At 42.6% G+C, this 140,098-nt stretch overlaps 3 protein-coding genes and 2 long non-coding RNA genes across 7 annotated transcripts in view; 3 read left to right on the top strand and 2 right to left on the bottom strand.

Moving 5' to 3' along the window:
- cpt1ab (carnitine palmitoyltransferase 1Ab (liver)) overlaps positions 1–14,894 on the top strand; it is an 18,169-nt gene extending 3,275 nt beyond the window's left edge. Inside the window, exons 3-19 of one of the 2 annotated variants that reach the window (XM_086163030.1) lie at positions 320–462; positions 1,569–1,740; positions 2,484–2,585; positions 2,897–3,034; positions 3,121–3,198; positions 4,525–4,632; positions 5,909–5,993; positions 7,489–7,684; positions 8,695–8,883; positions 8,966–9,071; positions 9,587–9,703; positions 9,882–10,046; positions 11,182–11,313; positions 11,429–11,581; positions 11,818–11,931; positions 12,580–12,672; positions 12,764–14,894. In XM_086163030.1, coding sequence (XP_086019156.1) covers positions 320–462; positions 1,569–1,740; positions 2,484–2,585; positions 2,897–3,034; positions 3,121–3,198; positions 4,525–4,632; positions 5,909–5,993; positions 7,489–7,684; positions 8,695–8,883; positions 8,966–9,071; positions 9,587–9,703; positions 9,882–10,046; positions 11,182–11,313; positions 11,429–11,581; positions 11,818–11,931; positions 12,580–12,672; positions 12,764–12,850 — 2,178 coding nt within the window. In that variant the 3' untranslated portion in view covers positions 12,851–14,894. Of the gene's footprint in view, positions 1–319; positions 463–1,568; positions 1,741–2,483; positions 2,586–2,896; positions 3,035–3,120; positions 3,199–4,524; positions 4,633–5,279; positions 5,368–5,908; positions 5,994–7,488; positions 7,685–8,694; positions 8,884–8,965; positions 9,072–9,586; positions 9,704–9,881; positions 10,047–11,181; positions 11,314–11,428; positions 11,582–11,817; positions 11,932–12,579; positions 12,673–12,763 lie in introns of both variants that reach the window. The other variant, XM_086163028.1, reaches the window with a different exon arrangement.
- Positions 14,895–18,639: 3,745 nt separating this feature from the next.
- Positions 18,640–41,863, bottom strand: LOC147224871 (SITS-binding protein). Of its 2 annotated transcripts, XM_086163018.1 has the most exons (11): positions 41,729–41,831; positions 40,885–41,335; positions 39,668–39,839; positions 29,677–29,887; positions 29,373–29,523; positions 24,980–25,177; positions 24,252–24,520; positions 23,800–23,936; positions 22,874–22,995; positions 21,051–21,230; positions 18,640–20,955 (listed from the first exon to the last, which is right to left on the bottom strand). In XM_086163018.1, exons 1-11 carry the CDS (start codon positions 41,731–41,733, stop codon positions 20,782–20,784), a joined length of 2,070 nt encoding a protein of 689 aa, XP_086019144.1. In that variant the 5' UTR covers positions 41,734–41,831; the 3' UTR covers positions 18,640–20,781. The 2 variants fall into 2 exon arrangements, with proteins under 2 accessions (XP_086019144.1, XP_086019142.1); XM_086163016.1 differs by having other exon boundaries at positions 40,885–41,863.
- Positions 41,864–45,931: 4,068 nt separating this feature from the next.
- LOC147224870 (uncharacterized) lies at positions 45,932–47,481 on the top strand. Its single transcript, XR_015107354.1, has 4 exons — positions 45,932–46,031; positions 46,366–46,415; positions 46,562–46,672; positions 47,348–47,481. It is a non-coding gene; the product is annotated as an uncharacterized LOC147224870 (long non-coding RNA).
- A 2,341-nt stretch (positions 47,482–49,822) lies between these two features.
- Positions 49,823–101,347, top strand: mrpl23 (mitochondrial ribosomal protein L23). Its single transcript, XM_086163015.1, has 5 exons — positions 49,823–49,934; positions 50,809–50,931; positions 64,271–64,353; positions 69,223–69,296; positions 100,372–101,347. Exons 1-5 carry the CDS (start codon positions 49,837–49,839, stop codon positions 100,534–100,536), a joined length of 543 nt encoding a protein of 180 aa, XP_086019141.1. The 5' UTR covers positions 49,823–49,836; the 3' UTR covers positions 100,537–101,347.
- Positions 101,348–129,379: 28,032 nt separating this feature from the next.
- On the bottom strand, positions 129,380–131,404 carry LOC147224868 (uncharacterized). Its single transcript, XR_015107407.1, has 3 exons — positions 131,103–131,404; positions 129,857–129,971; positions 129,380–129,399 (listed from the first exon to the last, which is right to left on the bottom strand). It is a non-coding gene; the product is annotated as an uncharacterized LOC147224868 (long non-coding RNA).
- Positions 131,405–140,098: the final 8,694 nt, after the last annotated feature.

The raw sequence follows: 140,098 nt of genomic DNA, 5'->3' as shown, positions 1-140,098 counted from the left end.
TGAAGTTACTTTAAAACATCGTCATTTAGCTGACTGCAGCTGTCAATCTATACTGGACTATGATAACTGCATCCGTCCTTATACAAACACCAACAGAGATGGCACAAAAACCCGTATGTTCTTTGAGCTTCAGCCTTTTACCTAGTTTTGTGTTTACTCACGGCTGTACAGTGCTACTAAAATGAACAACCTGACTTCCGGATCCAAAACGCTGTGTTCTGATAGCAGTGATTGCAATAAACCGTCCTTTTATGGTTTATTTGCTCTCAGTAACCCTGGTGACCCTTTGCACGCTCACATGTGTTTTATCCTTCCACAGAATGGGGTAATGACTGGTGTGTACCCGGGCAGCCCTGCCGGCTTTATGGTAGTGGTCGGGTCCTACATGTCCTACAATAAATATAATCAGCTGGATCCATCTCATGGGTTCGTGGCTAAGCTGGGCCAACACATACCTATCAGGTAAGGCCAGGTCATCGCATGCAGGAAATTATTTTTGTTGCATTTAATGCACAAACTGATGAATAACTAACCATCATCATCATCAAATGTCACAGTTGCTAAAAAACACAGAACACTATGGTACCCGAAACACTTTCACATCTCAACATTGCCTTTCTCTGTGTTCGTGGACTGCTTTGTCGACAGTAATTAACATCAGCAAATCCTATTAAGATACTTATTAATGTGGTTTATCGTTCATGACTTAATGTGGCTTGGTTGACTTTGGACCAGACCAAATCTGGCAGCTACTGTACAAACAGTCTTTGCCTGGTGGTTCCACATTGTCAGTGTATAGAATCCAAGGCCAGGTAGTCAACAGCAGAAGAAAGTATGTTTCATTCATTCAAATATAATTAAAGGAAGCAAAACAGAAGTGAGCTAAAGATACGGCAAGTTCAACCAAGCCTCTCCTATCACCCCTTCATGGAATGTGCTTAGGGCGATGGTGGAACAGCTAGTCATTTGACATATGTGGTCTTTTGAGGGCGCCGTTTGCATGTGACCCAACATCAGGTGTTGTGGAATAAAAAAAGGAGTGTCACAGACTGAAAATGCTTTATTTTGGAATAAATCCTCTGAATATTCCCAGCTATCAAAGTCAGGATATTGTGTTTATATATCTTATCCTGGCCACTTGAAGTTTCACTTTCATCTAAGACGCCACTTTGATTCAGCTCTGGTAAAGCCTCACCCCAAAATTAAGAAATATAAAAGAATGACTATCAGGGATTAACAGAACCGCACCACGTCCAAACACTGTCAGTCCCGTGAAAAGGTATTACTTGTTATTTCGTAAAACTCATTCATGATGAATTTCCATAGCCAAAGGAAAGATGAGTTTGTATTAGTGATACTAATTTGGTATTTCATTGGAAAGTTCCCTGTATATTATCTATGATCCAATTTCCCTAAATATCTACAGCACTTTCTTTATATATATATATATATATATATATATATATATATATATATATAATTTTAATTGAAGTTAGTTTGCAAGAATAGGTGTCATAATAATAGTGAGAGAACTGATTCCCCCCCGTTATGTCATTTCTGGTCCACAGCAAATACATGTCCACAGACAGCCAGAGAATTGTTGGGGGAATTCTGGTCGGCACGGGCCTGTGGGTGACCATCATCATGATAATGAGGAACGTCCTAAAGAGCCTGTTGTCGTGGCACGGCTGGATGTTCGCCCGCCACGGCGCCGTGTCCTGGTCGACTCGCGTGTGGATGGTGAGTCAGTGAATGAGCTCCTCTGTTCGAGTCACTGCAGCTCCACAGCACAATTTCAGTATGGGATTATATGAGAGACGAGACAAGACAAGACAGGGAAAAGACACCTAAGTGAGCCTTAATAAAAAAATTTTAACCAAGACAAAACATGCAAAGTGATTCATACGTTCCAGAACGACATTAGTTACATTACGGTACATAAGTAATGGCATATTGTAGGTATACTCTTGCCTCTAAGAGTTCATTAAAATTTTCAAAATTATTTGCTTTTTTTCTGTTGGCTTTAAAATAACTAAATAAGTAAAAATATAGTTCAAGTTGAATTTTCATTAAGACTTATAGAGTAACCAGTTTTAAAACGATGTGGACAATTGGCAGTGAGGTTTATTGAAAAGAAAGTAACACCTTGTGAAAACACTTTCTAAAAGTTTTAAATTTTATTCTCAATCAGGCCCTGATTTACCAGTGGACATATTGATGTCTTGCTTTGCAGTGTTTTTTCTTGTATTTTTCCATTTCACTGCATTCCTCTCACTGCATTGAGAAAAATGCATCTCTATAGTTTCACCCATATTTAGAAAGTTCAACCAGGATTAAAAGTTTTCTTTTTCTGTGAACTTTAAGCTAGAAATAACCCTGTGCCTCGCCTGAGATGCGGGTTTGTTATTGTAACTTGTTAATCACAATGTTTGGCTTGCAAATGACCTTTGCCCTTCCCCTGTCTTCAATGTTCTGCTCCTCAGGTATTAGTCAAGGTGTTCTCTGGAAGGAAGCCAATGCTTTACAGTTTCCAGAACTCCCTGCCACGGTTGCCTGTTCCCTCTGTCAAGGACACCTGCAGAAGGGTAATTTCCACCTCACACGCTACTTCCTGGAACGATTTTTTTCATTCGGGCGCATTCTTGATTGTTTTTTCGGGCTTGCCATGAAGGTAAGCTAATTAAAAAACAGTCAAAGCCATCAACGTGGTGATAACTGCAATCTAACACTACAAAGTGTTTGTTTGTTATTGCATGGAGTTACTATATATATCAATGGGCAGTTACATCCTTTTTCAATTACTGGCACAAAAGAAAATACATTTCAAATTAAACAAATAGAGTAGATGCAGATAATTGAGGTTTTTTGAAGCAACTGTTCATCCGTCCATTTTCAGTATCTAGAGTCCGTCCGCCCGCTGATGGACGATGAGCAATTTGAACGGATGACAGGACTGGCCAAAGACTTTGAGAAGAACCTGGGACCCAGAGTGCAGTGGTACCTCAAACTCAAGTCCTGGTGGGCCTCAAACTATGTGAGTCGAGAGACAATTCCTCTCCCTATTTTATCAATGCCCTTGGCCTTTAATAAGCTTCTCCTCCCTGTCACTGTACGACACAGGTCAGTGACTGGTGGGAAGAATACATCTACCTTCGAGGTCGTGGGCCCATTATGGTCAACAGCAACTACTATGCGATGGTAAGGAATCTCTTGGCATTAATGATTGCCATGGTGAGGTATAATGACCTCTGACCTTTCCTTTGGGTTGGCTATGGATGCTTCTTTCAAGCATTTGAGTCAGGTGGCAGTGTTTCAGATTTAGCTTCAAAGCTTTCCCCTCTATCTGCAATATGGCATATTATGGATACAAATAATGATTAAAGTGATGGCGTGCTGTTTATAATTTTTTTCTCTTCTTTCAAATTATATAATCAAGTCAATAGAGAAGGCTAAATCTTAAATGGTCATAATAAAAAAAGTTATTATAAGGATTATTACACCAATATCTGCGCTAAGCAGTTCCAACAGTGATGAACAACCCAGAATAGCGCATTACAGGTTTTAAAAAAGATTCAGAATAGGAGTAAAGAAAAAAAAAACAATATTTTCATTGTGATCCAAAAAGTATTATCTATCAAGTTGCTCGGGACTTAAATGTATGGGGTGTTTCAAATAACATCCAAAGTGATGAATCTAAAGGCATAGGCCTATACTTTTTTTAGGTAGGAAAATAAGATTTAGAGCACTTTCTATTTGAACTGTTTCTATTTAAAGAGGCTTAAACAGGAAGTGGTTCATCTGTATCCTGTCCTCGTTTGGTGCTCTGTTGGAAAGCCGTCTTCTCGGCAGACCCACCCCTGCCTGCGAGGTTCCAGAGGGAGGTTCCTTTCCTGTAATGGACAACGCACTTTCTGATAAAACCTCACCTTTCTGTATAGAAAATTGGAAAAAAAAAAACAAAAAAAAAACTGTTGTGTACTTCAATGTGGTATGGTACAATCTGTGTAATTTCTCCAGAGAGTAGATCATATTCCAAATCAAGATCACCTAAACCAAATTTGTTAACTTTCTTGTCTTTATTCTAAAGGCTCTTCAAAAAAAGTGCAGTGGGCTTCTAGATGGGTATAAATGTACAAAATGATTTCAGTAGGTAAAAAAAAAAAAGGCATTCCTAATGTTACATGATACTTTTCTGGTCATTATCGGGTTACTGCTCTGATTCTAGTCATTTAAATGATGGCTTTAACTATTTCTTATTGCTACTTGTGGCATTTATAATCGACCCTCAAAACAAGGGAATTTACCTAATGGGCCATATTTTGATGTAGACTGTAGACCCGGGGTCAATAACATGGTTACTTATTTGATATGCAACATTTTAATGTGTTACGCAGCTCTACATGGTTAATGACATCGCTATTAACGTGCCAATTTATATCCATTGACAAAGCCACCGGTCCTGAGCCACACCAGAAGAGTATGATCAATTATTGATTGTATTGCTATCGATCTGTGTTTGTGCAGGACTTCCTGTATGTGTTCCCGACTTCCATTCAGGCTGCCAGAGCAGGAAATGCCATTCATGCCATCATGCTGTACAGGAGGAAACTGGACAGAGGCCAGATCAAACCTGTGAGTAAACGGCTACTTTATCAGTCTCCCTGTTTCAAATTAATCTCTTGAACATTGATCGTTATAAATATTTCAGTATGTAACACAACCTACGCGAATGAGCATTTCAATCTTATGTAAATGTTTGACTTGATTATTGACCGACCGCATTGCCGTTATCTTTCCCGTGCTTTGTGTTCTCGTGTTCACGATGAGAGCGCTTTTTTTTTTCCACGGTCATCTACAATATCAGCCCGATAATGTAGATGCAGGATACTGCTGTCTGCCTTCTGTCCCCGCTTTTTTTCGCTTGTTTTAATGGATGTTCTGCTGTGATTGCCCACTAAGCCGCATCACGTGCGTGTTTTTTAACTAAGCAAGCGCTTGCAATTTCACAGACATCCCAGCACGTCGCCTTTTACCCGCACACCACCTCCTATTCCCTCGCAAACACGCATGGCGCTTGTGTGTATATTCGAACTCTTATTTCGTTTAAACGATCCTGACGCGCCCCTTTTTCAGCATTTCGCGTAAGCAGTGATCTCTGGAAAAAAAAACAAAAAAACCCAAGATAAATTCCGATGCATGGGCTTGGTTTGTGACACACTCACATTCGGTTGTCTCTGTGTTATTGTTTTGTCCTTTCGCTTTGTCGGACGCTGCGTTAGATATACTTGCTGGCGAACAAGGTTCCTCTGTGTTCGGCTCAGTGGGAGCGGATGTTTAACACCACCCGCACCCCTGGTTTGGAGACAGGTAAGAGGAGGGCACATCTCTGTCGTGCCCCCTGATCCCGCCCCCGCCCACCTTGTGACCCAAGCCGCGGCTGTTAGCAACAGCCACTGGAAACCCTGACACCTGGACTCTTTCTCAACAGCACAGCCATGAGACAGTCCCTCCCAATCATTGGCTTTCATAGAAGCCTATCTGAATGACGTAACGATAAAGTCAATACGACCAATTCTTCCTTCTTTGAGGTCAAAATCGACTGTTCCCTCAGGGCTCTGCTGGTGGTACTGAGCGGGGTATGCCACCGGTTTCCGGACCCTCTATCATCTCCTACCTGGCAGCCTTTTGAGGTTCTTTCCGCTCCTTAAAAAAACTGCTTATCAATCCAATCCAATCCTCATCACTCCTCCTCCACTCCATCCACGTTCCTGTCCCTGTAGGGGGTGTGTGTGTGGGTGTGTGTGTGCGCGCGCACGCGTGTACATGGTTGCGTGTCCGCCGCTCTCTTGGGATTTACAGTGAAGTAGTATGTCATCTGTATTTGTCTCTCCCCTTTTTTGCTTTTCAGCTCATGATCCTAAAAACTATTCCCATGTGTTCATCCCAATACGAGCGCATGTTCAACACCAGTCGCGTCCCAGGTGTAGACACAGGTAGAGTCTTTGGCGGTGTTTGCCTCCACACCACTCCTGACTGTACTTCCCCTTGGGACCTTTTGTCCGCCTGTTTTTGTATTGGAATTAATCTGACCAGTTGCAAATCTTTGCATGCGCGCTGGTTGGAGAACAGGTCACATGGTGACCAATCTGTTTGTGAGTGAAGTCCAATGTTTGTATCTGCAAAGGGAAACTCGTAATGGTTAAGGTAAGACTCAGAGGACTAGACTAACACGTCCGGCATGACGAGGTCGGCGAGGGACCGTACTCTGCCAAATTGTTACGTCATACTCAGTAGCAGGAAATTAATAAGTATGTTGTTGCTGTTATTGTCGAAAACTAATTTGCATGGTGTAAAAGGCATCTTATGCATGATCCAACATTCTCCCTTCATACAAAACATTGCAGCATGAATGAAACCTCTTTAAGGACTGGAAACGTTGAATTTAGTGCCTTTTGTATCAGTAACCGTGACAACCTGTTGCAGATCTTTCTTTATTAACTGAAATGTAGAAGCAGGACTTTTCACATGAAATACATATGTTTACGCGCTTCAACAACAGCCACTTTTTTTTAATTGGACTGCTTTAGTCATTGGGGTTTGTGCCATTTCAGATATTAGTTTGATGCAGAATCTATATATTCTAGGTTTTAGGAACCACATTTGTGCTCATATTGCTGGAGGTGCTCTTAATGTAAAGAGGAAGCACGGTTGGCTTAGTGGATGCTGGATGTGAGTTTGATTTCTGTTCCGGGTGTCACATCTGTTGTAAGTAACCCCTCCTCCTTCCTGCTTGTCATTGTTTCTTTGAACACTGAGCGCATCCCCAATCTGATAATGTTATAACTGTGTAATAACAATAACCTTTACTTGTTTTCACCTCGGTGACGAATAGCTCTGTTCAAAGAAACTTTGCATCAGACCCGTCATGTTTCACACCAATCCCGTTTTCATAAATCCCCTCTTCATCTCTCATCCTCTTTTTCCAAACTCACTCTGCCATAGCTGTTATCTTAAATTGCTCCCATGATACACATTAGCTTCAATGGTTTCCCTTCTTTGGAGAATTATAGTTGGATTTTTTTTTTTTTTTTTTTTATTTTATTATAAGGATGTTCATGTACTTCCTGCTCTTAAAAAAATCATTTTCTTCTAACAAGTATTTGGTGTCAAATAAATCAATGAAACAGACTTCTAACAATATTTGTAGTTGCTTTTTTTTTTTTAAAATTAAAGAATGTTCACTTATTTGAAACATCCAGCCCAGCAAGTATTTGGTAACAATTGACTATTTGAATAAAGAGCATGTCAGGAGAAATTCTGTTTATCCCTGAAATCAGAAGCTGTGACATCCTAACACCAATGCTTTTCTTTTTTTTTTCTTAAATTTTGGGAGCCATGGCTTTAAATTCTGCACCCATACAAAAAGCTAGAAACATGTAAAGGCTTCATTCCCCCCCCTCGTCCTCACCCATGACTCTTGTCTTCCAGACACCCTTCAGCACATGAATGAGAGCAAACACATCGCCGTGTTCCACAAAGGCCGTTTCTTCAAGGTGTGGATGTTCTACGACGGCCGCTTACTTCTGCCGCGTGAGATCGAGCAGCAGATGGAGAGGATCCTGGCCGATCAGTCGGAGCCCGCACCCGGGGAGGAAAAACTGGCTGCGCTTACAGCTGGGGACAGGTGTGTGTGTGTGTGTGTGTGTGTGTTTGTGTGTGTGTGTGTGTGTGTGTGCGCGCGCGTGCGTGCGCAGTGACGGCATTCACACCTTGGAGGGCAGAAGTTCAGTTCTTGTCTGCAGCAGCAGTGTAATACGAAAAATCTGTATTCATATTCCGATCCATCCGGAAAGCTTTTCTTTTACGCCTGCGTGACCAGGCGTATAATCAGCCTGGTTTCAGATCTGGACTCTGACTCAACCGTTCCTCGGACTTTCTGAAGCCTCTCCAGTTTGGGCGGTTCGGTTCAGTTTGTTGACTTTCTGCGAAGCGAGCGTTCCCCTCGGCCCAAACCTCTTGTGTTTTCCCCCTTCCGTGCTGACTCATCCCCCAGTTTTTGGTGGTGGCAGTACATGAAATTGCTGCCTCTGAAAATGAGAAGAGGCTAAACGCTTGCTATTTTTTCCGCTCGCCATCGGGAACTGGCTATTATGGACTCGAGAGCGACTCTGACGCTTCTCGACAAGGACAAAGGGCTATTTGATAGAGAGCCACCATGTTGTGTTATTTTTTGTACCTTTACAACCTCAATTCCACCTTTTCTCATTGCCTGATTTGCTTTTTGTATTGTCCCCTCCCACAGACCGATATACTGTGCCTCCGCAAAATTCAACCATTTTCTCCTCACCACAATCCCACTATTTACCCCTTCTGACAATTTTTCTACCTTCATCCATTTTTAAATGAGACTGAGACCCGAGGAAACCTCAAGGAAATATTCTGGTTGAACAGAAAACTAGCCAAACTACTTTGAGATTGTTTTCTTAGCCCAGCAAGTTAGCATTATAATCACACATTGAATAAGACTTTAGCAGATGAAGGAAGGAGCGATCTGTCATTAATATAGATATTTCCTCCTCCTGAGAGCAGGTTTGCCTATTGTCAGGTTCTAGTATCGCTGCGATTGAAGATTGTGTTGTGTGGTTTCGGTTGGTATGAACCCAATCTTAAGATTGTGTGTTTCAATTAATGCAGGAATCCGTGGGCAAAGTGTCGCGAGGCCTACTTCGGCCGAGGTAAAAACAAGCAGTCTCTGGACGCCATTGAGAAGGCGGCGTTCTTTGTAACCCTCGATGACACGGAGCAGCGATACGACGCCAAGAGCCCGGTGAAATCTCTTGACAGCTATGCCAAGTCCCTGCTCCATGGAAAGTGCTACGACAGGTCAGATGAAATTCTTGTACAGGAATTTTTCTCAGCGGGTCACGTGAAACTGAAATTTTTCCCCGCTTTTATTGCCTCCCAGGTGGTTTGATAAATCCTTTAACCTGATCGTTTTCAAGAACGGGACCATGGGGCTGAACGCAGAGCACTCCTGGGCGGACGCTCCAATCATTGGCCACCTCTGGGAGGTATGTTAATCTGCTTTTCGTGAAATTATTTTTCCTGTATTGAGAGTGCAGTTCATGATATTGTCATGAAAACAATAGTGAATATTTTTTCAAATTCCTTAAGTATTTTAAATTTTAGTTGATCCCAGCTCGTGGATTACGGGATGTTTGTTAAAAATGTCCAAGTAATTTTAATAATTTATCATGGTGCCTACATATAAACTGCCTCTATATCTCAGATAGTTTGTATGAATTTTAATCATCAATAAAGTTATAACCAATGAAGCCCCTCATCAGTTAGAAAGTATCTAAATTGAGATGTTGTGACTGGCCCGACGTTCACACTCCGTAACGATAGTCATTTGAGCGTTGAGATATTGCAATATTCATGGTAGCAAAACAAAGCAACTCAGAAACATCTCAGATAAGCCGCTCCACAGAATCCGTGTCTCCGGTTGTGTCGTGCATCTACAGCGGCCACGAATCCGTTCCTCAACTGCGACCGCAGTTTTTTAAAATGCGGTTCTACTTCGCAGCACGTTCTCTCCATGGACCCTTTCAAGCTTGGGTACACTGAAGACGGCCATTGCTGCGGAGACCCTCACCCCAACCTTCCCGGTCCCCAGCGGCTGCAATGGGACATCCCTGCCGAGGCAAGACACCTCTACCATATCCACTGAGCTCGGTTTACTCTCAATTGTCTGCACCTTATTGTTATCCAGCACAAGTTAAAATACTGTCACCGATTCATTGACTACTGAAGAATTGGTGTTGTCAGTCGTGACTGATTTATCTGGCAAGGCCTTATATCGAAATCTCAATTTGTGGTAGTGCCAAGATGTCATCCAGAGCTCCCTGACAGTGGCGAGGAGTCTGGCTGATGATGTGGACAGCCACATTTTCCCCTTCTCTGACTTTGGGAAGGGTCTGATTAAGAAGTGCCGCACCAGTCCTGACGCCTTCATCCAGATCGCCCTCCAGCTAGCTCATTTCAGGGTGAGTATGACCACTTGCGTGCCGCTACTGAACCATATTCAAGTGTTTATTGTCATATGTACAGTCTGGAAACGTGTTTCCCTGTGCAATGAAGTTCTCAATTTGACCGTCCACGGGGAAGATAGATAGGTTAGAAAAAATAAATGATGAGTATATTATTGCAACGAGATGTAAACAGTGCAGAGAAATGTAAACAGTATCAACTGGATGTGCAAGTTGTGAAAGCACAGATTGACATCTTAAAAGTTGAATGCAGCTTTGGGTGTGCAAACTCACAACATGTAGGTTGGATGCAGACAGTTAAATAATATAATAATGATAAGATAAGGGAAGATAAGAACAACTTTATTCATCCCTAAGGAAATTGTTGTGCCAGAGTTCAAGCAAAAACATAACAATAATAGATAATAGTAGGAAGGAGGGAGAATAAGAAATACAATAAAATATAAATTGTCATGGTTAAGGCTATCAAGTGTTTTAGGTCTTAAGTACAAAGATTTGAAGATTCCTTTCTGCTGAGGGAAGAGGAATTAAAAAGTCTGACAGCCTCAGGTAGGAAAGACCTCCTGTGGCGTTTAGTGGAGCTCCTTGGTGGTATCAATCTACGACTGAAATGCATTGGGTTATCACTTATTTTGAGATGTCACTTGGTATTTGATTGGAACGGTTCACCTGAATTGCACACCGGCTGTTGTTAGACTTTTTAAGTTCAAGTGTGTTGAGCTACTCTAGAATACAAGTGGAATGAAAGTATCAAAGTTGAAGGCCAGAGAAGAGACGCCATCTCGCTGCAGTTCTCCGACATCCCAGTGGAGGGCAGTCCCAATTTGACAGCCAACGAATCGCGGGCCATGAGGATCTGTCAGAGATTCTGTTCAGACGTTGAACAATTTATGGTGTCGGAAGCTAAATCTCATATCATCTGCCTCTTTATTTATTGGAAATATAAAAACATAAACCTGTTAAAAAGGCGGCTTTTCAAAGGTCCACATTTTGAGATACAACATTGATGTATTATACAATCAGAGACCTCTGATCCTGATTATCAATACAAAGAAAAATGTATTCTGACCTGAGTCATTGCTCTTGTTTGTCGAGCATTAACGCGCCGGTGACTCATCCCGTCTCCAAACAGGACAAAGGGAAATTCTGCCTGACTTACGAAGCCTCCATGACACGTTTGTTCCGTGAGGGCCGGACAGAGACGGTTCGCTCCTGCACCACAGAGACTTGTGCCTTCGTCCGCTCCATGATCAGAGATGAGACAGTAAGGCCAAGCGGGAGATTCGGGCTCCGCCTATCAACGCTCTCCTCTTTTTAAAAATGTTTCACCCGGCGTGCAGACTCTGCTGTTTCACTCTCTCTACCTGCCTTCCCTTCAGACAGAGGAGCGTTTGAAGTTGCTCAAGATCGCAGCGGAGAAGCACCAAAACATGTACCGACTGGCCATGACAGGAGGGGGCATCGATCGCCACCTTTTCTGCATGTACGTGGTTTCCAAGTACCTGGGAGAAGACTCTGCCTTCCTCAAGGAGGTATGAACGACTGCTGCAAGCAGAACGCTGATGTTTATGATTAATATTACCAAAGTTGAAGTGATTGTAGTAAGTATATAGCACTAGTGTTTGGAATACATGGGTGAAGATATTGAAGTATACATAGTTAATGTTGAGTTTTAACAAATCATAAATAGTCAGCATGAAGAACTTACTCCAAGTGAGAAAACAGCACAACCTCTGTGACCCTACAAGAAGACGGATCCCTCTCTTAGGTGCTGTCTGAGCCTTGGAGGCTGTCCACCAGTCAGACTCCTCTGCAACAGGTCGACCTCTTCGACCTGGTCAGACACCCGGAATACGTCTCCTCCGGCGGTGGATTTGGCCCAGTGAGTCACAAAACATTTTTTTTTCTTTTAAGGCAGTTATTACCTAGTAATACCTACAACACTAAACTAGGTCCCTTTCAGCATTTGTTATTAATACAGTGTATACTGTGTGTGTATAAGGTCATAAGGAGTGGCCATAGGGTCATAAATGAGGTCAGAGTGCCGAAAAATGCTGCAGGTTCCGCATTCCTCCCTCTGATTATGGGATACTTATTTACAAGTCGCTCTGGTGGACTTGTTTCCAGAAGAATTAGTATCAATGCAGAGCCCGTGCTGAAATTCTCCCTCCTAAAGTCTTTCGGAAGTTTTATAGCGTCTGAAATCAAAGATGAAAGTCTGGCCACTAACAATGCCAGATGGGTATTTTTCCCCCAGATGACCAAAGTAATAATATTGCAACAATATCACAACAATAGCACTTTCAACTTGCAAATACATATTTTATTGCCTTTTTATATATTGTATAGTTATTTTATATATATTGTCTATTTTGTACAGTTTTATATTTGTATTGTCCAGGACTACAGATGGAAATTAGCTATGATCTACAATCTGGTACAAACATCTCTGCCTCTGTGCTTAATGTAATTGTATACTGTCCTAACTTCTAAACAAACAAACAAACATTTTTCTCGCACACTCTACAAGGTGGCAGACGACGGTTACGGTGTCTCCTACATCATCGTCGGGGAAAACCTCATCAATTTCCACATCTCCAGCAAACACTCAAGCCCAGAAACTGTGAGTTGGCCGTCACTCTCTTCTACCTGACGATTGCAAATTCCCCAAACTGTTTTTTTCATAATGTCCCTTCTTTTTTTATTCTTGCCAGGACTCACACCGGTTTGGTGGCAACATCAGACAGGCCATGTTGGACATACTTGAACTTTTCCAGTTCCACAGTAAAGCCAGCGAGTGATTATCCTCTCATAGGGAGGGATAAAAGTAATATTATTCACAATTATTCTCCATGAAGCTTGTATAGAATCAAATGTTGGTCTTGGGTTCTTTAATGTATTGATAATACCGAAAATGAACGATTGGGGTGTTTGGAACATAATTGTTACTTTGTTTGTACAGTATAGATTGATTTAATGGTGTTTTTTCTTGGTACAAGAAGGGCGCAGCGGTGATGCACAGATTGCATGTGAGATCAGGCGGGTGGGTTCAGAAAAAGCTGAAAAATTCAAATTGACTGTGGATTAGCTGCTGGCATGTTTTACAAGAAAACATTTGCGATTGGAAAAAACGTTTTGTTAAGAATCTGCCTTGCAGCAATCCCACCAGAGCCACAATCATAAATAGCTGTTATTTTGATTACACTAAAAATGTAGTAGATTAATTATAAGCAATTATTAAATTATTGCAACCATACTCTTCACCATTAAAGTTTAATTTCAATATCCTATTATCTTTTTTCTCTAAATCTAAATAGAATTAAGCCAGTGATTGACAAAGGATCAAACCGCTGCGCATCACTTGAAAGGGATTAGAGAATGCAGCCACGGAGAGATGTGTTCAAGTACAGGGCGATAAATTGGAGGAAGGACTTTGTTGGGGCGGATGTCGGAGTCAGCCTGCACATCACCAGTGCCCATATCATTTGCTGTTTCTAGGACTGTAACACATCAGTGCCTTAGTGACCCACTAATGTAAACAAAAAAGGGCAGCGAAGAAATCCATGATCAAGAGCAGGGATCGTACAGTAGCGTCAGCCGGTGTTCCGAAAGGTCAAAAACACAAATCCGCTTTTAATAGGTTTCATAGGTCCAGTTGTTCTCAGCATCTATTGTATGTGCCCACTAAAATATGGTAGCCTATCACTATTCAGAGGAACTCATGTCCAGCCTGCGTTGGTCTCATTCTGCACACCAACACAAGGCGGTGCTAGTCTGTCAGATCTATATCAGTACTCATACTAACACTTATTCTGATTCCTTACAGCCTGTTGTATTAACATTAGGGGTTTTCTTTCCCGTTGTTTTTCTTTTAGCTGCTGTGATTTTATGATGTAGACAAGAATTCTTTTTTTTTTTTTTATTCTCAGGTTTTACTAAGTCGGCCAAGTATTCCAGGGGTGCCGGCTTCAGGCCTGGAAGAACTGTTGTTTTTGTTGTTGTTCTTCGCTAGTACATTTGCAACCATTATAGAAGAGTTGTTGAGATGCAGTACAATGCATATACCATGAACTTGGACATGAGGGACTGTCAGAACAGAATGTGTGTGTGTGTGTGTGTGTGTGTGCGTGCGTGCGTGTGTGTGTGTGTAAGTGTGTGCACGCACGTGTGTGTACGTGCGTGAGCATCAACTTGCACATGTAGAATCACCGTGTGGCCGACCACGACTTGTGTTTTATAAAAGAGTGGGTTGCTTATTTCTTTATCGTGCACTCCGGGGCTGACCATCAAACTAATAAAATCCTAACTTGAACTTTATTTTGGAAATGAACAAACTTGTCAAGTAGTCCCCGTGTTGCTGCCTCAGTCGGGCTGAGGCACAGAGGTGCCCGACAGGTAGCTCCATCCCTCTGCAGCCACGTCGACACAGAGAGGTAATATGTAGGAAATCATATCTGTTTTGTATATGTTGTGACTACGTCTTATTTATTTCTTCAACATTTTAACTTCTTTATACACACATCAAGCTGTTTTAGAAAAGCATTATTTACCTGTCAAATGCAGCGGAGAACACGATGTATTGCTGCTTTCTTTTTCTTTTTTTTTTGACAAGATTGACAAAGTTTTTTGTTGTCATAGCCTTTGCCAGTATGTTGTAGTTATGACTTTTTATCTCAGTAGGTTCCCTGTTTACACTGCTGCATGGTATTTGAAGATAATGCTGTATATGTTTGCCTTTTAATTTAAAAATGTTAAAAAAAAAAAAAGAAAAAGACATGATGCAGCTGGTATACCAAAACAACCATTAACAATAAAGTGAATGTCAGACAGCTGTATTGAATTTGAGAATGTTTGATTTGTTTTTTGCTTTCTCATGTGTGTGTGTTTGTGTGGGTGTGTGTGTGTGTGTGTGTGTGTGTGCGCGCGTAAGCGTGCATGTGTGGTTTTTTTCAATGTCATAATCCTTGAAGAGGAGCACTGCATTAAAATTTAGCACAGAAACCATGGCCGTAAAAAAACCAAACAGTTACGATCAGGGGGAAGAAGAAAGTGATGATTTATTTGACTTGAAAAAAGTTTGGATGGTTTCAAGCTTTAGGGAATTCATCTTATGTGTTGTTGTTTATTTTACCGACCACAGGTCAATTTGAGCAGCACGGCAGTGCAGTGGTTAGCACTTCTGCCTTACAGCGAAAGGGTCCATTGTTAGCTTCCAACAAGGCTTTAAAAGGGCAAGCAGTATACATAACGAATGAATGACAGATCAATTGATCGTCTTTTCTAAACCGCTAAGATGTTGTCGCCCTGTGATTTCGACTTCAGGTACAGCGGCTCGTATTTTCAAAAGTTAGGAAAAAATATTTCCAACATTATTTTACAAAGTTCACATTCCACGGATGATTGAAGGAGAGTAAAAATCAGATGAAGACAAACAAGATGCATGAAAATGAGAATTTGAAGGACAAACAATCACGTTTCGTGGAGGCCGTGGTAGATGTCAGGTGTTAACCGAACCGTGACATTCGTTCGGACGAGAAAAGCCTTCCTAAGTCTCGATGATTCATCTTTTGGACATCAAGAATGTCATGTGCCTTATTTCTTGGAACGAGACAGATCTGGCTTGCTGGCAGCAACGGAAGAGAAGTCATAAGATCGTGAATGTTGCTTTTCTTTTGGGACCACGTCTGATAGTTGGAAATGTTAAAGTGATCCATCCATCAGTGGTCGGGGTATTTCACCATGGACCTCCCTCCGCTCGGTGTTTACGTAATGGCGGGGAAGCTCCCTCTGGCGTCAGCCTGCCACCTTGCCAGATGATCGGGTTTGAATGGACGGCACCGAGGAGCCAGTTCCGTTTGTAGGGGCGCATTAACCAGACCCTCCCCTGAGGCCTCGCGGGGTGTGTTCAGATATTAACTCAAATTAAAGGAAGGCATTGCAAGGTGACAGATTTCCAAGGAGAGCGAAGGCAGGAAGCGATTATATGTGACAGTTGCCCCTCTAGCTTCTGTCCACCACTTGCGCGCACGCCCCTTTTCACACTAGCGCTCTGTCTCGTACACGCACGCACCTCGGCACCCGCACACCCGCCCTGGTGTCACCCTGCCCGGGGCTTCCGATGGCAGGATAGCATTTCGAGTCTGCATTCCCAGGGTCTGGTAGCTCCCCATTTGCTCTGTGAACTTGCATTTTAACCACAAAGTTTGCCCTCAAAGATTTTTTTGGACCGATTGAAGCGTCGCCCTCTATGGGTTCAACTTCCCCTTGTATCAAACCAATAGCTGAGATGAAAACCCAAGACACAGGGGAAGTTGATAAATCGGCGCTGCCTATTCAACTCGGTCTCTTGAACCGTAAACCTTCAATACTTAACACCCGATTTTTTTTTTTTTTTTTTTTTCCCCCAAGCTGGAAAACCCATTCACTCAAGAGCACGGACTGAAACATAAAGCCTTGACTTGCACTTTCTAAAAGTAGACTTTGGGAAAGATCCGCGGCCTCCACTTGTCACCAGTTTAATTTGTGCGCCACTTGCTCCACAACACCCTCAAGGAAACGAGGGGGGAGCCGATCCCGTTTTATAAGTCACTCATTCACGCGGGGAGCAGGAGATGTTCCCGTCCAGTCTGGCTGTTAAAAGAGGAGAGGGGCATTGTTCTTGTCACGGCTTCTGAATGTAGATGATCAGCGTCGGTCTTGACTTGGCCTTTTGGCAGGACAATCTGTTTTTCCGGTGCTGCTTGACAACTTACGTAAGGCTCTGTTATGCCCCAAACTAATTGGATTGAGTGTTACACGTTGGTACGTCAATTAGGGGAAAAAAAAGAGAGAAGCACAGGGACGCCCCGTCCCACTTGGGTGTCTCGATGCAAGTTTTCTGGAAGGTAACGCATTATTGTGTCAACATTAAGTGGACCTCACGGAGGGGGTTTCACTGTTCAGAGCAGAGAATCAACGTCAGGCGTAATTTGATTTATTGCACAAACAGAACGGGCGAATCCGATATTTCCTTTCCTGCCTAAATCTTTCAACGGCGTAACGTAAAACGCCCGATGAAGGTTATCTGAGGTTTTACGCACAATTTACCTGACTCCGTTCGCCTTGTCACCTCCGCTGTCCTCAGACGCCTCTCACACTGTAACCTCATCACCTCACCAAGTGCGGAGCCACTATAGGGTGTCTTTTGAATTTTATCTGGCTGAGAACTGCATCCAGATTTGAAAAAAGGCCCTTATGAATCTAAGTGATTAAAGCCAGGGTGTAAATGGAGAGGGTGAGCTTGGTGTTTGGCGCGTAGGGACCATGCATGTCTGTGGCCAGCTGCACCTGTCTAACTGCGCGAGAGAAGCAGAGCCTGTGGCCCCAAGGTGGATCCCAGCCAAGGGGCAGGAGAAGTAGAGGGTAGGGAAGAGAATCTCCGCGGAGGCCGGACCGAATGTGATTCCCCTGAGAATCTCTTCCACTGTGTGCTCACCATTGCTATAAATAACTTTTATTAGGATTAGGCGGAATTAGGGGACACGTTAGTCGTCGGCGTGCTCGCCGGTAGAGAGCCGCGCACTTCCTGACGTGAGGGGACGGCGAGATGGTCGATAATAAGACACAGGAGTGTGCACGCGTGCAACGGTATTCGAATGCATTGCATATCACAAGACTTATTAATTTACATCATGCAATTTCTGAATTCTGAATTCCATTTATTACAAGGGATGGATTTGTATGCAGTGCTAGAATTAATCTTACTATTGGGCAGGACAGGTGGTCTGCATATTGCAGTAATAAACTATTTATGAAATTGGTATCTAGTTTAAAAGCAGTGAAGTTCAGTGAGGGCCTTGAATTTGGTTTAAAGAACTAATTGAATTAACAAATAAATAAAAGATATGCAGTCCATCTGAAGGCTGAAATGTATCATTCATGTTATCAATGTAAGGCTGAAAATATGTTTTTTTCCAGAACAAGTATCTTTTTTTCACCAAGTATAAGAAGTGTAATATATAGATCAATGAAAAAATCATTATGAGCATGTATATATATATATATATATATATATATATATATATATATATATATATATGTGTGTATATATATATATATATATATATATATATATATATATACATTTTTTTTTTTTTACATTGTTTACTCCAGTGATCATAGGATGGGCTTTAAATAGAACTGAACATTGTGAAGTGTTAAAAGTGTGATTGTGCATGTTCATGCAAATGCTTGATAATAATGAATGTACTTACTTATCTGTGACCCTGCTGACGCCACTTCTATTGTATTATCTTTATTTATTTATGTTTGTCCCATCTCGTTTTATTTATTTGTATTTCTTCCTGTATGGAGCATCTGGTATCACTCATTTTTCTCTCGGATTGATGAGGGATTTTTTTTCTGATTCTGATTCCGAGTTGTGTATTAATTGTCTTTTCTTTCTTTTTCTTCTTGGGTAACATGTGCAATGTATCTCCAGGACCGAGGAAATGGGTCCTACTTACCTGCAGACCTGCCCCCCAGCAGTGATCTCCGCTGTTCGGAAAACAAAACATTACATAAGCATGAACGGAACGACGCGAGGAGGTGACGTACGAAAATGTAAACTTTATTGCAACTTTGTCATTCTAGGTTCTCTGATTTACAGAAGAGAAAAAAAAACACTTATAATGGCACAGTCATCGTAATATGTACATTGCTGATACTGCAATAATCCAGGCACGTGTGTTGTCCAGATTTAAGAGAGGCAAATTAAGGCATCATATTTGCTCAGTCTGTAGAGGGAATAACCAGGCTTTTTCCTGCGACATATACACCATCGTACCACAGCATTCCTTAAAAGCTTTAGAAACGGAACCAGAAAAGCTCCTTAGGTGAATGGCTCTGTTGGGAAATCACAGTTTGTCCGTCGTAAGTTCGGATCTAGGATTAAGACATCAATGTGCTCACAACGTACTAGGTTGCACTAAGACATTTTGTGATATGATAAGCTATAGTAGACCTGAGTGTTGATACAGTAAACTTGTTAGACCAAAGTTACAGTTAAATTAGTGTCTATAATATCTTCACTAAGTCTGTATCATCACCTCTGACAAGTTAAGATTGTCCGTGAGGAGCAAATCGATCAAGTACAAACAAATCCGAAAAAAGTAGCATCTAATGACTACAAAACTCTCAAGCGATGTGCGATGGTTGGCGTGTTTCCTCATGGGCTCGTTGACACATGATCGCAAAAAATTAAAAAAAAAAATCTATTTAAGTAATTTACATCTCAATCGCTTAAAGCATTTAGTCCGGCTTCAAAATGAGTATGAAGAACTGAGGAGGTGGAAGTGGATGTGGATACTCGGATAGCTTGTTCAGGCTAAGTAAAGGTACGTTAAGTAGTGATTGTGCCATGTGCTTTAGGATGCAATGGTTTGTTTTTTTTTTTTTTTATTTAAAATTCCCCCAATGTCTTCCTGTTGGGTGGAAATGCTATTACTTTGTTGCCATGAGTTAGACGAGAAAAAGAATCAATCAATCATCAATTTAGCTTGGTGACGGTAAGCTAACATGAGCAGGGCTACATGCTAAGTCGCAACATCAGGCTAAGAAATGGTTCCTCTTATTGACTCGCAGTTTCCGTCCCCGTTTTCGATCCTCAAGCGCACCTCAGCTTCATTCGGCCAGTCGATGTTGGTCTTCTCATCTTGTCTCATCCCAGCAAAAGTGAAGTAGCACATTCCCCAAAATGCCAACCGTTCTTTCTTTCATTCTCATTTCCACCTGCAAGGCGTCATTAACAAGGCTTCCTTTCAAAACATCCTACGGCTCCAGTGGAAGCAATTATGTACACGCTATCCGGTGAATTCAAATGAGCAGCTCATTCAGACCTTCCTTCAGCAGAATAGTACAAAGGTCAAACCTAGCAGGTAATGCAAATATAGCCAGTATAGTTAAAATGACAGTGCCTTGGCCTCGGGTTCATCTGGCCTACAGTACAATGGGACATTCAGAGGTGTCCCGACAGAGTGGTATGTTGATAAATTAAGTTAAACTACTCTAAGAATAAGTGCTAAGGGGTGATGTGTCTGATAACTGTAAAACAGTGAACAACTGTAAAATGAGGTACATTCATAAAACATCAGCCTTCTTGGCTCGACAGGTTCAAGTCCTTCTAAACAAGTGACACGCAAGGCCGTGGTGCATCAGGCTCCGCACCAACCGTTCTGTCTGTCAGCTACTTTCCCCTCAGTAAAGCCCTCTCAAAATTTTTCATTTGTCCTTCTATATCTTCATTTGGTCTTCTTGAGAGATTCAGATTCTTTAGAAGCAAACGCAGGCTTGCTTTGTTCCTCCTTATCAAGAGAGCCAGCAGCAGCTACAAAATTTAAGGACTGTAGAAATGCAGTATGTAAACGCGCAGATTTCTCTGGAACTTACATACAGAAAAAAAAGATCAAAAAGTCCAGAAAATAAATCGTCCGAGAATTAAAAACCGATTAACATTAGAAAAAAAAAGAAAGAAAAAAAATGTCACAAAGAAAAAAAAATACAAATCATTTTGATCTATAAAGTGCAAGTATAAAAAAATCTTTCTATGTTGTTTCAGGACAGCGTCTTGAAACAGGGTCAATAATGGTCTGTCGTGGAAAAGTGCAAGTTGGGAACAGCACGTGTAATTTAAAAAAAAAAAAAAAGGATTTGATTAAAAACAGTAACAGGATAGTCAGATGACTCGTCGAGCCGGTCATCGTTTCCGTAAGAAAACGCCCACCTCCTCCAAGGGCACCGAGTAGTCTTGTAGGTACGTCCCTCCATCGAACACCTGAGCGTTCCGGCTGTCCTGCCACATGAAGCCCCCATCGGGTAAATAAATATCCCTCCTCACTTCGCCCTTCTCCAGCACCGGTGCTACCAAGACCTGGAGGCGGACAAAAACACGCAGAATTAAGATAGTTCAGGATAGTTTGCTCTCTGGCGCTGGACGCCAGATCGGGAGGGAAATCATCGAATCACCTCGTCTCCAATGAGGAACTGGTCATCGATGGTAAAGGTCATGGGGTCACTGGGGCTGAGCCACCACATCGGCCGATAGATGGGATTCCCCGTCAGCAGCCACTCCTCTGCATACTTTTCTATCAACGGGACCACCTCCCTCTGGTGTTTTCTGATGTACATCCGTGTTAGGTTGAGCAGCTGCAGGGTCAGAGAGGAAATAAAAGTTAACGCAGATCGTAGAAGCTGCGAGAGCTCCAGATGTCTGCCATTTTAAGTTTTTTAATGGGGCTGCTATTTCATTCAGAAACACTTGTGTCATCCATTAATATTCAGCCAAAGTAAAATAATATTCAGCAAAAGAAGTGCTTTCCAGACCTGAGTCGTTGGCCACAAGGATTTTGGATAAGATGAATACTAATATAAATGATGTCTGATGAAGGCATTTGTGCCACCTTTGTTTGCAGACACAGAAACGGAGCAGCTCAGCGTCGACTTGGTGGTTTTAACTCTTTCCAAGTCTTTCTCCTGTCTCCCCCTCCGGCCAAATTACTTCAGCACTCCTGGAAGGGTTACATCCTCCCAAGTGTCTCATGACAATAACAAAACGTGACCGCATCTATAAAAAATGTATTTTTATGAGTTGGGATTGAGCTGATTTGTAGGAATGAGCTTGAAGTCCCGGTTTGGGTTCAATGCAGATCTCTGTCTGACTGAGAGGCCAGGCATGTGCGTGTGGGTTTGAGGTTTTTATTTATTTGATTCCATCACGGCTGCAATAGTGACCTGTCTCGGACTCCCTAGACTCACACGCACGCTGGAAATAAAGGTGCACCGCACTAAAACTACTGTAAAGTGGCCATAAAATGGAGTGTTGAATCACGGTGCAGCAGAGCAGCCGTCTATTCCTTAAAACATCCTCTGGGTTTATGAATTGAAGGCGTGCAAGGAGCCAAAATGGAAAACATTGCTGCTGTCAAACGTCTAGCTGTCCGAAAGGCCTATTTTTATCTTTGTCACGCAACACAAGTCACAACCAATATATTTTGCTGCCACAGTCCGCTCCCAGTGGAAAAAAAAAGCCGTTGATCGCGCCGCTCTGTCACACTTGTCAATTACTCACGGAAAATCTTAATTGCCACCATAAATTATTTTTCCAAGAGTTGTCCTCAAATTCATTATCATTCCTGCCGAAGTGTCTCTAGAGAAAGTGCATGAGCCATAAATCTGAAGTGGGAATTGTAATTCAGAACAGATGGACGCTAAACCACAGGTGATGTCAGGAGGGGGGCAAGCAAGAGGAGGAGGGCCGGGGAGGGAAAAATAGCTGTCACCCTTTTGAGAGACATCGAGTGCTTGTGTGCGGAGGAAACTCGACCCCGGCCCCATGTTGTCAAACGGATCAGTATCAGTCACCAGACTCTCCGAGACTATAGGCCTTGTTTTTCTGCCGTGCAAGGTGAACGGTGCTTTTCGGATTTCCAGCTGAGAAGGACAAAGGATGTGCTTCTCCTCCTGGCAAACTGCAAACACGCTCGACGGTTTAGCGATGTGGGAACTTTTTGCCTCAGAGCCGCCGGCGGGTCAATAAAACGTCACGCTTTTTCCCTTTTTCACAATCTCCTGCCAGAATCATGGATAATCCACTAATGACACTGTTCACAGAGTTCATTGCCTTCTGGTAAACTGCAAAGTATCATTCAGTATTGAAGTTGAAAGATAGCAGTCGTGTTACGTTTATGTTACTGTTAATGCATCGACTGCGCTGATGTTTTAATGTATCAAAAAGGATGTTAATATATCTTTTGGGCTCTTTTGGGTGTTTTCTGTTTGTGTTCAGATACCCAGTCCTCTCCGCAGACCCACGGAGGAGTGTGGAAGCTGATGACGGGCAGGAAAGCTGCGATCTCCAACCATCGGATGAACAACTCCTCATCTGTGACCAGGTCTCCAGACAGAGAGCCACCTGGGGGGAAGAGATTTAGACTTAGGTAAGCTATGTTTTTTATTGTTTGTTTTTCTTTACCTTACTTTATGTATGAATATCATCAAATGACATCTATGAAGGATAATTATATTATCTTGAGAGTTTTTTTAAATTTTTTTTATCATATTCATTGAAACTAAGCCATCTTTTTAAAAACGGCATTTCTTTTTTGTGTGTCTGCCGTCTGCCTCCAAATGAAAGCACTGTATGTTCTGCAAATGAATAATCAAAATGTATGTTTACGAATGATGAAATAGAGTTTCCACCAAACTGAGTTAGTGTTTGTTTTAAATGGTTGAGAAGAGATAAACATGAATGGTTATTAAATATTGATCTGGTGTATTTATTTGTATAATGTAATTTACATAGCAGTTCATGAAGGAAAAAGTCTAAAGACCATGTTGTTGAACATTCAGAGTTTTCTTGAGTTTTGATCTATTTCTTTTTATTTCTTTCTTTCTATGTTACTGACAGCTTTTTGAAGTCACGTCAGAGACATCTGCTGTCTAGCATGTTTGGATATGGTTTGCCTGGAATTTGGGGAATTGCAAAATCAAACTGACCACAAGACCAAATGACTTCTAGTCCACATTTTGGTTTACACATGAATGATAAATAAATGTGGATTCAAGAATTCTGACATTATCGTGCGTACACTCTTGAAGCTCCTCTGAATGATGTGACATCGTAGGTCGCATTCAGGGTGGCCATATTTCTGTGCCCATCAAAGATAGCAGCAGCGTCTTTTAGGTCAGGGTGAGTGGACCATGAGCTGTCTATTACCTACTGCATCAGGAATGAGGAAGTTGTATCCCAGCAGAGTGTGGTGCAGCAGGGAGGGAATGATGCCCTTCAGGCCCATCGGACTCCAGTCAGACTGCAAGAGTGTCATCCTCACAAATAGCGGCTTATGGCTTGACCTGGAGCACAAAGAGATCAACTGGGTATTTGCTGATTTGAATGTCACTTCATAGTAAAATTTAGAGTCTAGCTCTGACATAAATCATTGCATGACAGGCGCGATGCCCTCCCACGTAACCCGGGCCGTCTGATAACCCGCTCCTTTCCATTCCTGACAGTTATTTGTTGCTCGCCATGATTGTCCGGTCTCACGACTAAAGATTTCAAATCCATGCTAAAGAAAATCCCAATATTTTTCCCACCCATAGGCCTTTTTTGTTATCATTTGTGACCCGGCGTTACTTACAAACGTAAATAAACTGTCATTGAATTACCTTGTCGCCGCTGACATGATAGTGGCGTCTCCCATTCTGGTCGCCAGGTCCGCCAGAATGCTGATGTACTTGTCACCGCCGAAAGACTGAGGAGGCCGCAAGGTCTGTTCCTCAAACAGATTCCCTTCACCCCCCTCTAGCATGATGTACTCCATTCCCAAATGGGCCTGCAGGGACCCCACTCTGTCCAGGAACCAGCTAACCGCTCCCGGGTTTGTCACATTCAGCTTTACGCAGAATCTCCCCTGCCACTGCGTCATCACAGGGATCTGTGGGGTGACAACACTTCTGTTTATTTGCCGCAATAATTATTCCTGTTGGCAGTTAAAATGGCATTCCTACACATCCTGTTCTGTTTTCTAGTAATACCAAAAATAAACAAAACAGTAAATATGCTCATACTTTGGTTTCACAAGTTGAAAAGCTAGATAGATGATGTCTTCTACTTCTTCTCTTCCACCATAAAAGCTATCATCACGAAACACAGAGTTTGTATCCATGGAATATTAACTTGAAAACAAGTATCTGTGAGAGAATATACAATGTTATCAACCAGTGTGAAAAAGGCCTTCACATCTAATTGTCTCCCTCTATTCAAAGAAAAAAACCCAGGATGTTGCCTCCAGGTCATCAGACGCCTCTTCGCAACAACAAGCAAAGTAAATCAGAGGAGTTGTTGGCCAAAGAAGCTCAGACGTAGTGAGATGAGATGCTCCTTCCTGTCTCACCAGCTGTCCCTGCGGGGATGATGGCAGACTGAGCCAGTAGGCCTCGGTGCCGTCTAGGAGGGAGTTGTGGAACTGCGGGGTGTCCACGCCCAGGAAAGGGGACAGGGTGATGGAAATGTTAAGAAGCTTGACAAGCGGGAGGTCCCTGGTCAGTCTCTTGGACATCCCCCTTTTCCTGCTGTTGAGGTAGTCATGGTCCTGGAGACACAGAGCAAAACCACAGGATCCGCTCTAGTAATGTCAATACTGTGTGAGCATGTGCAACATTTAACAAGCATTTCATCAATAGCTACCAATACTAGCTTCATCAGTTTACCATACGGTGCATTCATGGTATAATTCAGCATGAATATATACCAGGCCTCGTATATGACTTCTTCATTTGACAGTATGACCTGTCATTTATGATACTCCTTTGAAAATTACATCTTACAACCATTGACAGATTTTTGCATTGATTCCTTATTGAAACTGCTCATCTTAAACTCAGGGTTACCAGTAGTGACTGGGTGAGAGACAATGCTTGACTGGTCACCAGTCAATCATAGGGCCACATATAGAGACTAACGACCATTTGCTCATTCAAACCAATAAGCAATGAACTTCCTGCGTGTTTCTTTTTTTTAACACAGTGGGAGGAAACCAGAGAACCTAGAGGAAACCCATGCAGACCCGGGGAGGACATGCAAACTCCACACAGAAAAACCCCCTGTTGGAATCGAACCGGGGACCCGCTTGCTGCGAGGCAGAAGCTCTAAGCACTGCACGGCCATGCCGCCCCTTATATAACAGTTCAGGGTAAAAAAAAAAACAACCCTCTTAAGATCTAAAGATTGACCCTGAGAAGAGAAGCTGCTGTGGGAAGAAACAGTAGATTAGGACACATTATGTAATCATTTTTTTCTTTTAATCTCTTGTTATGTTCACATATTTGAAAGAATGTGAATGCACCTAGGATTTGCCATGTAATGATGCTTGACTAATGTTACTTACTGTCTCAGCTATGATTTTAGAAACATGACAAAAGCACTAATAAGCCTGCACTTTGCCAAAGCCTGCAAAGCATTTCCAGCAATGACTTTTCACATAAAACTAATATGGAAAATGGGAAAGAAAGGTTGAAGTGTGACTGATAATTTATAGACACTTGTAAAACCTGTGTGAAAGAGAAGCCTAGTTTTTTTTTTTTTTTTTACAGAGGAGCATTGTTGCCAGTCACTCTCATGCAGAGTGGCACACTTTACGGACAACTTTAAGCCCCTCGAGTTTCCATGCGGTGCTGTCTGCTCGGCTGATTCTTAATGGCAGTTCACGAGGGGAACCGCGGGATGCGGAGCCAACTAAACTGGTGTTTCATATCTTTGATGTTCCAGAAAAACTTTTAGCGGATTGTGAATGAAGGAAACTCTTGTTCACCGTCCATCAGCTGACATGTTGGTCCCGCCTTTCCTTTTTTATCCATTCACACCTTCTGCGCTCTTAATGGGAAAGTACTCTGAAATGTTGTCTGTGCGTGTCTGCTTTGATGTGTCCGTGCGTATACCACTTTTTTATTCGCAGTCCAGGTAAAATCACAATCGTAGACCGGTATTAGGATCAATTGTTCAAGTTAGCGATGGCGAAGATCCCATTCATCTCGCCTACAGCCATTGTTACCGCATTCTAAACAATCTCAGATCCCTGCTTGTCTTTTCTCAGCTGTATTTGTCCTGTAACGGAATACTGGTTAAGTATTGACTCAGACACACTTGGTCTTGGAGGTATTAGCCCTTGGTTGCCAAACTATGTTCAAGTAAAATATTTGGAATAGGTTTGAAACAATAATCAGAAGAGCTAGAATTGCAAAAAAGAGACAAATTCATTTTTTTGTTCTATCAAGGCTCCCTGAACTCAAAAGCTGGACGAAATTGATGTGGAAACAAGACGTCCAGTGTTATTGACTGCTGAGCGACAGATACTTGATATTTACATACACCTATCATAAATATCATAAAGTACATGGTCATTTGGTGAACAAAATTAAAAAGAAAATCTTTGTTCATTATCATATACATTAGGATTATTGATTGCGTTACCTTGAAAATATCACTGTAGCACTGGAGCTGCACCTTCAGCTAGCGGCTGTGACTGAAAGTAGCAGGTGGGTTTGCCGACGGTAGTCAAGTGACAGATTCTTTGTATGAAATCTAGTTCATGCGATGAAAGATTGATAGACTCGACGGTAATCCATTGATATGTGTTTAAGTTTCAATGATTATTTGTGGCTCTTCCAGAAAATAAATCGAAACCTGCCGTGATCGATGATTCCAATCAGTGCCCTTTATAATGTGAACCCCGGGTAAAAACTTTTTACTGCACGCGCCATCTTTGTTCTGAATGTTAAGTGAACCTTTCTGCCTGTTTACAGAGCTGTGGAAGTCCACTTAAAGTCATTTTCAACTCCATCCCTGACTGGTGTTTAGCCTTCGACCAATAAACATTCACTGGCCTCGCAGCGGTGACTGAGAAGTCAGGGATTAAATCCGCGAGGCAACCGGATGCACTCGCGGACCGAGTGAGACGAAAAGGACACGAGCCAAAGGATCGCGCTCGTCAAAGCCCGACATAACAACGACCGAGAGCGAGAATATGATCCGGTTCCAGAGAAGGGATGAAATACCGTAAAAGACCCCTGAAGTGACATTTATAGGTGTTTACCGCGACGCATTGCAAAGAAAACATGAATCTTGTAAATCCCTGACACCCGGAATGTTGGACAGATACTATTGGAAGATCTGACATGAGTGTTCCAAGAAGAAACAACATCTTGTTCCAATGCTGCACAGATGACACGCGACTCAAGCTGCGTTGGAAACAAAATCCCACAATTTAGATAAAATGATTTCGAGATATCACACTGGGTGTTCGGTCGATGGCGCGGACTTTGACTTGAACGGGAGGAGAAATGAAATCTTGGTGTTTTCACCTAGCGTGTGCTGTGATACCCCCCAATATGGCCCTGCATTCCCTGGAACCATTCTGAAACCAACCAGATAAAAAAGGGGGGTTTTCACGGATTGTGATTTTAAGTTGGACGGACCGATCAGCTCTGGCAGAAATTCGTGCTTTCTTCAGCTGAGGAATTTATTAAGGGTGATTTATTATTTTTTTTATCATTTAATGATTTGAAAAGATTCATACATGGTCTTATAAATACCAGACTAGTCTGCTGTAATGCCCTAAATGTCGGCGTCAGCCAGGCCTTCCTCCCTGAATTGGCCACGGCCTGCCAGAATCCTGCAGCACATCCTTTTGCTGGCAAACACAAGCAAGAGAACAATTCCCAACCGCTTGCTTGGTCGAACCACCGATGGACCGACCTCAGCCTATCTTGCTGAAATTTTACAAGTTATCACCCCAAGGCCATATAGAGAGAGTCTGAGGACCTGCTTTTTCTTTTGAATCTGCTGAACACAAACTGAACTGGAACATCCAATTGTCCTCTGCATTGGCTGCTCCTGAAGACTGGCCTAAAACATGTTTTTATCTTCACTCCATCGTTCTCTGCAAGTTTCTTTTTACTTTATGTTTTAAGGATCAGTCATGATATACCTTCATTAACAAGGCAAAACTCTGATTACTGGACCTCAATTGTCAAGAGAAGTGCTGATCCCTGCTCGTCTCTCTAACTAGATCATTTGTTGCTTACTGCTCCGTATGTCCGTACAAAATCGGGTAAGGGTTTTTGTCAAATCTGCAGTCTCTGCACGGATTACATTGGAAACTAACCAAGTTTATTTCACTGAGTGTTTTTTTATAACTAAACCAAGAGTTCTTGAGGCCAATTCGACAACGTGCACTTGAATCTCTTAACCTGCTTATGAAATTATGTTTTTTTTTCTATATTGTTTTCCTTTTACTTTTAACTGTATAATTTTGTGAATGCTTTGTATTTGTTCCTGTCTATCTTGGCCAGGGCTCCCTCGAAAACAAAGTTCTTACTCTCAGTGGGATTCATTCCTGGTTTAAATAAAGGTTAAATACAAAGTTTTTTTAGAGTCATTTTAAAAAAATCAATTAATTCATTCATTAATTCATTACCTATACCACTTATCATGTACATGGAGCACATGGAGATCATACAATCTTAGAAAGACTCTGGGAACCTCTTTGCTGTGGGGCGGCAGTCCTGACCACTGCAATGACATGTCACTGTTTTTCCACATCAGACCCTCCCACGCGTCAATGTCATTTAACACATCAATGCTCTTTTTGAGGTCTAGCTCAAACCAGAGAGATTATGTTTACAGGGGACGCTTCTGAAAAGTCATCACAAGGCCCAAGATGTAAAGCTTAAAGACTGCCATGGTTTGCATCCATTAATAAGGCGTATCAGGGAGCGAGAAGCGCATACCATTTCAGAGAGGAGGTTGGTGGAATGTTCATTGAGGCTGATGACTCCCTCCCCAAGCTGGTGTCTCCTGAGACGGTTAGAGAAGGTCCTCAGCTCCCTCTCTACCTTCGGCCCAGTGTCCATGTTGGTTAGTAGCTTCCAGAACGGCAGCCTGTGAACACAGAATGGGGCCAGGGGTGTTTTGATTTGACAATTACACGCTCGTTTTTCCGTCAGCGCTTTAATTGCTCGCCCCCACATCGGCCCTTCTAACAAAGACACAAAAACATCGAATCCCTTTTTAATCCATGTAAACTGAACTGACCACAGCGCCTTCATGTTAGGCAGCTCCCTGCTCTCCTGGAAGAGCTGTTGCACTGCTTCCAGGTGAGCAGCTTTCACGTTGCGTGCCACACACACAGTGTATTGCAGAGGGAGAAGCTCCATACTGGGCAGTGACTGCAGGCAGAACTGCTCCCTGCTGTTGTCCACCCCTAGCTGCAAGGGAATATCAGGAGATATCAGCACTGCAACACCTGCATGGTGGAAAGGAGACAGCAGAGGGTATGGGGATTAGTTTTCATCACGTAACGCTTCTCAAATTCAGTCAGATAAACACACAAAGTTAAGTCCTTTGCAGAAAGAGCACATCATTTGACGCAAAGGTCTGGTTCACATGAGTATGGCATTATCCTTGATCTGAAGGAAAGGATAAAAGAAAAAGGAGAAATTGCAAATTCTTCCTATATGACATGGTGCAAGAGGGTTTCAGACTAGGGTAAGTGTGAGGGATGGCGCGCTGTGTGAGGTAGAGTGTAGGCCGTGTCAGCTGATATTGCGCCACTAAGATGTGAGAAAAACACTTGCTAGAATGAGATATAGCAGTATGCCGTTGGACGGGTTTATCCCAGGACTGCTGGCTACATCTGAGAAGGTATCTTACACTTCTCACAGAGGAGAGAAGAGGAGAGGAGAGCTTGGTGGCCGGCTGGAAGTCGCACCGACGGTTTTGTTTTTGTTTTTCGACTCGAGCTGATCAATGGTCCGACCTGACGCTTTGCTTTACTTTCCACCAAACGTCACAAAACAAAATCCACCAGTTGTGCTCACACTGTGCAGTGTCCCTTTCAGAGAGTGTATGATAAGATTGTGAGGAGCAGATAATTGTGTCAGCAGATGTAGCTGCCCTGTAAGGAATGCCTCCTCCCTCTCGGGTTACCCCTACCCCCTACTCTCACCGCTTCTCACCCGTCCTGAATCCCACCTTCTCCCTCCCCTCTTACCATCTTTCACTACCTTCCCCTCTGCCTTGCTTCGGGGGGTCTTTCCCATTCCGACGCCTGGCCAATTTTCATACGGGCCTCGGACCCAGATCATGACATCATACGTAATTCTAGATTTGCACAATCCTCGCAAAAGTCGCTAAACCGGGATTTCAGATGTGGATCAGATCAATACCCGCTGCAAGACCATTTTCCAGAGCAGGCAGACAGTCTGAGAACAGGGGCTGAGTGCTTGGCTCACTTCCGCCAACCTCTCCAGTTTCAATGGGCTTACTGTTCCCGAGCAGGCAGGGACCAGGAGCAGGCAGGATACTCATGTCCCAGGTTTTAATCAGATTAATAGTTTCAGGGATCAGTACTCAAGTATTGCATCAAGCTTAGTGAAGACCCTTCAACCTCAGGTTAATTCTCACATGTTTGCAATGGATAATGTCAAAGAGATACTGTTATCACCTCAGCTGCCTCTCACAAGGTATTAGGTCACCCACCAACTGCGTGCTATATTTTTGTTAATGGCGTAAAAATATCGTTTTGTGCTAGGAACGCTGCTGTGTGTTAAAACTGCACGGTGTCTGCACGCACGTGTGTGCGTGTAAATTGAATGACGCAAACACGCTATGCATCTGCGCACGTCAATGCTGGACATATTTGTTGGGTAAAAAGCGGGGCGGTGGAGAAAATATTATAGCTTTATGGAAGGATGGAGGTGGAATGCGGGCAGTGGAAATAGAGGCACCCGGAGTACACCAGACACCGAGTAGCCGCGGCGAATGATGTGCGGATACAGCAGGCTGCAAACACTGTGTTTCACCAAAGTGCTCACGAGGTGGAAAGTGGAGTTTGCGAGCAAGATATCTCCAGTTGTATTTAATGTTTACGTGAGGCGACAAGGCGGGACCTCGGGAAAACCCACACGAAAGATACGACAGTGGAATCGGGTTTATATCAATGCGGTATTTTGCATGTTTTTTCCCTCTCTATCCTGATCGTATAAACGCAGCACCGTACGACAGACAGACTTCTTCAACCGAATAGTGTCCCCGGATTCACACTGCAGGAATCTATCACTCATTTAAAGAAACTGAAGCAGGTTTGAAGTCTTGAGCAGCAGCCAAGGTGGGGTGCCCCAAGACTTAAAGGGGTAGCAATGAGGGCCCTATTTTTAGAACAATTCCTTAAACACTCCAAGCTTCCTCTGAATATTTTCCACTGGCTCTCAGAAGAAAATTATACGCCTGACCGACCGCATCCGCTCACCTCCAGAACGACAGGGAGGCTGAGGTAAAAAAGACTCCCAGTGGGTTGATTTCGATAATTTGACACTGCTGTGCTCCAGGTTTACGGCCGTCCAAATGCGGAGAGAATTGCACACAGGCATTGTGTGTCCACACCCTCCCTTATATTAAGATACTGGAGATATTTAGGGCTCGCACTCTGGGATCTATAGGAACGGAGAGGCTCTGTGCGTCGTCCCGTCGAGTCTGAGCCGAAGTGTGCAGGAGGAAGCAGTGGTGACCCCCGTCCAGAGAGTCGGGAGCGGGGGGTCAATGCCGCTGCCTGGCTCCCTGCTGCTTTGCACCTGATTTCCTGTCAAATTTACGCCGTTATTTATGACACCTGCACACACACTCAGACCTGAGGCGGATTATAAAACGTGCACCCAAACACTGCGCCTGTGTGTCTGTGTGTATTCAGCATCGATTTCCTTAACAATGGAAACTTCGGTCCTGTGCCCAACCTCAAGAAATTGATGGCCACATAACTTGGATCCTACCACTGTTGTAAATTTCCAATCCAACTTACTGAAGTATAATGACACACTTAAGAAACTCTCTTCAGTCATCAATCAGTTTTAATGTGTCAAGCGAGAGAAAACATTTGCTGCATGAATGTAAAATGTGTCTGATTACCAAAAGATCAGACAAGGATATAAATACTTTTGGTCACAAATCATTCTGTGCTTTTCCTTTATCCCTTTCCTTGAGTTTGCTTTGGGTTGATGAGGTCACCATACTGCGAAAGTATGTCAGCGAAAATGGTTTCCGACAACATCATGGCTGCTTTTTGGCTTCATTTTTATTAAGATTTACTCACTAAAACCAACTTTCCTTTGCCTTTTTCGAATAGTAGACAAGAGCTCCGGAGAGGGAGAAGAGCATCTGCACGCCACAACGGTTTGTGGATCATTGTGGAAGTATGTGTCTTGTTCGAGAGAGTCGGGTCACATATGGTGCCATGCAGTGTTCAGGGGCGGTCTGGTTTTTGACACATGCATCAACAGAATATTAGATATTGTTCAATATAGTAGTCTCAGCAGACAGACTAGAGAACAGTACATAAAAACAACAGAGCACAGCTTAGAATCAGTTAATTGTCTTTTTGAAATATTACTCATGTACCACATCCAAAAATGTTCATTTTGTATTATCTTGTGATGCTCAATATCAGTTTAATTGAAGTGTGTTTTTACTTCCGGATTGAATAATCTATTCATTTGATATTTAATATTTATTTGGAATGATGCTCTGAGACTTGCAGAGGCTTCGCTTCTCATGCCCGTGATTTGGGACCACAAAATAGAGCAGAAGTCTTATAGGATTTAATGAATACGTGCATGGGTTGTGCGTGTGAGCGTGTGAACGTGCATGTGCACGCTTAACAGTATGAGGGCAAAAAGGTAAATAATAAAGTCAAGCTGTTCAACTCCAAATCCGAATTGTTTAATACAAGATGAAAAAACTCTGCTTCGATGGGTATAAGCTAAAATAGATTGATCACTAAGAAGGAGGAGATACATGTTTTGATCTTCTGATTACTGACAAGCTTATAAAAGCAAAGGTTTCCCGTAAATGTTTGCTATGCATGTGAGCGATTTCTCTTTTTCCAATCGACATTAATCACACTCAGCGCTGGACAGAAGAAGATAATAGGAGTGCATCCAAGTTGCAGTTGGGATGTTCACCGTCTGCAAATCAAATACTTTGGATCTATGCTGTCTTGTGTCAGCGACACACAGATTTTCATGTATTTTACAAAATGTGGATACAAGCATTTCTGCAAGACACACACTAATATTCTTATTTTAAAAGCATCTCTGTTTTGGTAAAAACCATGTTCTTGTTAAAGCACAGCTCACTGGGGGACAAAGTTGTATGTGAAAAGAAAACAGTCAAAGCCCAGCCTCTGACTGAAAATCGCTTGGACCATTACTTTCTCAGTTGTGGTTATCTTATTTCCACTGCCATCACTCGTCGAGAGGGAGACGAAAAGAAAATGTTGGAGTATCATTGTCCTTAAATGAAAATTTAAAAATCCAAGTGGTTTTTATATAACTTTTCTCACCCTCCTATTTGTCTCCTGTCTGTTCCCACCAAGGGACGGAGCAAACAGCAAGTTAGCTGAAACAATAAAGCATCTTTTCTCTGGATCCCACATGGAAAGATTGAGTCAGAGATAGCGATTTACTTTTTCTAAAAGTAGTGGGAGAAAAATGATGTTAAAATGAAAGATGAAGAGAGCAGAGTGTGCTCTCTCCCTCTCTCTCACTGTGTGTGTGTGTGTGTGTATGTGTGTGTGTGTGTGTGTATGTATGTGTGTGTGTGTGTGTGTGCGCGCGTGCGCGCACTGGTTTCAGAGGGTGGTCCAATATCTCAGGGAGTCGATGACAAGTCCTCAGGAATAAATTTCTGATTCAAATCTCTGATGAACGCTCCATAAATACTAACATGGAAAAGGCAGATATGAAAAGTCAGTTGATATGTGACGTTTATAGCACCCAGGCCTGGGAGGAGGAGGAGGAGGAGGAGGAGGAGGAGGAGGAAGAGGAGCCGCTACAACATCCGATGGAGGCTAAATACCTGGGACTCCCCTTCAATCTCTTGGGGATGAAGAACACGCCGAGATGAGAGCGATAACATTTGCTCTCTTTTTCTCAAGAATGTGAAAATCAAGCCTATCCTCTTCAGTACGTCACTTTAGTGAAAAATGTGTATTTTATATAGATGTATACAGGACTGTCTCAGAAAATTTGAATATTGTGATAAAGTTCTTTATCTTCTCTAATTCGATTACAAAAATAAAAATGTCATACATTCTGGATTCATTACAAATCAACCGAAATATTGCAATCCTTTTATTATTTTAATATTGCTGATTATGGCTTACATCTTAAGAAAACTCAAAAATCCTGTCTCAAAATATTAGAATTTCATGGAAAAGTTATTTTTGTTTTTTTAATTGCATTACAGAAGATAAAGAACTTCATAACAATATTCTAATTTTCGGACACAGTCCTGTATGTGTGTGTGTGTGTGTGTGTGTGTGTGTGTGTGTGTGTGTGTGTGTGTGTGTGTGTGTGTGTACACATATATAACACATATATACTGACAACTGGTCAAGGCCGTACCCCTCCCCTCACCCGATGACAGCTGGGATAGGGTGCAGCATCCCCCTCGACCCTGAGAGCAGGATAAGAGGCCGAAGGCAGATGGATGGATGGATGGATGGATGAATCATATGTACATGTATGTATATCTTGTTAGTATATCTTTTTAAAGGTAATATAATTTGCTATATACAAACAATATCTGTTACTGAGTAAGGAAAGAATGAATATACAGTAAATAATAAGATAATCAAATAAAGTCAAAACTGATCTTTGACCCTGTTTTAAGGAGAACTTAAGCAGCGAGAACAAGCAGGTTAATTCTGTATCATTCTATTTGGAGGGATGGAAGTAACAACTTTATAGAAGGACGACCAATGAAAAAGTGAGTGAAATGACATCTGCGGTTGGTCGGGTATCTGGATGAGGGAAACAGCGATAAATCACCTTCGTCCCCTTCACCCATTTCTAGTTGTAGATTTGAGAAGGCATATTTTCTGGTTGAAAAGAAAAGATGGACGCGTGTTCGACGTCCACCATCAACCTGTTGATATTTTTTTCAGCTTTGTCCATCCACATGATAATTATGTTTTAATTTAAAATATCCCATTGCTACATTTTTCATCCCGTTTTAAAATCTCATTTTAACTCTCACTTACACTTAGTTTGTCTCTTTGTTTATATATGTATGTCTGAATGTATTTCTTTATTTATCTATATAATTATTCATTCATTCATTGATCTATTTATTTATCAATCCTTATTTATCCAGTTATCTTTATTGATTGATGGCTTCATGAATTTATTTTTTGAAAACTGATTTATTTATCTATTTAGGAGTGTTTCTGCTATAAGCCCATGTACATCCCATCCACTTCAGTCTCGAGAGCCTTCATATCAGTGAATGTGGAGCGTCTCTCAGACGGTCCCTTATGTTTTTGCCCCAGTATCCGGCTTCGCAGACATCCAACCCGCTCTCAGTAGCCTAGTTGTTTTTGTATGGATAAAGACAGGTGGGGCTATGACAAGTTCCTGCAGTTGGCAACACTATCAAATGTCGCTCTTCTGCTCTGCTGCACCTCCTCTCCTGTATCTCTACTTTACACGTCTATCTTATACTTGCTCCGCAAGTCTTTGTTCTAGATTCTGTCAGCTACCGCCGTCTTTGCATGGGCTTACAGCTCCGTGTTTCTCTCCCTCGCTCTCTCTAACTGACCCCCGACAGTCCAGTTGGGTTGGCAGTGTCCCTCGCGGCTCCATATTTCCCACCACATTTATAATATGTTCCTGTGACTAACTAGAGTAAGTGAAGACAGGTCTCGTGGTAAAACAACGTCTCACATGTTCGGTAGAAACATTGCCGATGGTCAAAGAGGTCGCGCGGCTTTGCAGCCTAATATTAAGTCACATGGGAAAAAAAATGTGGCGTTTGCGTTGTTTCTGCGACGCAGATTCGGGACGATCAGAGCGTTGAAATGATTATAATGTGCTTTCTTTGTTGGTTTCTCTATTAAATAACAAGACACTGAACTGGACAAAGATCATACGTGCCTATTTTACCTGTGAAAATAATTTCAATGACATGATATTATGTCTGTGAGGGTTTCAGTCATCCAGGTCATGGTTAATTCTTGTTGAAATCTTTTCCTGAATTTCAAATCAATCAAGAAAAGCAATTGTCTAGTCCACCAAAGATTCTAACAAGAAATTATATTATTATAACCGCATATTTTATAGGCTTGTTAGGTTTTAGGTGAGATCGTTTATTGCGGCTTCCCTTCTGTCGCTTGGAAGGAGCCTCGAAACATCCGCGATTGGAGGAGGGCTGTGCGTTTCTTCAAAGGGGGAACAAATATCACTGAGGAAGAGAGAGAGAAACTAAAAAAGAAATGAAAAAAGAAATTGAATCTATATTTAGAAATGAAAACTGGACTTTGGGAAGGGGGAAAATTAAATACATGCATTTAATATTTGTCATACGACGTGTCGTCGGAGTCACCCTCGTTTGATAAGAGGATCTTTTAACTCGACAAAGTAAAACAAAATTTCCAGCGTCTCCTCAAATTTAAATCGAGCCAGCTCACACGACGGAGTAATTCGGGCAAAAGCTCAGGAGAAATGAAGGATCTCATTCAAAGCCTTAACGCGTACGATGTGTCCACTTTCAACTTCAAATCTGGACAAAGTATGAGGGCACATGGCAGGAGAGCGATATGATAACAATGACTATAACTTACCACTGTACCACTCGCTATTTCCCTAATGATTTATCCAATATAACCGCTGTGCCTGACACGCATGACAAAACGAGAACGTGGCCAGTCCCCTTGAGAATGAAGCAAGGCATTTGCAGACATTTACTACGAGCGCCATCTTTAAGGTGTGAAACAGTTGAAAATGACTGATATCAGAAAGTGGAAAAACACTGCCATGATCTCAACGGTGTTTGTCTGCAGCAAAACAGGACTTAAGAGAAACCCTTGGAGATAGAAAAGAATTAGATACCCATATTATTGTTTAACAATATTCTGTTGAAATACCAACCATGGCGCATCGGTCACAAACGCTTCGCTTCTGTTATCTGCCCCTTAGAGCAAGTCGGCCCCATGCTCCATCAAACTTTCAGACTCCGAAATCAAGCTGGCGTGATCAAAAAAAGATTCTCTGCAGAAATTGTGTAAGTCCGAGAACCGAACCAGAATCCTTGAACTTTCAAACATTGTGTTAAATATACCTGTAATGCTCCGAAAGGCATCGTTGCCATTGCCGAGCGTCAGTTTTCTATGTTTGGAGCTATGTACAGTATGTGTCTTTGAGTGGTTACTTGGCAACATTCAAACAGTTGTTCTCATCAGGATCTCATCTTGTGTGTGTGTGTGTGTGTGTGTGTGTGTGTGTGTGTGTGTGTGTGTGTGTGTGTGTGTGTTTTCTCTCTCCGCAAAGTTAAACGGAGAAACAAAGGCTTACGGGGTCTCGATAATTACCCCTGTACCCTCACAAGGTGGAAAAGGGAATTAAGGCATGTGACCCCCCCCTTGTTAAGCCTGCCACTGTGTTACATAACATCCCCTAAATGCATGTATGCGTGTGCATTTATCTCTGTCAGTATGTGTGAATGAGAGTGTGTGTGAACGATTAATAAAGTCACGATGACACACCCTCCATTTTAATGTAATGGCTATCTGGGACAGATTTAAGGAGTTATTCATAACACACACACACGCAGATTTTCTTAGCATGCATGCAGTAAAAAGCATGGTTGCAGCTAATCATTATTTCCATCACCGGTGAATCTGCATTTTATTTCTCTCAATTAATCAACGATGTGAGCGTTTAAAGTCAAGTTAGAGTGATGCCGATCAGCGTTTCCTGATGGGTTTTAACTTCCTGACACGATAAGGAAAAAGCGGCATGTGATCCAGGGCTCAAGCTGATTATCGATGAAGAAATTTTGTCGACAACTGACATTCACCCGTTGCATATCTGTGTGTTTTGTGGTTACGCGGGTGTATATAGATATATATCCTATTTTATATCCCATTTGTGTTTATGCGCCACCATCACGCAGCTCCATATCACGTATCACGTGTGTAAGTGCCTCAAAGAATCGTTTGCACGAGCATCGTATCACGTTTACATCTGAACTCGGACGGTGACATATTTCAGTCTCTTTTGCCAAGCCTCTGGCAAAAGGGACTGAGATGTCTCAGATGTCTTTAAATGTTTATACTTTGTGCTGTTTTCTCTCTTTTTTAGTTCTTTTTTTTGCATATTTTTCACCCCATGTAAAATAGTATGTGTTTCACCTTGGATTTTGGCACATGGGATCATCTCCTTTTGTGTATTTATGAATGAACAAATCAAGTTGTGCCGATTTGAATCTTGGTTCATATTAAATCATTAAATGGTAAATACCGATTAGTAAGAAATGAACATAGCTGGAGGGGGCTGAGGTCTCGGAGATGCTATAACAAATGTACACACACAACACATTCCTCCACAGTCACATTAACCACTCGCATCCGCCAGTGGCCCCCTTCCTTCCCCCTTTTGCCCCCAGGATAAAATCTAACACCCCCAAAATAACCGGGTGAGTTATAAGAGTCAGCAGGGCCCTCGTCCAACGCGGACTTTTAATAGAAACAAAAGGCAATTACCCCACTGTCTGAAAGAGTTAATTTGAGATGCTAAAGGTGGTCTGCTTCGCTTTGTAGTGTAATCTCTTAATTAATAAACCAACACGCCGCAGACTGTCTCATGTTACCGTCTATTTGTGGGATACTTCCCGATCCAGTATGTTTGGGTTGTTTCTTTTTTTTCCTGGAGATGTTCAGCGCGATTCTTTATACAAAGACAAACAATCAAGTTCATCACAAAGAGGGGTGTGACACCAGGGGGCAGGGGGTTAAACAATGAAAAACCAACAACTCATGACATCCGCAGGGCTTCCCTCGTGCCCTGGGATTCACGCCACGCCATTGTACAACCCCTGGTGTCGGGTCAGATTTCCGAGGGCTCTTGTGCACCGATTCCTGCGGCGACGGCAGCCGAGGGGACGGTTTAAAGGTCCCAAAAGCTGCCGCGCGGCGCTTAAAGGTATCAAAATATGGTGTCCGCTCTCAACCGTCGATTCGAGCGTGACCTCTCACCTGATGAGCCCAGGAAGTAGCGCTCCAGCGCGGAGCCAAAGCCGGAGGGGTTGTCCTTCAGATTGCTGACGGTGAAGGGCTGCATGGTGGCGTTCTGATCGTTGATGGGCCACGTCTGGCCGCGGATGCTCGCACCACCGTACCACGACACGTTAGTCATGGAGAAGCAGTCCTGGAAGGACACACACAGTTACACGGTGACGTTCACGCATGTTAAATCCCCTGATTTATAGCGCAACCTCAAACACACTTGAAAAACAAATGATGAATACAGTCGCTTTATCTGTCCCCCCTTTTATCTAGAATTGAAGATTCTTTTTGGATTTTTTTTTTCCCTGATAGAATTTCCAACGCGGCCTGCAAAGTGCAGAGAGGAGTGACATTTGCATCTGATATCTTCACTGTATTTCACATTTTGAAACGTTTCCAACTTGTCAAGGTGTTTTGCTTCAGAAGTGACCCTTTTTTTCTGCTGTGACATTAAACACACCGGACAGCATATTCCAGCAGAAGTGGCAAAACAGGTGCACTTGACTTTGAACCTGGCAGGATTATTGTGGAATAAGTTTTTTATTTTTTGCGCAAAGACTTTCTGTACCACATGACGGGGAAGTTACGGTGAGAATTGGGCCAGATTGTTCCAGACAGATTACCCCAAAACCTCTTTTGAAATAATCCAAAAAAATCAAATTGCATCTGAGGTGCGTGGGGGAGGAGGTTTGGGAGGTTCAGTAAGTACTCGATATGTAATAAAGGCATAACAACTGTGACGGAGCGGATCCGAAATGTTTTCCTTTCAGCGCAGTTAAATGGAGGAGTGCAAACATGGAAAAGGGATGAGAGAATCGCGCAAACTATTTTTTGGCGTGTAACATCACGCCAAGTGAAATGAATCGGACCTGCGGGAATTTGATACAAAATCATAATAATGAAATAAAGGTGCTAAAAAGTGAAAATAGAAAAGTGCGACATTTCGAGCGCGGGACAATTTTCTATTATTTTAAGCAAGTGGGTAATCGAAATCCATGCAGCTTTAATAGACAACTGTAAAATGCCAAATGATGGTATGGCGCATTGCGCACCGCGGTGTGAGCGCACATGGTTGTATTTGCAAACACCGGTTGTACGCACGTTGCATTTTGATTTTGATTCGTGCACGGAAAAATGTGTTTTTCCCGTCACGGAGGGGGGTGGGGGTGGGGGGTTAAACGCCTCACCTTGAGCTCCACATGGCAGTGCACCGGCGTCCAGGTCATGCCGTAGCACTCCGTCTCCGCGTCGTCGTCCACCTCCAGCGAGATCTTCACCTCCGCCACCGAGTCCCACGTATAGCAGAACTCCGTCTTGTTGAGCCAGCACAGGTTCCTCACGAAGGGAACCTCCAGATCGGGGTTCCCCACGTTCCCCACGTCGATCTCCACGTAGGTCTTGTCCTCCGTCAGGGTCTGTATGACCAGCGAGTGGGTTCTTCTCTCCCAGATCAGTCCGCTAAAAGTCCCCTTGAGGATCCAGTTCTTGTTGGGCTGGTCCACCACTTGCCAGTATATGATCCCAATGGTCATTACAAAGAAGACGGCCACCCCGAGGCAGGCTATCGCTCCCTTCCAGGTCTCGTTCATCTCCTTCAATCCTGTGTCCCATGTTACCTCTGGGATGGGGCTAGGGTTCCTATTTCGAGCGTGAGGCATGTTGTTTTTGAGATCAGCACACAACCAAACACAAAAAAATGCTGTAGAAATCTCTCAACGCCAGAAAGCCCCGCAGCTTCATCATGCCATGGGTGTTCTGCAGCTACGAGGTAAAAAACCGCCGTTATCTTTTTTTTTTTTTTTTTTTTTTTTTTCTTTCTACACCGTTTCTACTCTCGGTTTGGGGGATTGCGTGCGTGCGTGCGTGCGTACGTGCGTGTGTATGTGCGTGTTGCTTTTTTTGTTGTTTTTTTGTGCGCAATTGTGCCAACAACAGAGACCTGTCATGCACAGAGTAGCGGCGAGGATCTCAAAGGGGGAAAAAAAAGAGAAAAAAAATATACAAAACGGCATGGATGAAGAGTTGACTTACCACATAGTGCCGCTGCGTTTAAAAGGCTTGGATTTTTTTTTTTTTTTTTTTTTTGCAAAATCGTAACGGCAAGTGAAGCTCGGCAGCAGCGACCGAGCTGAGTTTGGCAGCGCCGCCTGCGAATAGCTCCTAAGACGGCGCGTCTTGCTTGCCCTGCACTTTCTGACGTAACGCCGGGCCCGTTCCTTCAGATGAAAGGTGGAGAGAGAGAGAGGGGGGAAGCGGGGGGACCGCGGGGGCTTGGCGGGGTCTGGGGGCTGCCCGTCGGGGGCGGAGAGGCCACGACCAGCCGGGAAGGGAGGGATCCCCATGCGCTCTGCGTGCGTAAAAAAGCCCCGCCGGAGACCCCTTCCGTGGGTCTGTCCGGAGGCATCCAGAAGGGGTGGGGGGGGGTGTTGGCGCGGTCGGGACACTTGCCACGCTTGCCCCCTCACTACCCCCCCCCCCCCCCCTTTTTTTTCCACCCGCGTTTCGTGCTCCCACGGAGACCCGAGACCGATCACTGAAATTGATTGGCGCTGAACGGTATCGATGCGCAGGACCGCCGACATCCGATCCGGGATTCGAACCAGCAGCCGCTCATACGGATACAAACTGGCTTTGTGAAAAATCCTCGGATTGGTTTTATTGTCTTCGCGTAGATGAGCCGCCGGTCGTCAACCCCGCCTCGGATGAGCAACGCTATAATCCATCACTTGAGATAATAACAACCTAGTTTTTACGCACTGAAGTTGTTTATAATACATCAACAACATTAATCTGGTGAGTCATGGCCATCCTGAGTGGCTGCGTTCCTTACAGAGTTATAATATTTATATTATATCATAAATAAACACAATGCAACTACCAAGTCATTAAACATAAATGCAAATTATATGATGAAAAAACAAAAATGAACAGTATCGATGTGAGTTTTTTTTTTTTGATTCCTGATTTTGAAAAAAAAAATATGCATCCACAGTCCATGTGCTAACATTTAGTTCGCCATTTTTATCTATTTCATACTTTCCTTAACATTATGTTTTTAAGTACCCGTGAGTCGGGAGTAGATGGGCCGAAACAATGTGCGTAATTGTTATTAAAAATGGATGTGCATTGTCAAATGTGTGTGAACGTGTGGCCTTTGTTTCGCGGGCTCCTTTGCTGTTGAGGGCAGGAATGTTGTTTATGAGCGGCTCAAGGGTAGCGGAGGAGGTGCAATTGGTCGAAGGTGGCAATCGCTGGCATTTGGGCCGTCACCATCCATTGTGTCTGAGATCACGACAACAACATAGCGAACTACTGTTTGGAACTTGCTGTTCGACAAGAAATGCGCGTCCGACATCCATCTCTGGATGTGCTGCGCGACACATTGCTACTCTCCAAAGAGCACACCCTGGGTCACAGCTCAGCGAGTTCACGCGCCGCTCATTTCAAGCCGTGCACGACTCTTCGCCTCGGTTCTCACTGTAACCGTGTAACTGTGGCTCTGCCGGTATCCAACAACTTTATCAGCACCCAAAATAAGATAAGCGCAGTCCTGGCTTGAACAATGTTTTATGTCTGTAGATTCAGGTCTTCCAGATATCCTGAGGGTGCCGGCGGACATACCTTGAAGATCAGTTGCCCCCGTCCCTGTTTATGCATGTCACCCCACCCCCGACCTCACCCCCCATCCCCTGATCCGCCTCATAACTCTGGCAGGCGCTGGGACACCGGGTGCATGCTTGCATTTGAACCCCTGAAATTCAAGTTCAACATAGGCCCGGCAGCCAGGCTCCTGGGTTAGAGGTCAGGCTTATGACATCAACGGAACATCCAGGGGGGGGTCTGAATTTACACACCGTCCCGATCGCCCCCCCTCCCCCCAGCTCCATCCCATATCGCTAAAAATAGGTAGAGGACTGCTGCGTGGCATGCACCCGCTCCCTCGGAGAGTGTGAACATGGGACATGAAAAAACAGAGGAATCTGACCTGAACTGGCCACTACCTCCGACCACTCATTCAGTGTTGATGGCACGGGGACAGGGTTTAATTGGGTGTGGGATGGAGGGACTAATGGTTTATGTTTAATGTTAAGTGGACCGACTGCTTTGTTGTGGTGAGGCAACATTGCTGAATATCGGACTCGTCACTTGAGAGATTTCCCCGGACCTAAGTTATGCGCTCCCCTTCACAGCTTATTAAACATACATGTCGTATTATTTCAGTTAATCATTTAGTGGTACTTGTTTTTTTCTATCAGAACAGCTTGACCTTGATCACCCCTCCGCCACCTGCACTGTGTTATACACAGCATTACTATAATAATAATGTAATCATAATCATTTTTAACATGCTTATCTGTCACTGGGTTTAGTTGCCTTGCCAACATTAGTCTATGCCACTAATACTCCACTTTTAGCACGTCAACTCTCATTTTTTCTTAAAACCACAACCCCTGTACCATCATCAGCATCATCATCATCATCATCATCGAAGTATTTTTCCCAAATTCCTTCATTTCACGTAAAACTTCCACATTTTCTCTTTCCTTTGAACTGTTCGATTCAACTAAGTTAATATTAGACATGCGATAGCAATCCGTGAGAAGATCTTTCACAGTTCATCTTGAGGAACGCATAAATGTTTGGGTGACAGGTTGTGACCATCTGCTATATTATTGCTGACAGATTTCACAAAACTTCACTAAGACTGAGGGCTTTGGAGTGACTGGACTTTCCAAAGCGGAAGAGCATTTCAAAACGGGCCGGCGGAGTTCCCCAACTGACAGACGGTGTTGTTGTTTTGGTCCACGAAACTGATTATACCAGTAGAAAAGAAGTGATTGACTCATTGGCTCCTGATAGAGAACAGTCCTCTGCGGCTCAGTCCCCCCCCTCCCCCCCCACTTCCCCGTGACACATCCGTTGCAGACTGTCAACATGGGATTAGAATAATTTTGCAAAACAACTGCTGCAAAATAGGATCGCTGCCCCCCCCACCACCTTAATTCTGCCTCATCTCTGACTGTGGCACTTGACATACATAACACACTTGTGGTCCAAACTCGCTGCGAGGCCACAGCTGATTGGCGCTGGGTCAAACTTGCCCCCAAGTTGCAACTCCTTCTGTCTTTGTTTCTGGGGTTACTCACGCCGCACCCATGATACTCGCACTGAATTGACTTGTTTGTAAAGTGAGAATGTCAAAACTTGTCAGCGAGTGGGCATTATGGCTCGTTGATATTCTCGCCATCTATTAAAGGAATTGATTCAAACTATGCCGAAGCGTCCTTCTTCGTGCAAAGTGGCTTCCCGGTGAAATGCCGTGAGCCGCTACACGCGAAACTACTCACTTCATCTGACAAAGTTTTCCATCTTCCTGTCTGGATCTTCAATTTACCATTTGCTTTTTCTTCTCTAGGATATTCAATACCAATGACTTCTCGCCGGCTGCCTGAGAGTCGAAGGGAGAAAGTTTCCATGCGGCCCCTGTGCTAACTGTTGGCGGGGCCGTTGCCACTGTGGACCAAACTGTTTCCGTCTATCCACCTCTCCTGTTGGAGGGCTCCCTCCTCCTCTTTCACTTTCTCCTCCTTTGTCCTGTCACATAAACAACTAGTTTCCACTACCCTAAACCTGAACCGTCATTCCACTTCTCTCACGTACCCACCTAACCACACACAGACACTCACAAACACAAACACACTGACCAGTAGTGCAACTTGTGTCTTGTCGGGACATGTATCTGAGAAATTGGATGGCTGTCAGATTAAAATAAAAACTAGCAGACTGAGGAGAGAGTGCCATATTACGGTTAATGGTTACCTGGAGAGGGCACGTATGCCATTTATGTGAGCGCATGTATACATGCGACCCCATAACACTATGCGGACACACACAGTGGCTTTTTTTTTTGAGGTTAACAGGTTCACTAAAATGAAACCTCTTCAAAACTAGACTGTAAACAGGAAAGAAAAAAAACAAAAATCAAACACGACACAAAACAGCTGCAGAATGCACATTGGGTTGTTTTTTTTCACCAATCGGCTGAAAAGCAATAAAACATTATTCCTTGGTTTGGTATGGAAAACAGAGATACCGGATGGTATGACTAAATGGTATTTTCCGTCAAAGAGCCCAACTGTGAGCGTGAACAAATAGGCTTGAATCGCATCTATAAATGGCAGACTTGGACAACAGTCTAAGACTGGTTCATATTGCTAGGCGCCTCTGCTCCCTCGAGACCGTGCCTGCTCTGCACCGATGGGAGCTCTGCTACATGCTGACACTTTGGCGGAGGTAACAGGCACAGATTCGGGAGCTAAGGGGGGCCATGCAGGTAAGAGTGAGAATGTGCACGCCCACACAATGCACAGACTTGATAAGGTATGAGTGAATTCATTTTAAAGTGAAATCATTGTAAAACAGCTCAGGGAAACCATGCAGCAACCAGTTGCTTGGGAAATGACCAAAAAATATGTATGCATCTACCAAAAAATGCATCATTTTATATGGACGATTGAATCGTCTCTATTTTTCTTGCAAAATTGTGCCATTAATTAATTCAAAAATGAAGTTTTAGGCTTGAAGTCCTGCTGCGTGTGTTGTGTCAATTGACTTCAAATAATGCTAATGCATAACGTTTGACAACCACGTGCTCCCCCTTCTTGCAGAAAAAAAACAAGGACGGTCGAGAATGCAAGGGTGACCTCACGGCAAGAAGGTTTGATTCTGACACTTAAATCTTCTACTCTTGTCTGCGTGGGGTTCCTCTGGGTTCTCCAGTTAGCTACATGCAGTAGGATCACTGGAGACCCAACATTGCCCAAAAGAGTGACTGGTTGTAAGTCTCCCCTGTGATCGTCCCAGGACCAACCCTGCCTCCCGAGAGCGGGACACGTAGTATCAATGCTGAATGAAGGAGAATGCCACATATTTGAATTGCTTGACACGAGCGCTTGTGCAAGATGAATACTGGAGGTACGAACAACCCTGACACTTCACTGAGCAGGGAAAAATGTTTCACCTTCGAAGTGTAACTGGATACGAACAAGGGAAAACATATTTTTAAAAGGAGAGAGATTCTCAGTCATATGGTTTTATTTAATATCCAGACCATATGATTGTGTGTCAGCTTTGAAATTTGCACAAGAAAATGTCTGACCATAACAACTGCTTGTTTTACGCCATTGTACTGTATGTCTTTTAACAGGTACACCCAAAAGAGTTCTCAAGATGATATACAGTGCAAGCTGACTTTTCAAAGCCCCATTCAATTTATATTATGTGTGTGGATGAGCTGACTTTTTAATTTTTTTATCAATGAACCTAATATTGACACTCACATAGCAAATAAGGAGCATTTTGGGGCTCTAATGCTCAGACACAGATGAACAGGATCAGATGAAATCCAAAAGCACTTAATGCCTTTCCCCCCGTTTGCCAATGAATACACTCAGTAAAAAATGTTTAACAGCTTGTGTTTCCCCCTCAACTAAACCGATGACTTTATTAGATGAACTGATGTTTTATTTCCAGGTTCCCAAATCAAAATCAAATCAAAGTTTAATGTGATCAGAAATCATCCATTTTAGACATTATTGTCATTATTGACATTATAAACGTTCTTCCTCTCTTTTCGTCTTTTCCCTTCAGGGGTCGTCACAGCAAATCAACCTTCTCCATCAAACTCTATTTTCTGTATCTTTGACATTATAACCATTATAAAGAGTGAAATAAATTACAATAAAAAAATGAATTGAAATAAAAGAACAGGAATAGAAATGGACAAAAACTGGGTGATTGGAAACTTCACTTTTTCCACAATTGATTTCAAATCATGGAATTTCAATTTCATTACAATTGTACACAATGCAGCTTTGCTCTAAGTGCAAGGACAATATTTGAAAGGCCTACATGTGTAGGTCTTTGCATTTGCAGTATTTGTTTTCTTCACCTCTCCAGGGGATCCTGAGTCAGTTTAGCTTTCATTCGGGGGGGTCTTGACCTGAACCTCTCCAAAGAATTAACCCGCGGGCAATACACATCAAAATACATATTGAGATTAGATTTGATGATTTTTAGATGGCATGACAAATTGTTTGACCACAGTGTGGAAAACTGTCTTAGACTCTCACATAGCAAAATCACAACATAAAAACAGTTAAAAATCCCATTAGGAGCTCAAGATGAGCTGTCAGTCATCGACAACCAAAAATACAGCTCAATAAACCACAGAGAACATCAGAGTGACACATTTGGCAAACCCGCCGGGTGAGGTAAGGCTGTTGGTGGTTCCTTGTCAGTTTAACTCTATCATAAGCGAACTAAAGTAACTTTCTGAATTTATAAATCTCCAAACAACCACATATTGGCATCCAGCTGACGCAGGTCCAATGCGACAAAGAAGAAAAATCCCTCGACCTGGTGGCACAATCATCAACATTTCTTAACGGCAAAAGGGGATGATAAGACAATCTCATGAGCGTCAACTGGAACAAACTACTGTCACTCACTCACACGCAGTCCCCCACACACACCGTCCCTGATCCACACACAGATGGAAACTTCCCTCTCTGACAAAGTGTAGGCTGTCAGTGTGGTCCGCTTTCTGCCAAGTCTGAACCAGCTGAGCCAGAGACTCATGTTGCACCCTGCTGGCCTTCAGATCCCCTCTTGCATCGTTCAGGAGTTGTGGAACGAAGTCTCCCTCTGCTGTCTCATCACATCTGCCTTTACTTTATATTTGTGACACAAAAGACCGTGAGGCTTGTTGAGAAATAATCAAAATGGAGTCAAACATTATTTAAAAATAATTAACCTTTGCTTTCACCTAAGGATGGCATTTGATGCAAAACTACAATTTTTTTTTTCAGTAAAATATCATCCTGTACCACAAACAATGCAATTGCTATTTGGGAAATTGTCAAAATTATAGTCTATTACTAATATGATAATTACCGAGATAATGATGATAATTATTATTTTCACAACTGTCCAAGTGTAAAAATATATACAAGATCAAATGTGACTTCTTACCATCAAAAACCTAAAGCAACATGCTTGGGCAGTAAATTCTCAAATAGATCCTGTAACCTACATTTTTTTAATGAAAATGGATGGCTGTCATCCCTGAGCTTCGTTTTGAGCCTTTTCAAGAAAGAGATTATTTAGATGTTATAATATTAAATAACTAAGGACCCATACCAAACTGAATGTTTTGAAGTTCGTTTTTTTTTAGATGAGAGACTTTCAAACATCTGGATTATTTTATTCTGCAACTGTGGACAGTCGCAGTTTGTCACTTTTGTGATTCCTGAGGCCCACAGTGAGTTGCCCTTTCACCAGGACAGCCGACATCTCTGACACACACAGTTCCTGGTGACCAGTATATTTTTCAAAAGAGGATCAACAACCTTCTTTCTGAGGTGCCATATTTTTTTCTGACTGTATTTTTTTTTATTCAGTGTATATATGTCGATATGCTTATATGTTTAGTATGTTCTTCTATTTTTCTAGATGTTTGTTAGCTGTTGTTTTTGTCGGTGTTGTAGTCAGTCTTCCTAGTCTTAAAGAGTTATTAAGTTAATGCCATTATTTTAATTCTTTTATGTACGATTGCTTTTCCTATTATTTTAACACATCTCGTCTGTTGAACTATATGTTCCTGTTTTGTTTCTATATAGAGCCTTGTGTTTCCTCACCTGATGGTACTGTCACTCCAGGCCTTTTAAAGCATCTTTTTTTTAAAATAACACTTTATTTATCAATACTCTGAACTGCTTTCTGTAATACTCTTTGACCGTATAAAGTATTTTGTTTTCCTATATTGTATAGGTTTCCAAATTGTATCTAGATGGGTGTTACTAACAATTAAGATATTAGATTATACTTTTTCACCATGATAGCATTGGTCCATTTTTGCTTCTGTATCATCTTCACAAAGTTTATTTAGACATCATGTCATGCAACTTCAAAACATAACCACACACACACACACACACACACACACACACACACACACACACACACACACACACACACACACACACACACACACTATCGGTCTCAGTTTCCCCAATGACACGGATGGATCCAATGCGCAGGCGCAGAACCCGCCATACTCCGGAAGTACAAAACTACACATGTGGTGTCTGACAACCTTGACAACACGACACAACAGACCTCAGGCAGCCCATGTCTCACATCGACCCGTGCTAGAGATGCCAGTGACAAGACTTCTGTAAGTGGCCCTTGACTTGTGATTACTATAGGTAACTTAGCGTGAGGGGGCTTCCGTGACAGGTTCAATGTTGGTTTGTAATCTTTCCTGGCTGTGCAGTAAACTAGCAGCACTAGCTAACACGAGCAGCTCCTCAGCTGTAATGCGGCGTATGAATGGAGCCGAGGAACGGAGAGGGTTCTCATTGAAATCCATCCAAAGTGGTCGCTCTCTGTGCGTGTGTTTTCATTTGTAGTGTAAATGTTCACCGTGAAATGATTCCGTTATGTAACAGGATTAGCCAACATTAGCATGCTATGCTAAAAACAGTCTGCCTCATTGGGGCAGTCATGTACTGCAGGTTATGCAGGGCTACATCTCCAGTGTCCTTTTACAATTGAAGCCAAGTAAGTTGTTCTTTATTGTTTTATTTACTTTCCCCAGAAGACTCTTCATGCTTTGTGTTTTCTTTTATATCCAGGTGCTTTAAAAAGAGGGGAATAACATTAAAAAATAGCAACGTCTTCACAAGGAAAACTTACATGGATCCATGATGACCGCATGGGGTTTTTAATGGAAAAGTAGTTTCAGATCTCCTTAAAGTCAATTGATGTATCTAAATAAATGAAACCTTTTGACCTGTTTGGTCATTTATATTCCCTTGCTTCTTCTAATGTGGTTTAAATGCCACTTGTTGCTTTGTTGAAAAAGACATTATGAGTGGAAAATTAATCTACAAACAAGGGTCACATTTGATTTTGTCTCATTCTTCATTTATACAATCAGTTGAAAATTATGTTAAATAACTCAGTGGTTCTCAGATTGAATGAGGTGTGCAGAAAATTTACTGGAGTTTCTCAGAGACTACTTTGACAGTCCACCTCTTTTTTCCCAGGTATCCCCTCTACCAGTTGGGTAACCCCCAGTTAAGGATCTTTCGACCCAACTGGTTCCTGACGCTGGTGAGGCCAGGGAAAGAACAGCCACCTGATACTGCCCAGTTTCGCATCCCAATGGAGTAAGTTTCAGCTTACCAACTTCTCTTGTAGTTTTGAAAAAGGTGTCATGTCAGACCCCAGAGTAACAGCTGATTCTTGCTACTGCACATTTTTGAGACCACAGTGCAAAACTGAGGACAGCAGTTTTAAGATAACACCTAGTGTATTTGTATATGTACATGCATTTCAAATTTACAAATGTCCTGAATTTCATGGATGAAAAGGAATCTATACTGTGTTACATACTCATCAGGGGGTAGTTTGTCATGTTTCTATGAGTCTGGCAGGTTTGCTATAGTTCTCTAGAATGTCTCTTTCTTGTTCTCTAGCATACTCACGCACACACAGAAACAGAAGACATGCACAACCATTTGCACATTCATGCAACACGTGCCGCCCTCTCCGTTTCTTATGGAAAAGAATTGCATTTTGTTGTTTGCTAGTTGTCAACACCTTCTTCAATTGGCCTCCATATCAATAGACCGAATTGTGACAACTGTCCATCATGTCACAGTGGGTAGATTTTGGCAAAACAAACCAACTCAATCTTAACACATTTGCATAAAGGATTATCAGTGCAGATTTTTTTTTTTTTTTTTTTTTAAACATAAATTAAAACAGATGCTTGTAGATAATGCCTGTTACATTTATTTCAATACACAGTACAAATCAGTTGTGTCCAGGTTGTGTAATTTTTTGAAGTGAAAAAAAAAAAAAAACACATTCGACCAGCCTACCCCCTGACTGAAACTCCATATGTTTTATCTCCTGTTTTGACTGTATTGGGTTTAATTGAGCGTGGTCCAGCTTCAAAATAGTGCCCAATGAAATTGAAGTTAATAAAAGCAAAAACATATAAGTATGGATGTATCTACATTTGATTCAGTGCATCAAAGTGTTCAGCTGCTATACGTTGGAATTATGCTAAACCGTAAATGAAAGAAATGTGATAGAGATTGCAGTATTAGGCATACTATATTATAAGGAAACATCTTTATGAGTTTGTTTTTTGTTTATTAATTGATTGATTGATTAATTACTGGTGTCTGTATAAAGTTGTATTGTGCTCTTCCACTTGGTGAAAGCGATTTTGGAGCCCAGGGTCTCTCTATAGCATTACTGCGCTCCTTTTACACCAGTTTAATGTGACATATATTGTGGAGCAGCTGGATGGTTCAGTTGCCGCAGACTGAAGCCAAATCAAGATTTATTGTGGATCATAGAGCTGGATCTGGTATGTCAGTTTCATTGTCTTTACTCAGACCTTGGACTGATTCAGCAGGGTGGATGATTGGTATCACAGGGGCCTTAACTGTGAAGAATGGAGCCCTTGATGCTCAACCAACTTTTACTACAAAATTTACTGCATCTCTGAAGGACAAAAATACAGCATACTTATGCCCAGTTTACACTGTCAGTTTTATTATTACAGCACCTCAAAGCCAGTTTTGGCATCCATTTAGCATTTTTGTGTATTTATTGGTAGATCATAGTCTTTTATATTTTAACAATATATATTATTGTATTGTTATGTAATTCAGAAGTATGATATAATAAATCCATAACATATGTTTCACATTACGGGCTGCTGTGATTTGTTTTTACAGGCACTGTAGACATTTTTACTAACCGGTGTTTGCGTTGAGCATCATAGCCACAAGGTGGTGGGATAACTCAGCGACTGAAAGTAGAGGCAATGGTCTTAACTTGAACGTCATTACCAAGCTGAGGTTGAACTACTTAGCTGAGACTGAAAAGCTGCCTGTCAGATATCATGTTGAAAATATATTGAAGAGATAGTTTTATTATATAAATAAGAAGAGAGTAAAATGTCCTTGATCATTGTACAAAACACGCGCGCTATCCCATTGGATCACACTTTATAGACCTCGACTTTTCACTTTATGTAGGTGAGCGTTATCTTGCTATAATATGTATATCCATACCTGTCGATTTCCTAGATTACCTAGATTCCCTCATAGGAAACACAGACTAAGATAAAAGTCAGGGTACCCCTTTCAAATGAAAGGCTCTGCATATTTTTATTTTGTGTGATACACCATGCTGAATAGAGGTTCAACCCCTGTGTCATGAAATGGACACTTTCACTGGAGTCACACCTGCTGGGTCAGATTCTGCAGGGGGGAAATGGGGAGATGTTGTTTTTTTCTAACATGAAACTATATAGGGATCTTACACATATATGTGGTCATTCAAATCTTGGGTTTTTCCTATGATAGATTTTAGTGCAGGGTCTGGGAATGGAGATTGGTGTAAACCAAACTCATGATACTTTCTGTTCCAAGCAATATTTAATTCTTAATTTCAACAGTGCTCATGGTTTTGTCACTGCTAAGTTCAGATGTGGTATCTTGCTTCTGGAGTCAGAAAGTGTGTGCTTCTGTTTGGTCCCCGAAGACAACACAAAATGTTGCTTGAGTGATTTGGGACAGGTGGAGAGTGAAATTGACTTTTCTTTCCTTTTGCATTTTGATAAGAGATGCACACCGCTCAGTTTATATATCTTGAGATTACCCTGATTTGTTTCCAATTCATATCTGTAGTATACTTAAAACATTACAGTTTACTCAATTTGTGTTAAACACATGTCAGAGGTGTCCCAGGGCACTGTGCACTTTATTTGTAAACAACACAGTTTGTGACCTAGATTTTTCTCTGCATGTTTGTAAAAGCCGTATTAGCAATATTTGCACTGATTTGCTCTTGAATTGTTTGACATGTTAAATTTTGTAATTTAAGTCTCTCACGTTAGGGGATCATTCTTACATGTCTTGTTTTTAGTGTTTCATAAGGGCTTCTTGTGGTATATAACTTGTGGTGTATATATAAGTTTTTTTGCTGAGGATATAATGAATGTCACTTTGCTTTGTCTGTTAAAGATTATCTTTTCACTTTCTTTAAACTCTTTCTTACTCTCCACCTCCATTTTTTTTTTTTTTTTTTTTTTTTTTTTTTTTTTTTACTGATCCCTTGGTTAGAGCAGTCAGCTTCTGATAAATGCAGTGACGGAGGTTGATCCTTTAACCGACAAGCCTGGGTGTATTGTCAAGGCCCCAGACTTTATGGTGTGGCGATGCCTGTTGATGCAAAGTCTTGATCATGACTTGTGAGCCAAGGTCGCTGAGTCTGACAGTAGTCCTCAGGTGATGAGCAGTCCCATGCCGACTCCAGACGGGGAGGAAAGATGCATCCGTTTGAAGCACATCATCTGAGTGTCTCTGGTGTAGCTCAGCCCATTATCTGTCCATCCAGGTGCCTGGCCTCCCACTCTGATATTTGTCACTGCCAAACTCCCAGGGTGCTTATGTAATTTTTTTTGCATGCATGTCTTCTATGGACACATTTGTGTGTGTGTGTGTGTGTGTGTGTGTGTGTGTGTGTGTGTGTGTGTGTGTGTGTGTGTGTGTGTGTGTGTGTGTGTGTGTGTGTGTGTGTGTGTGTGTGTGTGTGTGTGTGTGTGTGTGTGTGTGTGTGTGTGTGTGTGAGAGGGCTGGGAGGGAACAACATAAATCCATAATTTTGGCAAGTTTATGGTTATTGCCAGAGTAAGTCCTCAGGAAATGCACTTAAGTCCATTTAATTTCTACTGAAGTGATGGAAATCACTGCTGTGTTTTGTGGGGTCAGAAAATCTGGAGCACCATATACTTGCCGGCTTCTTTGTAGGGCTAATATTCTGAATTTGACACGCTGAAATGACATTTTTTAGCGTCCGTGTAAGAAATAGATGGAGGAATAGATTAGAATTTTGCTCATGATGGTTTGTCTTGTGTTTCAGGATGAATAATTTGAAGTGCTGATACAACGAAGTATCACAGATTCTTTACAAAACACTGTATTCTTTCCTTTTCATCCTCTCATGACCATCCTCCTTTCCTGTCATTGCATGCCCGTTGTCACGGTGCGCGTCATCCAAAGTCAGATCTGCTCAGAAAATAGAAAATACACTGGAGTAGTTAAGTTGCTGTCAGCAGCAGTTATACAGTATTATGATCAATAGATAGGTGACTGGACATTCATGGGCTGAAGGTCAAGAAATGCTAACTGGCTCAGGACATATACTGTATGTTGGTCCAAGTTTACCGATGATCCACACTTGTCAACTGATATTCCCGAATGTCGGCTTGAGGTCAGCAGTCAGATGATGTTTCTGTCACCACCGCCTGTCGGACGTGCTCAGCATAGATACTGAGTTCATATCAAACATGGCCTAAGCACATAATAGAAGCGCTGGAAAAACTCACCGAATATTTTTAGACATCCGAGCAAGCATTTAGAGACTTGTGTTTCTGGGTGGGTGTGAGGTTCAGGGGTGTTTCCAAGGTGAACATGTTGAATGCCTGGGAGGTAGACGCCTGATTGATATACTACCTCAGTCTCACTGCTGCATATACTGACTCTCGTGTGTACTTTTCACACAGACAATGGAGGTAAACAAAGTATGACACAGACCGAATATAACTCCCACTACCAGCTTTTTCATGAGTCATTTGAGCTTTGAAAGCTGTTCTAGTTATGACTTTCAGGGCAGGCAGTGCTGCTATTCAATTGTTGCAATCCTGTTCAAATTTTAAAGTGAAGAGTTTGTTGGCCCTCTCAGTCAATTTCTGCAGTTCTTTTACAAACAGGTGCTGAGGATGATAGGATTCAGACTCAACATGAACCTGATGCGTTCACTGGTCTCGGAAGAGAAACGCACTCTTGTTTATAATAAAGGGATGTGAAATGGGAAAAAAAAGAGTAATTAATTCCCCTTTGATCACAAATCAAGCAAGTTTGTGTAGCAACAATCGTAACGGATGACTTTGTTGGTGTGAGAGTGAGTCCCCCAGAAGAGCATGGGAGATTACGGGCCAAGGTCAAACTGAGTCATGTGGCAAAATCACCTTCTAATGTGTTATTAGATCTCAAGAAGTCAATGTCTGGTGGAGCCCGGTCATACTTGTGCTGCAGGACACATACAAAGTGACCTGTAAATCAGTTACATTCAAGTTGCCAACTCTTTCACTACATAACTTTGTTAAAAAAATGATGTGGTAGCTAATTCTATGTGTTTATGTGTGAGAGGTAGTAGACACCTAATCACAGTCTTGTTTTCACCTCCTCTTTATTTCCTCTTGCTTAAACTTGAGCAAATCTAAATCTTCTGTGCATGCATTCTTCCCTCCCGTGCTCTACTCTGCTGTTTATTGCGTTGTTGTTTCACACCTTGCGATGCACCCAAAACATGTGCCCGGAGCTCAAAACACCCAGGTTATGTTCTCTCCCATTTCGATTTCTACCTGCCGGAGGGGAGTTTTTGTACGTTTTGATGTTTTCTCAAACCTTCTTCTGGGTTCTGGGCCCCCTCTTTTACTCCCAGCTCTTGCGTGTCACTTGGCATGGCCAGGGGCCAGTGCTGAGTCACACAAGTACATCACAACACATTGTCTTCAGTCTTCTATTCAGTCACTGCTACCACACACTCTAATATTATCATAATCAGATTGTGTTTTCTCAGTGTCACCTGCCAAAGCAGCCCACACTGCATTTGGACTGGACAGTTGTCCGTTGCCCTTCAGAGCAAACCCGGGAAATCAGTTTGTACCTGCTCCACTTCATTACCGCATGGATTTTGAAAGTCAACCATGAATGAAGACCTTTGCTGAGTGTGCAACTTGCTTGCTGATGGAGTGTGGCAAAATGAGACCTGACGCGCTTCAACACCTTGTGTGTCTGTCCGTCCCTAAGTTGTACAAAACGATTGTCAGCGTTACATGGTAAATACATTATTTTCCCAAATTCTGAACGTAAGGAATGGTGTTTTGTTTTGTTTTATTCTTTTTATATGTGTAATTGAGTCTTCAAATTATTGGCGATGAAATCCAACTCCAACAGCAAAGTCTGAAATCATTGACATTTTCCTTGACGTACTCCGAGAATAAACATTTTGTTCCGTATCTGACAGATTAACTGTACCTCTGCCCTATTTTGGTTTAAACATACATCATAAGTGGACAGATTAAATATAGGTCTGAACTGTGGGTTTTTGTAAGTATGTAATATGAGTTCAGATCACTAGCTGAGCTTCCGACAATTGATAAATATAATTGACAACTAAGGTGTAATTTCAGATGTGTGCTGGGCTCATAGATAACATCATTATGATTTTTTTTCCATCACATTTTTCGTTTAGTCTTCTCAGCAAATACAGTTCCAATCAGCCAACCGCTAGTGTGTGATAAACATAGTTTTGGCCAGTTGGGGGGCCAGTCATGCTAGTGCATATGCACCCCGTAGGAGCCGTTCCAAAAATTCTTGGGCATTGTTGCTGGAGTACAAGAGTAATTCATCGACAGGCAGACAGGCGTTAAGAAAATTAATTGTCCGGAAAAGAAGGTGAAGAGTTAGTCTCTGGATACAGACCATTATCTATTGTTTGGAATGATTTTAGGTTTTAGGATAAGTCATGTGAAGCAAGAACAATTTATATGTATAGAATTGAGATTTGTGTGACTTGGGTCTGCACTGCAGAACAATACAACCAACTTGTTGAACCACCTGAGGAAACGCCATGAACTGCAGTTAAGTTATAGCATTAAACCCTGGGAGAATAACTACGGTAACGTTTCTTCATCGAATGCCCGCTCTGGTCCAAGGTCGACTCAGACATCAATAATATCATTGCTTTGCAGCTTGTAACCATCTTTATTCTTTTGTTGATACTGAGCTGTCACTGGGAGTCAGATAGATATGTTTTGGCGCAATCACCTGTAATATGTCGCGTGTAAAGTGACAATATGAAATCTCAAGTTTTGTCTCTATCTTTGTCCAGTATGCATATTGTGCCTCAGAGAAAGACACCATGAACAAAGATCTGTCTCTTTTTTCTACAAGAGCAGGTATGCACCACATTTTATTCAAAAGCTCTGAGACTATTTTGTCCCCTTTATGAATAAATAATAGTCATAAATATCCTCATTCTCAGTATTGCTAAAAGTAACCATGACAATAATTTTTACAGGTCTAAAGTTCTCTCAGAGGTGGTCCATACTGCTTTTGGCCACATTATTTTAGCTGTGTGGTTTTTAGATGTGTCCAAAGCCAAGTTAGGGAAATTGTCCCGTAAACTAGCCTTCAGGTTCCTCGGTGACTTGCCCAAATGAAGCCCGCTGTTATTTTCTTGATACTTAGTGTAGAGCAACTCCTGTATACATGCATTGTGTGTATTGATGGAAGGTTAAGGTGGTGAGTGTGCTTAACTCCACCCAAATCTGACAATGTTGCAGACTTACAATGAGAAATGGCTTTCTTTTGACTTTCATATACCCAGAAAGCAACTCTCCTATTTCATTCTCACCACTAAGCGTCTCTGAAACAGTATGCGTCGATGCTGCTGTTGTGCAAACTGTGTGGTATGACTTGGATTTTAATTGTCAAGTATGTCATCAAGAATGGGAACATGCACAGAAAATGCAAGTGCTACTTAGAGTATTGCATAACTTATAATACAAAGTTGTCCTATCTTTCACCACATTACATAACTTTCCAAGTATTTACCCGACTGTACAAGAACCACACAGACATCCAATTCTTTTAGCAAATAAACATATGTGACAGTTTTTTTTTATTTGGTATCAAATGAGTAAGTTGTTATTTCAGGGTATACATTTTAAACCATGCTTGCCATAGTTTTCCTCACTTTCTAATGGTAATTATTACAAGTTTGACTCCAGACAAATATCCTTCATAGCAGGATATGACCGATGCTTTTAACTTGTTTTTCTCGAAGACAGTGCAGAAAAATGACCGAATGAACACACAGCCCGTTTTCTGTAAAAGAGGGAGTGGCTGCTATGAATAGAGGGTCAAGGTGGCCACAAAAATGATGATCATTGAATCATCTCTATACAAGAAGAAAGCCGGCAGCAAGAGTTCCCATTCTTTGGATCCATTGTTTAATGTTTTTGAAACCAAACACCCTCGGTTGACATGAATCCTTTGCAAGGATAAAACTAATCTCGAGCACCAACTCAGATGTGCTTTACAGATTTCATTTGAAAATGTTCACAAATTTTCTCTTCATGGTGTTTAATTGACAACAATATGAAAAGTGTAAAACATTAAGACTTCATATCATGTCATTCAGGCCTGTTCATTGAAATCTGGGGTACATAAGCATTTACCACTTTTTCATGTTGCCATGTCTTTTCCAACCCTTAAAACTGAACAACACTTAGGGACAAAGTGGTGAAATGCATCTTGTGTGATTTTTGTCCCATTTTGCCTGGACACAGGTTTTAGGTCAGCGTTGCATTCATTATAGCAGTTTTAGGTTGTCACCTTGGTGCGTTTTCTCAGATTGTCCAGTATGGGAGAGCTCGTGTGAATGCTCAAACAGGCTCCGGTGCGGATCAAAGAAACAAGCTGTCGCACACTTGAAAAGACCGGTCTCGGTTTGTTTCCAGTTGAACTCTTGTTTGACGTCATAAAGCAGACGCACCCGGTCTGGACCAAAGAGCGGAAGCGTCGCAAAGCAAATTGCATCAACAGGAAGATAAACAAACGATATGTCATCTTGATTGAAAAATGGTCTGACAACGATATATTTCACAAATCCTTGTGGCTGCCCACAATGACAACCATGTATTCAAAATGTTCATAGAAAGAATGTCGGCATTGGATTTTGATGGAGCGATTGAACAGTGTCGCCTTAAGGTTTGCAAAGTATATGCCTGATCATTGGATAAACCAGTGGAAAGGAATGCCCATTCCTTGCTCTGTCCAGTAGATGAAAGGTTCTCTTCTTTGTTGTCTTCTTCTTGGATATTTATTGACCGTCGGTAATCCAGCTAGAAGATGCCTCACTATTACAGGCAAACGATTGGTGTACCCACATAATAATGTCTGAATGATTTGATCTGTTTGACAAAGTGCAGTGTGAAAGCAAACAAACCCAAAGGAAGGTCAGACAGTGTTTGCTTTTAGGCCTCTTGCAGGCGTCACAACTTGAAGAATTTGCATTGGAGTCCTTCAAATCATTGTACCACTTCATGCCCTGTGATAGTCTTCAATTACAGGTATGTCAGACTTTTTCTGGGTTATCTACACACAACAAAAGTTGTCTTTACGGAGCAGGTGACTTGTATGATTTGCCTTGAAGGAATGAAGTGCAGTCCAACCACAGTGCTTCTGCAGTCTTAATTCTTTATATATTTCTGAAAATCCTCGAATTATTATTATGGACTATGACTAACAGAAGATCAGCTCTTTTGATAACTGACATTAGTAAAGAATGGACTGCACATTGAAGAGCTGGCAGTTGTCATTCTATTACCGTCAAAATCCAGCAATCCATCATACATATGGATGGTTCATTTAGAAGGTATGTAAATTTACAGCCAAAGTACATATGGCATGCATTTTATCGTTTTATTTACAACATTTATTTTCTTTAATCCACACAATAGATTTGTACCACCTGGAATGTCCACTCAGTTTCCTCTTGGTATTGCTTTGACAAGGAAAAGCAACTGTTTTTCCTACATCTTGTTTTGCTGTTTGCTGACTTTGATTATTGGTTTGAAATTCATAAAAAAAACTTTGGGAGGAGTATATTCAACAGACTCCGCTTCCATGCAGTGTGCAGGAGGGTAATCTGGGCTAAGTATGCACAGAAAAATATCTCTGTAAAATAAATATATATATAAAAAACAGTTTTTTTTCTGTGGCATGGGTGTAAAAGTTGGACCATTTATTTATGGTACAATGCTAAGAAGTGGTTAGATGAAAGTCTGAATTTTTTTCTTGATGCCAGTCAGTGGTCAGGGAAGCCGCTCACAAAAGTACTGAGAATGGTAAGGAAGACGCAGCAGCAGTTCCTGGTCATGCAGAAGCAGCAGCAGCAGCAGCAGCAGCGGAGGGGATCGAGCAGCACAGTTGCGATCATCTCAGACATACAGACACTGAGAAAGAGGGGAAAACACAACCACTGAAATACTATAATATCAGTGCATCATTTTAAGATTCTCAATATGAGCCCCTGACCGGCTGATTCACAGTCTTCAAAAGTTATACCTCGTTCAGCATGTTCCGACCAACGTTTTATATCAGTATCTGTAATTTATGTGTAAAATGTGATTTTTGAATATTTTGTGAAGATAGCACAATTGTCCTGTTGATCATCTTAACAAAAGTCGTGAATTCAGGCCACATTTTTTTTTGCCTCATGTATTGGAATAGTTCTACATTCTTGTTTGAGGTGACTCAGCGACAGCATCTTAAAACAGTCATTATTATTGAACATGAAATTAATTCAAATGTTTTGAATAGCCATCGATGAAACAAATTAATTGTGCATCAACTGCATGAGCCTTTAAATTAAACTCAGAATTTGGGTTACGTTAAGTCTCACAGGTAATGATAAAGGAGCGGTCAAACTAAGACCTTTTAAATGAATTGCTCGGCAAAATATTAAATGATCCTCTTATTTTGGGTCTTGATGAAACGCTTCATCTAGTATTATTGCACAGTTAGTACAACAATTCATTGTGTAAGTGATAACGTTATCAAAGATATCAGCCTCAGGATACATGAAATATGGACCATGAACTGGATTTGATTGTTAAATTGGGCAGTTTGAAAGGATTGCATGCCTTTTAAATTTCGGCCTTGTTGATGCCTTTCAGTGTGTATGAAAACTTATAATTACATGTTAGAGGAAAGACGGTTGCATTTTAACAGTTTTTCTTGAAATGATAAAAGAGTTAGAGAAAACATATAAAGTTAGAAAATCATCCAGTGATACAAAGAACCGGAGCTCTTACAGGCAGCATGCATGAGCCAAACAATAAAATGTTAATACATTTCCTGTTGTAAAGAGACTTAAAATATTTATCTTGCACTTCAAATAATGCTGTTATGACATCTGTCATATCATATCTTTATTTGCCTTGACGTCCTAATCTCTGAAGGACAAATCAAAAATGAAGACCGTGTAACCGCCGGCCAGTGAAAGTTAGGAAAGTTCAAAACAAACATAAACCCCTGCCAATCATTATCTTGAGTATAACTTGTGTGAGAAACTTATTAACAGGGTGACCGAATGCTGTACCTCCATCAGCAATTAAAGTACTTTTATTTTGTCTTATGAATAGGCAATTTCAAGGCGAGTGCCTGTTTTCTGGTCAAAAGAGACCATAGAATATACTGACAGCATAAGCACAAATATCAACAAATTGTAATGCGTCCAAGCTACTCTTGAGATTTGAGCTTTTTTTTAATGGATACTAAACCAAGAAAACTGAAGTGCCCTTTACGACGGTGTAATCTCTGTCTCTTGAAATGAAAAGAAAAGATTGCTAAATGAATGAAATTTTGCATGCATTTATTGTTAGCGACACTGGGTAAGGCTCCATATTAATTGTTTCAAATGTAAATGCTCTTAATCCTACAAGTGTATTTCATGCTTTTCAGTTTCATTTCTTTAGTTATCTATATATTCCACCGTCATTCTATTGCCCAGGCTTACACTATGGTACTGCTGGCTTGATAAATGGAATGACAAAGACAAGAGGGATTAAAAAAAAAGAACAGAAAGAAAAACATCTTCTCATTAATCTGGCTGTGTGTTCCCTCTACTAATGATCCAGAGGAGCCCTGGCAGTCCCTGAGGCACTTTCTTCTTTTCCAGTTTCCTGCCTTTGCTTTCTAGGAAAACCCATCACAGCGTGGTCCCCCCCCCGATCTTCCTCTCTTGATTTCATCTACCCCCTATCACTCTGTTTCACTTCCCTTTGCCATGTATACTCTTGAGACGGGGTATGTGGAGGGTGGAGGTGGGTACACATGCAGCAGAGGGAAATACAATACCCCCCCCCCTTTCCCCTCGAATGTGTAAAAGGAGACATTTTGCCGTAAGGGGCCATATTAAGTTCTTCCCTACCTAATTCTTCCAATGGTTCCGAAACAACCCCCTACCTGGCCCCCCCCTCCCTCCCCCCCGGTGGTCCCGGGGGTGGTATTTGGTCCGACCAGGAAGGTGCCGGTCCGTGTAGGTGGTTGTAAGAAAAAATAATGTGTCACACACAATAGTCACCGCATCAGGCCTTCCTATGTTCTGTACGGGCGGATTTAAATGTGGAAAGAGTTACTCAAGTTTGCCTTTCTCGATAAACACAGTTTAGCGGGTCAGATGTGTTCTACGTCTACATCAGTGTCAGCCTTGCCAAAAGTTAGCCTATTATAGAGGGAAAGGCAATTGTTTGTACAGCATGGAACATATATTACATCATTCTTTGGTACAAAGAGTCTTTGTGTTCACAGACGGGAGTTTCTCATAATGTTTGCCTCACCTAACATTGTTCCAGCAGCTCAAGGTATTGTGCTGCTTCCTCATTTCAAAAAAAGGGCATTTTGCTTTATCCCGCTCTATCAAAGAAAAAAGTATGAAATGTTGGAAGATGCCATATCAGAGTTACTCATATCAGACCACAGCATTGTTATTAAGCACTTTGTCAGACGCATTTGGGAAGTGCTCTCTACCAGGCTAATCCAATTGGCTGGATTGATTTGCAGTTAAAAGCCTTGCTTCCTCTGGTCGGAGCAGCACGCTCCAAATGCTGCCCAAAGGGTTAGCGTGGCCCAATGGATTTGGTGGTGCCAGGCCCACTTCCTGTGTAGGGTTTCACTTGGTGCGATCAATACTTGCACACTGCTAATTGGATGAACACTGACACTCGCATTTCTCCTCTCCTGGCTTTATGATCCAGGCGATAAAAGCTGATTGTGTGTGTGAGGGAGTGTTCTGTCCGGTGAACTATGTAGTCGAACAGCAGATCTTGTGGTAATTGATCGTAACATCTTGTGTCCATGAAGGTCCTCAGACTTCCATGTCATGGTCAATTGTCTTCAAATCTTATCGTGGATTCTGGACTTGGTCTTTCATGAAAATGTGTCGCCTTATTGGGGCCGGCGTGGCACAGAAGGTTGAACCGAACATTCCTGGTTCAATGCCCGGCTCTTCCTAGTGTGTCAAAGTGTTGTTGAGCTGCTCCCCTGGTGCTGGTGGACGACAGCCTACTGTTCATGGCTCATCCATGATGGGTTATGGGTTAATTGCAGATAACGAAATTCCCCGACGGGGTTAATAAAGGATAAATTCTTATTATTTGAGAGGCTTTTTCAGTTCAACAAAAGCAACTGAAACATCAGAACAACTGAACGGAAGAAGTGTCTCGGATGAGAGTTGATACGTCTTCAAAGAAGTCCAATTGCCACAAAAATGATACCATCATAACATTTTCCCTATCATCTGTGCAAACTGACATTGTTTATCCTCTTGTACATCCCGATTGGACAGAATGACCAAGTGTGATGTGAAGAATTACCTGGAGAAGATTTACAACGTCCCTGTTGGCGTGGTTCGCACCAGGATACAATTTGGTAAGTAATTTCAGAAACCTCTAAAAATGTCTTTTTTTTTTGGTTTTCATAGAGTAACTGATCACCATTCTCAGAATTTTGGAATAACCGCTTCAAATGTAGTCATTTATGATCTAGACTCAACGATTTTGGTGCCCAGATTATTGATTCTATTTTCCACATTTCACTGCTGACATTACGCTCTAAGTATTGCAGATAAAACCCACAATTTCCATTGGCAATCAGTCTAGAAACAAAATGGGACTTAAAAGTGCTTAAATGTCGAAGACCTTTAATCGAGTCAGTAGAATTTTTCTGGTTTTGTTTTTGGTATCTTGCTGTTTTTTTTTTCCCTCTCCATTTATTTTTGTTTTGGTGAGGATTTCAGATAAGTATGGCTTTCCACCTCGCATGCACATGAAACTTAATTTTGTTTACTTGTTTATGTGTTTGACTTTCTTTTTTTTTTCAATTTGTTAAACTGCAGTGCATCCAAAGTATACAACTCTATAAAGAATCTTGAAACCAAGAAACAAAATCTCCGCATACAGGTTGTCGTTCACCACTGAATCAGTCCTTGAGTTCACAGAAATTCCTTTTTTTTTTTTCAAAAAAATTACTTTTTGAGGCTATCAGTCGTGGATAGTGGGGAAGTTGAACTTCAGTGTTAGATCTTCCCATTGCCTTGCAGCAGCAAAGCGTTTTCCAGGGTCTAGTTGTGGTAGTGGTTTGCGTGCCTGGGTCTCCTTTCTAGCACACACACACAAACACACACAAACACACACACACACTCACTCACACACACGCACACACACACACTCACACACACACACACACACACACACACACACACACACACACACACACATACAGCTGCTTATCTGACAATCTGCTGCTACAGCACTCCAGCCTCCAGATGTCCTAGGACAACCCATGTGCTCTCAACACAGACACATACTTTTTACGAAAACACTTGCAGCTTCAGGGCCAGTACTTCTCAATTCAGAACACACACATATCCAAGCCTAGACCCCCTAAATATTGCCCTCTTTACCAAAAAAAGGGTTTTGCCATTGGCTTGAATAACATTGGACAACTATTTTCTTTAAGAATGCTATCATTTAAATGATATTAAATGCAGTTTGTTGCATAACTCAAGGATACCAACAACATTCTTCCAAATCTGTGCACTGAATTCACTGCATCATTTGGGTTAATTGGTTAAATCACCTTTACCGATCAAACATAGATAAACTAGTGATTCAAAACTTAATTGCGTCTTAGAAGAAATCCCATTATCACGTTTTTGTGCAAGTGTCTCTCCAGAGTTTAAATGGTACATCAATACTTGAGCGCTATTTTGTTAACAGATTCATATTGGAATATCCCCCCAATAAAATTTCACTTAAAACTTACTTGTGAAAAAAAACAACATTTAATATTTAAAATCAGAATCTTGTCTAAAACTGAGCGTTGCTGGTGGAGAGAAGTTAACAAATTCAATCACTAAATAAAACTTCATTCATGAATTGTAAAAGAGGTTTTCACAGCATCATCTGAGGTGTCATGTCGCAGGAATGATTCAGCAATAATTTTAAAAAATTACAGTTTAATTGGAGACTTCTAAGCTATGTTTTGAATGCTTATAGTTCTGTTAAGGAAACAAGACACGATATTATGGTGCTTCCCTTCATGCTTTCCTACAGACAGTTTCACGTGTAACAGTTCGTACTGCTTTCATTTACCAATCATAACATTAGAGCTCATGCAGCAACACATTGTTCTGTTCACTGGCAAACTCTTTAGTTTCATTTAGTTTACAAAAAAATCCGCCTGCCCTCGACCAGCACCCAAGTGATTGTCGCAAATTGGCACGTGAAGCTCAAATCAATGTATTTGCACTCACAGTTAATTAGGTTGTGATACCCCATGCCAGGCCGTAATTCACACCCAATCGGCAGTTCACTTTGTGGATTCAGTGAATGCTGTGGCGTGGCAGCTCGCTTGTACAACGCCAGTGATTAAGTGGCTTTAAGCAAACCAGTGGGCTGCTGCTTGTTTCACTCTAAAACGTGCAGACTGGAAAATATAACAAAGCAACCAGATCCTGGAATATTGAGAAATCGGTACGGTGATGCCTGACGTGCAAACTGGCTTATATTTGTATATAATTTGAGATCTGCGATGCCGCCTACTGACCAAATGGCCAATGTTGTATGGCAACAGGGTGATGGATGTCACAATAATTAATCCAAATTTTTTTTTCTAATTATAAAAATGGGGTCCATCTCTCTGTCCCAGCCCTTTTGTTAAGGATTTTTTTGTATGTGCGCACACAAGACAGATTAGCTGCTATACAAGAATTGAAGAGACAGTGACTTATGCAAGTTGAGATGTGCTTTAATTCTACTTTTGATGAATGATGAATGATAGATAGTGGATAGTTTGCCTTGGCAATTTTTCTCGAGTTTTCACTTTCATGGAAGGACACGGAGAGGACATTCAGGTGTCTCGAAGTTGATGCAACATCAGCGAACACACTCTGGGCGAAGAGACACAAGCCTCTTCTGCGCCGCTCGAAGGACCACGAGGAGCCCCTTATACCTCTGGAGGAGAGACTGGGTTGGAGAGAGGGAGGGAGGAAAGAGGCGCCTAGCTTAGCCTAGCCTACACTGTGCAGGACCTATTAACGCTGTTTATTGTGCCATTAAAAGCTCGGGGAAAAAGGAGAGCCCCTCAGGAGGGTTTGTGGAAGGAAAGCAGTGAGTGGTGGGTGGACCGGGGAGGATAGAGAAGATAGGCGTCTCTGGGCTCCGGCGATCCTGACGTGCGTCATAGAAGGTATCCCTGTCTGTGTTAGGTGTTCCACTCCATTGGCAGTGTGAAGACAGGAACAGGCAGCGGAGAGTGAGGGGTGCAATCGACCCTTTCTTTCTTCCATGGGCAGCGGGGGTATTTTGGAAGGGGTTGCCATGGTTACCTCTCCGGCCTGGGATTTGTAATGTGATAGCTGGCTGCCAAACCGCAATCTCAAAGTGGGAGAAATTGTGCTTGCGTTTGCGAGTGTTCTATGAAAGCCCTGTCTGTGCGTCTGCATGTGTTAGAAAAGGACGACATGACTTTGGAGAAACACTCGGCCTTTGCAACATGCACGAGGGCACCGGGTTTTTGGAGGCAGGTCAGTGTCGTGCATTGCCCTTTCAAAGGTTGTAACATTTCCCCGTGGATTTCCTCAACAACCTAATCACAAGCACACACACACACGCGCACACACACACACACACACACACACACACACACACACACACACACACACACACACACACACACACTTCGTTACCTCTGTCTCCCACCCACACAGGGGCCTCTGTTAGTTAGGGGGAGGGAGGGGTGTCTTTTACAACTCTGCTCAGGGCTTTCCCTGAGCAGTGGGCTGCCTGGCTTGTGATTACTAGCTACACGCACCAGACACACAGACACACACATACACACAAATGACTCACTACAGCGGAATGTTTCTCTCGTTTTTCATGCTATAAACTGTTCCCATGGCAATGCCTGTTACTCAGAGGGCTTGTTGACTTGATCACCGGTGTCTCATCAGAATTAGAGTTCTAATAGTTCGAACAGTTTGATGCACAAGTCATTATTCATTATTCAGAGCTTTTAAATCGCCACCAAGTTGTTGTCAAGTGCCACTCTCCACCTTCTGATTTATGTGTACCTGCAAAACGTGCACACCGATGCATGCGCGCGCTCACACACACCTCCTGTCTTCCTTCCACTTGGTGAGGTCTGACAAGAGAAAGAATGATGTCATCATCATCTCCAGCTGTGGAAAAGGTTAACCTGCCTTCCCTAGTCAACAAGATCAGTCGCTGTTTTTTCGTGGACAAAAAAACAACATTCTTGCATCTCCATTTGACGAGGAATTTAACCTAAAATCTTCGTATCTGTTTGTCTCGTGGCATTGGAGCGTTACCTGTTAATGTCTAAGGTACCGCTAAATGCCAACATTTGCCTGAACAGTTGTGTTGACTTTTTCTTGAGAAGGCATTTTCAATACATACAATTAAAGGCTAGAGGTGCTCTGAACCTACTGTGAGGTTATCTTTAATCAAATAGATTTATCTAGCTATTTGATACATTTAGTTCTATCCTTGCTGTGGTGTACATTTTTAGTTATATTTTTCAAAAATAACAGTAAGGGAATATTAAGTTCACACACAGAGGGAAGTATTATTTGGTCCTATTGTAATTTTGCAGTGTAAGAAAAAATTTAGCTACCACTGGCTGCTGCTTTCACTTTCTACATGCCAGCACCTTCTATGATCTCCCCCCAATAAATGCCGAATTGATGGCCGGCCCAAATGAATGGTGCCTGTGAGGCTACTTGGGTATCAGGTTTTTCCCCCAATAAAAATGTACAACCAGCCTGTGTAGTTTCCAACGTGCAAAAGCCTTAAAATGAAGGTGTGTAAGGTCACACACTCAATGAATATTTAATCAAATGAAAAATGGATGAAACTTTTTTCACCCCCTTGTGTCACAGGCTGTGTTTTGTTAATATTATTGACTTTGAGTCTTGTCTTGCCAACATAAATTTAGCTTCATGGCTAATCAGAATGCCATAATGTGTCAACAAGGGAGGCATTCCATACAGTAGCAAACAATCATTGTGTCTTAAAAAATAATCAAACTTTAAAGTCAAAGTTATTTGAAGCCACCAGAGGAAGTATTTTTTTTCTTTTTGTGTTGGCAGCCTTGGCCTTGTTATTTAATTTTTTTTATTTTATTGAATATGTATCTTCTTCATGCTATCCCACTGTCTGCGGTCTCACAGTTAAGATGTTTGGGTGGACCCACATACAATATCTTGTTTTTTTTCAGGTACCAACAAGAAGAGAAATCACCTGAATCAGAAGGTTAAGAAGCCAGACTATAAAGTTGCCTATGTTCAACTGGTGAGAAGACACATGCACACACACACACATACGTACGCGCGCAAATGTATGCACGCTTTCTGGCTTGAGCGTGTTGACTCGCGTTCGGTCCACAGTGGGAGGTGGAGACCTCTCCACAGAAATGTTCTCTCTCCATCACTAACACCCGGCCCACTCTGTGTTTTCACTTTGTTATTGTGGGGGCTGCGTTATTTAAACACTGTACCCATGAGGACTGCTTATTTTAAGGGACTTAAGTCTTGAGTTTAAATGTTATCTGTTGTTTTTTGAGGGAAGCGCTTGCACTCATGTAGGAAGGGGGAAGTTTTTATTGCCAAATGCACTGCCGACGGGCAAGTCTTGATGGGAAACTTTTAACAAGACGGACAACTTAACAACAAATTGAACAGTTTTTGCCTCTTTCTGAGTCACAAATCACATTAAAACCGTTTTTGGTTCACAAATCGAGCACTTTGTGAGACGGAAACAGTGCTTTCACTTTCACCTCAGTATTGTCGCCCAAGTGATCCTGGGGATTAAACTTGCAACCTTGTCAATGTTCCTCTTTTCGGTTTCTGACATGTATTTAATTTGCAGCAAAAATTTGCAGGCTTCATTTATATTTGCAACCTTACTGTTTTGTGGGACATCTAGCAAGTGTCCACTTGTGAGCGATGCTGCTGCAGCAGCAGCACATGAGGGCTTTTTTTGTCGAGAGATTGTTGTCGGAGTATCTTAACCACGCGAAAGCCTAACGCACCATCTCTCGATCTTTTGCTGGAAGTTGTGGAGTATGTTTGCGGGAAGAGATGAATGAAGTCATTTGCACTGTCTGCAACCCTATCTAAAAGCCAGCCACGTCCATGCATTGACGCACAGCCCTGACTGACATCTCTCTCCACTGTGGTTCACACACTTCGACCAAGCGAACTAACTTGAGGGTGAAAGCTGTTCTCTCCAGACTCATTACAGGAAATATTCAGTTATAGTGATGATCTGGTTTAGCTCTCCCTGCTTTGTCTGTCTGTTTTGGCATCGGTAGAGTAATCACATGCCTGACCGTTTGTGTGTTTGTGCGTGTGCGCGTATATGCGTGCGTGCAAGTGTGCGCTCGCACGCATGTGTGCGTGTGTGTGTGAGTCTAATAGTCGTATGTCGGCCAAGTCTCCTTCATCTCCTGCATCATGGCTGGTCCCTTCACACCTGTGTTTGAGGTGAGCGTCGGGGTTGGCGTTTGCCAACAATTTGAAGTCTTTTGTAGTCATTGGAAACAAATAAAACCCCCCCATAAAATGCCAAAAAAATGCTTTCTGTTTTAACAAGCCCTTTGATGCTTTGTTTTCTGCTTGCCATTTTGATCCTGGCCAGATATATCAGCTGTGTTCTACAACCTTGTCTCGTGTAATGTGCGCCACCAACTCTTAAGGGAAACATCAATCTTAAAATGGATGAATAATGATAACAATTTAAACACAACAATTTCAAAGAGGAGACATGATTAAGGCGACCATGAATCTTTCAAACTGGAGACTTCCTCCCATCTGACACCAGGTTGTCGGCCAATTTACTATTCGTCTGGAATCCCCAGCCCTACTGGAATTGTTGCCTCTGCCTCCCCAAGTTTACATGACATGTAAGGTGAGAGGATGCCGAATTGTTTACAAGGACACAAGTGCGTTATTAATGCAAGTGAAGCCTCGGGAGTTGGTCTTCTTTCATTGTTCTTCGCTTTGTAATTGCAATCATGTCGCGGTTTTCTCAAGTCATGCTCATTGACGGCGAACAGCAGGAAGAAATGCTGAGGTGCAGCCTCTTCTGAGCTTAAAATGTCTGGATATAAACTTGAATATCCGGCCTATTTCTTTAGCAGTCTTTCGGAAAAAAACATGCTCTCACTCCCTTTCCTACCTCACTCTCTTGCATGTGTATACACGAACACATGCGCGCGCACAAACACACACAGAGAGCCCCAGAAAACCCTCCTTTCTTTTGCAGCGGTGGGTACAAAACAAGATTGTTCCTAATTGACTCCACATGTGGGAGAGTGTTCTGTGGGTCGATGCTCACACCGCGGTCCCCCATTCTACCCTCATCCTTCCCTCTCCCCTTGCTCCCTCCATCAGCTAGTATTGCAGCTGTAATATGTTTGCTCTCTCTCTCCTTCCCCCTCTCTCTCTCGCTCTCTCTCTTTCCCCCCTCTCCCCTTTTCTCTCTCATTCCTCAGTCTTGGTTTGTGGTTGTGGGGAGGCCTCCTGTTAGCGGGGTTCCGTGACGGCCATTTTCCTTCGGGTTAGGGGGGACCCCAGTATTGGGGGGGGGAGAGATAGTGTCTACATGTGTGAAATGTGCATTGTGGTGGGAAAGTGTGTATGTGTGTGAGGGGCTACAAGGGGTGAGGAGGAGAGTTGACTAAGGGCATGATGGAGTCATGCCAGAGCAGGGAGGTCCAGAGACGGGGCAAAGTTATCAGGGGGAGAGGAGGGAGAGGCTGGGAGCGGGAGCGAGAAAGGGAGAAAAAGCGAGGGAGAGAGAGGCGGAGCTGGCGGCAGGGTGACAAAAACAGCAGTAAAAAATGAAAAATCTTTTGCTTACAGTCAAACTGCTCGATATAATGCTAGTTTCGGGTTTGCGCAGTCAACTCGGTTTTCCGTCTACTTGATGTTGTACGGAGATGATTTGGGGAAATCCCATCATTTAACATCCCACTTTGACATCTGAAGACATCTTAAGAATGTTTTCCATAACCCAACCTTCTATATAACATAAGCAAGACACGGTGAATCAAGGGAACACATTAGGCCAATTCTTCTTTAAAGCTGACCCCTAGCAAAATAAATAAAGTGAGCAGAGAGGAAGGCTCTTTGGTTATGTTCATAAATCACATTAGACGTCACGATTTGCCCTCATTAAATAAGTGCACATTGCCACTATTTGTTGTGAAAGGCTGCTTCCATTTCAAGCCTTTAAAACCCAATGTGGTGATTTTCATTAGAGAAAAAGCCCTTCACTTTTGAAAATTATAGTAATGGTAGTATTTACAAAAATGGTCAGTAATTTTTTGTTAACATTCTTGCCATTCAAACATTCGCAATGTTCTACTCCGGGTCTTGCATGCACATAAAAAAAAAGGTTGTAGCCAGTTTCCCCTCATTTTGAGTGGCAGCTAATATGTCAGCATTGCTGGCTGCTGCTGGATGCAGTACTTCAGATGGCTGTGTGAACAGAGTGCCTGTTGAAAGCTCCTGGAAGGTGATGCTGTTAATATTTGAATGGGATATCTGACCATCCCCCGAATTTCTGAATGATCCTGTCAAGTCTTTGGCAATGCCGCAAGTAAAGGTGATACTAAAACAGAATTTGGTACTTGATACTAGTACCATTGAATTCCTTCTATTCCTGAAACTGAAGTAGCCTCCAAAATAGTACTCTGAATCAGTAGGCTGAATGACAGCTCCGGTCTGTAGCCAGGAGCTGTATTTTGTGGTATGTGTGTGTGTATGTTTGTGTATGTGTGTGTGTGTGTGTGTTTGTGTGTGTGTGTATGTTTGGGGGCAGAGTATATCTGAATTTTGGTCCAATTGAAAAGAATTGCATCAACGATTGCCCCCTGGAACTAAATGAATGTGGCCAATCAAAATTGTCATATGGCTTGATTGGTTTTATCATTTACTCATCAAAAGATGGCGAAATTGTACACATAAAAGTCTATGTATGAAGTGTAATAATAAATAATAATAATACATGGGATTTTTATAGCGCTTTTAAGTGTGATCTATTCTATAGCAGGGACATTTCAGACTGCTGTAGTCGAGAACTATGTTGGGCTCCCACCTTCCAACTACCGAATTGCAATATATTCTTGCTTATTCAGTGAGTGTGCTGGATCACACAGCACAACGGAAATGGAAGCACTCGGTTTAACAAGGACAGATTTTACAAATAGATGTCTTTGTTTGTGCAACTCAAAATGGAAAAAACACAAATAAGAACTTTCATGACTACAAGCTTAACCAGACACTTGTCCCAACCCTGCTGAAGCCAGCATGGTAGGCAACATCCACTGACAGACCAGATGCTGCCCCTCATCACAAAAGGTACAGTGGTCCTTGTGTATTCCTTTAGGCCATACTTTTCAACTCGTAATTAGAAGCTCAGGCTAAATAGGGCCATTGAGTTACAGGATAATAAACAATTCCAGCATTGCCTTTTTAGTCCCGCCCTGTTTTGATTGGAGATTTATACATGCTCACTGTTAATGACCTAACAAACATACATAGCTTGTATGAAGAACAGAAGTCAAAAACCGTCTGATGTGTTTAAACAGACGATAGCCTGGTGGCAGAAATCCCAACCTAGATCGTTTTCTTCAATGACTCCCATCAGGTGGGTTCTCAGTTTTACAGGTGATGTTTGACACGCTGGATTGTAAGGAGACATGCTGATCATATTATTGCATTTTTTTCTACTCAAATTGGCACTTGGTTGTGGTCATATGGCCATCTTCTGACCATATTTATTTACCGATTAATGTTTTTAGAGTCGTTGGACCATTTCTGGCATATGTATTTTTATTTTGTTACTATTTTGAACGAGTACCTCCATATGTCGATACGTCTCGAGTTTTTCCTATTATTTACACAAAGTTCTAATATATACAACAGGTTTTTAGGCATGGCCATTTCTGACAGGCCGCAAGATAGGAATTTCAGACATTTTCCATGAGCCGCTTTTAGGGGAGTTCAAGAGAGGAGGAAAAGCAGTTTGTGTTCTTCATGCTTTGGACAGCACATGGCACCTCCAGGCACCTGTGGGATGCTTATTACCATGTAGCATAAAATGAGCACAAGTTAACCTTTACTTGACAGTTGATATACACCAACGAAATGGCTCCTGGATTGGAAAACATGACTCCCAAATTCGTCCTTTTTGTGGTGTTTATCTGTAAGAAAATGCAAATGTTATGCAGCCAGAGAAAGTAAAAGAGTGAAAGAAGATAAGTGTAAACTTTGTCACAGAAGGAAGAGCATGCAGACAGATGGTCCGATGCGCTGTCATCGTGTCAGGCGTTAATTGTTGTAACGCAAACAGCTTTGTTTACACACCGACCTTTCACCGTCACTGTTTTTGTCTTGGTCACGATCGAGTTCTCCAAATGTCAGTAAAAACTAAATTCTGTGGGCATCGGTATGCTTTGGCCTTCTATGTTTATCCGGCAAATTAAACAAGTGTTTTGTTTTCGTTTATTTTTGCATTAAAACGTACGCAAGCTAGCACACATATGCACATAAATTGACTGCCAAAAAGACAAAAACAAAGTTTTAAATCCATAGAATGAAACGTGGATCAGCACATTAATTGAGCAAATATAAACCAGACATGTATTTGTTTGATCATGTTAGAATTGACATTTCTATGGTGTGGACATTATCGGTATTGTCTGGAATCTTAATCGCTCTGTAACAGTAACATTACTTTGGGTTGTTGACATTTGGGGATGTCTTTGTTGGGTAATGGGACGCTGATTGGCGCCTTTCATGAATTAATTGCCTGGTCAACTAATCTATCCATTGACAAGTTAGTTGACAGATTAGCTGATACGGAAGGTAAACATTAATGCATTCTTTTACTCTCGGCCTTAATCAGTGAGCAAACCAGCCAGGTTACGTCTTGCCTCGAAACAGTACGGCGACTAGACATCCGCACAACAAAACAAGATATGGGGTTGGACCAACAGTTGTAGCCTATAAGTGAAAAAGAAAAAAGAAAAAAAAAAAAAACTAATTTCCTGTGTTTCTTTCTGTCGCTTTCTTGACTCCTGTTTGATCCATGGGGAAGTCATAACTGGAACACATAACTCATGAGGACCCGGGAGCAAAAGAGAGAGGGGGTTGGGGGTGTGGGGGAGCAAACAGGGAGGGACTGAGTGGCAAACATAGATGGATTGTGACAAAGCTGAAAAAGGAGCGCAAGGAACAGGCAAAATGTGGGAGTTGTGGCCAAGTCGAGCTCAGTCCTGTGTTTGACTGACACTAGATGGCAACGTTTTGCTTCGCTCACTTGCTTTTCTTCAGCTCATATCTGTTTTTGACTCCTTGTTGCTTAACAATAGATCCTCTCGGGTTGTGTGCATAGGTGTAACTGAGTGTGTATCTGGCTGCGTAGGGAGGGGTGCAGGATGGGGGACTGCAAACCCCAGTGATTTCCCCCCACCTCCTCCCACTCCTGATCTCCAGCCTAAGTGAAGCTGTTATCCTCTGGAGCTGGAGGTGCTGAATCAGGCTGCTGGGCCGAGGGGGAAATGTTGCTTATCTGTGTGGAATTTTATTATTTTCAACTATTTGGATCGTGATGGCTCCCTTCTCCTTCCCTCCCTCTTCCTCCTTTTCACCTTGTCACGCAAACAGAGGCTTTCCTCACACAACCTTGTCTGTCTGCCACTCTGCTTCCTTCCCTTCCCTGCACTGCCTCACCCTCGCTTATCACGCCAATTAACATTTTTAACTTCTGCCATTTTCCCTCCTCACCCCTGATTTGATCCTATTTTTTCTGCTTCACAGAGTGTAAGTGGGTGGATCATATTCAAAATGCTATTTTATCCTAGTACATTTCTGATATTATTTTGCTATTGCGTGCTGGACTGCATCTTCAGTAGCTCTTTCAGTTGAAGCATAAATGGACATTCAGGGTTTTTGAGCAAAAAATATGACACTTTATAAAATTGCAGAAGAGAAGTTACTCACCCTAATCCTAGTTCCACTAAGAAGTGAAGTGTTGCTTCAGATCGGTAATATTTTTCTGGCTTATCATTATTTTTCATGCTGTCAATAAAACCAGTAGGCTACTCCACACAAGATGTTGGTCAACTTCTGGCACAACCTGTTTTTTCCTCCAGCAAGAATTCCCAAAAATATCAAGAATAACATGATCAGCCTGTCAACATCGAGATGTCAGTTTTGCTAAATAAGCCCTGCTGTCAGGCATAAACATTTTATCAAAAGTCGCAGTGAAATCATGCGATTGTTCAGTATGGTATCGTGGGCACGTGTGTGTGTGTGTGTGTGTGTGTGTGTGTGTGTGTGTGTGTGTGTCTGTGTGTGTGTGTGTGTGTGTGTGTGTGCAGAAAATCAAAGTGAGTAATTTATGAGCTTCATTTTTTCAAGATATTTGAGCCCTGTTTTGACTTTGAAAAATCTTATCAGTCAGCATAATAGGTGTATAAAACTCGGGAAGGAAGGAATGAGCTGATACACTGATTAGTGTCTGTACTTTCTGTGTGTGTGTGTGTGTGTGTGTGTGTGTGTGTGTGTGTGTGTGTGTGTGTGTGTGTGTGTGTGTGTGTGTGTGTGTGTGTGTGTGTGCGCGCATGTGCGCGTATGCGTGCTCGCACATGATATTCATGTACATACGGTGGTCGTGAGCCTAATAAAAGGAGAAGCTTTTCCTGGCAATCAAGCTCTTCTGAAAGTCTCCCCTCCCCATTTTCCTACGGGTCTCCTGATTTGGAAAATTCACTCTTAAGTAAACTTGTGCGTGTATGTGTGTGGCTCCGAGTGTGCATGTGTGTATCTGTCTGTGAGTGTATGTGTAGGTTTCATAAGAGCTCAGTGGAGGGAGAACATGAATTATAGAAAACAGAGCAGGGTCTTAACCATCCGGTTTAGAATCTCACACGCAATCCTTTTTTTGAATGGCTTCGGCGGAGGCTCTCCGTCATGTCTTTCCACCATCAGCAAAGCTTCAATGACACGACTGCTGTCAATTAATTGCCTCAGGAAATTTGAATCAATTTTTTTTTTTTTCCATTGGAGACACAAAAGAAAGGTCAGTAGGACAAATATCTCAAAAGCTATAAGGGAAAGAAATTTGCTTCGGCGCCACCCAAGTTCTCAGTGGGGCTGCCACTGGCCTGATAAAGCCCTCTGATAGGCCCCTGCTGATGCATTTCCTGTTTTGGTATGCTTCTTCGTTTTTTATTTTCTCCACCAGCTGGCCCTGCATTCCACTGAGTTGAGGAGGGGGCAGGGGCATTGCCTGTATGTTTATGTTGAACGTGCATGTAGGGGTGACTGTGTGTTTTTGTGCAAGGGTCTAAGTGTGTGTGTATGTTTGGTAGCCTAGATAGTAGGAGCTGAGGTGGGTAGGAGGGAGGATGTGCCTGAGATGGGGGTGGGGGGGTTGTTTACGTGCATTGGCGAAGGCAGAAATGGGGTACATTGTGGGGGTTGGGGGGTGAATGACATAGATCGAGGGGATAATGATAGTGAACAGCTGTTAATGTGTGTTTGCGGGTGTGCGTTGGGGGTGGGTGGTTGAGATAGGCAAGGTTTAGGTGTGAGCTACAAAGACTGTTCCAACACCAAAGGCAATGAATACCGTGTTTGTTTTGTTCATTTGAAAGAAAATGATTTTTAAAAGTCATCCCTTCTCATTGCTCTCATGGTTGTCATCATCACCAGGCAGTCCTGCTCAATACCAAACGGATGTTAATGTCTTTGTGGGTGGTTGGGTGTGTATTTAGATGCTGATGATCTTTTCCTGAGAGGGCTGTTGCCAGGGTCCGATGTCTCCCGTGTCCGAGTGGGATAGACATGCCCGGACATGAAAACCAAAGTGCGCACACATGCACACTCAGTTTGAAGTTAGTCTCCGGGCAGAAGTATAGATGTGTGTGTATGCTTGACACGGCAGCCCGGTAAGTGAGTTTGGTCCACACCCAATTGGATGGCCGTCTCCTTTTTCTACAAAATGACAGAAATTGTAATGCGATGAATAGTTAATGAAATGATCAGCATGAGCACCTAATGCTTTCCAAGGCTATTCTTGGCAGTTGTGCAGTGTTCTAGTTCGTGTTTTACCCATTACACATTAAAACAGATTAATTAAATTACAGGTCAACACAGGATAATTGGCACAGATTTAAAAACTGAAATTGTGAAACTTGGCTCTGACAGCACTGATACAAAAAGCAGGAGAACAGAGACTATTAACATCTCTTCGGATTCTTTTCAGAACACAACTGGTACACAGACGGTGGAGCCAATGTAACAAGTAAAGATCTGCTGGGCTCTGACAAACATATCGCCTCATTAATATGCACAGTCACAGACAACAGTCATGTAAAGACTTGCAGGAAGGAGCATGGGAACTTGGGATCTTTCCATGGGATGAAAATGACAGTTATTTCAAACTAAAATGAAGTGAAGGTAATATCAATTAGCATAGGTTTTAAACACACACGGAATCTAAACAAGCCGTGTCGCAAGTTCCTGAAGGGTCTGCATTTGAGCCAGCAGGTCATACAAGTGATTCAGAGGCAATTTATAGTTTATTTTCAGGGAGTATTTATGTTGCTCCGTGCGGTGTGAAGCGAGCGACTGCTAATTCATTTAAAAGTCCATTACTATCAATTCGCCGTTGCATTTCCCAATGCTGTGGCATAGCAGACATAATGCAATTCTTTATCTATTCAGAGTAATGTTGTTTTTGATTTACTTCTATAAAATAGATTTTGTTAGTCAACAAATTGCAGCCCCTTTCAGTTGTATTGACAATTTTTTTACTAAGAGAGAAGAATATATTGTTAATAAACCTGTGTGAAGGGGAGGGGGGGGGGAGACAGTCAGCACAATATTTTTGCATAGCACTTTTGCACCAGTTTTTTCTGCAGTACCACAAAATTAATGAATATCAACCCAAAGCAGGTTATTTATCCATCTGAAATCTTTGAGCACAGAATAATGGTGTGATTGAAATATTGCATTGGGATAACATTTAAGACTCAAACAGGAGCCAACGTCAAAACTGTCTGTACAAGAAGTCCTTCTGGAACAAGTCAGGGAACAAAGACAGACAGCAGACAGAGTGGTCAGAGCAGATCAAATGGTCTGACAACTGCTAAGCCATGCACTCATTTTTTTGCAAAAAGACATTTCTTTTTGCAAACAGTGGTTACTCACTAATTTCAGTCATCTCAATGAGTTGAGTGGATTGAAGACTCAGAAAAATCACAGTTAAACAGGGGTAGATCTGCAGAAATTGTCCGAATTGCAAAAGAGCGAACATCAATGGACTGGCAATAATTTTAGGTTGGTCCCCGGTGAGTCCCTACTATGATTTATGAGAAATATTTACGGTGTAGAACCCCAAGCATTCTGTAGCATCAGGTTTTATATAGAAGAGATGAGCCTGGCTGAGACAAAGGTAGGTTTAAGATATTTGACAAGCGAATGTGCTTCGAATTGATTTTGCTGTGTTTCCAGTTGAGTTCAATGGCGGGGATCCACTCCTTTCCAAATAGCTCACTCAAAATAATATCTGACAAATGAGGATTCACTAAAGACGATTTTGTATCCAGACATGTATCGTTGTATTTTACTGTACTTTTTTAGTCGCGTTACATGCCGTTTCGAGGAGTACTTCAATTACTCTCGCATTCTTTCAAACAGGTTTTATTAATAAATCTTGCAATGTTTACTTGTGTTGACACCAGAGTGAGTAGTTGTTGCCTTGGTGGTTGCTAATGAGAATCCAAATAAATATATAGCCACCAGACGCACTTGTGGTTATGTTTAGCCGGGAGCTGGTGTTGGTGCTTATGTCTCGAATTCCAGTGGAGTTTAGGCATTGGTCTTTAATGGAGAACCACAAGGCAAATTGGTCACATCTCTACAAACACGGTCCAAAAAATTGTCTGCTTCTTTATTTTAGACCATAGGTCATCACTATTATGGTAACCATTAGTATGGATAAATTATTTGGGGGTTGGGGGGGGGGGGTGAATCATGCACTGCCGTTTGCCAAATCTGACCAAGCCAAATGGTTGTGCTGTAAAGGAGATGTCATTGTAATTGGAGGGAGGTTCGGGGTCCTCACCATGAACAAAGCCTCAGCAGGGAGGGTAATGGCCCACTCTCAAGGCTACTAATCTGTCTTTTCGAAAAGATACATTACTCTTTTTCTCATGCGTTGCTTTTATTTTCTGATCTCTAATGCTGTTTATCATTAGGGTCATTTCACAACCCGAGTACCCTTCGTTGAACCTGGTTAACAGGCAACAAGTTTGGTATTACTATTGGTGTTACCTGGAAGGAATTATCACTTATCATATGTCATGGCTACCATTACCACGCAACAAAGTTAGCACTTTGATTTAGGCAGTGGAGGGTAGTTTACCTAAGGATCCAGCAGAGGGTGTTCTTCAAGTTCAAAACTGTTGAGATTGGAAATAAACATCAGCTTGACATTTTCCATGGCCACCAGGTTTACAAAAGTGATATACGGCAATGACAAAATCAGTGATTGCAATTTACGTGCCGTGTCCCTGGGACATTTCTGGTAAGTCTTGCACTTGTGTTAATATTGTGGTCAGGGAAAATTATCATAAAATCCATTCAACTTGTACAAAATTACTCACAGGATTGCGTTTGCTTATTTATATTTATGCCTTTCAAAACAAGACAGCTATAGTATGGAAGTTTGCCCCTCTTATCCAGCAGGGGATGAACTTTGTGTAGAGGAACTTTTTACTCTTCCTTTTCTGTCTAAAACCAGTTACGAAATGTTGTCACAAACGTCCCCTGGTGGAAGTTCTGTCAGTGTTTCCCAGTAGAGGAGATCGAGCCTTGCGCATGGACAGATTCACCCTGCTGACCACTACAGACTGGTGTGATTTAAGTTGAGCTAACGGATCGAAATAATGTTGAAATAGCACAACTATGATACTGGGCACAAACTGATGCTTTCCAGATCAGTTAACATACCTGACAAGCTTCACATCATTAAATATAAGGAAAACATGCATGCATTCCCTGCTGCCAATTGGATGAAATGAACCAACTTAATAACACTCAAGGAAATCTCCTACTGATGACGAAGCTGTTAGGTGTTTAAAGCCCTTTCTTAAGGACACTTTCTGTTGGAACTGAAACCAATAACCGTCCGATTATTACACCTTTAGTAATGTACACTCTCCTCTCCTTTGCCATCCCCCTCTGTTCCTGGAATGGCGAGCACCAGGAGGTCTGGATGGAGGCACCATGGGGCAGAGTATTATATGTGTGTGCTTGTGTCAATGAGATAGAGTGAGAGTGAATGTGTGGCCCACCCAGGGATCTGGCAGCTGGAGTTGTTTACAATCATCTGACTACATCTCTTCCCGTCTCCTGCTTTTACGTCGTTTCTTGCCCTCCGTATTCTCCTTGGCTATTTTGTTCCCCCGTTTCCGATAAAAATGCACTCTTCAGTAATCTAATATAAGGTTTAGTAACTATTCGTGGTGTAAAGGTTTTTTTTAAACCAGAGTGAAACTCCCTATGCAAACATCGATGGTCTCCAGTTAGAGACGCGACCCCTGCCCCCTTCATTACGTCACTAACATTACATGCGCTGAGTGAGAGTGGCATTGTTTTAATCACTGTGTGCTCAGAACGTATTTCCAAACCCACTTTCCCCCCTAAATCTTTAACAGGGGGAATGGATGTTGTTTGTTCAGCCACCCTACCAAGCATCAGCCAATGGAGGAAAAAACTGAACTTAAAGAACCCAAACTATTATGATTGTCTGTTATCTGGGAGCATTTCAGCTTCTCCTTTATTTCATGTGATAATTGAAAAAAAAAGCTGGCTGTTTGTGATACATGCAGGTTTAGCTCTGTCGGGGATGTTTTTAAAACATGCTTCTGATGCCGTTGAAGGAGCCTCTCCCAAACAGTTCACTCTGGTTTCAAACCAAGGGCATATACCAAGGGTTTACATGTACACAGGCTTTTTACCAGGACATAGAGTTTAAATAGAAGTTGAAAATGTTTAGTCAACAAATCACCTCTTTAATAACATATAAAGAAAGTGATTCACCATAATGATTTGTAGTGACATTTTTTATAATTGAATTTTAACCAACACCAAAATCTTACTAGAAAGTCATTCGGTGATTCCTGGTTAGTGCTCACATTTTTAAATCTTATCAGTGGGTTGAAATGTATTTAATACAATGTATAAATTCAGCAAATAATTTTGTTCAATCTGTTTGGAGAGTGTGGCGATATTGATTAAGTTATTTATATCAGTGAATGACCTTCAGTGTTTTATCCCACATGATGGCAAGTGTAGCACATTACCTAGTCTCCTGTGAAATTAGGTTATACTTGACTGTAGCAGCACAAATATAGCTAAGCAGCGAGTCAGTGTTGTTCTTGCTCATACTTTTAGGTTGCTTTTATTGTGTGCTAATCAGAGACAATGTTATTGACTCTGTTGACTTTGGCTATCATAATGTTAGTTTACTGGCTCATAACATGTTACTTGTTTCAACTGAGTAGAGAACAATGCATTGCATTTCAACCTTATCAGGCTCTAATGACTGCTCCAGATTTTGGTCAAACCCTTTATTCTAACCTGGACTTTCTGACTGTTTGATAATCATGGGTTTACCCAGCCATTGTAACAGAACTGCAAGAAACATCTGGTTGTAACTGGTATTGTAAAGACTGATATTTAAAGAAATGTGGAATTGTTTTAATGCATGTTAAACATTCGATTCAAAGCTGAGATCAAATTAGTAGTCTTACACATGTTGTTTTTTTGATAATCCTCCATATTTAGTAGTTTATTTAATTTTTAGGAATTATTTAAAATGTTTGATGATCATAAAGAAGCACTTGTTCTAGTATATTACTATAAGTAATTCGTTTTATTAAACATAGAAATATATATAACTCAAAACTGAAAATTCAAAGTTCCATCTGAAACAAATGGTGACCATTCTACAAAAGCCACTCTAAATTCAGACTTTTATTGACCCCTTTACCCCCAACCCATGATCAAAATTTATCGTGTGATTAAAACAGGTAACCCAATCACTGGTATATTTTATTGGTATGTGATGTCACTTGCTTCTAAATTAACCCCAATACACATCACAGACATTTCTCCACACTTGTAAATCAGTGACAGTAAAAGGCCTTTCACATTGTAAGACGGTATGGATTCAAGCTGAGTGTCAGAATACTATCAGACAAGCACAGTCAAATTATCGAGAAACACACAGAATTGGAATAGCAAACAAACCAAGGAAAGATGAACTGACGTGGCTGACACAGGAAGTTTCGACACATACAAACAAGGTCCTTCAAATCCATACTTTACAATACTTGGAAACCAATAACAAATGCGTAGTTTGGTTGAACCCAAACTTCGTGAACAGAGTTTTGCTAAAGAGCTTAGGAGGACAGAAAAGTCTACAGTCACAGATACATTGCTCTTTGATCTGGAGATAAACTGGTTGGACATTGCCAATCAGTATAACCAAACATTGAATAACAATAATCTCTGAAAAAAACTTTTTGACAAAATGATCGTGTGGGACATTCATGTGATGGGGGGGGACAAGAAAAAAAGAACTCTTTAATCAATCTATTTTGTATTTTCACAACATTGGATATCATTCCCGGTTGTCTCCTCAGAAAATCTCAAAATACTAAAACATATTGTGTCAATGAAATTCAAATATTCACTCATACAAGTCCAAGTTATAATAAAGGAGTCAAAAACAAACAACCAGAAGAGATATTCTTATTGGACAGGCCTTGTTAACATTAAAGTTGGAATGCTAGATGTAAGTGAATATAGTATTTTGATTTGCATCATATTCTCACACAATTTAATAATTTAATAGAAAACGGGTGAACTTTTTTTTTTGTATTGTACATAAAGATTTTTGAGTTTGATACTGCCACCTGTTCCAAGTCAGTCATGATTTACAGGGGCCTCTTTACTTCTGTGTTACATCATCTTAGGGAACTGTTGGCCCCAACTACTCAAGGCTTGCTTGAAACTGAACCAATAGTCTGGTAGCTTTGGAATGAGCCATACATTTTTCAGGGATGAACGCTTGTACTCTTGAACTACGAAGCCATGCTATTGTATCAAGCACAGAAAATCGGTTGGCATTGTCCAGCTGGAATAAGATGTGGTCTGATGTAACACTTTACAGCGTTTCCTCTCGTGTGGCTTTAGTGCAGCACCACCTGAAGGATTGGCGGTCTCAGCCAATCATGACTGGCTTTTGTCCTCATCCTTTCAGTACAAAGATTTGTGTGCATTGATGAAATGTTTTAAGGACGTCATGGGCTGTAGACCGTAAAAGGTTCGTTCAATGAACATTGAACGTCATTATTCTTAAACGGCTGGATTATCTGCTCCCTCTTTTTTTCGTAAATTTCTCCCCATCTCTGGTTTTGAACAACAAACCACATTTCGCATGATATTGTTTTCTTAAACTTTTTTTCTTCCTTATTAACAGTTTATAAAACAAAATAAAATCAATATGGCAAAACTTTCAATAGATTTGCTTTTTTACCGATATTAGATTAATTGAATTCCAAAAATTATCTTGTTTTATTTACATTTTACATAATGTTCCAACTGTCTGTAAATCTAAATCGCTTTGATAAAAATATGGACATATCACAGAATCATTATTTGAAACGACTGTTATTTAGTTTACACTAATACTGTGCAATGTTGCACAGGAATTGAGGTACAAATGTGCACAAATCACAGGATTTGTATTTGTGGAAGCAAAAACATCTGTCACTGCTGCCAAACTCGAAAGACTACATGGCTATGTTGGCACACTAGGTTGACACTTTCTGCCTTAAGCTGGTTTTGTACTTGTGCATTGGCTCAACATGGACCCTGTGCTGTTGCTGCCTCAGATTGTCCGGGCATTTATATTGTTGTGGCGCGTGTCTGTGTCAATCAGCAATTACGGGGGCCGAGACATCATTTGGCCTCGAGCCTCACATGCCCCTGAGTGGAGGTTTTCGCGTACTTCCAGCAGTTACCGCCGAAATGGAACCAACTATTCAGAATTTCCAGATTATTAATGATACTCAGATGGGAGGGTGAGTTCAATAAAAATTCAAGTGCAGAAATCAATAAGAGGAAATTTCATTCTTCAAGGCAGACCACACACACACACACACACACACACACACACACATACACACCACTTTTGGTAGGACAGTCATTTTATGAGGCGTTTCAATCAAAGAGGCACATGTTGTAGGTTATACCACTTGTGTGAAATACAAAGGATCTGCAACTTCAATTCTGAAAATTAGGCAAGACATACCACAAGGTGCTGTTTCATCATTTTGTTAAACCATGATTCTTGGTGAATTTTTTTTTTTATTTCATTTCTTATTATTCAGCCTAGCTCCCTTGTCTCAGACTTCAGACACTGATATTAAACCTCCGATATTGCTTGCTGTCTCTTTCCAATCAATGGTCTTGCCAAGAAACCACTGACATTTCATCATATTTCAAAGCAGTCAATCATTTTTGGCTGCTGTTTATTCCTCTTAAAAGATAATGGGCAATCTTGTACTCATGGATGCTAACTATTATGCGTTAGTTTGCGTTGCATTGATTTTTATAAAAACATACAGCCACTGATTTTGAACAGCCACATTCATTTCCATGATTGTTTGAACAATCAGAAAAAATTACATTGATTATTTTAGAGAATATTTCATGTGATTCCCTTAATTTAGTTTTTTTAGATTTTGGTTATGGCTGGTTGGAGCAGTATTTTTTGGATTTTTACTCTGAGCCATAATTTGATCAGTAAACCACCGTTTGGTTAAAAAAAAGTGAGAGGAAAAGAAGACATACTTCTGTTGTTACTCTTCCAAAATTGAGAACATCATCATCATCTCAAAACCGAATGGCGTATTAAGCCTTGAGTTTTGGTGCTCAGTTACACTCCTAGAAACAACCAAATTGTGGCCACCATTATGAGAGTCTTGCTCTGATCGTTGTAGTAGCCTCAAGTATGTACATAGAACCGAAGATCAACAGTTGGATTGAGCATATTTGGTGTTTATAGACTTGGCCTAGGTTTTTTCTCCTTTTGTATTCGTGTGTGTGTTTCTTGAGGGGGTTCTTGTGGGTTCATTATTGAACATAAAATCCATTCAAAATCCTTCGATCTGTTGTGCAAAACAGTGACATTTAGAGTGTCAATATAAACCATTTCTGGAATTTAAGTCTGAGTTGAGTGGAAAGATGTTTTTGTGCACTGCTGGTATTTCTAGCCACACTTGAATTTTAGAGCTAGCATTGTTGTAATCTGTCTTCCTGAAAGGAATACCGCACTTTGTGTAGCTTTTCTGCAGCATGACTCCTTTTTTTTGATACTGCAATAAAAACACAACTTTTTTGTCACTGTTTTGAAATGCCCAGAGTGCAACTGTCAGGAAAAAAATGCCAGAGTCCATATGAAGAACTGATCGACAGCACTTTATACTTTGAAAGTGTTGTGTTAGATATGCACCAAAGATAACAAAAATGAAAACTAAATGAAACAAATCCACTATGAGTAGTTAAACCTAAAGGAAATTGAATCAGTTGTGTTTTTATTCCCTCTGCTCATTGGCTGCCAAAATCTGTAATCTTGCAGGATGACAGGTTGCCAAAACTCTGTCCAATAAGTAAGCTACTTGTGAGTCCATCTGACATTAGTTTACAAGCCCTGGTTCACTAGTAATTGGGTAGTGTGACCTTAAATGAACCAAAAAGAAAATTACAACAAAATAGACCTCATCTGTGTGGGAGACCAAAGAAAATACACTTGCAAAGGTGTGATCACACCTCGGCTTCAGGCTTTGTGGAAAGAGTAAAGTAAAAGGTCTTCCCTCTAGTGGAAAGCTTTTGAGCAATGCACACAACCCTTCCAAGTGTTGGTTGCTGGCCAACAATAGGAATAGGTGTCTCTTTCTCTTTGCACTTCTCAGCTGCAGTTGGCCTGACGGACATGAGCTGCCGAAAAAGAAGCGTAATGCATTCTCAGTCAACATCATGGAAGATAAGAATTTTGTGCATGTGCATATGAACACACTCTTACTCTCTCTCTCTCTCTCTCTCTCTCTCTCTCTCTCTCTCTCTCTCTCTCTCTCTCTCTCTCTCTCTCTCTCTCTCTCTCTCTCTCTCTCTCTCTCTTATACACACACACACACACACACACACACACACACACACACACAAGTGCATATCCCACACACAGCAGGGGGGTCGCCCTCAGCTCTAATCCTTGTAACTTCACCACTGTGGTCTTACCCTCTGTAGTCTGCCAGGCTCCTACCGTGCGGTCAAAATGGATTCTACCACAGTTTGAACACCTCTCGTCTCACTCACTCACACATACACACGCACACAGGCGTGCACACATACACCCACGCTCTCCATCGGGACGCAACATGAATGTGTGCTTTGGTACAGTTTACCCCTCCACTCTGCCACCGCAGCCACATGACCCGCAGCCTCATGAGATTTCTCACCGCGTCGTCAACACCTCCGTTTCAGTGTGCGGTCCAGATTTGGCCCCACTCAAAGGGCAACCACTAACATCTGGTTGATTTTTATTAACTGCCTTGCAGATGGCTGTCTCATGTGTTGCATTCTGGATGCCCCCCCCCCAACAAATTGATGTTAAGTTTGTGTAACACTCACATTTTCACAACATTTAGAGTTTTTTAGTCTCTGTGACCACATTGAGGTCTCCTCTGTTCTCTGTTCTTTAAACTGGTCGTGGGTCGTCATCCAAGAATGCAGTACACTTATCCCCCACCCTCAGTCACATCTTATTTATTTTCACAATAATTTTCTAAGATCTACATTTTGAGACCGCACAAATGATCTTCTCAGGTTGCAACATTGGCAACCAGAATTTTTTTTTTTTTTTTTGATGATGTTTCATGTTGTCCAGATTATCTGAATGGAAGTTGCCATTTGTTCTTGAGTAGTTTTACAGCCGTCAAACCATTTTCAAAGTAATAAAATGTTGATTCAAACATTTTCATTCCAGATGACATGAAATCTAATATGATGAGGGCTATTGTATGAATAGATAGAAAGTAGGAAATTAAAATTAAATCTTCTTCAACGAGATTTTGTAAAAATTTGTAAGTGTATGTTTTTTCTGATTTGAACCACAATTCTCACTAATTTTGGCTGTGGAGACTATCCAGAGGCATTTAAATGCTGGTGTGTATCTCATTCATCAGATTGCGATGTAGCTGGTCCAAGCCCAGTTCACTCCAGTCCTGTCCCGTATGTTTTCACTCTCAAAGCAGTAGGTTGAATCAACCTTTTGTGTCCTCAACTGGTGACCGTGCCATAATGTTCTATTCAGCTCCAGGTCGGAAAAGAAACGCACAGCTACCTTCCTGTTTTCATCAGACATTTTAACACATCAAGTCAGAACACCAATGGCTTTCATATTTCATACATAAATCTAAGGTTATGAATAATAAAAGAGTCATCCGGCTCACATTTTCCAGGTTGGTATTGATTTCACATGCATTCCAAGTTTGCCGGACACACATTTGTCCATTCCCTTGAATTTTTTTTTTCCTATTTTTTAAAAGAGGAAATAATTACACTCAAACACAGAACTTTAATTTTTTTCCTCTTTTTTCCTTTGGCTATTTTTAAGTTACAACTGCATGCTCGTTTTGTTACAGATCAGAAGCAAAGGTCAGTCAGATAGAATACAGTTGTCTTTTGTTTGCCTCTTTCCATCTTTTCCCTGGTCTTTTCTCTCTTCACTTTCCTAATTCCTTTTTTTAAGCAGCTGCAAACAAGGTTATTTTGGGGCTTCTCCCTAAATATGTCATAGAGGACAAAAACAAAAACATCTTTGCGACCAACATATCTCCTCTCCCAATGCGTGAACCGCCCAACAAACGTGAAACTTCCCGTAGCGTCACATACAGACGCATAAAACACCCCTTATTGGTCATTTTTCAGCAAACCAGGAGCTTCCTATTTTTAGACACACCTGGAGAAGTGTCTACTTTTGGGGAACAGTGTCAGTGGAGGAACGCAATTCCTCATTTACTACAGAGGTATGGAAAAAATACAAACTCCAATTTAATTGAGGTGAGGTTTAGAAATAGATACTGATGTTGATGTAGGCATGACACGCCAGGTTTGTTGCAAAATTACAAAAAAGGGGTGTCTAATGTGTCGGTATGTGACGCTAAAGGAAGTTTTACATTTCCTCAGTCGGTTGATGCATTGGGAGTGAGGATGGATTCTTATGACACAAACTGATCTCTCCACACGTAATTGTGTTTTTTTTTTTCAATTACAAGATTATATCAGCTGCATTGATTTTTTTTTTTTTTGTTTGTTTTTTGTTTAGATGCAATGTCTATCGAAGCCTGCTGATAAGCTTTCTTTTCTTTATGACTTCACATCTGAAATAACTGTACTTTACTGACGTTAGTCAGATCAGCAGTAAGAAAGTTCCTCTCCTGGTGCACCACCCTGTCCGAAGCCATATAAGACTAGTGAATGAGCTCTGTGACAAACATGTGGTCGCCTCTGTAACATCCCAGCTTGCAGACGTCAGAACGAGATTGTTCAAAGCTGCCGCCTTGGGAAATGTTCAGGTATTACCAGTTGACCTCTAACCGCATCTAATGTGGCCCCTTACACTGTGGCATCACTCAACAGCAACCCTGAAAATGGACACAATTGCCAAAAAGTACATCAGGTCCCTCAACTTGTTCTTTTAGACGTGGGAATATTTAGGAGAAACATCCTGACACATCACTGAAATCCAGAAGCCGGGCTACAAACAAGAAAATGTGATGTTTGTGTAAAAAAGTAGTGACTCACTGTCATATATTTATATGTATAGTTGTATATAGTCTTGTGTTATTTGTCTATCTATCTATTCAGAAAGATAAAAGAATATTATGGGGCATTATGTAGACAGTGGACCAGATATTAGCAGTCTGAGTTACCACAGTCAGGAAAGACAAGCCTTGAATGGGGAACTGCACCCAAACATAGTCCAACAAACTATGCAAAGAAATGAAAGACCTTGTGATCCCCAGAGTCATAACAATTAAATAGAACTGCTCCAAGATCACAGCTGCGAGTTAATATCAGGAAAGCCAACAGACAATGTGGGAGGCTGTATTGATATGTGGGCTGACATGTGGAAAATGCAGGGCTCAGCTTCCTCATCAGAACAGTGATCAACCTCATTTCCCCTCAGTTCTTAAACCTTCACCTGTGGTACGGATCAGAGGACAACTGTCAACTCTGCTCTTATCAGAAGCAATACTTGCAGTACATTCTTTGCAGGTGCAGGATAGCATTGGCACATGGCTGGTACAGATGGTGCCACAACCCCCTCTTGTCTAATGTATGGGTCAGGCAACGCAGGAAGTAACCCCAAGCATCGGTCTCCTCTGTCATTGTGAGGCAAGTGGAAAGTGCCAACTGACCTCAACCGCCAGCTGAGATTATCCAGCTGGAACACCATAACCCCCTAGTGGCCTTGTGTTCCCTCTGGTCTACTCCTACAAAAACAGACATCATGGTTGAACTGATTGTTCTATGGGAGGATGGTACAGGCGCTGCCTTCACAAGGAGAAACGAGAAGTAAAAAGAGGGGAAACCATCACAAGGGTGAGCAGCACAGTGATACTGACGCCATTCCTGCAGGTGGTGAGGGAGTGGAAAGCCATCCTTTACATCAGGTTTCACATACCCACATGGACAGTCAAAAAACATTAGCATTAGGAAGATGCAACCCCTTCTTCAGCCATGTCACTTATGAAAAGGAGAGGTTAAAGAATCTATGGAACCATATCAAGGTTAAACTCACGCGCCTGGGGCTTTGTGAAAAGATCAGAAAATGCAGATGTTGTAAGGAGAGAAGGGGCCAGCTTCTTCCCAGACCTTTTCTAGTGCAGTATGCCTGCGTCCTCCAAGAAGAACATTTTTCTGCAGCTGCAGCTACTTTACACAGTAGGAACTGAAGTGCTTCATCAATTACTTGCTCAGGGACACCCAAAAGGAATACTTGCTTGAATTAACAAGGGACATACCACACCCTCTTCAGCCTACCTTAGAGTTTGACACGCTGTGTCACAGTCAAGAAGGTAGAATGAGTAAGAGTGGTGTTTGCCATGGGACCTAAAATTAACAGTCCATCCCAGCAGATTTGCACAGAGCAGTAACCATCATTATGCCAATGGAGAAGACTCCCATACCATCAGCAATTGCAGAAGCGTTGCCCAGCTGAACGATTAGGGGAGGATCCTCCCACTTTTGGCAAAACACCTGACTGGCTACCTCTTGGCAAACAACTACACTGAAATGAGTCACCAGAGGGCAAGAATGCTTGCTGCGTGGACATCGTGCTGATGATCCGGGAACAAATCCAGACAACCAAGTGTAACAAATCAGATCTCTTGAGTGGTCTGAATGGTTGTTTGAAATGCCCAAGTGTGTTCCCCACAAGCCAATTGCTATTATTCTCAACTTCATGTTCCTAGTGGATCCGTACTAGCAAAGACTAGCAAAGACATGTTTTGAGTCAGCTGAACAATCCCAAAGCTCTCTGATGGTGGGTCAAGAATTAGAGTCCCAATTAGTTCAGAGTTTCTCAGCCCCACAAAGTCATATGGATGTCACCACCTCGCTTCAGATGGCTGCATGCACTACCAGACTACTGAGAATGCGGCGGAATGAGACTAAAGCCAGCCAAGTCCAACTGCCTCTCAATATGGAACTGAGTCAGGAAGGATAACATCTGTTTCACAGTCAATGGTGAGAAAATTCATTTCTTGGTCCATCAACCTGTCTAAAGCCTTGGAAGTCACTACATGGCTGATCTGTCTTATAAACATGTGGTTGCCTCCATAACATCACTGCATGCAGATGTCTTGGCAACAGTGATCAAAACAGCCCTTCAGGGAAATTCAAATTATAAGATCTGTTCACCTTATACCAGTTTCTGACGGGGGCCTTGTATGGGAGAAACATCTTAAGACTCCCCCATTCGAGTTTAGTTGTCTGGGTTAAAAAAAAAAAAAAAGAAGGAAACTGTGAGATGTGTTTTCTGAACAAAGCCAAGGTGCATCCAGGAAGCAAGTGAAGAACAATACAGTGGACAAGAGCATTAAACATTTGGATTATCAGGATATTGTTGTGTTAGTACTCGCAGGAAGCTGCACAAAAAATGTGGCAGAGCATAGTCATCTCCAAAGTCATGAATGTGGAAGAGGAGCACTACGTGAACAGAGCTGTGAGCCAACATCAGTAAAGCAGACTGGCAACCTTGGTGTCATGGGATGGAGCTCAGAGAAGCGAAAGGAATAAACATCTTCTGTCATTGGGCGGCAAGTAGAATATGGCAGCTGTGCTTTACCACCATCTTTAGTTCCTCATCAGGATCACTGCAGCCCCCTTACGGCTGGACATTGCCCATCACTAGCTAAACTGTAATCACGGTTGAACCGACTGAGGAGGGTATACAGGCTTCCTTCAAGAAGGAAAAAGAGAAGAACACAGAGCTGGCAGCAGTATGCTCACAAGTTGGGTGGAGGGCTTTCACCTACCCAGTGGAAATTGGCCACAGAAGCTACACTGGGGCATCCACCCAGTGGCTCCTGAAGTTTCTTGGCATCAAATCTCCAAGCTGAAGAGGGCTCTAAAAGACCTGGCAGACGAGGCGGAAAGAAAGAGTTTCTGCCTTTGCAGAAAGGACAAAGTGTGGGGTAAACATGTATCTGAGGGCTGGCTGCAGGGGGTGGAAGGGAGACGTTTCTGTCACCACTAACCAACTCTGAGATGTTATGGGATTAAAGCAATGAAACTTCAGTGAAGGGTTGCTCCCCTGTGAAGACCCTGAAGCCGGTGCAATGACATCTTCATGGATGCTTCAGGCAGGCATGCCAGGCAAGTGGGCCCACCTGTGGTCAAACTATGCGCCACTCATCAGGTTTCTCATGTGTTCAATTTTCCTACCATTGAATAGCCTATGTTTAGATAGAATCTCAAAAAATGTTGTCCTATAGATATGTTGACAGTATTGGTGATAGCAACCAGTTACGTTTTACCATTTCGTACGGCAATAAGATAGGTGAAACAAAAAACATATGCGTTATAATCCTTAGCCAGACGTCAAGGGTAAACCGTAAAGTTGTTTTATGGAAACCAAATATATAGAACCAAAGTTAGAGAATTTAAAATAGGCCCTTTTTGGTACAAATGGTTTAGCATGGGCACCATCACATCGCCCGTCCACATATATCTTGTTTTGTTACTTTGTTTCTGCTAAACTACAAAACGCACTGTTAATGAAGTGTGCTGTATGTACAGATACATCAAATTAAATGTGCAGATACCTGTTTGGCACATGTAATGGTCATGCACGCACTCACTGTATGCTTTCTTGGTGCCTTTCTGCCTTTTAATGGCCACGCACACGCATGCATGGAGCTGTTGTTCTCTCCACTTAAAAGTTGTTGACTATAACAAAAATGTATTTGATAAATTGTTTTCATGAAAATTCTATAGAATATCCCAGATCCATCTCTTAAATCCTTTAAATGCATACTTTCTGGAACCTAGTAAGCCCTCACATAATACCGTAATGAGGAAATAAACATATGCACCAATGGAGAAAGTGAAACAGAGTGGTAGTGAGTCAATGACATTATTTGTCATTGACAAATTGCAAATGTCTTTGTCACTTTTTTCCCAGTGAGGGGGAAAGTATGGGTGTAATGGGTTGTTCATGTGCGTAATAGGGGTATGTTTACATGGCTAGTAGTGTGGGGCCTTGCTCCAGTATTCCTGGATGGCAGCTTGATTCAATTGAGAGCATGGTGAAGATGATGGCAGACTGACGGAAAATGTCCACTCCTTTAATTTGTCATCTGTGCTGTATAGTAAGTAACAGAGTAAAACACATAATGCCTGACTGTCTTTCTACACTTTTACCCCTTTTGGTCAGGCCCCAGTCTTCTCTGAAAATCAGTCATTACACACTCATATGCTTGCCTTTACACACATAAATATACAAGCAGAGAGAGACAGGCATACACACAGGAAAGATCGTTCTGTTTTTGAAGCATATGGAGACCAGGGGGACACCGTCTTCGTGTCGACTGTGTGGTAATGTATATGTTTCAGCCAAAAATATGAACGCTGTATTCCAGAACTTTCTCTCATTGCGGAAATGTGTCCAGCAGACATTTGACACACACAAACACAATCGGGGTGCGGCCTGCTGCCAACAATAAGACTTGTTTAACAAGTCTCAGAGCTTTGTTGATTCCAGTCTCATGGCTTTGTTGTTTTTGTGAATCGCGCTCTCTTAGGCTCGTATTAATCTCTACTCCGAGTATACACAAGGTGTCCGGGATAACTGGGAACTGACATTCGAGGAAATTCAGTTCAAGTTGGGGGAAACCTTGTGTGGTTCGGTACTTTCATGGCGCGTAAGATTGCGCGGGTCCCCATTGTCACCTCCTCTTTCTTCTTTATTTAATGACTTTGTCGTATCTATCCCAGCTGCCTCCTTCCCAGCACCCCTCTTCCTCCTGCAGCAATCTTTCCCTGGCGTGGTTCAAAGTTTGTGTTCTGGATTTTGCGTTCCTCGATGGCAATGTGAGTAAGAGCAGAGCGCGTTTGAGGACTTGGCTTGGTCATTTGTTTCCAGGTGGCTCTCTGGTGTTTTGCAGCTGTCTGCCGGAGCACGACGAGACGCTCTTATCCCAACAGTGTCAGCTCTCTTTTCTCTCTTCTTCTGTTGCTGGAGAAAAAAACTCCCTACAGTTTGCTATACAGGCATTGCCACAAGCAAGGAGCACAAGAACAGGGTGGGTTTTTTTTTGATGGAAGGTTTTTTTCTTGTTTTGCTCCAGCTCCTTCTCAAAGCTTGAATCAGAGGATCAGGTTTTTGACAGTAACATGAAGATAAGCCTCTGTCAAATGTAACTCTTTAAACAACACATCCAGTTACTGCAATTGGAAATATTTTGAGAAATTATGAGAAATATTAACTAATTGTCAATTTTGGTGCCAATACAGGTGCATCTTATTTTGAAAGGTTGTTGCGAACATTGTCACAGGAAATCATACAAGCATGTCCATAAATACAGAAGCTAGGATAATGGGCTAAAAGTTTGGGTGGAGCAAAGAAAGTCAGTAAAATGATCCATGAAACCAGAGAAAATTCAGCACCAACAATGAAGACATTGTGGAAAAAAAAAAAAAAAACGTCCATCCACTTCAGTAGTTTGGAGATGTTCTGGCTTTTTAATCTTTGTGAAAAACAGAACACATTGCTCCCCATGTGCGCTGTACACTGAAAACACATGCTGTCAAAGACCTGACAACACACTAAACCTGTTTCATTGTTTAAACCAAATTGCCCAACAGAACACGCAAAATAAGAAAGTGCAGTTCCAAAAAAGTGTTATACAAAGCACCAGGCAAGGGCCCAGCAACTCTCCGCTGTATCAGTATTTCCAGCATAGTTACGACAAAAAGAAAATACAAACAAATATATCACATCATTAATCGCATCGCAACAGGTATGCCTCCAATTAGCACATTGGAAAGTTATAATCAACAACTTTTAAGTGGAGCTCAAGCACAGAAACAAGCTACCTGCCTGGAAACATTGGTTCTTTCACAGCTGGATGCAAAGTTCAGGGAGAGGGAGGAGCTGAAAATTATCTCATTGCTTTGCCTCCATATTCACTTATTTTTTATTCACCTTTTGTACATGTTTTCAACTTGAAACAAATGTCGCGGTCAGTGAAAAATAATTATTCCCGTATTGTTTTATTCTTTCCATTTACATTATCTAAAAATGTGTATTTTTCCATTCGGACATTTAAGGACAAAGGACAGAAAACATTTAATACTTTTTACCGTTGCATATTATGATGGGTCTTTCTTTGTATTTTTAATAATTTAAGTCAATTCCTGTCCCTGATGTTTTAGAAGTTGTCTTGTAAGGAAACCATCTGGTTCATAAGATCATTTTGTTTGTATTTTCATTGGCTAAATCAGAGATTTTTAACCTCACAAGGTTATAGTCCAGCTCAGTTCCGATTTTAGCAGGATTAATACGGAAAACAGAAAACAAAAGCACGGAATTTCAAACACTGTAAATATTCTGTGCCAAGTTCTGACTAGGTTCTATCGTATTACATATAAATGGAATAAATTACACCGGATTTCAAAATCTAAACATCTTACCCCACAGAGCTCTTTAATTTTACCAGCTCCAGTGTCTTAGTACTTTGAGGCAACTGAATTTGATACTCATGATTATGTTTCTTTAGTGTAGAATCATGAAACCTCAAAATATAGTTATATATGAGCCAAATACATGTTCAATGTATACGTTTTTATAGAAAACGCCACATCAAACTCCACTGAAACTCCAAGTCCAACAAGCAAAGGTTTACACTGAACTATCAGATCAAATCTATTTTGCAGCTTTAGCATCTCTTTCTTGGCAGCAGCTAACGTGTGGGTCAATGTAGGTATTTGCTGGAACTTTTGTGTTCCCATTTGTGTTCAAGATGGAATTGATTGATAGGGAGCAACATTTTTGGGATTGACCAAACACGCCAGCTTCAGCATCTACAAAAGAACCACAACCCCACTGGGTATTTGTCACATTGAACTGTTCTCTTAACAATCTCAGATTGTCAAAACCAGTGTCTGATGAGGAGTTTTTCTGATATTTACATTGCTACATGTTCAGTCTTCCATCACTTTGGGTTAAAGTGTATATTGTGATGAAGCCTGAACACTTAGTCTTCTATTTATCATCGTCAATGCATCAATCACCGATGCATGAAAATTAAATCGGGTTAACAACATATACGTCACCTATGACAAATTCCACGGTTGTATAAGTATTTATACAACCGCATCATCAGTGGTCGGTAGTAGCCCAGGTTATGGTATTACTTTAACTGTATGTGATTGATCAATACCGTGTTATGATTCAAAACAAAAATTGGGTCACTTGCCTACAGATTCTGTCTTCATATGCATCTGTTTAGAGACATATGTTCTTTTTTAGGGCTGGACCCGCTCACCCATATTTGGTACACATCATGTTTTTGATTCAGAGTACTTTTGGTAATGGAAGACGGGGGCATTGGCAATTTCGACATCTTCTCTCACTTTTCAAAATTAAGAGTTGTTTGCTGAATATATTCTGGCTGAGAATGAAAGAAACACATCTTTTATCTCACATTTGTTTCTAATTAGAGAAATTATGAAATGAAGCTTTGGTTTATGAAATTGCTTTTTTTTGTAAACGAAGACCTTTATAAAATAAAAAAATGCCAATAAACTAAAGAACAAAAGTTAAGACTAATGCTATCATTATGTCACAGACAACTTCTTGTCACGTGTCTTCATAAAATTAAAGTATTATTCAAGTGTCAGTGAGAATTTCACTCAATGCGAGAGAACTGAATCCTGTGTAAGACAACAAATCTTTCATCAAAAACCCCATTACATTTTAGTCGCAGGTTTTTCCTCCGTCTGAATCAGAACCTAAGAAGACCGTTGTTTGAATGCTGTCTCTCTTTGTCCTTGTGCTGTCAATCAATAATACACCAGGCACATTTCATCGTGCATGGTCCATCAAAAAAGAAATAATGCCGTTTGCAAATGATACATACTTACACCATCGAAGTGTAAGTATGTGGCATGAACCAAATCAGCCAATCAAACCATCCAGATTTTTTTAATCTTTTTACCTTAATTTAAAGTGCCCCATTGTGATGAAATAATCTCAACTCAGTTAGATCAAAGTTTTGGATATGCTAAGAGGACTCATTAGTTGCGAAGATATCCCATCTGTGTCGCGTGTAAACGACAAACACCTACATTTGTATGAATGTGGACGCAGTTTGGTGAAAATCTTTAAAAACAAATATGGTCTGGTGATCTCAAGAATCTGGTTGCTTTTCTCTGAATTTTAATGAAACATAATGGATTATTCTCGGTCAAGTCAAAACTCGCTTTACGCACTGGATCAAACAGGATTATTTATGTAGTGCTAATTTTTCAAAGTGTTGCCTCCTTTACCCATTCACACGCACCAATGGAGGAGGCTGTTGTTTGTCAAGTGTGTCTCATTTAGGTACTGAAGCCTGTCAGCTACAAATCAGTATCACCATTTCAGAGGTGTTTTATAACCTGTGATTGTAAAAGGGAAAGTTGCTCGTTTTACTTGGTTCACTTAAAGACTAAATTGGGCCAGACATGCACAGCCTTCCATTTCAGTAGTCATGCTGTAATATTGACAAAGTACTTATCATCGCTTTCCGAAAATGATCAAAAGCCATTCAATGTATAACAATCTGTTATGGTATCTTTAAAGCAAATTTCTTTAATTATTTAGCAGTTTTCTTTTGCAATAACAAATGAGGATGTCAATAAAATACATTATTCACATAGAGGATATCTTTGAAAAGTACCTATGCATATTCCTGAAGCCTGTGGTTATCAAATTGTTATAAAATCAGAGTTGAGGTCTTATATGGCAATGCCTAAAGAAAACATTAATGACAAGAAGCAGTGATCAGAATTTAAATACGAACATGAATAAAAAGTTAGGTTCACATTCCCCAACATGTTTCAGGCTGACAAGAGCTAGTATTCATTGCAACCTCCATGGCTACGCTGGAAAATAGCGTCTACCCCGACACTCTAGCTATCAATATTTACTAGCCCGGGATTGTGAAGAAAACGGAGTGATTCTCAGAAGAACTGTTTTCCAACATATAATTCTGTAATTCCTAAAAACTTGCTTTTTTTTTCTACAAAGAATGAAAGAAAAGTCTGCCAAATGATTTATTTCCCCCTCAAGACGTCCATGCGTCTACCAATTTTACAGATGTCTATGTGAAACTAGCAGGTTCTGTGCAGTCAACAAACGCAGCTATTCAAGATTTCGAGATGAAGTGGTGATTATTCCGAGCTGAAGTAACCCGAGCAACCGTTCCCCATTCACGTCCCTCCAGCAAAAGATGAAACGCACAAAATCAACCGAAGCACCTGCATACAAAATCCGCAAGTATACACATACGGTAATAACTGTGAGAAAGGTTCCACCCGGCAGACAAGGCCAACTACATTCTACATCGCGGCCCAAGCGAGGTTCATGTTCTCCACCTTCGGGAATTCAACCATTCTACGTGGTAATCACATGCATATTTCTCTTGGTACGTTGGGGGGTTGGAAACAGACAATGTAACATTCTCATCAGAACTAGACCCTTCCTTCTTTTTTTTTTCGCCTGCTCGGGAACCCCTCGCAAATCGTTTTACGTATTTAAATATTGCACTTGATTGACAATTGCGCTCATGGAAGTAATTCATTTTATAGTGATTGGTCGTCATATAAAATCACTCAGAGGTTTATGAGTCACATGATGATATTTGACTATTTCTCAAGTGGAAGTTGTTGCTTAGTGTGAATTACAATGTTAGCGCTCATAAATCACTTTGAGAGCATTTATTATGACTAACAGTTTTCTGGAAATCCAAGCAGCGATAGAAACGACACGTGTAAGTTATGATCCGACTTTATACAAAGCAGAGTCATTTAAGGACTGCAGTGATTTGGCTGCGGCTGCAGCTGATGAAAGACAATTCATGTTGCCAGGTGTCCATGGGAGAGGCCGAGAAGGATCTGCTAAAGGATATGCGTGCATTCCTGCACCCACTGACCTGTTGTGTGTGTATGTGCGCGCGCGCGCGTGTGCGCAGTTGTACAGCACGTGCATGTGTGCACGCGTGCATGTGTGTGTGTGCGTACTGTACTGTACTCCACGGCATCCCTACACAGACTATGGTGGGCCGGTGGTGCATTAGCCATGGCCAGAGATGGGCTGGTAAGGAATTAATAATGGATGCCATCCTTTCACTCTGAATAAATCAAGACCAGAGAACTGAAGGGAAATGGGAGTTTACATGTGGGAAGAGAGTTGGAGAAATTGAATGTCAGAGAAAGAGAAAGAGAGAGAGAGAGAGAGAAAGCTTTGTATAACTCAGAGAAATATAGAGGGAGAAACTGTCCTGAATTCCAAATCTGTATCTGGCTTCTATTCTCTGCAAAGCAGAAAATCAAATCTTTAAAGGGAAATGCGTGCTTTATTAGTACGCGAAGACTCGTTTAGATAAATCCACAACCCTCCAGTTTCTCTCCTCATATTTCTCTTTGTCCTTGCCTTTAATTCCCAGGCTCAAGGCCAGACGTTCACCTTCCCTGACATCTTCCCAGAAAAAGACAGGACGCCGGCGGAGGGCTCTATGGAGGACGTGCAGGAGAAGTTCATGGAGGACGAAAGGCAAAGGCAGAAACTTGACCCCCGGAGGGGAGGGGTCACGGAGTGGTTTGGACTTTAAATAGGGCTGATTCGATCTGGATTGATCTACAAGGCAACTGTTGAGATGTCACTTCAGTTTCTGTAAGGAACTACTCACAAGTGTGTCGTAAAGAAGAATGTGTGTGGGAGACTGGAGATGTGTGTGTGTGTGTGTGTGTGTGTGCGTGCGTGTGCGTGCGCGTGTGCGTGTGTGTCCGCAAGTGCTCGCAAGGCTTCAGTTCGCTAACCAGAGCCAGAACAGAATCATAGGAGGAGGAGAGTGGCCTGGATCCATGTTTCATGAAACCAGCCCACTGTACAGAATCTCCATCACCTCAGATGACCTCCTTCTACTCTTCCTGTTTCTCCTCCTCCTCATTCTGCACCCCCCCCCCCCCCCCCCCCCCCCCCGATCTTCACCCTGGGGGTTTCGGTTTCCCTCTCATTTCTCCTCCGTTGTCCCCCTCTCCTCTTCTGCTTGTCCTCCTGCACTGGTCTTCCTCTGCCACACTTAAGAGATGTGTAATGTGGTGTAATCCTGACTTGCAGCCAGTTGGACCAGACTACCTGGACAACCCACATCCTTTCTTTTATGAGTTTGCCTTTGATTAATTGACCAATTTAGGTAAACAACAATTGAGATGTTTCAGCAAAGCAACGACATGGAATTTGTTAGTGTTTTTTATGGACTTTTTTTTTTTTTTTTTTTTTTTTGCAGTAGCACCTCTTGCAAAGACTTCCCCTGTGTTTTCGTGCGTGCGTGTTTTCGCGACGTATGGAACCCAACAGCGAATCTGTCTAATTGTAAGTGCTGTTGGAATAACAACTAATAAACGCGCACTCGTCCAAAAGTGCTCTGTTTTCTTTGTCTTGAATTCTCCTCGCCTCATCTCCCATGGCTGCTGCACTCAACAACTGGCACCTCTAGACACTGTTCGCCACACAAGCTGGCCGGCGCGTGTGCCAACATGGTCTGGTAGCTGTTTTGACAAAGTAATGATCTGTGTTTGAATCGGGCCACTAGAGGATTGAGCTCTCTTACGGTAAAAAGGGCCTTAAAGGGGAGGGACCTCTCCTGGGCTCAGACCCTCCATTATGCTCAGAGGCCAAGGTTACTGTAAGTGTCCCCCAGCCGTGACTACTAATGCTGGCTAATACAAAGGTCCGGTCCCTGACCTCACCCGGCTAACTCGGCTATCACTAAGGAGAATGTCAATATTGATCCTGTTGGCTCATTGTCCGCTGCCTGGAACCACTCACCCCCCGCATCGCCATAAAGCAATCTGATTTGGAACAGAACATTGGACCTGCAGCCATCCCTCCGTGTCTCCTAAGTCTGCCTCTTACTTTGTCGTTTGTTTCTCCTCTCTCTGCTCTTTTTCCTCTCTCTTACCCAGTCTGGACCTCTGGAGAACCAGCTGTCTGACCACACTCGAATTCCCTCTCTCCCCCCAGCCTGAAAAGACCCCGAAATGATAGTTGAGAAATCCCAAGTCTCCCGGACGAGATCCGCATTTTTTTCATTAGATCATCAAAGAGTTTGTGATTGAAAAAGTTCTAAAGCAACATTTGCACCGTCTTACACAGAACTTAAGCTCCCGATCTGTTCATGTTTCTGATCATTGCATAACCAGGGTATGTGCGCAGGCTTCTACGTGTCCCTATAATTAGCCATGAATGGATAAAAGCACTGCGTTTGAGCAAATATGTGTGTATCGCTACGTCGCCTGCTCCGTCCGTCCGTCTCCGGGCTGGTCGATGAAACAAAAGTGCAGTTTTGCAGATTGCGCTTGCGCCTCCCGATGTCTTCCAAACATCTGTTATTACGCAATACCGTTGCAAATGTTTGACTATTTATAGGGTGATTAATTGATCTCATGGACCTGTAAATCATTAGATGTAGGAATATCATAATTTTTCAAAAAACTTATTAATGCAGTTTTGACAGGTATACTACAGTTTAGCTTTGTAAAACACGATCAGAACCATCGCGGGAAACAAAATATGTTTATTACATTCATTGTGAATTTTTTTTTCACTCTCCATCAGGGACCTACTGAGGGTTCAGACAGACAAAATATGTGTGGTTTGAAGAGTGTTTTGCACATTTTTACTCCATAGGACTTTTGTAAATGCCAGTTTATATTTGGGAAATCTGGGTGTCTGCATGGTTTTTGTGTGTGTTCATCATATAAACTTCCAGACCCTGGTGTTTGCCAGGAAATAATCTGTTATCCTGCTCCTTTTTGGGGGGATACCAAAAACACACACACTGTCGGTTCTCATAACTTCCAACCTCCATGGACCGGGGCTGGAGATCATGTTATTTTATCAAACAGGAATCTCATTTTAAATGAAAGGCATGACAAAAAAAAGTTGCAAGGTCATTAACAGTTATAGTAAGAATGTAAAAAGGCTGAATTCTGAGAAGCTCAAAATTTTGGGGAAGTGTTTAAGTTCTCAGGCTGTACGGTGATAACATTTGTTTATCCGATCACTAAAAATCATGTTTTTTTTGTTTTTTTTTAAATGACACATTTTCATTTTAAGTGCTAACATGTGTGAAAGGTGCGCCAAATTGCGTAGTGTTTGGATGCGATTAATCCAGATGAATGTTTCAGACTCCAGAAAAGAACACAGGAGTTGACCTCGATAATCAAAGTTCATCATAAAAAATCTGAGGCAAATGAGGTTTATTTGGTGTTAGCAGTCTCTCCCTCTTTGTAAATCAGACCAGAGAGACAGTAGAAAGCCTGAGCATTTGAAATTGCAGTTGCTCAGTTGCCCTCGTTACATCACAGAATCTTTTGAAGTACTTTGAGTTTTGTCTGGACCTTGAAAGCCATGAAGTCAGTAAAAATCATTCGTATCCCACGCTCGGATGACCCTGGACCGATTCTTTTTTTTCTACATTCGTCCTTAATCGCATGTCTTTTTTTTTTCTCCTTTGGTATCATCTGCGGTTGCTGGGTTTTTGCCGATTAACCCGCAAGGGCTGTCGGCCGCTCGGCCGTCGGGTGTAATCGTCAAAATCTGATATTTTGGGGTTTTAGTGATATCAGGATGGGGAGTCTGAGTCATCTCCCCCACTTCGCCACTTTCAAGGAAAGTGGCGAAGTGGGGGATGCAGCTAGCCTCTCTATCGGAGTGACCCCCAGCCCGCTGCATGCATCAGCAAAAGGGTCCTTAATTATAAATTAAGGGAGTTTGTGATGGTGGCTTGTCTTACCATTAGGGAGCTCTGGAGGGAAAGGTCGCTTCGGTGTCACGGACGGCTTACCTTGTCTGCCAACTCCTGCCTCTGACAAGTTTACCTCACAGTTTACTATTCGACAACTAAAGATTGGCAAAAGTTCTGTCCTCGTGCATCTGCGTGAAAGTTAACAGAAACAGGAAGGTGCTTTAAAACCAACCGTTTCTCTGAGAAATGCGAGCAAAGGCAGAGCAAACTGACCCCGCAAAACGTCCTGCCTCTCGGAGACGGCCGATCTGGCGGTAAACCGGCGCGGATCGCAAACTGCAATCAGGAGGACTCTCAAGGCCTTCTTGGAGGTTTGCACCTCAAAACCATTTCTCCAAAGAGGAAACAAACCCAAGCAACTCACCTATAAAATTTAGAGCCGGAGAGCAGATAAATGGCAGCACATGTTGAGTCATTATTTCAAATATTTGGCTCTAATAAAAGGCGGTTTGTTTGTTTTTTTCACCGCTGCGAGGAGAGACTGCAGTCAGCAGCAAAACACGGAGGAGATTCCTCGTCTGCAGCTGCCTCTAAGATGGAGTTGAATTGGAGACTCGCACAATAGAAATCATCCATCATTCTCCATTAGGAGGTCGCATCGCAGGTTTCAAATTCATTCTGCAGCACAAGCTGTTGTGAGAACTATTCTCAGCGGCCGGTGACGGGTCTGAACCCCGCGAGGCCTGATCTCAGCACCATCCGGTCTCCAGAGACATAGGCAACTGAGACTTTAAATACACAAAACTCTTGACAACCTGTCTGAGATGCTGGAACAACCTTTCAGCTTAAGTGCTCTGCAGGGAGTCCGCGGTGTTTAAAAAGCCGGGGGGTTGTTTTTATTCTCATTGCTGACATTTAAACTATTTGCTCATTTTTTTTCCATTCATATTTTTCTTTAAAGATTTATCATTGGACATTCACAAGGATGTTATTTTGCGCAGAAGTATATATATTTTTGCTGCTTATCAACACACTAGACAGTCTTTCTCCTCCTTCCTCATTTGTGGGAAACCCAGGACCAGACCCGCTGATATCATTGTCTGAACGCTGGAAGGAGTTGTAAAACACTAAAATACTTACGACTAAATAGTATTATTCTCAAAATAAAATGCTGTGATGGTCAGAGGGCATATTTCTGGAAGCAGGTCCAAAACATAAACCTTAAATGGTAAGCAGTATGTTTTTTGATTATGTTTTTTTTTTTTTTGCATTCTGCCCCTTACCCTGCCTTCATCTATTTGCCTCCATGCTTCTCCCCTTTCTTCATACCCAATAAAAAAGCTGCAAGCACATTGTGTCTCCCCTGCACAGCCTGTCCATGCAGCTGGAAACCATTTCCCTGTTTGTTAACACAGTGTTCTCCCCGCATGTCAGATGATGCTGTGTAGTTCGAGTGAGAAGGAATGGAGGCATGGAGAGCCATGCCATCTCACTCCAGCTTCCCCAAAGTGAGATCCATAGACTCTGCAGATGCTGGGATACGAGCTACGGGGCTGCCGACCTAAGCACCAGCGGGCATCGTAATGCCCCCCGTGCCAGCGGGAGGGAATGCGTGCGGGGGCGGGGGGGGAAGCAGAAATCTCCAGGAGGCTGCGGCGAGAGGCGATGGAGATGAAGAGGGTGAAGTGAGAGTGTAAAACAAGATGACATCACTGAGAAAATGCTGAGCTGGATTTAAGGGCTACTGGATGAAAGGGGTACTCACAATGCACCATCCCTCTCCCTTTTTTTTTTTTTTTCTTTTTTTTTCCTCCACCCTCTCATGAGATGTACAGTGCAGGTCATGTTCTCTTCCCTACATGGTTAGTTAATGGAAGGAGGGTTGAATATTTTAAACAGCCCTTCACTCTCCTCCCTTTTCCCCTCCTTGGTCTACTCTCCGCTTTCCTTTTCCCCGAGTCCGGCCGTGCATTAGTAAAGTACGCACACATGACCCTGTTTCTGCTACTGCAGTCCACATTTGGAACCGGCATGACATCATGCAATATTTTTAGGAACACAAAGATGCGCAGCCATATAGTGGTTCTCTATACCCTCCCCGGCAAGCAGATCTGCTCGCTGCTTCATAGTAGCCGCTCACTCACAGGAGAGACTTTCGCAGGTGCTCTCAATTTCATCCCGTTCGGGAATTTCTATCAAGCATCCAGCAGTTGCGCTGCGGATGAGCGTGTCTTTTAGGGGAAGCAGATGGCTGTGCGCCGCTGTATCCAAGCGTTGGCTTTGTTTGAGTTTTTTGTCCTATAGACATACATTTACACAATTAATCTCCAACTGTCTGTAAAATTACACACACTCATATAGTTATACAAACACTACCCCTACCATTCCCCCTGTGTGGATGCACACTCCCACACACTCCCACTTCTGCTCACTAAGACAACCACGGTTGCCTGCTGAGGATTCTGAAGGCCTCTCTTGGACTCACGCCATTCACATTCCTCCTTCCCCAGGTTGCCATTGGTTCATCTGAGCTCAACCAGTGCACTCTCTCACCCCATAAGTGTGTGTATACGTGCGATGTGTGCAGCGCTTTCGGTGTGGGTCGATGTACCATATGCACCACCTTACATAAAACAAGTTAACAATTTCCCTTTTTCCGAGAATTTACTACGCGTGCACATATGATGCTCATGTGTTCACGACTCCTGTGAACCATTCACCTGAAAAAAAAGGGGCCTAATGTGGCCCCTCCGGTTGGTTGTACTGTACTCTCGTCTATACACTCGTTGGCCTGCAGCCAGGAGCAACAACTCAAGGTGGACACAGTAGAAAACATGTGGACAGGCATGGAGGACAAAGACAGGAGCGGTATGAATTAAAGCCAGAGTTTTCTGATCCCGACAAAGCTCCCGACCATGATTTACTTTTGTCAATATAAATACCAAAGCCGTACTTCTTGCTACATTTTACTGCCTGTTTTTGTGCAAAAAAAAAAAAAAAAACAGCAAATCTGGTCTTTAAGTTGCAGTCGGGGTTTATAATCCTGATATTTAGTAGCGATGAAGGCATTGGTTAACAGCATCGGAGCCTGCAGCTCGAACGAGAAGATTTCCTCCAAGGCGTCTCATACTCGGTGAGACATTTCTACTTTTTGTCCGCCCACATCCCACCCCAGTGGACACACACACACACACACACACACACACACACACACACACGTGCGAGCATTCATAAATATTCACATCTACACAGCGAATTCCTCTGTAAACTCCATTGATCGATCGGTCGAAGGTGATTTCAGACAGTTTCATCTCTTGTCATGACAGAGATTATCGTTAGAGCCGGGCTTTCGAGCATTCAGGAACCACGGCGGCTCAGTTTGCTGACAAGTGGACCTTTATAATACAGTATGTGAAAACATGGGATGAAACTGAAATTAGCTGGCTAATCCGCATATCCTGCTTGATAACTCTGGCACTTTGAATTCCCCTCAAACTATATCTGTTGTGACAAAGCACACATCATTTAGCTGTAGGAAAAAGAAGAGAAAAAGCTTTTGACTGGAGGGGGGATTAAGAAGCTGCAGGTTTGAGGAGCTGCAGATTACAGCACCTTTATTTAATTATATGATGCAAAGGAAATATTGTACATTTTTCATCATCATTTTAAATTATTGTGACAGGAAGCCCAAGGTTCTTTTTTTTTGTAATTATGGTATTATAAATCAAACCGCATAATCTACGGAAATTCCAGTCATTCTCTGGTCATTATATAATCTACCAGAATATTAGTTTGATTTTACTGTAGGTAAACCTCATCTCAGCAAGCTGTAAAATGCTGCTTACTCATCCAACATGGTATCAAGCTCAGACTACTTGTCGTAACATCTGATAATAATTTACATTGTGTTGCTCTTTCTTGTGCCATTGCTTCAGATTAGAGCTGGTACGGCAGTGTGTAATATCAGGGAACATTTTCCCCGTGATTTGTGAAGAACGGGATCAATCAGGAAATCCAGCCTTGTCTCAGCCGGGTTTCCTCAGCGGCAGTGCCGGCTAATAAAAGCCGAATGCTGTTTTCTTTCATTTTGCGAAACTGCGAGAGATCCATCCCCTTGTCAGCCTGTGACAACAACACTTAGGATCAATAGAAGTATCGGTGATGGAAGATGGCACGATGTATGGCAGCTCTCATCTTTGAAGTTCTGTACTAAGGCATGGTGTTCGATCACTTGAATGTTTGTTTGTGAAGAATAGGAGGAAATAAAAAGTGTCTATCTGTGTTTTTTATGCCATATTGTTTTTGACACTCCAACACTCCACCCCCTCCCCACATAAAAAGTAAAGAATTTGTCCTTCCCTGACAGCGCATTTGAGCTTATCTGCTATCAACACTATGCTCCTCGAGTAGCTGGGTGGTCCCTTTCCCTGCCAGCTGTTCGGCACACACATTTGCATTTTCAACAACTTAAAAATAGTGGTGCATATGTAAGAAGAGCCAAGGAGGAGTGAAGCTAGCGTACAATGTGGATGGCTCAAGTGGCTTCGATTTGTCAAAACGGAATAACAGACATCGGCATACGTTTGGCCACCCATCCGGACTACAGCGGGAGGAGCTCCCAAGTGTGGAGCCGCTCAAAGGAGGATGCACATCCACACATAAATGTGTGTGTTCCTGTACTGTCAGTGAACCCCTTGCTGGTGGATTTGTATGGGCTGGAAGAATTGCCAAGTCAAGAACACTGACTTGTCCCCAATGCTGAACGTCCTGAGGGTCCGGGCAGGTCGTAGCGCTTCACTTACCTGCTTAGCGTTCAACCTTCTGCTGCCGAGCTGGACGGGGATGAGAGGGTCTCTCTCCGCTGCCCGAGGGTCACCCCAACCTGTCACACGGGAGATATGAGCCTCCGAGACTGGGCGAACTAATTTCCTCCGAGGGACGGCATCTTCTGTGCTTTAACACGTCTTAATCACGCACGATCAACATAAGGTCACTCATCTCTTTATTTCACCTGTAGATAAGAGCCTCGGGGTTAATAATCCGAAGTCGTATCGGAGACAGAGAGCTGTGCGGTTCTGTCAGCGTGTGTCTACATCAACGTTACAGTCTCACATGCTAATAAACTCATGTGGACAGTAAGAGTCAGACACTAACATGGCAACCCACCCGACACCCAACCAGCTATTCGGTCTCTCCATCACACAGAGCCCAGTTGTTTACACACAACGATAGTTTTACACCGACACGGTCCGAGACTCCAATATGTCCATTTCATTTACTCCGATCACTCTGATTGGGTGCGGTTGTTGCCGATGTACGAGGGAGGTGTAAGAGGAGGATGCGAGTGAGGCAAGAAGGGGCGGGAAGAAAAGCGGTTAGGAAAATATTTTCGAAGGTGAACTGGTGAAAGACAAACGGTCAGTGGGAAAAACAGAACGAGATGTAGAAGGTAGAAGGTTTTGGTTTGAGGGATTTAGCAGAATGGATGGGCCGCGACAGCTCGCCTACTCATCTCTGGTTCAAATGACTGTTGGCCACCGGTTCTCTTTTAAATTGTCTTCTCTCCTGTCTTACGTCTCATTTCACTGCCAGCCCTCAGCTACGCACTGCTTACGTCAGAGAATCCCACTGTTACCCAACACTTAGCCAACGCAATGACAGAACTGCTCACTCAGCCAAAAATAGATCAGCCCTCACTGGCTTCATTTCAACAAGCATGGCTGGACTTTTGTGGCCTGGATTTACTCACCAGGGTTCAACTTCCCTGGCCTAAGTTTGACCATCAGGGCTTGATTATAGTGGCCTGGGTTGAGTAGACACTGAGCTTGAGGAACATGTTCTCACTGGCGCCGTTTCAAAAAGGGGTACTCGACTAGTGCGACCTGCATTTGACTGTCTGGCAGCCACTAATGTGGTCTGCGTTCAATAGATAGAGCTTGACTTGTATGGCCTGAGCGCACCAGATGGAGTCCCAACTTTTTTGGCCTGCGCTTGTCAGACGGAGCTCAACTAGTGTGGCCTTGGCGGATACGGGGGCCTCTGGGTGATTAAGGATGTGTTTGTTTCCCAGGCAGCAAGCAGGCAAGGTGGCGGCATTGCTGCTGCACAGCCAAGGACTCGGTGTGGGTTTGAGAGCGCCAAAACAAACTTCTGTGATTGCCTCCCATATGCCCTCCTGACCCCTGAGTTTCAATTGCCAGTCAAAGACATGTAAACGGGGGGTAAGGGGAGAGGAAGGAGGTGGTCCAGGGAAGCAGGATGGGGGGTACAAAGACTTAAGTTTGAGATTTGAGGTGGGGGGCCAGGAGGGTCATGGACTATTGGTGGCAGGAAGGGTCATTTAAGGACTGACTAATGACCCCTAAAGCTGATTGTACCCAAGTTTCGCGCCACTATCTATCTATCTATCTATCTATCTATCTATCTATCTATCTATCTATCTATCTATCTATCTATCTATCTATCTATCTATCTATCTATCTATCTATCTATCTATCGACGCAAACTTTGTGTGTCTATGACTATCCCTCAGTTCGCCCGTCTGTTTATCTATATAAAAGGAAAGGAAGGAATAAACAGGGAAATGGACAGGAGCGAGAGAAAGGGAGTCTTGTCGTCTGAGAGGTGGTGTGGTTCGGGTTAGGTTGTGGTTGAAGTCTTGAGAGAGCAAGCAGGGAGGGGGAGGGGGGGCATTGGGGGCTCGCAAGGCAGCGCATACCCGCAGCATTCAAATGGAGCTCCCATTGGGAGGTTTTACGCTTCAAAATGGTTTCCTGTGACGTGGATTGTGTGTTTGATTTGAGCTTTGAGGGGTTTGTGTTATTCTCGGGAGGGGAGAATCTAGCACGCTCTCATTTCCGCACTACCAACAGCCAGCAGAAAGTTGGCAAGCCGAAACAGGGGGATTGTAAAGACAGATTTTTCTCTCCCTCCTCGTAACAACCGCATTTTTTCTTTCCTTCTTTCCTGCTCCAGGACTTGCTCTGCATATTGATGGATTGTTCTTATTAATTGGAAATGCTCGGACCGGCGTCCATCTGCGGTTTTCCCAGGCAGACGATTATCTCTTGATCAAAATATGTTTAGAAATCTCAGCGAAAAACATACAATAGCGCACCAGCGAGCACGCTGTCAAACACATGTCTCGGAACTAATTGCAAACAATTGATGCCAGCTGGGCAGTAGGTGTAGCAGGCAACACAACTCCCCCCGCCCCCCCGAACCCCCACCCGCAGCTCGGCTGCACGGAGGGAGAGCCGGGCGATAGGAGCGAACACGGGGGGGAAAAAAAAGCACGACGGAGACGAGAGGAAAGGGGTCACAACAGAAGTGAGGGAAGGGGGCATACACGGAGGCGGCGGGAAGCCACCTCTAAGACCATGACAGCCAGTCATACAAACCATCAGAGAGCTCACTGTTCTGCCAACTACTGTACTTCCAAGAGCCAAGAAAATGACAAAAATCAACAGTGGATGTGTTTGTGTTGGGGGAATATTCGTGGAACCCCACTCGCTTTCCCGGTCAGCACTTTTTCCTTTCTCTCTCTTTCACTTTCCCTCTCTTCCCTCTCTCTCGCGCTCCCATACCTCCTGTCTTTATTTTCTTACTGTAAATACTGTACTCTATATGTCCTCTGCTCGTGTAAGAGGACAATTATCATAACAGCGTCTCTACTGTGTGGGGCACATGGAAAAGCTAACTGCTTGCCAATTTTCTCCATGAAGTTATGTAAATAGTTCTGATGGAATGACTGGGCTTTCCCCAGTATGTGGTGGCGTAGCGGGGTCTGGGGGGTTCCACTGGCGTCCTAATCCCTCCCCCCCCCAGCCCCCCACGCACCCACATCTGTCTCTGCATCACTTACTCCTTTGTCAACAATTTTTGTAGAATATTGGCACTTTTTGTAGTTAGCCCAACAGGTTCCCCCCATCCAGCGGGACTGCACGTTCCACAACAGGGCTCGAAACCCTGACGCGCATGGAAAACCCCCTCGTCCGTCCGTGTCCCTGCGCCTGACATGGACGTGCACGGACGTCTGAGGGCTGCGGATAGGAAAGCCTTTCAGAGACTCATAGAAAGAGGGATAAAAAAAAAAAAGTGTTTGGAAAATGAATCTGAAATATCTGCCGTTGTATGTGGAAGAAAAAGGAGACACTTCTAGAGCGGAAATATACAAAAACAACGAATGACGTAGAGACAGCAGGTGTTTTTGCCAAATTTTACAGTTTTCACTCTTCCCCCCCCCCCCCCCCCCCCCCCCCCCCCCCCGCCTTTTATTTGACGGCCAGGGTTTTTTTTTTTTTTTTTGAATTTCTTTCATATTCTGCACCAAAGCCTCAAAGATGGCCAACATGTGCGAGCAGATGATTCAGCAGCTAACGCAGTCGTCAACAGACACGGGAAGCTGATTTTATTGCTTCCTGTAATTTTCTTCAATCTCACTTCAACACGGTCCCGTCCGGGGCAAATCCTTAGGATCTCTCACGCGCACTTCAAATTTCTACATCAGGCGTGTCCGCCAGCGAGGAAGTGCTCTCTCCAGCCTGGATGAAAACAATCCAAAGCTAATTGCTGAAGTCGTTGACCTGGAAGGTGGCAAAACCTGTTTATTCCTGGCCCCGATGGAATCTATTAAATTTTGGCATCCTAGAAAATTCTTCTCCAGTCTGCTATGCAAGGATTTCGGGAGCTACCATCCCCACCGGAGATAAACAGATCCCACTGGAAGCCCAACTGCCCCCGGGACAGAGACTGTGCCTGGCCTGCCTTCTGGTCTGTGAGGCACAACGGAGAGGGAAACTGGATTACTGCGGCCAGCAGATCCATGTTGTAGAACACCACAGCCCTGAGGTTTTAATCCAGCGAGCTGAGCACAGGAAAGATTTTACAGAGCCTTACAACTCCAGATGCATCACGCTCATCCTAAATGATGGCTCTGGACCCCTTTTTTTTTTTTTTTTTTTTTTTTTTTTTTTTACCGTTTCAGTTCAGGCTGAGCCCTTGGTGCACAAGGCTGAGTTGTGTAGGTCTCATCTGCGTTGTTTTTTTTAGATTGTGGATTTTTTTAAAAAGTCTCCAGCAATATAAAAACAAATAAAAGCTGCCAGGGGGAAGAATGTTTTTCAGGTGGTTCAAGAGCTCCATATTGTCATATTGTACCCATGACGGGGGCGATGCTTTCGCTTCACCTCCAGGAGAATATGAACTCCTTCAGGGTTGGTTCTTCATCCACCTAGTATTCATGTAATTGTCCTTATATGGAAATTGATTTAATGACCTTTGCCTTCATTGATCTTTACCATTCTACACCTTCAGTTAACGTAAAGAATCTTTCATGCGAGAAAAGCACACGTATTGGTCTGATACTGTATTTCGCTCATTGTGAAAAGGATCTCCGTGTCTCTTATCATCTCATATCTTATCTGGTCCAATGTATTTTTGGCAATCCTCCTCAATTTTACGCCACAAGGCTGAAGGGCAAGTGCTTTTTATTCATTTCAATAAATTAGCAGTCGTGTATCATTTCCAAAATGGCTAACACACATAACATTATGTGCCGGTACCTCATAAAATAACAAAAAAAAAATGATCGTAGGTGGCAACTGATATGAATTATGCCATTTGTGTTCTCTTAATTCTATCACTTTAACCATCTCTGGCATTTTACTTTTTGTCCACCGCCTTTCTTCTTTCCCTGTATAATAACAAGTAAATGACATTTTGATAACACTCGTCTTGTATCATCGAGGAAACTTTCTAAAAATGTTATTGGACTAAATATGCGTTTCTCAGGCGTCTGAAAAAGCAGACAGAAACCTCAGGTACATACCAAACTTCACAGAGGCACCTGATAAAAAACACATCTGATGCCTTTCTCGATGTACGCCCGTCACACATAAGGTTTAATATCCGTTATCCATGACAAGCTGACACGTGTGGGACATACCCCTCTTGCTAAAATTAAATCCGCCAGGGAGGAGGATTTAAGCCTTTCATTGTTAGAAAATTTATGGAATTCAATCCTCAGGTTGGTTAACTCACCGTGCCTCTGTGCCCGTCACTGTCTGTTACAGTTTAAGGTTGTGCACGGAGCCCATATGTCCAATATTCACTCAGACGGTGTAGCAAATGTAAGGCGAGATGACTTTTTCCCTCTGTGGATGTAAGAAAATAATAATTTTCCAAGCTTGACCCCGAATCTTAGATTTGCTTATTGTCAACCCCTTAGTAGAACTCCTGCTGTGTTTATGATGTGAAATATGTATAGATGTGAACGATTTTTAGTACTTCAGTCTCATTAATTACTCATTGAATTTCTGGTCAGGAAATAGATCTGATTTTATTTTCCCGTTAATAAAATAGGAAATATAATAGTCATTATCATTGTAAATTGGCAGTGTAAAGTATAAACAATAATATTTATTAATATTAATTGTGACTCTACTACTAATAATAACAATAACAATAATGATAATCTCAGCAGGCCTTTAGTGTCTTCAAAAACACTTCTAACTCATGTGGTTTAAAATGATTTGTAAATTGATAAATCTGTTTTTTTTATACGATTCTCGCACGAATTTGTTTGATTTCCCACCATCCGTTAATGGGAAAATAATAAAGACTATGAAAGTCACTGAACTGCTCCAGGCATCAGTTCGACCACCCACCAGACAGGAATTATATTAAACACTATCAATTACCGAGAAAGTTACTAACCAGACAAAACCAGTTACAAAACAGAAATATGAAAGAGAATACATCAGAGTAACAGTTATTAGTTTTGAGTGTTTTTGATTCAGTTCTGACAGTTTTAGTTATTTGGCGAGAGACGGGGTTCATCCCAGACCTGTCGCCAGTCAATAGTCAATAGAGACATTCACGCATCTGGACGCTTTAGGGTTTCCATTGAAGCTCCACTGACCCTTCTGCACGTTTTTGTCATGGGAGGAAAACTGGACGACCTGGGGGAAACACTTACGGGGGAGAACGTGTAAACGCAACACAGAAAAGCTTGTTGTAGGAATCGAACCAGGGACCTTCTGGCCGTGTGGTGGCGTCTGCTAGTTGCTTTTGATTTGACGCACTCAGTTTCCTGACTTTGAGTGGCTGCGACTTGATTTGTGTAAATGTGGTCTTTAAGAATCGGTTCGATTATTACACTGGTATTATTATAACAAGCAATTTGCTCTAGGGTTTCTCTATCGTCATTTGAATACTGGCAATCTTAGTTTTCATTCTACTGTCACATGCTGTTACTATTATTTGCAACTGTTTGGGGGAAAATAGAAACAAGGACCCAGTGGTGAAAACCTCCATCTTTTTTGGAGATAATCAGAACATTGTGAGGTCTAAAGGTCACACATAAGCAGTGGGATCCCACAGAATCTGCGTGACACGTCTTTTTAACGCAGCCTTTTGTGGTGTTGATGCACAACGTGTTAAAATGACACGGTGGCACCGTGGAGACAATGCAGAGTTTCACAATTTAACCCCAAATCACAATGTTTACCAAAATTTAAACAAGTGTCTGAGTGCCTAAAAGTAACCAGATCTGTGCAGCGGGAGGTATTCGAGAGCTATTCAAGTCCTGTTTACAACAATACGTTTCCCAATTTAACCCCAAACCACAGACCTTTACAAATTTTATCCAGCTGTTTGTGCCTAAACCTAACTAACCTTAACATAGGTGACACATGGAACACCACATTCCACCAGTGAATTTTATTTCAGGACGCTGTCATGGTGAAATTAAGTTTTCCAAAGTTCAAAACAACATTCATTAGCGACCGAAAGCACAATGTTGTTAAACTGGGGATTTCATGAGACCGCTTCAAAAAACAAAAAGGAACCAAACTGACTTTATGTGCGTTTTTGTATTTGCTCCTTTCATTCATCTCTATGAGATTGGAATGTGGAGGAAATCGAATCAGATTAGAATTATCTTCTTCTCAACAATTGGGCAACAAGCCGCCTCAGACCGAGACGGGGCCGACTTTTTTGGAAGTGTATAAAGAAAAGGAATGAAAACATGGAATCGTGGTTTATATATTCGGGGCAAATCGCTCCCAAGATCAAATATTAAACAAATATCAGCCCTTATTTCAACAGCAATTATTGCTGCACAAAGCAGTCTCTTATAATTAGCAATAAATTAGACCGTGTTTAACGTCATTGCGCAGACTGCTTTGTTGACGTACTTCTTCAAATACTGTAGAGAAGCATATTTTCATGATTTGAATGTGCTACCAGCCACTTGAAATATGGACCAATTATTGCTGTGTGCTATTAGCCTTTAATTGCCCCTGACTAAAGGTGCCTCTGAAACCATAACTGTGTTCCGTCTGTGTTCACTCCGCGCTTGTGTGTGTGTGTGTGTGTGTGTGTGTGTGTGTGTGTGTGTGTGTGTGTGCGTGCATGTTGTGTGCATCTGGTGGCACGATTCCTTTCATTTTAATGACTTAAACAAGCTACAGTGATCCTGAATCCATGTCAGATACCCTCTAACTCCTCCATATGGTCCCTTGTGGCAGTGAAAGACCCACAAGAGGAAGTAAGCAGAGATTGTTGTCTAGCAGTGACAGAGACTCGCTGCCTGAGGAAAGACGGAGAAAAAGAACAGGCTCTGGCTGATCTCCCATCCCGCCCCTTAGCAAATTGGTTGTTGATTGTCCACAGACATCGTTGTTGACGCTCCCCTGTACCAATAAAGCCGAGCGAAGAGCCGAGCAGGGGCCCTCCAGGTCTTGTTATTGTACGTTTTGGCCGGGACTCCTGTTCTCAGCATGAAAAACAACAATAACCACATCAGCCCTGCAGCCCCGAGAGCTGGACCCGAGTCAGAAATAGTCTGAGCGAGGGGGTGGATGCCCAGTTAAAGTGGCACGCCACCGGTCCGCATGACACATCATCTGCGGCTGCGAGTTGACCGGGGCTGCTACCGATCTTTCACCGACACCGAAGGAGAGTGTTGTCTTTCCAGTGCAGATCTGACTCCTCAAAGGTGCACCAGTTACATGCTTAATGGGCCTGAGCTAAGGTTTATTTAAGCCTGGGGACCCCCTCTCCCCCTCCCCCCAACACACACATAGCTCTGGAGCATACTCTCTCTCTCTGTCTGTCCTCCTATCTGCCACAGCTCCCGTTGGAGAGAGAGAGAGATTCCAGGGTCTCCTGAAGACAAACACAAGGAAAAAGGAATCCGCGGAGGTTCAAAACAGTATATATGGAGGGGAGTTTACGGATGGACCGCACAACAACAACACCCCGGCGGGGTGATCGGCGTGCAATTTTTCAGTTTGTTCTGCGATGTCCTGATTCAGACAACAATGGACTCACCTCACCGTAGCCTTGTGATCATATTGTTTTTCTACCCCTTCTCTGTTCTCAGTTGTTGATCCTGTAAGATAATATCTGTTTGTGTGTGTGTGTGTTTGTAAGATCCCTCTGTTATTTCGACAGCATCTAGAGAGACGGCCCTTCACCCACTAAGTGACTCATTAAATTGGGATCCAACAATATTTGTCGCTTTCCTACATTGCAGGTTTATCAAAATAAGCATTTACTCACTGCAGTCATCATATATACAACTATAACTCGCCGACCCTCAACCGGCGAGAGCGTCTCTCCTTTTATATTATAGATCCATTATAAACCTCCTAAGGCAGGGAGAGGAGAAGGAGGGAAAAGGGAAAAAAAAAAAGAGAAGCGATGGGGCAGTAGATGAAAAGAAGCGGAGGCCAGAGGCAAGCTCAGGTGACTCAGCTTTCCCCCTGGAAGTTGATAGAGGGGAGCTGTGGGTTTGAACCCCGCAAAGTTTTACAAGAACACAGGCTTTTTAAAGGTAGGGAAAAATGTTATAGCTGCTTCCTGCACCAATGAGTGTTCCCTGCAGTAAATATAACAGGGATTGGGTCATACTGTTATGATCTGGCATCAGGTGAATACAATGTTTTTTTCCCGTGGTCACCCAGCTGCCTCCTCCTTCTCCTCCTCCTCCTCTTCTTCATCTTGCTCTTTTCCATGTGCAGGAATAGGCTCCAGAGTTAGAGAAATATCAGTCATCGGCGTTGTTATTGCGCACTCACTTGCTCCATCTGCGACGCTGCCGCCCAAACGCACTCGTTGTCTGAGCGGACACTGTTGCTCCTCTCTCCTTACTCATTGCATTCGCTCTCCCTATGTGCCCTTTAAATACCGCTTATTATTTCCCAAAAAGACAAACGGGAGGGAAACTATGATGCAGAGCTCACCTTCTCGCTGTCAGAAGAGGTGCCTTTTTATAAAAAAACAAACCAAACAATCCGTTAATGCATGTACATTTCCGTGATTTGTGTGTGTGTATTCCTATGTGTGTGTTAAGTATGTAGTATGTGCAGTTTGCGCGCTGGTTTTTACGATACAAAGGAGCTCTGTCAGGTTCAGCAGTATGAATCAGGTTGCAAGGCAGCTGAACGTGTGACAGTAGCAGTAAAAACAAACAGAAGTTCTCCACTCTGGAAAAATCTAACGTTATGAAAATGGCAGCTATGGCAGTGATGGGAACTGATCCATGTTAAATTTCCAAACCGTGTTGTGTTTGGCTACGGGGAAAATGGCAACAGGGTAAAATAACATGGATATATCTGTAAAGGAATACTTACCCGCGTAGGCTTTTTTTACAGTGTGTGTAGGATTTAGGAACACAGGTGCCCGGTGTGCGGCCGCAAGGTGAATTGTTTATCTACGCTCACGTCACATCGCATCTCTGTGTGTGTTAATGCCGGCGTAGTACGATCTTTTAGCGATGACCATTTGCGCCTGGAATGCGCTCGGACTCCATACTTGTTTTTCAGCAGAAGGAATAACAAAAGTGTTCAGTAAGATGTTACACAGATTGGGTCTCTGACAGCTGAGATCTAAGTACATCACACCTCAACACACACACACACACACACACACCAGCAATTCACTTAAACATAATATACTGATAATGTTTTTGCTTTTTATTTTATATAGAACTTTGTCTATTTCTATTAAGACTCCTATACTGTTAACCGGATTCACATCGACTGTATGTAATTTTTCATTTCTTTTTTTGTTTTCAAATCTTCCATATGTAAAGATCCCATGAGGCAGACATTAAACATTACACAATACGGTGCCGGGCCATTAGGCAGCAGATATATGACCTGTTTTGCAAACTGGTGACAGGATGTAGTGCCCTGATTAATCATAGATAAACAGCTAAGTAAATTAATGTATGGCGTGCGTAAATTTTCTCTCAACCATATGCAATGGATCACGCGCACGCTGCCGCATGTGATTGGGATTAGACAGGCTGTGCTAAGGAGGCAGTCTGGAGGCTGTTTGTGTACCGCAGTGCTTGTGTCAGTTATATGTGTGTGTGTGTGTGTGCGTGCGTGCGTGCGTGCATGCGTGCGTGCGTGCAAGCCACGGAGCAAAGGAAAAGGACCGGACCCAGGGGGTCGTTTTTCTCTTGTCAGACAGACAGTCATCATTGAGTCCATGTTATCTCATGTCTGGAGCTCTCAGATGAGAGCTGAGCAGGTCGCAAACGCATTCTGCTGCCATGAGTCATAGTGTGTGAGCGTGTGTGTTTGTGTGTGTGTGTGTGTGTGCGCGCGCAAGTGTGTTAGTGTAGAGTAAGAAATGGAGAACACACAAGCGAGAGTTGTCTCAGCGCATGTTCCCAGAGTGTGTGGAAAAGCGTGGAAAGTGTGCGTGGCTGTGTATCCCTTCCTTGAATACACTGACTTCATCCATGGTGGAGTCTAATAAATTAATTGCAGGTGATGAGTGCTGATCTGCCCTCTCAAAGAGCGAGACTCAAAAACAACCATGCCGTTGTTTTCATTTCATTGCTATGTTGTCAATACTGGGGGATTAATCTGGTCCCACTATTAGTAGCGTATCCTTTGTGTATGATTATTTTTGTTTTTTGGAGGCCGCCAGGAATTGGCCCCGAAGTAGAGCAGGTTTCTGCAGCTGCTCGGTTTCTCTCTTCAGAGGAGTCGCGGCTCGGAAAGGCCCGATCACTGTGGTCATCGGTGAATCGTGCGCCTTGACCGCTAGCTGTTCACTGACATCTAATCAGGAGGGAGCACAGCGTGACCGGGGTGGACTGTTACTATCTACAGTGTCGTAAAAACCATTTCTCAAGAGAGAGCTTCAATGGCTACAGGCTGTCAAAATAGCACCGCCGTAAAAGGGATCCCGACTCGAACGCGCGAAACCGGTGACTCCTCTGAACTTGGTCGGGAAAAACAGCATCTGTGTTTTGACCCAGACATGAGCGCTCTATCCTATGTCATAAGTGTGGACATTGAGGAATTTATAATGTTATGAGCAGCAGGTTCCTGTCTCGATACTCTAATTCCAAAGAATATAACCTCCCACGCACCACTCAGAACATGACCTCATCTCTCTCCATCTTGGTTATTCAGAGCAGATTGTCTTATCGATTGCGGGGTGGCCAGCTCCTATATTTTACAAGAAAAACACTTTAGCGAGAAAGCGAAACCGGCGTTACAAAATACTACTGGGGACACACTGAAACCTTAAGCCACACACAAAGCCCTTCCGAGCGCCTCTGTTTCTTTTTACAGGGCTTCTTTGCGGTCGGCGGGAGAAACTAGCTCCGCCGGCCAACGTTGGATAACCGAGTGTCACACAACTGAAAGAATTTTCTGTAGGTGTGAAAAACAGATCAGGGGAGTGAAAAGCAGGGTGAGGGGGCATCAAAGACGGGACCCGGTTTCCTCGTCCGCCGCTCACCCTGAATCCCATTAGGCTCCCATTTACTCCAGTGAGGCAACTGGAAATGAGGGGATCTTAAAAAGCAGAAACCCTTTTTTTCTACTAATTGCCTTTTGTTTAGAGCAGTGCTTCTTAACCTTGTTGGAGGTTCTGAACCCCCACCAGTTTCATATGCACATTCACCAAACCCTTCGTTATTGGAAAAATAAAATATGATTTTGTTCGAATTCAAGACATAGCTATGAGTTTTACTGGTGCACAAAATGAACCGTGCATTAACATCACTGTGTTTTAAGAACAAAATGAGCAATTTTTACACAAAAACAAAAACATACTGATGAAGAGGAAGGAATAAGGAAGTGTTCCCTTAGTTTTGCCGGTGCTAGACTACAATTGCTCAACTTGGCATTGCAAGTCATGCAGTTTGGACGCCCGTATCGTCTTGCCACTTTCTTTGTTAGCTCAATCATAATTAGAGCGAAGGGATTAAAATATTACAAACTCACACGACGTATCGTCACGACAGTCACAAGTTGACGACTGAGCGCACCAAAATCCCTGCAGCGCAGATCGTCCGAGCTGTGTAGCGCGATCACCTGCAGCCGGCGATGGCCATCACCAATCAGATGAGTCGGGTGTGCGTCTCGACCTCTGCCGAACCCCTGAGACTGACTCACCGAACCTCTGGGGTTCGATCAAACCCAGGTTAAGAACCACTGGTTTAGATTATCTTTAGAAAGTCTCAGTCATTACTCTACATGTGTATGTGATTCATGTCATTTTCATTCATTCATTATCTATGCAGCTTATCCTGCATGCAGAGTCACGGGAGGTGCTGGAGCCTATCCCAGCTGTCATTGGGCAAGAGGCGGATCACCTTCTGGACAGCTTGCCGGTCGGTCATATAGAGACATACGACCGTTCACCCTCTCATTCACACGTCTGGGCAATTTATTTTCCCCTAAACCTCCTGCATGTTTTGACTATGGGAGGAAACTGGAGAACGCAGAGGAAACCCATGCAGACACAGAGCGCATGAAAATTCACGCACAGAAAGGTCCCCATTGGGAAGTGAACCAGGCAATGCCAATGCATTAATAACAAATTGTCATGGCTGCTATAGAAATCAAAAACATTTGGTTTATTTCATCACCTTAAGCCAAAAACACACTTGTTTGTCATTTTTCCCTCCTCTGAAATTCTCGTAATTCATTCCTTCATAATCTGCTCTTCTTATATGTTCATGATCTTTTTCACACAAGCCAGAAGGGCAGTACACCCTGGATGGATCACAAATGGTGACAACCAACCTTTCACTCTCTTATTCAACTATTTTGGCAATTCACATCTATCAATGAAACTCCAGAATGTTTCTACTAGTCCACGATGACATCATTCATTCCTTGCAGGAGCTGGGGTTATCCTTGTTGATAAGTGACATGAAAACTCAACCCAACATCAGTCAGAGGGATGCAGCGCTGGGAAAAGGGATCACTGCAAATCTTGCATCAAATAGCCGGCCTGTAAATTTTTCAAACCTGTGTGTTTGTGTGTAGAGGTGAGCGGGGCTGAAGCCATCTACTCCAAATGATATACTAATACCCACTGCATGTGGTCCTGGAGGCGGAGTAGTATCACGTTAAAGTACTTTCTTTACACTTGTGTAGTACATCAGTGCAAGCAAGTGACAGGCTGCCTACCGTTTTTGGCCAAGTAGCTTAGTGCTTTTTAAGGCCACACTCTCGAACGTACACAGAGGAATTGTTTATGTAGAGGTTCACATTTCATTGACACTGTTTTTGCAAAATCAAACTTGTATCCTATTGCTATAAAATAAAATAAAATAAAATAAAATAAAATAAAATAAAATAAAATAAAATAAAATAAAATAAAATAGTAAAGTAAAGTAAAATGAAATAGAATTAAATAAAATAAATTCGACCTCACGTGTCAGGAGGATGGCTGTGAGGTGGGTTAGATGAATTGTCAAGTGTAGTGAGCAGGTTCACAATTTAATTGAAAAATAACATTCAAAGTGCTTTACTTCAGTTTTAAGTTGAACAATCCAAATCTAAGTGAAAGGATCATTGTTGAATAATATAAGATGTTTGCTAGTATGAAGAGAGGAAAGAATCACACTCATCCTAGATATCTCACATCAGACCAATTACAATATAGCATCTAAGTTGTTCAAGGACAACATTGACTGCCAGGTTGTATGTGTGTGTGTGTGTGTGTGTGTGCCTGCCTAAGTGGGTTCATGTGAGCTCTGGGAAGCCCTGCAGAGAGGAGCTGAGTGTTTGGGAAGTTGCCATTAAGACACAAAGCAGAGACATCTGAGGTGGGCTAATGACCTTAGATGGATCTGTGTTTGGCAGAACTCTCCAAAATGTGGGGTGCATATACATCCAGCCAAATACACACACAGCTCCTCAAACAGTTCTTTGACAGGGTTTATAGAGAAGTTGGAGGACTCCTAGGGATTTTTTTCTCTTTTTTTTTTGTTTAGTTTTACACTTGGTCAGTCCATGTCCTCATTTTAACTTGACTGCTGTGTGGACCACCACTCAGAGGTCTCCATTTATCAAGTCAAATACTAACAAAATCATACCGAAAACATTTTCAGTATACGCAATGATAAGCATTTCAGCTCTGTCTTTGCATTTAATTGAGAAGTTTGTGAAAACATTTTTGTCACATTTCTTTAATATGATTTTTGGCCTCACATGACCCCATGTTCTATACACAGGTTACGTTTGATTAATGTGGCCCATTAGGTGAAGTAGGGACAGGATTATTCGTCTTTGGGAATGTTTTCATGTGTTTGCATCAAAGATTGGATGTGTTTGTGTGATATGAAACAAATGGATAGTGTGCGTACGGCAATGACACCAGTTTTGCGGATACTCTCACGGATGATTAATCGTCCCCGTTCTTTCATGTCCTTCATATACTTGGGTGAGTGCTCACTGTCTCACGGTGTTTCTGGCCATGTGTTACAAAACAGAATGACCCCAACTGAACTATTGGCTCGGATGTGGCTTTGTTGACTGCTTTAGTACTAATGCATCCATGTATATTACTAATGAATATTCATGTTGAAATTAATATTATCCAAGGAGCTTGCCATTATTTTCAAGTGATGTGATATCTCCTTAAAAGCAGGGATGAATGTCATTTTTTTGAAGACCTCATTTACCTCGAGACTTCTCGTATCATTATCTGATGGAATCGATCTAATGGGGATGTAGGTGATATTGTTAGACTTTGCAGTTCTGCAAGTACTGTGCATGCTGATGGTATCATGGAGTGCCTGGGTATTGCACTCATTTGTAAAAAAGCCCACATCAACGTTGCCAGCATCAATGAATGCTTTGAATCTTAAATCTTGAATTATAGTTGGCCTTAAAGGGCCTCTTGTAAATATGGAGCTTGTATCTGGTTTTCATCATATTACATAATCACATCTTCATTTTTGTCTTTAACAAGCTTTGGAAGTATACGCACAGACAGCAAACAGTCATTAGAGAGTGAAATAAGTTTAAAATAAAAGATATTAGAGTAGCGATCTGTAGTTTAAAGACCCTTCTTTAAAACCACATAGTTGTATATTACTAATTCGATTATTTGCAAGTTCTCATCGGCCAAAGATCTTATGCTCCTAATATGAGGTTCATCTCTAAAGCTAGAGTTGGCTATTACTTTGCATTTAAAGAAGCCAAAGTACAACATAACATAACATAACATAACATAACATAACATAACATAACATAACATAACATAACATAACATAACATAACATAACATAACATAAGACATAATTCATATATAGGATATAGATACAAATAAACAAAGACTATGCACAATACATACAAGAGAATGCAAACATATAAAAATGTAAAAAGAAAATGAAATAGATGCCTGTGCAGGAATTTATTCAAGAAAAAGTTCAAAAAACAGTTCTAGAAAAGCTGAACTCTAATGGTCAGGTTTGGACATGGTGGTCTGTATATGGGGAGTGGCTGACAGATCAAATTTGTCAAGGCATTTTATATATGCTCAAGTATTGGATAATAACAGGATAGCTGCTGTCGAATTCGGGGGAAATGAATAACCTGGATTATTTTCATGATTATTATTATTGTTATTATTACTGTCATCCTATAGTGCGCAACATTGTTGAAAACTACATTGCCTTGCGTAATATCCTCCCTTTCAGAGCCGATGGCCAAGTGCGGTTATGTTTGAAGGTTCCCCCTTGTTTAAAGGGAGTTTTTCCTTCACCTCCACCATCGAACGCTTGCTCAACAGGGAACTCGCCGGTCTTTGTTAATATTGCTGGTAGAGACATGATATAACCTCTGGTGTGAATCGTTGCTGCATTAAATCGAACTCAATGAAGGACTCAGTGAAAAGTGTATTCTTTCCATCGCAGGGGTGCTGAGGGGCAAGTAGCTGTGGTTTCACTTCTGCGAATGCATTCCAAAATAGAAGTGTTGTGCAAAAACCATGGGAGGAGATTAAGGAAGGACTGATCATGTATTCCGTGGTGTTTGATGACCCAGCAGGAGACACCCTAACAAAGAGAGCAGTCTTTGTTTATAATGTCATGTTGGAAGCAACCTTTGATTTTTCTAATCGAAAAACATTTCTTACTTATTTTTCTAATTGAATTTGATCTGGGTTTTTTTTTCTCCTCGGTCTGGCATGTATGGCGCTCATCAGGTTCGGTCTGGTCCAGTTCCCCAGGCTCCAGGCTCAGGTGAATTTGGTCGTTTCTCGTCTAAAAAACTTCGAGGGAGCTGTAGAATCATTATCCGTATCATCTGCGGCGTTTGAGCTGTTACATACAGAATTAGTTTTGTCAATCCGACTTGGCCATCGCACAATATGGTTTTTTCTTTTGGTTTTTGGTTCAAAATCGATGATGATTCACTACACTAATAAGGCTGTGCTTTTGTAGAAGTAAGAAACAGTGTGGTGTTTCTCCTCACTTGGCAGAGCTGGTACGTCTCCCCCTCCTACATGATCCACAGTAGAACTTTGGCCAGCTGTACCGCTGACACTTCTGAGGGAGGCGATGCTGCATGATCTTTAGTGGAACTAGAATCGGCGTTTGACTCTTCTCAAGCCTTTGTTTTTAACAGATTTACATTTTATATCTGGCCTGAGCCATAGTATCATAGGTTCTGCCCTTGCTTAATTTAAGGGAAACTTGCAGCCCCTTCTGCTGGCATATTGGACAAACATCGCTTTATTCCAGCGGCTCCCCCCTCAGGACGATAGACTCACCGTCCGACGAGGTGAAGCGATCAGAGAAGAGGGTATTGATATATATTTGGCACATCCAGACCGCAGTTTTCATCTTTTAATGTCATTCTTTAGCGGTTATGATACTTAACTTTTGAGCCTTGTCCCTTTGTGGTATTCAAAGTCAGACTGTCTTTGAAATGTTTCATTGTGAATCACCTCTCAGATGCTGTTAGTGCTTCTGTTTTGCCAGCTGAGGTTTTACCTGGCTTTACCAGGATTCACCACTCTCCTCGCTCCTAAGGACGATAAGCACCACGGCCGAAATCATCCGCGGTTGATTTTTCCAAGATAATTAGGAATGATATGATGGGCACAGCCAAAACACATTCGGTACGATTTTCCATTTTTCCACCTGTGTGACAACCTAACAAAAACATAGTCGAAGAAAATACAGATACCGTCTCTGCTTCAGTAATAACAAACGAGAGAAAACGGTGAATCCTGGATGGCCTCTCTCCTTGAGATCTGACTAACACTACAATTGGCAGCACAGGATGGTCTGGATAAAAGTCAGGACAACCAGCATGATTTTATGATATCGACATCAGCCTCAGTCCAATTTGGTACTTATCGGTGGATTCCATCTCTCCCGCTGGCGTGACAGAGGCACTTTGTCCCTCTGTGCCCAAGTAATTCACTGGATCAGAGGCAGTTGTTCCTCTGCGGCTTTGGTTAACCAACAGCGGGCAGGTATGCTTTGAGGTGGTTTCCTTATTGACAAAATGCAGATGAGGGTCATCTGGTGTGGTCAAAAAAATACAGACACAGTCACGGCAACGGTGAAAAAATCTTTGATCGCTTATCGTGGCAGCTTTCTACGGCTGCACTTGCTGAAGTCCTCATCTTCGGTCCATTTTTATTTGTTTTATATTCACTAAAAACTGACTGATGTATTAAGTAAAAGCATACGTGGCCATTTTCACAGCTTCACACTTCTGGCCAGTTGTGGCAGGCAGTGCATATTATTGTATGTCTTTGTTCACACAAATTTTGGGATAGCTTTTCTGCTTGCGATCTTTTCACCCCTTTCGTTCAGCCCAAAGGGCATTTCTGAAAGTACATACTGTATGTTGGCCAGAGGCCTGTTGTTTTGACAGAACCCGAGTAGGAGCACTTTCTTTTCAAATATGCGCAACTGGTTGCCAGGTTCTGAACAATGCAGTTGTTTTATTTTTTTATTTTTCTACCGATCATGTGGTTTAATACTTATTTGCGCGCAACCCCTTTGCAGCAGTCGGGGTGAAGATCCGACCGAGGTTCATTCACGTGCATCGTGCACGGGTTCCTACCTCGATCGAGCCCGTGGTGCTTGAGAACCTGTTGTGAAGGCTCCCTTTTCGCCTGTTTGACTCATGTTCACATTTCTTAAATGAACCCAGCTTGTTAGAACTCCTTGCAGGTGAAACATAACCCAAAAACGTTTTCTCTCCGTTTTGCAACAATCGCGCAAATTCCACAAGACAAGCAAATATCCCGACAGATGTTTGTGAGTGACAGCGACCAATCGCAGACACTTTCATAGTACTTCTTCAGTATTAAGCAGACTAGCGGATTGTACCATAGCAGATTTATCCTTGAAAAGTTTCCCACATGGATATGACTTCCTGGCCCATAAATTAAGTCTAATGCAGAAAACGAATGGAAGCTCAGGATCGAGCTCTTTCATGTCGGTCCCACCTGATTCACATCAGGGGGCTTTGCTGCGTTTGCCGTTTTCGTTGATGACAGGCTTGTAAACCCGTGTTTTTTTTGCGTGGCGATCAACTGTGCCTCTTGGAAATGTGTTTACACCTGAGGTTAAATAACTCGGCTTCATTGATTACTTTGCTTTTTTAAATGGATCTGGAGTTCTCAGGTAAACTTCAAATACAGTCAATGATTGACTGATTTGTAGATCATTCACGCGAAATTTTAAAACGGCGAATTTTTAATGATGTTGACTTTTCAACGGGTGCATGCAATGTCATAAAAACTAAAATGACCAAATGCTGGGAAAAAAAAGTGAATATCTCAGAAGAACAGTTAGTTCTCCATATTTTCCCAGATACACCATTAATATAGCAATGCGCTCGAGTGCCAGCACACCCAGTTCCTTAAGGGAATCAGACAATATGCTCTGAAGGGGTTATATTCATGTTAATGCCTTTAACACACCCATGACTGATTAAGAATCCAAGAGCAATCCATGTGCGCCTTTAACTAGGCCTCCTTACCCCACTGCTCGTCTAAAGCCGACATCTAAGTTGAGTCAGCGAACCCCCGAAAGCACCAAGGCCAACGATTGAGTCGTTTCACGGTCAGTGCGTCTTCCCTCTGAAGGTCACACAGCCAATAATTAGTTGGCATTTCAACAAGGGAATCTACTTCAAGAAAGGAAAGGAATGATAGAAGCAAAAAAATTATCTTCATTCTAACTTTTAAGTAATTTCTCTTGAAATCCAGTGTTCAGGTAAAGTACCTTCACTAATTGCCATCATGTGAAACAGTGAAAACACAGATTTGGCCAAAGTTCAACAACACTCAAGCTCAAAAGCAGTCCCGAGCTCTGTCTGAAGCACGTTTACACCCGGACAGGTGATGTCCTGTCAGATGCGCTCTCAATGCACAAATTTATGCATATTTTAAAGTTTAAAAATGGAGCTTGACGGGTCATGTTGGTTTTCTCGTTTAAATATAATGTGAGGAAATGAGCCGCATGGGCCGCTTATGGCCTCGAGCCACGCCGCCCTGCCGCGATCATCCTGCTTGTCTTCTTCGCTCCGAATGTCTGATTCCCGTAGCTGTGAAATGGGATTTCCCCTTCTCCGACACCCCCTCGGCCGGGATGGTTCAGAGGTTAGAGGCCCACCTTGGACCCAGCTGCATCCGTTGCCCCCCCCCTCGCCCCTTCCTGGGCATGCTTTCCAGGATGCCAACCCTGACACTAACCTGCCTGTTATGCGGGATGTGCTGTTGTCAGCCGTCGGGCGAGCAAGGTTTAAATATGAGACAGGATATGTTTTTGTTAATTTTTTTTTTTTTTTTTTTTAGCTTGATGTGTTTTTCAGGAGCTGTTTTTGTTTTTCCAGCCATCTTGATTTCATATTTGTTTTTTTTTTGTAGCACATATCTATTGTTAGGAGAATTGTTGAGTTTTCCAAAAGGATGTGTCGTATAAGTTCATGACTCTGGATTGTCACGTACTTAAAGGAGACTAAGCTGTGAAATTAAACTTCGTTGCCAAGAATAAGTATGAAATGTATTTTCATGACTTTCGGACACTGAGCTGTATTCCCTGTCAGGCGAAATGTCACAAGTGGAAGGGAAAGTCAAGGACAGGAGAGTTGCTGAGTTCATGTTGCTATTATTGAACGCTTAACCCTGACTTCCTCGCAGTGTCCTGGCCAAGGCCGAGCCGCCGTGCCCTCCCTTGGCAACCTTTCCCTGCTGATTCCCTAGTGTTTGGAATATTTTGGACTTTTGAATTCGGACTCTTTTCAAACAGCCACCGCTGTTTGCATTTCTGAAAAAATGCCATGCTGCGTCCTCTGCTCCTTCGGCCTGTTTCCTTCAGAGGTCGCCACAGCCAATCTTCCACCTCCAGCGAACCCAGTTCTCTGCAGTCTCTTCTCTCAAAACAACTCAACTTCATGGCCTCTGTCCCTCCATCACCTTCTGCAAGGCAATCCCAACCTCAGCATCCTTCAAACAATATTTACAGCATCCCTCCTCTGTGCCTGTCTAAAACACCTTAGTCTGACTATCTCCAAAACATCTAACGTGTCCCTCCGATGGACTCATTCCTGATCCTGTCCATCGTCTTTATTCCCATAGAGAACCGCGACATCATCATCTCTGCTACCTCTAGCTCTTCTTTACGTGTTTTCCTCTGCGATATTGTCTCTGAACCACATAACATCACTGTTCGTACCACCTAAATGCCTCACGATGTAAAGTAAAACAACAACAACCAACAAAAAGCTAATTATGTTCATTTTCAATTAATGCTGGTCCTTTAAATACATTTTTCTGAACAAGGTTGTTTTCTTTTCAAGGTTAGACCACGCTTGATTTCTCTTACTGGCAAAGTGAGTGAAGAGTTTGAATTCTTTTAATTCAGAAGGGTACTGACCAAAACATCGTGGTGGGTCTGTTGGCTGCGTATCAGGTCAGACTTTACTGTTGTCCCCCTCACTTCCAGTCATCCCCGTCTTTCCATGAATGATCAACAACAGAAGGAAAAATGCCTGGAAAAAAAGCCAAAACCATAATGTAAATGTTTAAACTTTTCCATTCAATAGCCAAATTGGACAAGACTGACACAAAGCTTTGTCTGAGAAACAGCAGCACACACTAAATCTCATCTAAATCAATACCAGTTGCTGTGTTGTGGTGTAGACCTTGACACCAAATAATGAACAGCCCCCGTGTTACACGTGCGCACACACACACACACCCACTCATGCATATATCATACCCAAAGGGGACACCCTTAGGAAAAAACGTATCTTTCCCTCCTGTACTCCCGGGCGGCGGGACTAGATGGTGGCAGGGGTGCACGGAGTGGGTTTTGATTTTACAGGAACCACATGTTTTTTCGGGGATGACTGGTGACTGCGGAGTATCTGTTAACGCGCCCCCCCCCCTCCCGACAGCCGCCTCCATTCGCCACATCAGGACCCAGTGACTTGTACTTTCCCTGATAAAGTCCTGCTTGGTTTTTCCCGGGAAGCTCATGGAATCCAGGCGTTTTTTCCAGCAATCTGAGCCGTGAGCGCCAAGCTGTGCCCCTTTGCTTTTCTTCACGGGAGCTCCCACTAACACGCTGAATACTTCTGCAGGACCTCATAAGCCACACGTTAGCAGAAGACTCGCAGCAATTCCAACGAGTATAGAAATTACCCGAAAGGTTTCGGGTCCACATTTTTTTTCTCTCTGTGGACTTGATTTATATGCATGAGTGCATGAAACAGCGTTCAGCATGTTTATATGAAAACAGATAAAACTTTAAACAACAAGCGACAAGCGAGTGAAAAAAAAAACCCAAAAAAACAGGGTTTCATATCAGAGGTTATTACCCCATTACTTTCGCATATTCTGGTTTGACAACTCTCATTTTTGACCTTTTTTTTCCCCCTCTCTTCTCTGTTTTTTTCAAGTGACCGAAATGAAATCGCAATCTGACCCCCGTTTATTATTTATTCATCATATAGTTGTTCGTGATCCAATCCAGCTATTGTGAAATAAGCACCGCCGAACCCCCCGCCCCCACCACCATTGTGTCGGACGTGGGGCCAGCATGTTCCCTCCCCGTGTGTCTGCAGCTATAACTGCTTTGTTATCATGTAGGAGGGCTCATTACCTTCCCAGCAACTCACCCGTATCACCCAGTACCCAGCAGGGCTTCTCCAGAGGCTTTTCCCTGCCTCACCATCTCCCCCAGGGGTTCTCTCCTAGGCACTGGCCCGCTACTGTTGGTAGATACGGTATCTATGGATGGCAGGCCTGTGAAACCCGAGCCAGATAGATGGGGAGAGTGTGATGGGGGGAGAAAGAAAAAAAAAAAAAAAAAAAAAACGACAAAAGAAAGGAAAGACAATTTAAAAGATTCAGGATATAGGGGGAGCAGAGAGGGAGAGGGGAAAGAAGAGGGAAAAGTCACAGGAGGGAGAGAGAAAAGAGAGAGGCTCATTCAGGGGAAGATAAATTTCTCAGTTTTTTTCCCCTCTTGTTTTTGACGGGCCAGTTGATGTTTTTTCTTGCCCTTCTTTTTTTTGACACAGGCAGTCGAGACTGGATCACCCGAGTGAAACCACCTGGTGTGTCGCCCTCCCCTCCCCTCCTTCCCCCCTTCCCTCCCTCCTTTCTCCCCTCCTTTTCCCCCCCATATATGCACTCAATGACCATCTCTGTCCCTGGCCGCATGCCAGGTCACCTTGGCAACCCCACCCCATTAGAATGTGAGAGGAAATATTTTGCCCATTTTTATTATCTCTTTATTTGCTGCTGACACTGCTTTTTAATAATGCCCGTGTGTGTGTGTGCGTGTGTGTGTGTGTGTGTGCGTGCACGAGTGTATTTTTCTAAACTCTCCTTGTATCCCTTTTTCGAGGTAGGGGCATTAACATACCGCGTATTTCCCTACTCAGCACCGCGCGGGAGAGCAGAGCGTATGTGCAGTTTGCTTTAAGTGGAACTTTAAGAGTCACACAACATGCAGCTGGTCTTTATTACTTCCCCTTTGGTTCATTGAAGCATAATTACATTCTGACTTCATCCCAACCTTAGCATGACCTCTGCTCTCCTGTCAGACACACTGTCAGTCCCACACACTTACTCACAAACGCACACACACGCACTCGCGCGGCCTGTATATATATGCCTGCAAACATGAGTATCGCACATGTATATTTTGCACGCGCGCGCGCGCGGCGGTGCACGAGAGCGAACGTACGCAGACGCTCGCAAGCACAAAATCCCACCTACAAACAGTCAGACACAGACGTTTAGCCTCAGTCTGAGCTGAGATCATACCGGACCAATATAATAGTGTAAGTGAGCCCAAACACAAATTGGGCTCCTGCTGGAAAACTCTGCTCCATGCAAAGTCTTGTTTGTGTGTATGGATGTGTGTGCGTGTGTGTTTTTGAAGCTCGCCGGATGGAAATGAACCCCACCGACCCCATTCCTCCCTCCCTCTGGTTTTCCTGCCCTCCGCCGCTCTAATTGGAAACCGTTGCTAATCAGTCACAAATGATGATTTTACTGTCACTTTTCCGTCTTCCACCTCTTCTTCCCATTTGCCCCCGTTGCTGTTTTTCTTGACTTTCTGCCATCGCCTCTCGCTGTTCGGGGCGGTGATATTACAGGCTTTACAATCGCTTGTTTTTCTCCTCTTGTAATTAGCGAACAGGTTTCCCCCACATCAAAACAGCTGAGCCATGTCCTTTGGTAGGCCAACACTGAACAGCCCCTCATCTGCAGCTCGGCGAAGGTGGGAATGTCAAAATGAGGTTACAATAGGTTGCGCTGGGATGTGTGTCTGTTTTTCTTACCTCAAAATAAGACCAGGTTAAGTGGGTGTCGGGCTCGACGGTGCTCCAAAGCAGTTGGACAGGGGACTAAAAGTATATCGGGGTTGTTTATGGGGTGATGCTGGACTGGGTGGGCTTGTTAAATATCATTAGAGCTTCCTGACGTCACCAGCCTAATGTTTGGGAAACACAAAATGTCCCTGTGATGTGCCAATGCCATGCAACTCAACTCACAGCAAATATTTACCAGCACAAAAGCCGCACCACTGGCAAAGCCGAGACAAAGCCGAGCCAAGTAATCTGCTTGATTACTCTCGGTTTATTCCGTGACAGCCATTACGACGATGTTCCTTCCTTCATCATATAGTTTGAATCAAAACAGCCACGAGACATCCATACCCCTCCGCGTGCTCGCCTCGGCATATGTTGCGATAGAACCCCGATCCTCCCGCTTCCATCCATCAATGTCATGCGATTAGAAAAAAAAAAAAAAAAAAAAAAAAAGCAAAACAAAAAATGACTGGCACCAGAACCGGGCGGCGGAGTCGTAAGCTGACATCATGGGGTGTCCCGCCTTGCCAAGTCTTTGTAAAGTCCTATCACTCCGTTTTATGAGATTACTATCATGCATGACAGCGATGCTCAGGGACCCTACCACTGTATTGTGTTCCAAAGTATCCATCAGGGTTTCCCTCAATTTAGAAATGAGGTCATTTTTATATGGCAACTTGATTCTAACTTTAAACCAGGTCTGGTCCACTGTTTCCCACTCCACCCATCAACCACAACAGGAATATCACCCTCTCACTCTGTCTGAGAGCACTTACTATGTGCAGGCATGTGTGCATGTGTTTGTGTGATTGCACATAATGGTATAAAAGACTGTGTGTGTAAGTAAAATAGAGTGTGAGACTATCATATACTCCAAATAAAACAGAGCTCAGATTGTGGGATGGAAAACCCTCGCTGAGTGATGTCAGGCAGATTTGACGCGGGATTCAGCCGTAAAGTCGGCGCTCCAGTCATGGAACAGAACCTCCACACACTTGAAGCTCGAAGCATTTTGAGTGACTCTTACACAGCTCTCATATTTCCGTCGCTGCTTTAAACAATGACGAGCCGCCGCCTATCGATTTCCACTTCAATTTCATCACCTTCCCTTTTGGTATTTTTGCGGTCCGTGACGGGGATTACGAGGGCGCATGTTCACGATGCTCCACCTGACGTCTCATGTGGAGATGGGACTCGGTGTATCGGTGTCCACCGCACGCACGTCCAAATTTAGCCACCTGCCACGGTTGGATGATCATTTTTGATTGCGCTTTGTTACTGATGGTGGTTACTACCGGAGGAAAGCCGCCTTGTGCAAGTGAATGCATTTCTTACTATTGTACGACCGTGCTTTTCCTCCTTGTCTTATTTCTCCTGGCTTCTACTTTGAGCAGATAGCAAAGGCTAACTGAAAGAAAAACAAGAAGATGAGAGTGAAGCTGGGTTTTAACATGTGCGCCCGCGCATGTGTGTGTGTGTGTGTGTGTTTGCCCGCACATGTGACAGAGGCTAGTTGGCACTTTGTGGTTCGAGCTGATGTGAATCTGTGAAAATGAAAGGTTTACCTGCAAAGACCATGCAGATCCAAAAACTCCAGTAGCTTTCATAAAAGGGAAAACCTTCAACTGACATCTGGATTTTTAGCCTCACAAGTCTTTTTCAGACACCAGACATATTTCTATTTTCCAGTTCACAATGCATTCTGAGCAAACATTTCTTATCATATTAATATACAAGCTGAATAACTGCAACTAATAATTATTCTATGATGGAATGATTAAAATGATCATTTTGTTGTATTGTTTTTGTTTCTGTAATGGTTTTTCTGATTATTTTTATTAGTAGTAGTAGTAGTAGAAGTTGCAGCAGTCATAGTAGTATGGTACTTTTTTATCATTGGATTTGCTACATTATTATTATTATTATTGTTATTGTTGTCGTTGTTGTTATTTGTATCATCACTAGTAGTGGCAGAAGAAGAAGAAAGACCTTTATTGTCGTATTCAGTTATACAAACAGCACAACATCAGGAAAATTTGATTTATGCATTGAACCCATCGTGGATGAACCATGAGCAGAAAGGGGCTACTGGAATCAGCACTGGAATCGAACCAAATCAAATGTTTTGTTCCAAGATCATCCGCTCTCGTAGTAGGAGTAAAAGTATAGTAGTAGTAGTCGTAGTAGCAGTAGTAGTAGTAGTAGTAGTAGTATGGCACTGTTCTTATCACTGGATTTGCTTAATTTCCAGAAGTTTCAGCAGCCTCCTCAGCTGGCTCATGGCCAGTGGCCAGGATAAGATTTATCAGCGAGCGCCAGGACCTGATGACTGACGATCTTCAGAAACTCCCCTGAACCATGTTTAAGCAATTCTCTACAAAATCAAAACAAGACTGTGCAGATCAAAATAAAAGTCCAAAAAAAAAAAAAAAAAAACACATAAAAGAAACATTCTTTTGAAATGATATCACAATCCATGGAATCCAGTTGAGCTTACATATGACAAAGAACTGAAAACATTTAAAATACTTTTATATACAGAAGGCATGAGCTGGGATGAGATTACTTTTCTAAAACCCGGAGACAGAGAAGAAAAAAAAAAATCACAGATAGGTCTGAAATTATCAGGTGGTCAAAACTTGGAAGGAAGAAAAAAACAAAACAGTGAGTTCAAATACCTCAGGGGGAAAAACAGAAACCACGCAGAGCTGCTGGATCCAATTCTCTGTTGACAAAATTTTAAGATTTTTTTTTTTTTTTGATGGGTATGAGTCATGGGTGGAATGAGAAGGGGAGGGAGCATTAAATCTGGATCAATTATCTGAAATAAAATCTTTTGATTTTGCTGATTTGGGGAGTTTGGAGGGATGAGTGGATCTGTTGTATAGAACTGCTCTGTGCTACTGCAGTCTGAAAGCGCTCACTCAGCCAGCGAATAGCGTTTCAGTTTATTTCTCAGCAGTTTTGGTTAAAGATGGCACCGGTCGTTAAATGAGTTCAACAGAGCTCCGGGATTAAGTGGAGGAAAGTTAGAATTAAAAAGGGATGAGCGAAAGGAATCCCAGAAATTAGCTGCAGAACCAGAGCTGAATATGTGAGAATCTGTCAAAACAAGGGGAAGTTTATGTTAGAGGTCATGTTTATGTTAGTGCTTTAACCAAGCAGAACCAGACCATAACCATAACCACTTTTACATAATAAAAGTTTATTTTCCAGCGGCGAAATTTGCAAGAAGCTGCTGGTGGTTCATTCAAACCATAATAAAACTACCATATAATGTAGCTTCTGTCTTTCGGTGCGGGCACATTATTTTTTGTTTTATGCATATGAAACCCCTGATAGAACAAAGGTACCAACTCGACATCCTTACGTGCGCGTGCGTGCGTGCGTGCGTGCGTGCACAGGCATGTATTTGCAGTCAAAAATGACTTGCACAAAATGAGGGCTGCTAATTTAAAACAGGTGACATCATCCTATGTGAGAACATGATCTAAACTAAACCCCTTCAGAAAGCTGCCTTGCTACAGGAGTCGCCACAACCAAATCACGCTTTGGTGTCCGTTCCCTCAGCTAAGATCACCGACGAGCATCTGCAGAGGCAACGTCTTATGATCCAAAACAAGTTCTAACGCACACAGTAGAGGAAGCATAGGCCCCCTTTTCTTTTCTTATTCGATTGCATTCTTCGACATCTCTGCCTCCTGCCTTTCATTTAACTCTCGACGTTTTCTTCCCCGCTTCGCTTTGGTCGTCCGCCTTCGTCGAAACGTCCGCCCGTCGCACAGGCGCACGGTTGCGAGAGAGTGTAAGAGCACACCGACCTGAGCGAGCGCCGGGTGTGTGTCCTGCAGTCCTCAGGTCGAGGGGGCCTTGAAGGGAGCTGCAGTTCAATCCAAATGAATGGGGGCATTATGTAAGTGCTTACAACATCGAGAAATTATGTAAATGGATCCGTTGCTACACAACAATACTCCTCCTGTCAAAACATAAACAATATTGTACGAATGGCCAAATGTTTGTAATGCTGAAATATGATGAAATCTGCACCAACAGCGGTAAACACGATTAGGACTCACTAAAGGAAGATTGTGCTCATTTACAGAAAAAGCCTCCTCTTTGCAAACGCATGAATCATGGTTCTCTCCCATGAACTTAACACTGAAATTAGCTTTTTGGCCGGCGTGCACGAACTCCCATGTAAATTATCGAGAATTATGTGCTACGAAGATGTATTAACAGTTTTAAGTGCATGGGGGGGCGGGGGGGCGGGGGGTTACCAAGCCGATCTACCAAGTTCATTTGTGAAGCCCGGGGGTTGACGTAGGGAGGTCCAGCTGTGAGCCATCATCACACACGCCGCCGTCCCACCTCCTGTACCCCCTTTTTATGCGTCACTAGCCGTTTGAACTTTTCTGGATGTTTTTATATGATTGTGCATCTAAATCATCCGGGGTCAAGTAAACAGCTTCGGTGTAGGTAAACAGCCCCGGGGATAGACTTTCCTCTGGGGCTTTTGGCAGCCGAGCTTCACACACGTACGCACACGCATAAATGTACAACCTCGGAGTCCGGGCGCAGATCGGAACGGTCACGCCTATTTGGCACTTATCATCGCGGATTCAGCTCCGGGCTTTTCTCCGCGCAGAAATATCCCAGGCGCCGGTGGCTGTTAGTCAGTGAGATGATGTTTTCGAGGAATCGTGATGAACTCTCATCGCCTCTCGTCGTACACTCACAGACACAAACACGCACGCACACGCGCATCCACCTCCTCACCAGCTCAGGGTAAAGCAAGGGAGAAATATGGGCAGAGAGTGAGGATCAAAGCTAGTGAGTGGGATGGATTCTCTGAAATGAATAGTGCTGGGGGATATTGCTTTAACCTTTGTCCAAAGCACTGTGCTCAGGGACCTCCCTGTTTGTTTTAACGGCTCCGAGTCAGAGAGAGTTTCTGCGGCTCTGGAAGGAATCGAGAGCTAAGAAGACAATTTCACCACGCCGAAGCGAGCGTTTTTGCGCCCCAAGAGGTCATTAATTTACAGACTCTTCTGCATGCACTTACAGATAAAATAAGATCCACAACCTGGGATCGCGTTTTTTTTTTTTTTTTTTTTTTTTGTCTTGCTTTGTTTTTTTTTTCTCTTTTCGTAGCCAGCGTGATATTCTTGGCGGTTCGTCAACATCATTCGCCGAGGCAGATGTACGGTAGTGTTTTATTTGAGGGGTAGATCAAAAGTCTCTTCATGCTGCGTCCGACCGCAACTCGGATTAAATTCAGATTTATTTGTGTTGGGCCTATCGGCTTCACGGAGGAGGTCAGGCCACGAACGGCTCTCCTCTGCCACTCCCTGTTTTGATCGAAACCCCGCGAGGCAGCAGGTGAATCTGGACGCACATTAAACTTCCCCCCGTCGATTCGACTCATCGCCGAGGGTGCAGCTCGGCTCGGTCTGCCGTGGAATAAGTCCCGCGGCAGACCCCCGAGGATGGGTGGGGGGGTGGGATCTTGACTAATTGCAGCGGACCCTCCTCTCCTGTTGTCACAGTCTGTGCCGTTACCCTTCCCTCTTACGCAAGTCGCTTCGGAACCGCACACACACATAATTGCAGTCATTTGGGATCATGAGAGTGGGGGAAAAAAAACCCTCCCGTGAGCCGCTTGCTGCACATCCGTGTTTTCAAACTCCTTATGGTCTTATTATGATAATATACATATAATATATAGCCGTGGCTTTGCGTGTGAATCGCGAGCGCATTTCAGGCAGGCGCCCTTTGAATAATCGTGCCCGATGGCGTGAGCGAAGCGCTCAACTGTTTCGCAAACATTCAACTTTCTCCCCCGACTTCTCTTTCCTGCTCAGCGCCCTCCGTCCTGTTGCCGTCTTCGAATGATCAGTCGGTCCGCTGCCCCTCTCGTCTGGGCCCCCTCGACCGCTGCCTCTGCTCTCACAGCTGCACCGCAGCACAGGCTGGGAAAAGACGGGGCAGCGAGAGACAGGATGAGAGCATTTAAGGAGAGGAGGGCACCACGAGATATGTATAGACAGATATGTAGCGGGGAAAATGAAATACGGCTCTTTGATGACAAGGCCAGCTGTCGATTTACGATCATAATTGGCGTTGAATGCGCGGAGTGCGTTCTGTTCATGTGCCTCTCGTACTTCCTCCCTGTTATCTCTCCCCCGTGGAGGATGACGCTCATGCCTGTGGTCGCCGCTTTAGTGGCTTTGGTTTCTGAACGCAAGGCGGTCAATTGATATGCGCCGTGTAAATCTTCCTGGGTGGGAAGCGGTTTGGGACCGATCACGTGTTTCTCGCACACATTTAGTGCACATGCATGCAGCCGTTGGATTTGCATATCAGAGCGTCATGGTTTCGCTTCTTTTCCCACATAACATGTCTGGCATATTAACTCCTTAACCAGTCGTGCACGCCTAAACCCGAAACAGCAGCAGGAAGAAAGTAGGGCTCCGTTTGGTTCCTTCAGGAATTTAGCATCAGCCTTGACCTGATGCTGTAACATAATTCAATGCAAGCCAGGTGGATTTAGTTGCCGGTGTGTATTGGTTTCAGAGGTTAGAGAGGCTGTATGGTGAGAGGCCTGGGTAATAACTCACCGAGGTCTCACACTCCTCTCAAAACAGCACAACAAGCCCCACATCAAGGGAACTTTGAGAAGGAAATGAGCAAGGAAAAGAAAGCACACAGCAGGAGCCAGAGGAGCCACATTTCCAAATTATTAATATTGTTTTTCAAAGAAAACCAAACACTCTCAGGGGATTAGGGAGAGGGGGCAGGGAAGGAGAGGGAAGCAGGTAGATTATCTGTCCCGATGCGATTTTTTGGTTCAGCTGAACTGTCAACATGTGAGAGAATGAAAAAAAACATGCCATAGTGGCCTTGGTTATATAAAGACCAAAAGTTGAATGAAACACTATCTTTATGGCAGGGTTACAGCAAGAACTGGAACTGGTGCTTTGGCTGTGGCTGAAAAAACATCCTCAGTTCTGAGCTTGTCGTTTTCATTCAGACTCTTGTTTTCTTTCAGCTAAAAGCAAGCTCCCCTGGCCAGAGAGCTGGCTAGTTCTGGACACGGAGTCACACAATGTGTTCCTCACTCGCCCCCGCTGCCAAGCTCCACTCCGCTTGTGCTTTTAGAAAAAACAGCCGGGGCCGGACACATGCGATGCAATGGCGCTTCACCGACGGTCATAACATTTCCCCTGATGAGGACAAGTCTCGAAAACACAGCGCGATGCAGGAGGAGAGGCTGATGTGGTAGTAAATAG

Source organism: Fistularia commersonii, chromosome 17 (genome assembly GCF_037954325.1).
Source record: "Fistularia commersonii isolate RoL2024-O1a breed Wild chromosome 17, RoL_Fcom_v1.0, whole genome shotgun sequence".
Classification (NCBI taxonomy): Eukaryota; Metazoa; Chordata; class Actinopteri; order Syngnathiformes; family Fistulariidae; genus Fistularia; species Fistularia commersonii.
This window is presented reverse-complemented; position numbering and strand designations above follow the sequence as displayed.

What these genes read in the sequence shown, in the direction of transcription:
- LOC147224871 (XM_086163016.1), bottom strand. Translation starts at nt 41,355, where the DNA reads ATGCCTCACGCTCGAAATAGGAACCCTAGCCCCATCCCAGAGGTAACA. An exon ending in CCTCATTCCTGATGCAGTAG is followed by an intron (nt 22,996 to 23,799) that starts GTAATAGACAGC and finishes TCTTCCCCCCAG; the next exon opens with GTGGCTCTCTGTCTGGAGAC. An exon ending in GGGTCTGCGGAGAGGACTGG is followed by an intron (nt 21,231 to 22,873) that starts GTATCTGAACAC and finishes CTGACCCTGCAG; the next exon opens with CTGCTCAACCTAACACGGAT.
- mrpl23 (XM_086163015.1), top strand. Translation starts at nt 49,837, where the DNA reads ATGTGGTGTCTGACAACCTTGACAACACGACACAACAGACCTCAGGCA. An exon ending in ATGCCAGTGACAAGACTTCT is followed by an intron (nt 49,935 to 50,808) that starts GTAAGTGGCCCT and finishes CTTTTTTCCCAG; the next exon opens with GTATCCCCTCTACCAGTTGG. An exon ending in CAGTTTCGCATCCCAATGGA is followed by an intron (nt 50,932 to 64,270) that starts GTAAGTTTCAGC and finishes CCGATTGGACAG; the next exon opens with AATGACCAAGTGTGATGTGA.